This window comes from Anastrepha obliqua, chromosome 3 (genome assembly GCF_027943255.1).
Source record: "Anastrepha obliqua isolate idAnaObli1 chromosome 3, idAnaObli1_1.0, whole genome shotgun sequence".
Lineage (NCBI taxonomy): Eukaryota > Metazoa > Arthropoda > Insecta > Diptera > Tephritidae > Anastrepha > Anastrepha obliqua.
This window is the reverse complement of record NC_072894.1, coordinates 48,885,625-49,029,803: the sequence shown is the minus strand read 5'-3', so window position 1 is coordinate 49,029,803 and position 144,179 is coordinate 48,885,625. Positions and strand designations below refer to the sequence as shown.

General features: G+C 35.7%; 2 protein-coding genes across 2 annotated transcripts; both read right to left on the bottom strand.

Annotated features, from left to right (window-relative positions):
- Positions 1 to 25,570: 25,570 nt before the first annotated feature.
- On the bottom strand, positions 25,571 to 36,180 carry LOC129241950 (LIM/homeobox protein Awh-like). The gene is made up of 3 exons (XM_054878501.1): positions 35,829 to 36,180; positions 28,012 to 28,137; positions 25,571 to 25,632 (listed from the first exon to the last, which is right to left on the bottom strand). The coding sequence occupies exons 1-3, from the start codon at positions 36,178 to 36,180 to the stop codon at positions 25,571 to 25,573; spliced, it is 540 nt and encodes a 179-aa protein (XP_054734476.1).
- Positions 36,181 to 48,784: 12,604 nt separating this feature from the next.
- Positions 48,785 to 135,259, bottom strand: LOC129242811 (LIM/homeobox protein Awh-like). The gene is made up of 4 exons (XM_054879668.1): positions 134,741 to 135,259; positions 65,236 to 65,417; positions 61,162 to 61,379; positions 48,785 to 49,026 (listed from the first exon to the last, which is right to left on the bottom strand). The coding sequence occupies exons 1-4, from the start codon at positions 134,744 to 134,746 to the stop codon at positions 48,785 to 48,787; spliced, it is 648 nt and encodes a 215-aa protein (XP_054735643.1). The 5' UTR covers positions 134,747 to 135,259.
- Positions 135,260 to 144,179: the final 8,920 nt, after the last annotated feature.

Below are 144,179 nucleotides of genomic sequence, written 5' to 3'. Positions count from 1 at the left end.
GTATGGAGAATGTTTATGCTGCTACAACAACAACAACTTGCAGCATCGCTGCTCTACCTAGAGGAAATATTATATATATACGTACATACTAAGATATGAATGCAGAGTATTAATTTTTATTATTGCTACCGATTATATTGAATGGAATACAAAGAGATAATATGGGTTATTTAAAAGCCTTCCAAATACCATCTGTCGATTAGTCAGCGCGTACTGGGATGAAGCAAGAAAAATACATCGCACCTTTATGTGAACATACCGCATGTAAATACGTACATACACGTATTAGCGATTCATTAATTGATGATTATGAGCTGCTATATATTTATACTGTAAAAAAGAATAATTGAGAGGAGACTTTTTTATAAATTTCACAACAATTTTTATTTTTCTAATTCGGTTTCTTTTCCTCTAGAGGAATACATCTTCGGCAAAATACTACACATATGCCAACTTTTTGACGTGATAATTCCAAATTCCAAAAAATGCGGCGTGACATTGCTCATACAGCGTTACCTTGCTCATGCGGCGTTATCTTGCTCATACGGCGTTACCTTGCTTGAACTGCAAGCGAGAGCGCGGAACGAACGACAAAGAGCACAATCGCCGCGTTCGGCAGCGTTCGACATCTGGCTCTCTCCAACTTGAGTGAGCATATATATTTATATATATGCGCGTATGTATATAAATTCACATATTTGTATTTGCATATGTCTTCTTCCTGTGTGCATGGTAATGAACCATTTCTCTATGAGGATTATTAATTTGATTTACTTGATTGTATCATCATCATCCTTACCGAATTTATAATTAGTGACGACTAGTTGTTAATAATACCTGTTGCTTTAATGTTTTTATTATTAATTTATTGGATAGAATAGGATGATGATAGGAAAAGTGGAAAATGAAAGGGTCTAATCGATGATGGTGCCTCTTAATGTTGTTGACTTATTAACGTCTGATGCGCAATCGAAATTGAACATAAATTTGATAAATGTTTCGTCATTTTTCACGTTTGTGTAAATGTAACTTGACCTATTCCATTTACCTCCTGCTCTATATCCATACAAAATATGTTTCAAACAAATAAAATTGATTAATTTTCTTTTGAAAAATGCAACAATTCCATCAGTATATTCTTATGTTTTTGTCATGTTAAACTATCGTCAGTAAACCGACTTTACAGACAACCTCTTTTTTTTAATTACACTGTGCAACAATTTGAGGGCCACTGCTTAGTGGCGGAATGACTCCAACGCAGGATGATATATAAAATAAAGCAATCGAATGTTTTTTTTTTGCATGTATGGGGATATGTGTTTTTTATTTTCTGTGGACTTACAAGTTTTTTATACAAAGATTTTGTTTCAGAGAAACCCCAAGTGAAATGTTATGAAAAACAACAACTATTAACAACATTAACACTTTCAGAGGTCCGGTTTTCATCTCTTTTACCCAAGAAAAACTGAAAAGGTACCGAATTTACTTTTTCTTGACTTCCATTGTTAACAGGGTAACTCACAACTGAATGGAACAAACAAAAACAGTGTGAAATATCACCTTGACATCGAACATAAACCTTAAGGTGTTTGATCGATACCTTATGAGATATCGATCACTACAGCCATATACCTAGGAAATTATGGATTTCTTTTTCTCCAATCCAATATACATATATATCCTTCATGTGCCCGGGATATAAAACTTACGTACCCGGTCGGCTTACTACATTTGTAGTAACTATATTACGTAATTGCATGCAAAACCAATGTAATGTTAAAAAAAAATTGTATGGTGTTTTTTTACTTGTACGTGTGTAATAACCTTTTTATTTAAAAATATTGAATTCAGGTGATAATTTTAATACAAAAAATGTTTTAATTTTCAGGAGTTGAACAGCATTTTCCCAAAATATATGTTTCGGCCTGTGCATTACACACTGCTTTTTTGCACCAACTACAGATTTTTCGTGTGTTGTTACGACTTCCTATTCCACAGTATTGACAGGGTACAGGATATTTTGGTTGTTTATCGTTGGAAATATCAGGTAAAATAGATGAATCAACATTAGATGTAGCAGAAAGGGATCGATCCAGTGCCATTTCGATAGCTTTACGTGTTTGATGGAATCCCAGCACCCGGGGAACTTGAGAGCGCTGTTCAATTGCTGGCATAAAAAGCTGCTTAGACAAGCTCCGCAAGAACTTTCGTCGCGCGTCTGTGCGACGGTTATATGGATTGTTTTCCGAGTAAATGATGAATGATGCAAGTGCACTTATGTCCAGCATGTTATAAAACATGGCCAAGGGCCAACGCAATGTTTTGCGTTTCGTTGAATATGCAGAAAGCATTTTATCCATTGCGTCGACGCCTCCTTTGTTTGCATTGTAATGAAGAATGTATTGCGGCTTGTTTTTCTTTTCAGCTACAATTGAATTTGTCAAAGGTGTGCTGGCAAGTATTATAACTGACTGCCTCTTTTTGGAACATAAGATACCAAAGAAAACTTCCCATCGAGAAACCCGAAAATGGAAGATTCTTCAGCACGATTGCAGTCAGCCTTCATTTCATATGGTACAAACGTTTTATTTTGACGAACAGTACCAAGAATAGCAAGACCTTTGGACCTTTGGATTAAATACTTGCGTAAGTTTAGCGATGTAAAAAAAATGTCACAAATAATAGTCCTTCCGGTGTTCTCCCAATGGCATATTAACCTTTGCACAACACCTTCACCTACGTTATTTGCTCGACCAGCATTTGAGTTTTTTCCAGTATACATTTCACTTTTGAGTAGATAGAACGACTTAGCATCGCATGCAAACCAAACCTTTATCCCATACTTGGCAGGCTTAGAGGGTATGTAGGTAGTAAACCTAGTTCGACCGCGATAAGAAAATAATTGTTCATCCACAGTAATTTCTCCAGATGGTTGGTAATATAATATTTGCGCAGATTTGCGTTCATTTGTGTCCACAATTCAGGTATTGGAGCAGCCTTATCGGCTTCTAGCCTAACTACTCTTGTACGCTCGCTGTCAAATCTAATGAATCGAACAATTTCTTTGTAGCGTGACTTAGGCATTACTGCTCGATAAAAGCAAATGCATTCTTGGCTCCATAGCACATCCACATCTTCGTCATTTGATTTATTTACACCTGCTAGTAACACAAGACCTATAAATGCTCTTAGTTCAATTAAGGTTAATTTCTCCCAGATTCTTTTATCTCCAGTGCAGTTGTTCTCGTTCCAAGTCTCATAGGCTTTTCGTGCTTTTTTATTCGTATTTACTAGAATTTGTTGAAGAATTGATGGAGTGAATATCAACCCAAAGACGTCAGACTCAATTAGACTCTGGGTAGCCCGAGTTGGACCCACAACAGTGCTCCGAAATACATTATGGCTACTTACGCGAACAGCTTGGCTAGAAAAGTTCTTAAGCCATGCAGTTTGATCTTTAGCAATCAACGCATCATGTCGTTGGGTAATGGGCGGTTCGCCTGAATCAAAACCATCCTCGAAATCTGCTTCGAATATTGCACCCTCTTCTTGCTCATCATTGCGAATGTCGTCCTCTTCAATAATTAATTCACTTTCAGCGTCGGATTCTTCTGTATTGATACCAATCAAACCACCAGCGCCAATATCGTTCGGGTTGGAACTCTCATCATTGCCGGCATTGCTATCATCCTCCAAGTCGAAATACTCTTCCTCCTCATGAAGCTCGCGCAGTATGTTTTGCACATGATCCTGAAGTTCTTCGTACCTTAGACTGATAACTAACTGTTCCTTTAGCATTTTTGGTAAAGGAAATATATACATACATATATATCTAAACTTACCGCTTAACAACTCGTCCTTCCTGAATTTGAACACGCTTTGACATGTCTATACTTGTGTTTCCACAACTGATGCATGTATGTCTATTTGTAAATGTATTGCTTCCTTACACTTGTTGCTTCCAGCACAATGAATACAAGACTGATTTTCTTGAATGCTAAAACACACCTAAGCAAACATGCCAAATATACTACGATTGCTCTAATTTATTGCGAAATCTAGTTCAAATTTTCCATGCGTATACACATACACATACACACACACAAACGTACTTCGGTAACTAAGCGAAGCGACAGTTATAAAAAATCGTGTTGCGACAAGCTGAAGTCAACTATAAAATACTATTTTGCATACATTTTATATGGTTACTCCAAATGTAGTAAGCCGGCCGCAAGATGATGTTTTTTTCAAGAGAAGGTCTACGCCAACATCCCAGGGTCGATTCAAGACCTCAAAGATGGAATTCATGAGGCTATCGAGGACATAGGGCAGCCACTTTGAAATTTGGTTATGGAAAATTTCATGAAAAGGATATTGTCCTGTAAGCGTGGTCGTGGTGGTCATTTGCCTGATGTTATTTTCCACTATTAAGCGCATACCTTCCTCTTTATAATGAAATAAACATTCGATCGTTTATATTAAAAAGTAGCATTTTTCTGAAAATATCAAAATAACATCTCTTAGCCATTTATTTCTTTGTTATAAAGGCAAACGCATGTAATGCCAAAAATCACAAATATTTGTGTTTAAAATATCATTCACTTGTTATTCATATTGCAATATTTTACTTCGTATATCATAAAGCTCCAGCTGAGTGCCCTCTCCACTCGTGCAATCATATTATATATTATAACCTTTTGGAGGGTTAAACGTTTAAATACTACACGAGGGCTAGTACCAACCGCAAGAATGCTTTCGTTTTCCCTAAAATAAAACTGAGATTTTACAGAAAACGATTGGCAACCATCAATTAACTCAGAGTCACTCGCTTTAAGGTCACCAAAGCGTTAACTTCGAATTTTAACTCTTCATTTATTACATTTTCATCAAGCGATTGCGGCTTCAAATGTTCTTTCTTGCTCATTTACCTCTTACCTCTTACCTACTCATATTCATTTTGTAGTGGAAGTTATAAGTCATTTAAATAAATGAAAACCTTATTGTATTTGTACAAAAGCAAGTAAATTCATATTTTCTTTAAAATTAAAAAAAAATAAAATTTCGTTTATCTAAATATAACTGTATAATTCTTGTGTGAATACGGCCAATAGTGATACCGCAATAGGTCTTGGGATTTGTCGTAGTCCCTTTCATCTATTCAGTTTATTATGGTAAACGGTGGAAAAATAATAAATTAGTTATTTAATCCTCGTTTTGTACAAATTTTATAATACACAACTAACAAGGCATTGGTTTCAATAGCTGTCCCTACGTATGAAAAAATAATAATTTATCAAAAAAACACGTAAGCAATATGTAAAGCCCTGCTTTAATTACTCATACCCATATAAGTAAGTTTTTCCCTTTTAAGTAGTACAGAATCATTAAAGTATTAAGAGTTGCTTCGATTAATTTGACATAAATCACTTCTGACAAAGGTCGGACCACACCGCATTGCAAGACAGTCATACAACATTGAGCAGAGAACAACAACAACCGCAACGAAGCGCTAAAGCTGTAGCCGTTTCATGTATGCTTGAGCAACTGGCCAAATACAAGTACAACAAAATGTTTAAAAGAGCCGAGGCAACACCTACACTTATCTGAACTTACGCTAACTGCTTAAAGGACGCGCATGCGCATGCGCTTGAGTCTTTCGTTGATCGTTTGGTCGGTATTTTTGTAATAAATAGTTAGCTGGCTGTGTGTTTGTATGGGGAATGCGTTAAATGCCGCGTGCGATTCGTGTGCCATCATCAAAGCCCTTTTGTATGCTCGTATTGTAGTTGAGGGTGTTTGCGTGCCAACACTCAACGTGTCAGTCGAAAATTCAATAATTTTTCTTTCAATAAATTTTGCATGCCTATGTAGTGTGTGGTAATATATGAGTTGTTTGATATGAATAAATTCCTACAAAGTGCAAAGTGCTGGCTCCGCTTTGTCTTCTTCACATTGGCTATGCATTTGCGTGTGCGCGCGCCTTTTTCGCGGTGTTGAAAGCATTTTTTCATACTCTTGACCTTATTTCTTAGGCTTTTGTCAGTAGTGGCATTTTGTTTTCCTTGCATTCTCGCCTTTGAGTATTGTTGTAATCGATCATTTGCCATACAAAAGCATTCAATCAATTTTTCAGTTTCGTTTTCGGTATTTGGTACGTAGACATATGAATTTGCACACACACGTACGCATACCCTGCAGTAAATCGGACAATATAAATTCTAGTGCAACTAAGCGTTTTGAGACGAAAATATTGAGCAGGTGAAGGGTTACGTAGAAATGTTAGCTGCAAAACACCTGTCGTAGACCAAAATGAAATCTTCTCTTAATATCACGATTTAGTTTGATCTTCTCTTGTAGGCCTCGTAGATCACCACGCACCACTTAATTTAAGCTGGATTTTCCGTATGCAGCAAATTTTATATTAAAGCCCCAACGATGATAGATCCTATACTGAGTACCATCCATTTTCCGGAGACATATTTTGCGATCAAATTTTGACTTTGCTTGTCGACATATCTAACAGACCGCGTTTTGGTACAATGTCGACGCCCCTTTTATTAAAATAAAAGCTTTTATATGTTTCCGTCTATGTATGTACCTTTCATTTGGAACTTATGTGAAGTGGAGCCTTCTCTGTTTAGGCATCTTCGACAGTGGCCGTCAATAATCCGATAAAATTTAAAGGGAAGGATCATAAAAATCCAAATACAGTGTGGAAGGCGCTGAAGTGATCGGGCAACCGAAAGTCACGAGTAAGCCACGAAAGCATGCATCGCCTCCTACTCTGCTATCGAACTTTGAGCCATCCGTGTGTATAGCTAACTGTCACTCAACTCCTCTTTTCTTGGGATTCGTATTTAAAAATTATCAGTGATCTGTGCTGTTTCTAAAAAAAAAACAAATATTTCAAGTATAAGAGGTGTGACTATTAAATAATGTGGCAATGTGAAACAATTAGGTTTATAATTTTGCATATATGTAAGGGGTGATCAATACATTAATATATTTTTCAGTATTTGTTCATCGTGGAAAGACTTACACCTCAACGTAATCGCACAATTGTATTAAGAAAATCGACGCTTTGTGAAAAGTGTTCACCCGAAGTGTTGGGACCCGAATTTTGTTCAGAGATGAGACCCATTTTTGATTTAATGGCTACATGAGCAAGCAATTTGTATTTGGGTGGAAAAGCAACCTGAAGACAAATAACCGTCTGGTGTGGTCTATGGGCTGGGGGAATCATCGGTCCATATTTTTTCAGAGACGTTAAGCGTTCTTTTGATGCCTAGAGGAATGGCCACCAATCGTCTGATATCAAAGCTTGAACTTTTATTTGTGGGGGTATATAAAGTCTACGATAAGTTCCTTGTGAATAAACCAGCTTTGATTGAGGCATTGAAAGTTATACAGTTATACCAACCGAGGTCCTCCAGCGAGTCATTCAAAATTGGTGTCTACGGATGGTTCAATTACAGCGCTGTTGCGGCCTACATTTGAAAGGAATTATCTTTAAAAATTAAATGCCATGAGAGGGTCTACACAAAAATAATAAAAATTACCCAATTAATTTGAATTTTCGTAGTTTTATTTCAATTTAAAATCCAATGCCTCAAAATTGATCTCCCTTTGCATACGTATCATATTTTATCAACTTCAACGTGAACCTCTCCCTACTATCCTTCAGAGAACGTGACGCATACTCTTTCACAGCTTCTATGGTCTGAAAACTTGTTTCTTTCCATTTAGATTTTAACTTAAGAAATATATATATATGGATGGAATGCTATATTTGGGGATAAACGTCTTGGATATAAACAAACCTGCGGCTAGAATTGAACATCGAATTCATGAAGAACTCATTGCCCTTAAACGATTCGAGATGTTTTCTTTATTCTTCCAAGGAGGTAAAGAGGATCGCCGATTAACAATTTGACTTTCGGTCGCAGCTTAAGTGGCATTTTTTTTTTACTTTATTTGAAAATTCACGATTCGTTACTCTAATGTTACACCGTGAAACAAAAACTCTAATGAGAATAAAGCCTACGATAATACTGACAGATTCATTTACCGAAGTTTTCAACCTAAGTCGCTAGGGTTTGCTGGCTCCACAGGGATGTTTCTTAAGAAAATGATGTTTAATTACCAACAAACGCTGTCATTTGTCTACTTTTACTTAGGTATGTCATTGGCTAATCCTAACTTGTCACTATACACAAACTGGTGTTGTACTCTTTACCAAAAGGAAGAAACTTGATGGACTCGTTCTGCCTAAGCTAAAAGGAGTCACAATCCAGCTATCCAAAGAAATCAAATATCTTGAAATAATCCTCGATAGTAAACTTTTTTGGAAGTCGCACGTTGAAACAAAGACATCCAAAGCACTGACAGCCTTCTCGCAGTCCAAAGGTATCTTTGGGAAAACGTGGGGTCTTTCTCCTAGCGAGGTCCTATGGGTCTATACGGCTATGATAAGACCTATTATCACCTATGCAACAGTGGTCTGGATGAGTAGACTCTCTCTCGGGGGAGTCAGGAGGACCTTATTGAGACTACAACGCACTGTGACCATCTGTTGCACTGGAGCTTTTCCGGCAACTTCAGGCCCGGCATTAGATGCTCTGATTGGTTTGCCACCACTTGATGCTTTCATCCAAGGAGAGGCCTTGAAGGCCATCTGCAGGCTGAAACACAATGGGAACTGGAAAACAGAGAAGGCATGGACTTCGATCCAATGATTCTTCCCATGCTCCTTGACTCCATGCCATCAAGAGTCGTACTTGAAAAGAGATATAGTGCTGCCAGAGGCTCAGTCGTGGTAAAACTCTGAAATTGACCCCGGCAAACACTGTTTTCGCATTTTCACGGATGGCTCCAGGACCGAGCTTGGCTTCGGCTCTGGGGTCTACGTGGAATCCAGCAGGACAAAACTGCACTTTGCTCTTGGAATGCATGCATCTGTGTTTTAAGCGGAGGTGTATGCAGTTCAAGAAGCGATGAACTTTGTTGTGGAAAACCGATGGAGAGGCAGATCTACATACATATATGAATGTGTCTGCAGCGACAGCAAAGCTGCGCTCATGGCGTTAGACAGCCCCCCAATCACATTAGGGGTAGTCGAGTCCTGTAAATCTAGACTGAACTATGTCGGTAGACATAATAGCTTGATGCTAACATGGGTCCCGGGACACGTGGGTAACGAGAGCGCTGACTCCTTAGCTAAGATGGGCTCTGAGGACAACTTCTTTGGCCCAGAGCCCGTTTTATCACTCTCTTCTATGGCCATCAAAGCCACGGTTAGCAAATGGGTTACTACAACCTACAAGTGAGCTTGGTAGGCTGAGAGTGGCTGCAGATGGACGAAACTGATGTTACCTGTCATGTCCGATCGACTGTCGCAAAACATCCTGTCATTAAGCAGAAGGGAGTGCAGACAGCTGGTTGGACTGATGACGGGCCATTTTCTATGGGCGAAGCACATGGAAAGGGTGGGCATCTCAGACATTGTACTCTGCCCAGCTTGTGAAGAGGAGGATGAGACGGCGGACTACTTCCCCCACCTACACTCGAATCAGGTTTGAGGTCTTTGGCACTGATGTGTTAAGAAGCGACCACCTTGGCTCCTCCACACGATCTACTCAGATTTCTTCAGAGATCGGGTAGATTTAAAGAAAATTAAAAGCGAATTCAAGTGTAGTGCAATGGGTCTTAATTAATGTCCGAGTGTGGCACTTGCTAGTTGTCAAAAAAACAAACAAAAAAAAAAAAAGACCCAAAGCTAGCAATTGTTCCATTCGTCATCCGTTTTGCATTACTTTGCGTATAGTCACTCTTTTGTAATTTTTGTTACAGGGTACTTGCTTTTATACATACATATATATACATACTCGCTGAGATTTTCGGCGTTTAAATTGCTGTGAAAAATGAAATTTGTTGCAGCTTCGACGGCAGTGTAATTCCCAGACATCGCTCATCATAGCTGGTATTAGATGGAACAATGGTTGAGTACATTCCAAGAGCTATCACACAGTTACGACTGCCTGTCTTTCCACACTCATTATTGAACTCATCACTCATCACTCACACAACCAAACCCAAACTCACAAATTGCCTAGCTCATTCGATCACACTGCCAGTAAGTTTGTTTCGTCCGCAAGTCAGTCAGTCAGTGAGCGACGGTTCGAACAAAAATCATGAATTATGAATCATTGCGTTGATGTAAAGTGTTGGTGATTAAACATACAAATAAGCATAAAGTAAATGCATGCACATATGTATGTTTATATTCGTATATGTATCGTATGTACCATATATTATATATGTGTGTGTATGTGCATAGCTGGTGCTAAAGCTGCAACAAATCGTTGCGTTTCCTCATGCATTCATGTACGCAATGCACTTCTGAATTGTATTCACATACTCACTCACGGTAATAGTAATCAACAACTTCATCTGCAACTTCGGCTTCAACATCACCTCCATCTCCATATCCATATCCATTTTCATCTTCATATCTTCATTTGCTTTAGCTTCGCAATTGTTTTTTCTCTTTTTTTCGTGTTGATATTGATCATTGATGGCGTGCCCAGCATTCTCAACAATAACAGCAACAACATCAACATCAATAAGGCAACCAGCAGAAGCAGCAGCAACTGCGGCGGCGGTGGCGGTGGCAGCAATAGTTTGTCTATGTGCAACATGCTTGAAAATCTGTTCGTAAATTGACTGGCATGTATATTGATATATTCGTTGTTGTTGTTATAGTTGGCATATAAATATTTTTGCTGTGTTATGAATACAACTCAATCGGTTAAGAAAATATTTAACAAGTGTTTGAATGATTTTGAAAAATGAACGCGAAGTGCGCGTTCACTCTTATTCTCGCTTTATTGAGTTTTGACAACTGTGGAGCAGTGACAATTATTTCTAGCAGAAAATTTATTAGAAAATATAAACGCAGCTGTCACCGAAAATTTAACTATAATTTTGTGCGCGTGAGGAAATCAGTGTTGCAGGGTTCTAGAGATGAGGTACTATATTATAGCCCATACTTAGAGCATACACACTAAATCATTATAATATATTATAGTAGTCAATAGTCTTTGACGTTAGTAAACCTTAATTTGTAATACTACTATTTATAGTTATGCTACCAGTAAATAAATAAATAAAATAATTCAGAATTACACATAAAAAAAACCAAATCAGTTATCTCACAAAATGTCTTAAATTTGATAGATTAAATATTGGGTTCAAATTGTCATTAAAATGTATAGTAGACTGGTGCTATATACATACATATATATATACATATAATGGTGTGCGTCTTGATGTTGCTCCACAAATTAGGTGCTTACATCCTTCAAATACCCAACTTCTTTCAAAAGTTCTGGCGCTAATCTTGATTTTGGCCCAAAAATAGATAGACTTACGCTATTAAAGTACTACGATATAAAAGAAACCGATCTTGATAATTAGCTCTAAGGCACAGCTAAAGTGAAATAAGATTAGATAGGAGTGCTGCCTTGGTTCAGGAATTGAAACGAGGAACACGAACTTTTTTTGTTTGGCTTTTCCATATATATGCTTGTATGTAGGACGGGCCATTTTATTTGGAACGATTTTTTTTTCTAAGAAAAAAGTTCAATATTAGCCTAGCTCTAAAGCTAATTTATAGTCCCCTAAACTTTAAAAGTAGCTGTACTTAACTAATGTGAAAATAGAGAGGCGGTTATAACTGTGAATATAAGTAGTAGAAAAAAACGGCTCATTTTGAAAGTAAAAAAATTTCAAATCAAAATTTTCAAACTTTATATACGTTGTTACTTGTAAACAAAAATTATGATCCGAAAAATTACTTTTAAAATAAGTTCTTAAATATTGTAAAACTTAACGAATGAAGCTTTCGGTTTACCTAGAAAATTATAATAAAAGTGGTATAAAGATGAAATAACAATATTTGATTATAGTGTGAACATACAAGTACGTTTAATGCTGATGTATTGATATTGTGTTCGCGTTGCATAAAAGGCAAGGTGGTGTATTCGTACCCTTCAAGAGATATTCATTTGTTAAAATCGTGTGATCAATGCGAAGTCGGGTGAAAGTTTGTGTGTTTGTCAGGAACATGTAGCAGGATAGATTGGTTTAACATTTTCCGAATTGATAGCTGCATAATAATAGCTTTGGAGTTGTAACCAAGAAGAACTTTGTGGTATTCGTGAGCTATGTGGAATATATCCGATTTATCGAAATATGGGTTAAAATGAAGGAATTCGTAGTAGTATCTGTTTCTTGATTTCCAGGCAAACCGACGTGGCCTGGTACCTACATAATTTTAATTTGGCGCTCCTTTTGGATTTGTAAATCTCTTATAGATAAGATAATGCTATTACTATTATTTACATTTTTAATGGCTCAGATTACCGTCCTACTATCTGTGCATATACTAAGACACTTAGAGTTACTATTAGCTGTGAATGTATATTAACTGCTTCGAGAAATATAAATTTTCATTCTATATTATTAAACAATTCTTGGCTTTCATCAAATAAAAAAAATATGTCAAATATAAATTCTTCGCTTCACCAGTTCCCGAATCGAATTGAATTGTATTGAAAAATAAGATTAGTAATACTTCAATACTAATAATATTTAAAATGGTTAATACATATTAAATACATAAAAACCAAAGATAGCTCCTTTTAACATTTGGGTGGCTCGAAACTAACATAAGAGCTATCCTTCAATGGACTTTTCTAGGAATTCTTGAATCTGCTAGAAACGATGTCGCAAAAAAATTTGATCGCCCTAATACAAGGTGGCGAAAAGTTAATCATCTAATCTGGTTTTTGAATAACTTTTTACTAAATAAAAAATGGAAAATGGAAATCTTTATTTTGACCTTTACGTGCTCCAGCTGTCTATTTATAGTAGTTCATAAGTGTCAAATATGATTGACGTACGACGCCATTTGCAAGAATTATAAATCTTCCGATAAGTATTTAGTTTTGCGTCACTGACATTAATATAGGTAGCTATCCATTTAGAACGCTAATGAGTATTAGTGGGCACTGATGAGGCCGATGCGTTTGCAGATGAAGCATCATGCGAAATATTATTTCCTTTCATTGAGTTTGGGTTCGGTCTCTTAGGTGGTGTTGCGGTTGAGATGGTAATAAGATAATTTATTTATATTTATGTATATATATTTATATATCTGGCATGCAAGCAACGATGTGCTGTAGAGATCAACGAATAAGGAGTCCATCCTTAGCAAATCAAACACAGAAAGTGACGATGGAGGTCACTTGCTTAGAAAACCACCTGATTTCATCACGAGAATGGTACTGGACTAGAATCCCCAAGGGAGCAAAGGTCGCGTCCGGCCAAAGATCACTTCTCGAAGGTCGATCTTGCGCGAACTAGAAGGTGCCGCCATCACATGCGACGGCACAAAAACAGCAGCCCAGAACCCTGCTCGATGGAATAGGTGAAAATATAACTGAAGAGTTTCAGAGCGTTCCTACGAAAAATTTTAAGAGGTAAAAAAGTAAAGTCGACCTCTGTAGCTGAGTGGCTTCGTGCGTGACTAACATTCGGGAGTGCGTAGATTCGAACCTCCGTGCATGAAACAGCAAAATGATAAAAAAGTTTTTTTCCAGTGTATTTCTGCTCTGAAAAAGCTCCTCATAAAAACTATCTGCCGTTCGGAGTCGACTTAAAAAAAATAGGTCCCCCATTTGTGGAACAAAATCAAGACGAACATCACAAATAACTAACTTACAATTAATTAAACTTACAATTTTGAGTTTTTGAAAGTTCTCACAATAGATCTTCAAGTTTCATTGCAACAAGTTGAAAATGTTCTGTCCATTCTATATTCTGAAACAATTATTGATATTTACAATACTCAAAATTTGCTTGGTTAAAAGAGTACCACGTAGTCATAAGGGAACTTTAGCGTTAATGGATCTATAATATTGTGATTCCGGTTAAATATTCTTTCTGGTCTTCCTCCGTAAAGTTACCTTGTAAGAGTTAATACAGATTTAGCAAGCAAGGAGCTGACAACAGAACGTTTTATGCCATATGCCCGATTAAAAAATACCATTTTAGTATTGCACAAATTTAGCATTTATATTGCGTTAACTTGACTAGGTTTGCAAAAATATGCACAAATAAATTTTGAGATGTCAAGTTGGTAGTAAGTGGATAAGATTTAACATATCAATTAAATTTTATTATAGACTCTTATAAACAAACATTAATTTTCAAATAATTTATATAAATTTGAGACCAAATTAGGAGAACTTCAATACAATATAAAATAAGTTTTGACATTCAGGGACAAAATGGCAGGTGACCCAAAATTCTACAGCTCTTCTCTTTTATATTTACTATATCGCAGTCTTGTCTTTTTATGGCTGCTTTGCAGTGTAATTATAGTTTTAAGTAAGAGAAATTGTTGTAGTTATTCCATATATAAATCTATATTACTTCAAACAAAAGTCTTGCTTGCACCACTGTCTCTCCAACGCAAGTGATCACTCATTTTGGGGGCGACCGAAAACAGCAGAAAGGTGGACAGGTCTTCTCGCAACGATGTGAAGTAAATAGAAGCAACAGAAGAAGGAAGGAGTTAAAATGTAGCGCTTTGACATGTAAATAAAAATACAGATGTTGATATGGAGACACGGGAATGTCGCGTTCTCGTGGCCGTAAACATACATACATACATCCAATTGGCAAATATAACACATCATTCATAATTCTTAAGCTGCAAGGTCCACAAGCATGATTTTTATTAAATTGAGACTACTTGTGCAACAATAATAATCCATCAAAAATATGTGCACATACGAGTACATACATAATAATGTGGCAAGATCAGTTATCGTGGCAACATTAACTGGAAGAAGAATTATTTGCGATCTAAATAAACATAGAGTACATACATAGGTATTGAACTTACATACATATGGTTTGTATGCAGCAAAAGAGTTAGTGCGGTGCTGGGCATTTCCTGTTGATAAACTAACAATTGTGACTGATGGTGCAAGTGAGAATATTGTCATGCCTTGCTGGCGATTATTAATGATGACGATTTGTTGATGTTTGTATAAGCTCTGAATATTGGTATGTATGTACATATGTAGGTATGCGTACTGCAGAGGTTTAAACAAAGTTGAGCGGTGCAATAGCAAATTTGTATACGGACGCGTTTAAATCAATATTTTTGAAATGCAATGAAACGTTACGTGTCCACATGGTTAAGAAATGGGGGAAATAAGAATGAATTATTAAAAAAAAGAACCAAAGTTAAAACAACAACGATGAGCAAATATTAAATAAACTTGTAAAATCAGAAATGGCAAAGTCTTCTATATTACCTAAGCTCTGTGAATAAACAGGGTCGTTGATGGAAATCCGCAAGATTGAATTAAAAGTAAAGCTCGTGGATAAGTACTCAAAAGATTTTACATACGCGTGCGTCTTGATAAAAGGAAAGAGCACATATCACAATTGAAAATTATCTAACCTTATCTCCGTCAGCAGAAAAAAAACTTGCTCCAGGCGACATCAGCCTACATGCATATGATCGATCATCACTTACATGATCGTCATTTCAGAGCTTTCTCAGTGCTATGAGGCTCTGTGTTAACTCTTCCCTAAAATACGTCTCACACTTTCAGATATTACTGTGCAGGATTGAATATGGTCACAAATCTGGTGGTCATAAATGGTAGGAAAATATGCTGTAGAGCGAATCTTGAGTCTTAATTCGATTAGGCTAGCTAGGTTGCTTGTCTAAGACAAGACACTCGGTCGCTCTAAGGCCCATTTTGATACCTGCATTTAATTTCCAACCCCTAACCATGTTGCTTATACCACTCAGATATTTTAAGAAGGTAAATAGTCCCTCCAGTGAGACATTTTGCAAATTTCTCATGTATTTAAAGAAATAATCGGCAAGGTATTTAACACACCTTTTTTGAAGAGCAGAACATTTACAGAGGAGGTGTTGTACCAGCTCAATTTCTTCTTCATCTGCACAGAAGTCATTGTGAGGTACCGCATTCTACTGGCGAGGGTGACAATAGTGCAGTGACCCGTTATAACACTTGAGAGGGCGCTCGTAGTTCATCTGTTGAATCCAAACAGACTTTTTATCCTTTTAAGACTCAATATGGCGAAGAACCTGCAGTTCGCACTAAGAGGCCACCTTCTATTGTATAAGTTTTGGCATCATATAGTTCGTTTAGAAGAACGCTAATGTCCTCTACCACTCGCTGCAGGTCCAGCTCAGAGGCTTTCCTTGCACACTCCTCCGTTCTCCCATTTCCTACTCAGAGGGGCCCAACAAAGTATGCTGCTGTGTTTTTGGATAAGCGAGAGCGACCTCCTCCTTTCTTTAACACATGTTGAATTAATGCGTGTTGACCTGGCCTTGATCTATCAATAAAAATAGTAAGGTTTCCTGGAGGTAAGCCCATTAGTTTTATCGTTCTTGCTGCTTTGTCTATAGCGTCGATCTCAGCTCGGAAGTATTCGATTAGAAAGAAAATTATTTCTGCCGTCGGCCGCCCAAGAATCCTTGGTAAGCTTTCATTTTTTGTCGGCCAACCGCTCCATTACTTCCTTAGAGCATTTACAGTAATTGCAGCTTTTCTATCACCACTACCACAATTTACTACCAATCAGTGAGCAATACACTAAAAATACATTTCTTTTTTAGCACCTTTGGGCTTAACGCCACCTCTCTAAGTCTAACTAAACGCTTGCAAGATTTACCTGTACGAACTTGTGGCTTATGCATTCACTAGAAACAAAGCAATACCCTTTTTACGAAAGTCACAAAAAAATTTAATATAGTTAATATGTTGGGTGCCATTCATTTTGATGGAAATGTTTGAATGTGCTGGCCTAAGCGATGCTGCAATAAGTAACAATTTCATTTGTTGGCATTTACGGTCAGGTGAAGCTGCACAAGTAAGTGGTCGGTCAGCCATTCAGCCAGCCAGCCAAGCTGGCTACTCGCTTGGTTAAGCACCAGATGATATCAAGCGCATGTCCTGTCCGACACGGTTGCAACACATGCAACGTGTCACGCGATGTGGCGAGAGGTAGCAGAGCGACATGGATATCGCTACTTATCTGCTGCGCATTATATTTATACCTTCCTCGACATATTACTTAAAAGATATTTTTTAGAAAGTAACTATAATATGGTTGATACAAATTTTCCATTGCAATAGTTAAGGGCTCTACAATATTCCCAAGCTTCATGATAATATGTACTTATATGTATAGGAAGTCTAGGCTAGCATACGTCTGATATTTCTAAGTGCAAGTGTTTTAATTAAAAGGGTGAGAAAATATAGAGCACCTCCAGACCAACATACTTAGGGCTGCCATAAGTTCTGTTTCAAGTTAAGTTCGTAAGTTTACTTAATCATGTAAATATTAAACAAAAACTTAAAATTTTCTTTCGAAATGGTCACCAGTGAAGATCATATCTAATTAGTCCTGACTTGGATCTGGTCGATAAATTCATTTCCCTGGACAAGATTTTCTACTTTCTAAAGGGATTTCTGTGAATTCTTTCTCGAACGGTTGCGCTGGCTCGAACGACACAGGCACGACCATTTTCTTTTCTGTATGTCTCTTCAGACGGTAAACAAACATTCTCGTAATATTAAGTTCTTTCAGGAGTTCGTAAATTTCAATTTCACTTTTATGTAATGCGATTTTCCCTAGTTCCCCACTATTATAACAAAATTTGCCACGAGATTGAGTATAATTTATGAGTAGACAATGCAGACGAACAAAAGCAAAAACAACGAAACTTTTTTCTGCGAATTTTTTCTCGCCTCCTGAATTCGTTGAAGAACGTCTCAAATCACTTTTGAAGGAAAATGGTAGCCAAAACAGTCAAGAATTGACGGCGAAAAAAATAAACTGCGATCATAAAACGATTTTCAATCACCTCCATTCAATGGCTATTTCCGTAAAAAGGGGAGCCTAGGTACCTCACGAGCTCAACGAAAAAAACAAAGACAGTCGCTTTCAAATTGCTTCTCAGCATCTCACCCGCTATCGAGCAACACTTGGTCATAAACAACGCTTTTAGTACCGAATCGTCACAGGAGATGAGAAATGGTGCCTATACATCTATATGAAGCAAAGAAAGGAGTGGGTGGTTCCAGGAGATATGCCAAAGTCGAAAGTCAAGCTGGATCTTCATCCAAAGAAGATCATGATATGTGTTTGGTGGGACTGTGAGGGCATGGTGCACTGCTGAAATACTCGAAAAGAATGCCACGGTCAACAAGGAGCTCTACATTACCCAGCTCCACCGCGTGAATAAGGTTATTCGACAAAAAAGACTTGATCCACATGCTCAAACTATACTCTTTCAAGACAAGGCCGGGCACTCTAAGAGCTAGAATGTGAGGTCCTTCAGCATGTGCCATATTCTTCGAACCTTGCCATATGAAGGGCGTTACCATCGATAACGAAGAGGTCCTTAAAAACTGGCCCAATTTCTTCTTTAACACCAGACCAGACGGTTTTTGGTGGAACTGCATCAACTAATTGGTCGAGAGGTGGGAAGAGGCTGTAAACAGCAACAGCGAATATATAATTAAGTAACTTATTGATATAATTATAATTTTTTGTTTATATAAAAGTTTACGGTGAAAACGCAAGACATAACTGCTAAAACTACACAAGTTATGCAGGGTATTAAATGCGTCAACACTCACCAGAGTCACCATTGCTGTTTCTGCTATACACCCCGCATGCAGGTATTGCAATCCGTTGACTGTCCCGGCAGTCGTACTCGTCTGCGTTGTTGCGCGCAATGATCAATGATCAATAATATTGAAGCTGATGATTGTGCGATTGTGTTGTTTATTCACAAATTGATTCCCAAACATCCAGAATGCCCATCTACCCAATACCTATGCATTGTTGCTTTTTTACCATTTTTTACACAACATGGAAACGTATTTCCTTTATGTTATAAAGAGTTTATTTAAGTGTGTACGTATTTATGTATGCACATATTTATGCCTCGACATGTTGCCGCAGTTGTCGACTTCATATAGTTGCAGTTGTTGAAAATCACTTGGCACAACAGACATGATCGTCAAGCGTCGAGGTAGTGTACCTTTGTATTCTGCTCCTTCTCTCCTCTTCTACATTTTACATATGTATACATATGTATGTATGTATATGAGCATGTAACGTTCACAGATGCACTTTGCTTTTGGTAACCACGCCGTTGGGTAGACAGCAGGAAATCTTCGCATAATCTAGGCTTATAATTCAATTAAAATAAAATAAATACCGACCTCCACTGTTGCTTTTGCTTGCCGTTGTGAGTGCAGGTCTCGTGGTTGAAAATTTCCGCTTGTTGTTGAGTGAATTAGAATTCATCCGCATGACTTGCAATTTAAGAGATACTTTTGTTTAATACTGCAACTTTTGTAAACTGGTAAAGAAGACACCAAGTCTGCGATATTTAAAGGGTGCAGTGCAATGCTGTTGTATTTATTGTTATTGTTTTTGTTGTAAAGTGATGATGACTCAATAAAAAAAATTATAGTGTGTACGTGTATGTATGTACATATATTTGACCGGAAATGAGCTGACTTGTATTTCAAATGCCAACGAAGCGAGCGATACACGAAACTTGTCTTTTAGGGCCAATTGGCATACAAATGTCGCAACTCAATTCATTAATTTGATTGATAATAGTAATAAAATAAGTAAATTCGGTCCGGAGCAAACTTCATATACGAGTATTTATACACACCCGTACATATTATAATGAAATTTAATTTCGGCTGGCGGTTAATTTTTACGGAAACGGACGCAAATTTAGTCTTAACATATAAGAGGTGGGCGTGGTTTTCATCCGATCTAAATAATATTTTTTCCCGTCAAAAATGTTTCTCTCGTCGTATTAAGTTTTTTTAGTAATTTTGATACCTTTATGACAGAGAAATTACGTGAGTTTCTTTCTTGAAAATTACCATTATATAGGCTTGGCTTACAGTGACAACATATAATGCAATGCGACATAGTTTTAAGGCAGCCTATGGGCCAGTAATGCAAACTTATATGAGCTAAAAGAGCCTGTGGACCAGCATGCAATAATTACTTGTAAAGACGAAATATTAGCGGCAGAAGAATTCAACTCCAAACTGGCATTTTTTGGCCACCCCCTAACTCAGAGTGATCAAAAAATGTCTAATAACGCTGGTAGCGAAAGAAATGAATTGGATTTGCTAAACGGTTGATTTTGTTGAAGGGCAGTGCCCTCTTTAAAAAAATGAAATCCTCGAACCATTAGTAAAAGATAGAAAGTTCATACAAGGTATTTCCACAAATAGCCATGTTGAAGTGTTGCATTGTACCGAACGAATTTGTGTAGTCATTTGCAGCCATTTATTGAAAAAACAACAGAGTACGTCGTGAGTACTTTGGTGGGTGATGCGCCTTTAGATAATGTGTCCGCAGGATTAAATGGTGACGGAATATGGTATAGCATCGTTCTATTCACTACTGCTACATCTTGCTAACTTGATTGGCAACCAAAGCCTTAAGGGTTTGGTGGTCTAGAGCTAGAAAATTTAGGTTATTTTCAAGATTTTTTTTTACAATAAAACAAATAAAAACAATATTTAAATTTTTTAGGCTTTTTATTTAACTTCTTTTACATACAAAAAAGGAAAAAAGAAATTTTAATTTTAATAATGGAAAAAACGGCGCTGAAGTTGACCCTCCCGAAAAAGTTGTTGTTATGGCTCTTCTATTTATCTGAAACACAAACACCAAAAAAATTATTGATTAGTATGACTGCAGCTATGTCCCACACTAGAATAAAAAAAGAATTGTCAAAATGGCACGGTTTGAATCTTGAATTTGAAAATGGTTATTGTTCAGTTTTTTAATAAAAAAAAGGACGAAATAATAAAAATAATAATATGATTCTAAAACGGGCGATAGCCATTGAAGTTGTGAAGAATTGAACATATTACAATTTCAGACGATTCGGTTGAATAGTTTTTTTTTGACACCACCAGGCCGAAAAAGCAGTTTTGAGATAATTGAGTTTAAATTTTTTAGTGTGGATATTTTCCATTGATGCCGCCGCGTGACGAATCTGACTCTACCTGCTAAAACTTCTATAGAATCGAAAATACAGGGAATATCCTTCAAAAAATTTTACAGTATATTCTTAAAGGTCTATACTTTTGAAATATTATATTAAAAAAACAATTGATTTTTTTTTTTAATTCTAGACCACCCCCTTAAACCGTGAAGGCTGCTCCTTTAGTCATAATAAAATTACCCTAGAACAAGATCAGCAGCCAAGCTTGCGATCGCCTCACAAAGCGAGATTCGGAGCAGAGAATAATAATTCGTCACTGTTGACAGTTACGATTTCGAGGTTGTAAGAGACTTCATATTTCTAGGAACTATCATTAACACCAATTACAATGTCAGCCTTGAATTCCAACGGAGGGTCTCTTGCCAACATTGGAATAAGTAGATAATTGAGTTTACTACTCCTCTGCCGACTTTATAAGGTTCTCAACAAGCCCGTCCTGACGCATGTCGCAGAAGCGGTTCTGTTCATCACCAGAATGACTGCACTTACCGTAGGTATCCTTTCGTTTAAAGACAACTGGTGCATGCGACTCGGACTGTAGGAATCTAACACAATGTACAGAATAAAAATATATCAACAACAGGAAGGAATCAGCTGATATTAAGTGAGATGACAGCGGTTTATTTACAAACTGGCCAAAACTGGGTTTGTGTTAGTCATATAAAAAAAAATCACGGTGGATAGAATTTAGGTTTCAGTAAAATATAAAAGTTAAAAGGAAAAAATGGGGTAGCTTTTAGTAGCTTTTTTGAATTGAAACCTGATGTACTGAATAATGTGCTATATTTGACTGAAAAAATAGAGGTAAGATTTTAAATTCCAATTCATCAAGCATCCCGTTACTATATACAAATGTTAAATAAGTAAATTCTTTTCGACTGCCTTTTTTACTTGATATATTGAAAATAACTACAATTCTCAATCCTGGCTCCTGCATGACTCGATATTTCCGGTGGAACTATAACTTCTAAATCCCTATCGTTCTGTAGGACGGCAATCACTTAAAGAAAAATTTAATACAAAATTGATTAGAGCGAAAGAAAGGTATTCCAAAGTCATTATTTAGATGCCTTTCTGCTTTTTAGGTGTTTGGCCGAGCTCCTCCTCCTATTTGTGGTGTGCGTCTTGATGTTATTTCACAAATAGAGGGACCTACAGTTTGAAACCGACTCCGAACGGCAGATATTTTTATGAGGAGCTTTTTAATGGCAGAAATACACTCGGAGGTTTGCCATTGCCTGCCGAGGGGCGACCGCTATTAGAAAAATGTTTTCCTTAATTTTGGTGTTTCACCGAGATTCGAACCGACGTTCTCTCTGTGAATTCCGAATGGTAGTCACGCACCAACCCATTCGGCTACGGCGGCCAGTTAGTAGTACCCTTAGAAATATAGCAGTTAAAATTTTATGATATTTTATTCATTACTTCGTGAGATATTGTGCTAAGGGTGACACTAATTTTTTTATTTTCAAAACAATGGAAATTGGATCAAAAAGAATTTCGTGTTTTAATTTTACACAGATTTTTGATAGGAAAGAATACCGTTCAAGCAAAGCAATGGGGACTCCGCTCCATCAGAAACAACAATAAAACCATGGTTTGTTGAATCCAAACGTGGTTGTAGAGATACCGACGCTCAACGCAGTGAACGTCCGAATGAGAAGTTGCGTGAGTTAGCTGACATCGTAAAAAAACCAAAAGAACATGTTGGCTTTATATTGCATGAGCGTTTAACTATGAGAAAGCTCTGTTCAAAGTGGGTGCCACGTTTGTTCACTGTTTTGTTTCATCAAGTCAACGCACTGAGTCACAAGCCAATCAAAACAATGACAAAACTACATGAATTAAATATAGAATTGCTCCCACACCCACCGTATTTGGTCACCAGAGTTGGGTCCCAGCGACTACTGGCTAGTCGCAGATTAAAAAAAAAAATGCTCTCAGGTAAAACATTTCGCAATGAAGAGGTATATTTTGAGTCAAAATATAACTCGTTCTACGAAAGTGCTATTGAAATGTTAGAGCTTCGCTGGAACGATTTCGTTGCTCTTGATGAAAATTTCGTTGATGAGTAAAGCTAATTTGGAACAAAAAAAATGTTTTCCCGCTGACATCCTACATGATGTATATTTTCAGTATTCATAGAGGTCGGTTCATTTGGTATCGCTAGGGACCAAAAGGTCTATGCGTGGCTTATTGCCAACGAGGCTAACCTAACCTAACCTATGTACTACTGTATGTATACGTTTTATGTTCCGGCATTGTGTGGTATCGTTCAAAATGACGAAGTTCGAAGTGCGAAGTAATATTCGTATATTCTCTAGCCATCGGGCGTAGGATAAAATATAAAATGTATAAAAAGCCTGCTGGTTCCTCTGGCAGAGACCCTGAAACACTGAATCGAAGAATGGAAATTCGTTCTGACTCTACCGTCGTCTCACATCGTAAGTTTACATTCTAAAGAAGATAAGACTTCTTTGCTAATGGCTCCTAAGGCCTTTGAATGAAAACGTGACTCCTTTACTATACCTATGCGTACCTTCTCGCTCAGAACGACAGACGTCGCTACGAACTAATTTGAGCGGCTAAATGCCGACACACGTCCCCAAAGCGTTAAAATTACATGCGTTCATAAACACCCTACGTTATAGACTACCTCGAAACTATTGATTTGTAAGAGTTGGAGCGCAGCAAAGTAATGATTTTTCGAAATAAAACAAGGCATATTTTAATATTTCATTTAAAAATTGTTTTAATATTTTTTTCGTTATTTCATTTTTTTCATAATTTGTGTTAACTAGATTTTAGATTCGTTACAATTTGTTTAAGTTCATTTTAGTTTTAATGCTGGCAAGTATATTCTATTTACATTTCATATTTCTAATACATATTGGATACTTTTTTATGTAGTATAACTGAAATATAATTTAGAGCATTTTTATTTGTTTACAAATTTAAAAAACAAGAAATAAACAATAACAATTTTTATATTATAATTAGTTCACATAAATATGTATGTATGTGTTTTAGTTAAATATTTTACAATAGCTTATGGTAGTTTATTTAAAAGGCGATAAGAAGTGAAGGTTAATACACGCGTACATACGCATGTACATATTTATACATACAATAATAGGTTGGCTTAGTGAAGAGGTTACGAATGAAGTACGTACATATATGGACACATATGAGATTTAAAAAGAAAATCGGCCTTATCGTAAGCTCCATACGATTAAATCGGTGCCATAAATTTTAGTGCAAAAGCAGAATAAAGTGGCAAAATTTGTTCCCATGTTTTTTTGCAATTTATGGGAATATTGGAATTCAGGATAAGACCGAATGCTGAGAAAAATTAAAATTTACACTTAGAAGCGAAAAAGAAATTAGCCAGTATTACGCAAAAAAATAGCGCATCTTTGTTTTTATGTACAAACTTAAATTTACCCAGGTAAGGAATGTGTCCGTGTGTGTGTGATTTTTTTAATGAAAATTTGTTTTAGGTGCGATCAGAATCTTATATACAGGGGCATATATAAATATTGTATATGTACACATGCTTTTACCAATACATATATGAATGTATGTATGTATATATGCAATCTTTGTGGGTTGGTTTGCTTGTTTTGCTAAACTTAACAACTAAAATTGATTTAACGTAAATTCTAATAAAATCTAAAGTCATTATTAAGGAGTGCTGAACTTAGCTAATTTTTGAAATAAATGCAGCCGCTGCCCGGCGTATGCGCATGGACTACTACACTTTGAGAGTAGATATTTTGATGGGTACCAAAAGGACTCAGTTGAAAATGGTTACGTGCAGTTTACTTTTATGTGTTATTATAATTTTTTTAGCTATTATTATGAAGAATTTTTGCTAAGCCTAAAATTATAATTGATTTGAGTTGCTCTTGTAATTTGTATACTGTCTTGTTATCTAAGCGTTCTATATATATTTTTTAAGGATTGCATTGTTGCGTTCTAATTAAAAGAAAAATCATAAAATGTTTTTCACTAACACCTCTGCAGGAAAATTATTTCGGATTGCGATTCGAGATAAGTTTAGGGCAATTTAGGTGTTCGCTTTGCTTACCAATTTCTTGTAAAATTTAACATTTTTGGACGATTTCCTTTTGCACTCACGGGCACATATGTATGTACAAATGTGTAGTTAATTTGATTACAGTTTGTTTTATAATTTTGACTAGGGTAGGACGTTTTTTTTCGTTAAATTTGTTTTTATCTTTACTGGGTTTTAGTTTCCACTGCGTGGGGTTTTTATACACAAATATTGCCATGTGTACGTCAAGTATGCGCTTGTGTGTGTGTGCTTCCGATTCCACCAATATATGTAGACATGGGTCCGCTTCAATGGTGGTTCAAATGCCCCAGTCACACTTCACTTTGCATGCAATGTACGCTGGAGTCCTGTGAGAGCTCATCCATTGAAGACTCTGAAATGAGACAAAAATGAAAAAGGCGCTGAATTAGAAACTTAAAGAAGCTTTATTAACATTTTTTAAAAAAGGTGTATAAATTATACCAAGTGTATTTTATTTTCAATTTTGAACATAGCTTTTGGCGAAATTCAATCAACTTATTTTATTAATACAATCGTTAAAAGTCTCAGTTTCAACCAAAATTATGTATGTAAAGTATATAATTGACACCTACACCCTTTAGTGGGTGTATCGCCGAGCTTCTCCTCCTATTTGTAGTGTGCGTCATGATGTTGTTGCACAAATGAAGGAACCTACAGTTTTAAGCCGTTTCCGAACGGCTGCTGGTTTTTTATAGGGAGATTTTTTAAGGTAGAAATACACTCGAACCTGTGCACATCCGGATCGTAGTCTCGCACCAACCTATTCGGCTATGGCGGGCGCTCTACGAAAATTTCATATCTATGTAATTTATTTGCTTAGTAAAATTTTATTCAACCTTGGAAAAAATTTAATTTTCAGAAACTTGGGATCAGCAAATTTATAATTTTGGGTGAAATTATACCAGTTAGATAAATTGAAACGATCTTTCTATAAATCTATGTATAGATGGTATTTATGCGGAATAATTAGAAGTATCATTTCGTTAGGTACGTCAGATTATTAGATTACTTTAGCTATCTTAAATGTCGCATATCTGGTACAAAGATATGGCCACAAGCTATGAAATCGGTATGCTTACTGATCACGGGCCGCCTATAAAACCTGGAAAAAAAACAATGCAGACCTCAGAGATTAAAGGTTTTGCGGGATTGTGGAGAAGAACGGCTTTAAGATTTTTCTATTAAATACAATACCAACAGTAAGCCAATTAGTACAGCCTTTGTTCGCAGAATTCTGTTTTGTTTCCAAAATATTATAGAGTAACGAATTGTTGCACTCTTAATTTAGTTTTAATTGGCTTAAGCGTTTTTAAAATAGCCTAGGGGACGTCGAAGGCTATTCACGTCCATCCATGCCAAAAACGGAAATACAATGACATTCTGGCTCGATCTGGCCGACGCGTTGGTTAAATATTTGTAGGTTGAGTCCACAGGAATTAACAAAGGACGCGTGTGTTAAATTTTACGTAACAATTTTAACATACAAAAAGTTTGCCAATAAACTCATTGTTTGTAAAGCGGTTTCTAGCGGTAGATTAGTTGCGTAATTTGCCAGATCCTGCATTAGTGGACTTCTACCTGTTTCATAAGATAAAATGTGCACCAAATCTGTTAAAGCTGTGAGAGAGGAACTGCAACTGTCCTGAAGGAGCAGACAGAAGACGATTTTCAGCACTGCTTGAAATAGTGGAAGATAAGAATGAATCATTGTGGAGAGAAGCGATACTAAGTAAATAAAATAAAAATTAAAAGTTTTACAGCGCCAGTGTCATTATTTAATAGCCGCACCTTTAAATAAAGCAGAAGTCTATCTTTAACTTTAAGTCCATAACACTCAATTCTTGTGTAGGATCGAAAAAAAAATACATATTAGTTATGGCGGGGCGGCTCAGCACTACATATAAGAACAGCTAATTAGTACACCCTACGGCAAGAAAACATATGGAATACGATTCCTCTCATCTTGTCCATAATTGACTGCTCCTGGGCAACTGCTTCCTTCACACAGTCCAACAGTTAACAGTACTGTTTCGAATTTAAAATTGGACTGCAGACGAGCCGCTTCTATTAGATGATTCTCTACCAATCCCTCTCCATACACAGCAAAACCTCCCTGACAGTCAAGGCTGGCTTGCTCTCCGCTTACGCCATTCAACGACGACTATTTTCGGTTCGCTTGTCGTAAGCGATTCTCTTCTTATTTCCAATCATCATTCGTTACATAAGTAAGTAACAATTCGCAAACGGAAATGTGGTTAATGAGGCTTTTTGCACCCATATATCGAGATTTCTTTTTTTCCAGGACCATTGAGTGGTTTCAAACGGTTTTTGTTTTTCATACGAAATCGAAGAAATTCTCACGTGAGAGGCGGATTTGACGATTTCCATTAGTTTGGTGGGAAGTTTTTGACATCGAGATTTCTAGAGCAGCATCGCCCAAATATAAGCATGATTTCGTGTTATAGTATTAAGACCATAAGGAAACATATAGCTTGGCAGGTTTTCTTTGTTTTGGAGTCATGCGATCAGAAAAATTTACTTGAGGTAGCCTTATTTTGCTAAAGTCTTAGTACGATTAACTTGACACTGTCCTCATGATAGACGGGTTTGCTCGTCTGCGTTCTTGGTATTCATTTTATCCTTAGACAATCTAATCTAAGTTTACATATAATTGAGTACAAGTAACTTGACAAAATTAACAAATTCATTCAAATTCTCTATAGTAACTCACCATGCGTTGGATATAATCCCTTTGAGTTGCCATTCAAGTGCATGGGATTCTGGGCGTTATTCTGAAATGAATACGTTAACTGCAGGTTAATATGGCGGGCAAATGAGCTTCCTTCGGGTTCACGCACTGCAGGTGAGTAATAGAAAATATTTGAAATTTTTTAGTTTTAATGTATACAATGAAAGTTATTTATGAAATAAGCAATTTCAAGATTATAGTCAAATGAGTTGTTACGTGCACTAAAGTACTAGTAAAGTACAAATAATGAATTGGGGCAAAGCTACATGTAAAAATGTGTACAAAATCCTAAAATATCTATATACTTCTTGATGATTATTTCACTAAAGGTGGAAGTCCAGTTACTTTGTCAATTTGGGTTGCGCTTCTTAATATTTGCTTATAAATGAGAATATGCAATCTCCTTCTACCTTCGAATAACAGTTGGTTTTCATGAAAAGTTTTCTTTATGGTAGAAATACACTTAGAGGTATCGGATTGTGAACCGAGAGGCATTGCGTAACGGAAACAGCTTTTTGATGCCAGTTTGATGTTAAATGCCTGAAGTACATTTTCGAACTCCCCGTCATTCGATCCAAAGGTGGGTGTCACATTATTAGCATAATTTCGGCAAAAGTTTGTGTACAAACCCTTCTACCGATATTGCAAAGCTTCTACGCGTATTTTATTGAAAGGAGAGTTCCCCTGGATTGTTCGCAGTCGAAGTTATACACATACGAGCATATTTCGAGATATTGGCAAATCTTCTAAAAGGAGGCATTATCTCATGTACCTTGGCAAAAAATTGTATTACGTGTAGTAAAGGATATACCCCATTTTGCATGGCATAATGGCGGTCATCGTAGCCGAATGGTTGGTGCGTGAGTACGATTCGGAAATTCGAAAGTTTGAATATCCGTGCATCAAATACGAAATCATAGAAAGTTTTTCTAATAGAGAGTCATGAAAAAGCTCATCATAAAAAATATCTGCCGTTCGGAGTGGGCTTAAAACTGTAGATTCCTCACAAAAGCTGGATGAGCTCGGCCAAACATCCAAAAAAGGCTATAAGTGCCAGTTATATATATAAGTATACTTATAGTAGTATAGTAGTTTTTCTAATAGAGAGTCATGAAAAAGCTCATCATAAAAAATATCTGCCGTTCGGAGTGGGCTTAAAACTGTAGATTCCTCACAAAAGCTGGATGAGCTCGGCCAAACATCCAAAAAAGGCTATAAGTGCCAGTTATATATATAAGCATACTTAGTATACTTACTAATAAGTATACTTATATATACATATATGATCGTTAGTTACCCATAGCCATCAAAGCTACAGCCATGCTAAACCTTGTCCGCTAATGTTTTTATAAAAATATAGTTTTTACTATGATACAACAATTTTTGATTTTAATGAAGTTTTTTTTCTTTTTAACCGCCATGTTAGCTATCTGATGGAAATCAAATCTTGCTTTTTTCGTGCTCCCAATTTATTAAAACAAAGAACATATTTTTTATAATGGGAATAAAAACAAAGCAAAGCCAAGCATATGAGTTAAACATTTTTTAAAATAATTTTCTTCATAAGAAAATAAAAAAACAACTAAGGAATACTAAATTCAGTCTGGAATAACGCTTACATATGCGCGCCCACATTTTAGTAAACTTTGATTTGGATTGCCAGGAATCAAACAGACTCATAGACAATGACAGATATTGTGATTTTTTTTTTTTGCTGTATTTTTGTTTTGCGGGACAACTAGCAAGTACCGCGATACCCACGTGTCCCGGGATCCTTGTTAACATCAGGATATTATGTTTATAGTTCAGCCTGGATTTACTCAATTACCCTTGAAGTGGTTGGAGGGTTAAGCCCTTTGCTGTGGCTGCAGACACATAAAAATCTATCTCTCCACCTGTTTGAACATCACACACCTCCGCTTGAAAAAACAGAAGCGTACATTCTAAGAGCAAAGCGTAGTTTTGGCCCGCTGGATTCCACGTAGACACCAGAGCTAGAACTGTGGTCGGTCCTAAAGCTATCCGTGAACGTGCGAAACAGCGTTTGCTGGGCTAATTTTGGAATTTAGCCTTAACATATTATATAAAAGTGAGTGTGGTTTTTTCTTGATCTCATTAATATTATGTCGGATCTATATGAGGTGGGGAGCAATACGAGTACTACGCTTGATCAACTTTTATTAAGTCGATGTTTAGAAACACCCATCTACTCTACAGTAGACTTGGCACAGGCCATTTTCGAAACTTGCATCGCATTTCTTTTCTAGGCTACGTCATTTGTACCACAATTGTGTAATTTTGAATCACTTCTAACAAAGGCATCACGTTTTTTGCTTTTGTGAAAGTTACTGTTGTATGGGAGGTGGATGAAGTTATTGACCGATTTCACACATTTTCAATACCAACCTACTTTGGGCAAATAGTAATATGTGCACTAAGTCTCATTGAAATTTTTCGTCGAGCTATCGTGCGCATGGACAGACATGGCTAAATCGACTCCTCTCTTTATTCTGCGCACATATCATAGATAAAATATATATATGTATATCTTGACTACTTCGTGCTGCTACATCAGTTAGGGATCAGTTCGTCCCCTTAGTATTAAAATAGCCTATAAATTTTTTGAAGTTTTAAGAAAACGAATTTCAAACTTTTTGACGAAAATAGCTCTCACTCAAATCTCGTTATGTCTGTAAATATTTATTTTTTTTATGACTGACGTTTTGACCCACTTTGTGGAACTAGAATTTGACAAAATTTTGACCACACATAAAATCGACGATGGAAAATCCAAAAATTCAATGAAAAAATAATAGCCTATGAGCACATAGGCTATTGTTATACTAAGGGGACGAGTTATGAGATTCAAAGTGACCCAAAGTAATCATCCAATCGTATTTTTGAAAAGAGATCATTTGGAGTGACAGAAGTTTTTATTTCGACCTTTATTTATTTACTGCTTGTCTGTTTGTACACCGTAGCTATCTAATTCACAAGTGTAAATCTTTCGATAGGGTGATTAATTTTGCGCCAACTTGTGTATAGATATTTACATGTTCAGTTAAAATATATCTGAAATAATAAGTGAAAGCTTCAATTTCAGTATTGGCAACTTCACAGAGACGGTTTCTTTAAAAAACTTTGAAGTGGAATTATATACCTTCTAAAAATTATTTAAAAATTATATCATCGTGGTTGTCACTATAAAAAACCTTTGTAAATCAAAACTACAAACTTTTTGATCAAAATTTTTAGAAAATTTTCAAATATGCGATTTTGTAGCTCGTTAAATTTCAGTATATTAACTTCTTCCGTTGGAAAGGCGTGCAATCGTTGACTTGTTATCTGCTCTTGACTGATAATGACGTGCAATGTACGCTTGCTGAATTAAGCTACGGCGACACGCTCATGCATTTGCTGTCCAGCAGCTTGTAAGTGTTCGTGTCGGGTGAGACACGTACTTGTTTCGTGCCAAACATACTTGTTGTCGGCTTTTGCATGATGAAAATCAAAAATTTTAGATTTTTTCGCGGGCAAGCGTCATGCACCCGACACGCACACATATAAGCTGCTGGACAGCAAATACATGAGCGTGTCGCCATAGCTTTAACTGTGAAAAAGCAAAGCAAATTCCAAATTCTAAGAAATATTCATATTAAAAATTTCAGCTGAAGTTTGCAGAAGAAATTCTACAAATTGTTAATATTCCTGAATACCCAAAGCTCCGAAGGAATTCCTCCGATAGCACATCATTGCATCATTGCAGATATTTTCCAAAAAAAATTCCTCCTACACAAAGTAAATAAAAGCTTCAACGAAGATGTCAGGTATGCGCGAAAGCAATAAACGTAGTGAAATTGTATGGGAATGAAAGAAATGCATTGAACATTCCTGATTGTTCTTAAATATACTCGTATCTGTACACTGTACAAAATTATTAATAAAATTCTTTAAAATATTATTAATTTTATTTATATTCATTTAAATATCGTGACTATATGCATTTGTTAAATACACTCTGCTAAAAGCTTCAATAGAAATTATTCCAAGCAAGAACGCTTTAACCCACATTGCAGAAGGATACTTTTGAGTACTTTCTCTGTAAATGTCAGGGTTTGGCAGCCAGACTATTAAAGTCACTGGGTGCTCCTTTCTTCGACAGTCTGGGGCAGTGCGCCTAAATCTCATCAATCTTCTCCATTACAATAACAGCTCTGGCGGGCTGTAGACATCTGTCTGTTGGAGGTCTAGTAATGGTATCAAAACAGGGGCTTAGTGCTACTAGAGGAGTGCCAGACTGGCACTTTCACCATTTCACCTACAAACTTACCCACCTAAGAGCTCGTTATAAATTGGTTTACGTGATACAGGTACCGTCTTTTGAAATTAATTTACAGCGCAAGAGGTTAAAGATAGGTTTGATGTGCCTAAGGAATGGCTGGATTTTTGCTTTTTTTATGGATTATTGTTTTTAGCTGCCGAAATGATTTTCATTTGAAAGAAAATATGCAGACACTTAGCAGAATAAATTACCAAAAATTACAGCGAAAATTTACATTTTATTTCATAAGATTAATTGATCTGTAAAACTGTATACTGAAATTTCGATTAGAAAATTCTTCAATTTTATGACAATTTTTTTAATTATGTAGGTATTTAAACTATGCTTTATATCGTTTATTTTATTGAATGAGCTACTTTTTATAAAAATATAACGAAAAATATTTAGCATGAGAGTCGTTGTGGATATTTTAGAAAGAAAGTCTGCATTCAGGGCAGGCTTTTTCTGCTCAGTGTAAGTAGTATTTTTTTTTTCAAAATTCACTAATATTTAGAAAATTTCATGAAATTATTTGGTTGAAATTTTAGTTGAATTTCTCGTTGTAGCGTCAGATTTAAAATGCTTCATACGGTTCTAGCTACGTATTATATGCTACAATATGCTGTAAGTATAAAAGTTTTTGTAGTCATATTGGGTCTTGATTTCTCACGTAAGTTTTTGGTTTTTTCCATTGGCAGTCACTCCAACCTGAGTTGTATGTAGTAGCATAGTGAGAATAGAAATAAGAAAATTTGTGTTACTCTTACTCTTACTAGTACTGTTCTTTCCCCGTAGTGCCTTAACAAGATTACATAATTTGCGATGATAGGTGGGTCATTGTCATCACAGGCTTCTACTTACGTTAGCATAAAATTAACTTAACTGCTCCAACTAACCTAGTCGCAGCATGAGAAAATGCGGCAAAGTTAGACTTTTATATTATCCAATGTATTCGATAATCAATACGCCTGGCGCCACACTGTTTTAAGCGGAAACTTTAAAGCGAATAAGAAATACCAGTCTTCACCAAATGTAAGGTGAATGCAGATAATGTTAGCAAATGCCCAGCAGGGAAAGATTTAAGTGCTAAACAATCATGATATTTGAATTACAATTGTACTTATTTCAGGCCAATTAATAGGTTCGTTCTTGCATTCAAATTTCGTTGAATTTCATAGCATTCGATATAAGAATGGCAAATATCGGAATAGTTTAAGAGCAAAAAGTATGTAATTCAAAAACTCAAAACGAGTGGAAAATATAATACAAATCGATGCAAGTTCATTTTTAGTACCTACAGTTTCAACATTAAAATATTTTTTCAGTAAGATTTAGTTTGTTTTGTTATGTGAAACCTTCTTCAATTTAAAACGAATACTCAAGTTTTACAAAACGTTTTGCGAAAATTAAAAACAAAAAACTAGATTTTAAAAACTAAATTCTTAAAACCCCGCTAATATAAGCCCAAAACAAGTTACTAAAAGTTGTATAAAAAATATTTTCAGTTTTTTTATTTTTTTACATTTCGAACCACTGAAATTTAAAAAGTGGAACATATCAATGTAGAATACCGGGTAACTACAGATTTTTCGGAGATTAAACAAATAAAAAATATGATGAAATGATAAATAAAGAATTGGCGCCTACACTTCTGTTAGGTGAGTGCCCGAGCTCCTCCTCCTATTTGTGACGTGCGTCTTGATGTTGTTCCACAAATGGAGTGACCTATTTGGCAAATGGTTTTTTCCGAGGAGCTTTTCCACGGCAGAAATACAATCGGATATTGAGCATGGTCTGCCGAGAGGCGACCGCTAATAGAAAAACTTTTTCTAATATATTATTTGATGTTCACGAGGATTCGAAACTACGTAGTTATGCACCAACCCATCCGGCTGCGTCGGCCACACGGCAAGATATGGTTTACTAAAAGTCATAGGTTAAAAAATTATAGACAGAGTTTAATTAAAAAATCTTATTGGCTGGCATTTATTTTGCACATAGTCAAAATTACTATTCGACTAGAAAGTGTCGATTTTTAATTCTCAAATATAACCATTGGCTTACAGCTGGTGCTGCTTGACGAGTTCAACAAAGCTATTATTTTCGCTCATCGTAAATGACGGGGCCATGGGGCATCAGCATTGAAAGTATTCAACGGCATATCTGCTGATGGTGGCAGGAAAAAAGAAGAAGGTCACTGTGCTAGAAGATCAAGCGAATAAGGATTCAGCTTTATTTGTTATCACAAGAAGTGGCTTTGACATGGTTGTAAAGAGCGAAGTATAATGGGTTAAATGCCGAAAAATTAAAGATTTAAATTTTTAAATCTCCATAATCACGGCATCACAGTTGGGCTTTTAAATATATGTACATACATATATAACATACATATATAATTGGCGCTTGCACCCTTTTTGGGTGTTCGGGCGACCTCCTTCTTCTATTTGTGGCGTGTGTTTTAAGCCGACTCTGAACGGCAAATGGTTTTTTATTACAAACTTTTTCATGGCAGAAATACACTCAGAAATTGCCATTGCCTGCCGAGGGGCGACCGCTATTAGAAAAAACGTTTTCTTCATTTTGGTGTTTCACGGAGATTCGAACCTACGTTCTCTCTGTGAATTCCGAATGGTAGTCACGCACCAACCCATTCGGCTACTTTGCCCGATGCTTTAGTATATATTTTTACAAATTTCAATCAAATTTTACATTCCATTACTGATTTATGACTCTGCGAAACAAAAACTTCACTAATACGGGAGGTCTCAATACGTGTGTGACGTTTTATTTTTCTACACAATCTGCTCTTGGCTCTGTGTATTTCATCGAAAGGATTCATTTATTTCGCCGATGAGCTCTTCACTCCATTCAAATTTGCTTTCATCGAGCCATTTCTTTATATTTGGTAACAAGAAATACTATCATGGACTTAATTTGGAGAATATGCTAGACAAATTCGTACCCAATTTACGCATTTTTGAAATTGCGACAACTTCATTGCACGCGCACGCGTTTCCCTTAAGTAGGATAACTTTTTTCTCAACGTCGAATGGATACAACAGCTTTATATAAGAGTGCTGGTGATAATTTAATTTTTCAAGCTACAATATTCGGGGACCACAGAGATCTATTGAGATGCCCAGAGACTATATTTAGTACTTTTAAAAAATATTGAAACGAGATCAAACTGGTCAATGTTCGGAATTTGCTACAGGGCGTTAGTGTGAAGTCAGTGAATTTTCCCGGATATAATCGAAAAAAGACTAATAAAATAATCTGCAGTACTTACAAAATATACCCAGTCCAGTACATGCCTACAAACATACGTACATACATACGCAATGCATTTATACGCATTAAACCGTCTGTTAGCCATTCTATGCTAAGTGCTTTGCTTAAGCGCATGCGCACAACTCTTCTAAGCACACTAACTACACCATAGTGCTTTGCAACAACTACAACTACAACAACTACTTACTTTTATTCTTACCAGCATGAATATGTTTTTTCTGTCGCGCTCTCGAATTTTGAAACCAAACTTGCGTTACACGCTTACTAAGACCGGTCACCGATGCGATGCGCTCCAAATCCTGCCCATCCGGATTACTGTCAATCTGAAAGTTGGCCTGCAGCACCTGCAATTGTTCCTCGGTGAAGGTGGTACGCACACGTTTCGTTTTACTCTTGTGATAACCATCACCATCACAGCCGTCTAATAGGTGTGTTGCATTTGTATTGGTGTCGTGGCATTCATACAGATATAGAATGTAGCGCCAGCAGAATATAATCAAGGCAATCAATGGGGCAGTTATCAGCAGCAGTAGTGTCATCATCAGCGTTGCTCTTGATGAAAATTTCGTTGATGAGTAAAGCTAATTTGGAACAAAAAAAATGTTTTCCCGCTGACATCCTACATGATGTATATTTTCAGTATTCATAGAGGTCGGTTCATTTGGTATCGCTAGGGACCAAAAGGTCTATGCGTGGCTTATTGCCAACGAGGCTAACCTAACCTAACCTATGTACTACTGTATGTATACGTTTTATGTTCCGGCATTGTGTGGTATCGTTCAAAATGACGAAGTTCGAAGTGCGAAGTAATATTCGTATATTCTCTAGCCATCGGGCGTAGGATAAAATATAAAATGTATAAAAAGCCTGCTGGTTCCTCTGGCAGAGACCCTGAAACACTGAATCGAAGAATGGAAATTCGTTCTGACTCTACCGTCGTCTCACATCGTAAGTTTACATTCTAAAGAAGATAAGACTTCTTTGCTAATGGCTCCTAAGGCCTTTGAATGAAAACGTGACTCCTTTACTATACCTATGCGTACCTTCTCGCTCAGAACGACAGACGTCGCTACGAACTAATTTGAGCGGCTAAATGCCGACACACGTCCCCAAAGCGTTAAAATTACATGCGTTCATAAACACCCTACGTTATAGACTACCTCGAAACTATTGATTTGTAAGAGTTGGAGCGCAGCAAAGTAATGATTTTTCGAAATAAAACAAGGCATATTTTAATATTTCATTTAAAAATTGTTTTAATATTTTTTTCGTTATTTCATTTTTTTCATAATTTGTGTTAACTAGATTTTAGATTCGTTACAATTTGTTTAAGTTCATTTTAGTTTTAATGCTGGCAAGTATATTCTATTTACATTTCATATTTCTAATACATATTGGATACTTTTTTATGTAGTATAACTGAAATATAATTTAGAGCATTTTTATTTGTTTACAAATTTAAAAAACAAGAAATAAACAATAACAATTTTTATATTATAATTAGTTCACATAAATATGTATGTATGTGTTTTAGTTAAATATTTTACAATAGCTTATGGTAGTTTATTTAAAAGGCGATAAGAAGTGAAGGTTAATACACGCGTACATACGCATGTACATATTTATACATACAATAATAGGTTGGCTTAGTGAAGAGGTTACGAATGAAGTACGTACATATATGGACACATATGAGATTTAAAAAGAAAATCGGCCTTATCGTAAGCTCCATACGATTAAATCGGTGCCATAAATTTTAGTGCAAAAGCAGAATAAAGTGGCAAAATTTGTTCCCATGTTTTTTTGCAATTTATGGGAATATTGGAATTCAGGATAAGACCGAATGCTGAGAAAAATTAAAATTTACACTTAGAAGCGAAAAAGAAATTAGCCAGTATTACGCAAAAAAATAGCGCATCTTTGTTTTTATGTACAAACTTAAATTTACCCAGGTAAGGAATGTGTCCGTGTGTGTGTGATTTTTTTAATGAAAATTTGTTTTAGGTGCGATCAGAATCTTATATACAGGGGCATATATAAATATTGTATATGTACACATGCTTTTACCAATACATATATGAATGTATGTATGTATATATGCAATCTTTGTGGGTTGGTTTGCTTGTTTTGCTAAACTTAACAACTAAAATTGATTTAACGTAAATTCTAATAAAATCTAAAGTCATTATTAAGGAGTGCTGAACTTAGCTAATTTTTGAAATAAATGCAGCCGCTGCCCGGCGTATGCGCATGGACTACTACACTTTGAGAGTAGATATTTTGATGGGTACCAAAAGGACTCAGTTGAAAATGGTTACGTGCAGTTTACTTTTATGTGTTATTATAATTTTTTTAGCTATTATTATGAAGAATTTTTGCTAAGCCTAAAATTATAATTGATTTGAGTTGCTCTTGTAATTTGTATACTGTCTTGTTATCTAAGCGTTCTATATATATTTTTTAAGGATTGCATTGTTGCGTTCTAATTAAAAGAAAAATCATAAAATGTTTTTCACTAACACCTCTGCAGGAAAATTATTTCGGATTGCGATTCGAGATAAGTTTAGGGCAATTTAGGTGTTCGCTTTGCTTACCAATTTCTTGTAAAATTTAACATTTTTGGACGATTTCCTTTTGCACTCACGGGCACATATGTATGTACAAATGTGTAGTTAATTTGATTACAGTTTGTTTTATAATTTTGACTAGGGTAGGACGTTTTTTTTCGTTAAATTTGTTTTTATCTTTACTGGGTTTTAGTTTCCACTGCGTGGGGTTTTTATACACAAATATTGCCATGTGTACGTCAAGTATGCGCTTGTGTGTGTGTGCTTCCGATTCCACCAATATATGTAGACATGGGTCCGCTTCAATGGTGGTTCAAATGCCCCAGTCACACTTCACTTTGCATGCAATGTACGCTGGAGTCCTGTGAGAGCTCATCCATTGAAGACTCTGAAATGAGACAAAAATGAAAAAGGCGCTGAATTAGAAACTTAAAGAAGCTTTATTAACATTTTTTAAAAAAGGTGTATAAATTATACCAAGTGTATTTTATTTTCAATTTTGAACATAGCTTTTGGCGAAATTCAATCAACTTATTTTATTAATACAATCGTTAAAAGTCTCAGTTTCAACCAAAATTATGTATGTAAAGTATATAATTGACACCTACACCCTTTAGTGGGTGTATCGCCGAGCTTCTCCTCCTATTTGTAGTGTGCGTCATGATGTTGTTGCACAAATGAAGGAACCTACAGTTTTAAGCCGTTTCCGAACGGCTGCTGGTTTTTTATAGGGAGATTTTTTAAGGTAGAAATACACTCGAACCTGTGCACATCCGGATCGTAGTCTCGCACCAACCTATTCGGCTATGGCGGGCGCTCTACGAAAATTTCATATCTATGTAATTTATTTGCTTAGTAAAATTTTATTCAACCTTGGAAAAAATTTAATTTTCAGAAACTTGGGATCAGCAAATTTATAATTTTGGGTGAAATTATACCAGTTAGATAAATTGAAACGATCTTTCTATAAATCTATGTATAGATGGTATTTATGCGGAATAATTAGAAGTATCATTTCGTTAGGTACGTCAGATTATTAGATTACTTTAGCTATCTTAAATGTCGCATATCTGGTACAAAGATATGGCCACAAGCTATGAAATCGGTATGCTTACTGATCACGGGCCGCCTATAAAACCTGGAAAAAAAACAATGCAGACCTCAGAGATTAAAGGTTTTGCGGGATTGTGGAGAAGAACGGCTTTAAGATTTTTCTATTAAATACAATACCAACAGTAAGCCAATTAGTACAGCCTTTGTTCGCAGAATTCTGTTTTGTTTCCAAAATATTATAGAGTAACGAATTGTTGCACTCTTAATTTAGTTTTAATTGGCTTAAGCGTTTTTAAAATAGCCTAGGGGACGTCGAAGGCTATTCACGTCCATCCATGCCAAAAACGGAAATACAATGACATTCTGGCTCGATCTGGCCGACGCGTTGGTTAAATATTTGTAGGTTGAGTCCACAGGAATTAACAAAGGACGCGTGTGTTAAATTTTACGTAACAATTTTAACATACAAAAAGTTTGCCAATAAACTCATTGTTTGTAAAGCGGTTTCTAGCGGTAGATTAGTTGCGTAATTTGCCAGATCCTGCATTAGTGGACTTCTACCTGTTTCATAAGATAAAATGTGCACCAAATCTGTTAAAGCTGTGAGAGAGGAACTGCAACTGTCCTGAAGGAGCAGACAGAAGACGATTTTCAGCACTGCTTGAAATAGTGGAAGATAAGAATGAATCATTGTGGAGAGAAGCGATACTAAGTAAATAAAATAAAAATTAAAAGTTTTACAGCGCCAGTGTCATTATTTAATAGCCGCACCTTTAAATAAAGCAGAAGTCTATCTTTAACTTTAAGTCCATAACACTCAATTCTTGTGTAGGATCGAAAAAAAAATACATATTAGTTATGGCGGGGCGGCTCAGCACTACATATAAGAACAGCTAATTAGTACACCCTACGGCAAGAAAACATATGGAATACGATTCCTCTCATCTTGTCCATAATTGACTGCTCCTGGGCAACTGCTTCCTTCACACAGTCCAACAGTTAACAGTACTGTTTCGAATTTAAAATTGGACTGCAGACGAGCCGCTTCTATTAGATGATTCTCTACCAATCCCTCTCCATACACAGCAAAACCTCCCTGACAGTCAAGGCTGGCTTGCTCTCCGCTTACGCCATTCAACGACGACTATTTTCGGTTCGCTTGTCGTAAGCGATTCTCTTCTTATTTCCAATCATCATTCGTTACATAAGTAAGTAACAATTCGCAAACGGAAATGTGGTTAATGAGGCTTTTTGCACCCATATATCGAGATTTCTTTTTTTCCAGGACCATTGAGTGGTTTCAAACGGTTTTTGTTTTTCATACGAAATCGAAGAAATTCTCACGTGAGAGGCGGATTTGACGATTTCCATTAGTTTGGTGGGAAGTTTTTGACATCGAGATTTCTAGAGCAGCATCGCCCAAATATAAGCATGATTTCGTGTTATAGTATTAAGACCATAAGGAAACATATAGCTTGGCAGGTTTTCTTTGTTTTGGAGTCATGCGATCAGAAAAATTTACTTGAGGTAGCCTTATTTTGCTAAAGTCTTAGTACGATTAACTTGACACTGTCCTCATGATAGACGGGTTTGCTCGTCTGCGTTCTTGGTATTCATTTTATCCTTAGACAATCTAATCTAAGTTTACATATAATTGAGTACAAGTAACTTGACAAAATTAACAAATTCATTCAAATTCTCTATAGTAACTCACCATGCGTTGGATATAATCCCTTTGAGTTGCCATTCAAGTGCATGGGATTCTGGGCGTTATTCTGAAATGAATACGTTAACTGCAGGTTAATATGGCGGGCAAATGAGCTTCCTTCGGGTTCACGCACTGCAGGTGAGTAATAGAAAATATTTGAAATTTTTTAGTTTTAATGTATACAATGAAAGTTATTTATGAAATAAGCAATTTCAAGATTATAGTCAAATGAGTTGTTACGTGCACTAAAGTACTAGTAAAGTACAAATAATGAATTGGGGCAAAGCTACATGTAAAAATGTGTACAAAATCCTAAAATATCTATATACTTCTTGATGATTATTTCACTAAAGGTGGAAGTCCAGTTACTTTGTCAATTTGGGTTGCGCTTCTTAATATTTGCTTATAAATGAGAATATGCAATCTCCTTCTACCTTCGAATAACAGTTGGTTTTCATGAAAAGTTTTCTTTATGGTAGAAATACACTTAGAGGTATCGGATTGTGAACCGAGAGGCATTGCGTAACGGAAACAGCTTTTTGATGCCAGTTTGATGTTAAATGCCTGAAGTACATTTTCGAACTCCCCGTCATTCGATCCAAAGGTGGGTGTCACATTATTAGCATAATTTCGGCAAAAGTTTGTGTACAAACCCTTCTACCGATATTGCAAAGCTTCTACGCGTATTTTATTGAAAGGAGAGTTCCCCTGGATTGTTCGCAGTCGAAGTTATACACATACGAGCATATTTCGAGATATTGGCAAATCTTCTAAAAGGAGGCATTATCTCATGTACCTTGGCAAAAAATTGTATTACGTGTAGTAAAGGATATACCCCATTTTGCATGGCATAATGGCGGTCATCGTAGCCGAATGGTTGGTGCGTGAGTACGATTCGGAAATTCGAAAGTTTGAATATCCGTGCATCAAATACGAAATCATAGAAAGTTTTTCTAATAGAGAGTCATGAAAAAGCTCATCATAAAAAATATCTGCCGTTCGGAGTGGGCTTAAAACTGTAGATTCCTCACAAAAGCTGGATGAGCTCGGCCAAACATCCAAAAAAGGCTATAAGTGCCAGTTATATATATAAGTATACTTATAGTAGTATAGTAGTTTTTCTAATAGAGAGTCATGAAAAAGCTCATCATAAAAAATATCTGCCGTTCGGAGTGGGCTTAAAACTGTAGATTCCTCACAAAAGCTGGATGAGCTCGGCCAAACATCCAAAAAAGGCTATAAGTGCCAGTTATATATATAAGCATACTTAGTATACTTACTAATAAGTATACTTATATATACATATATGATCGTTAGTTACCCATAGCCATCAAAGCTACAGCCATGCTAAACCTTGTCCGCTAATGTTTTTATAAAAATATAGTTTTTACTATGATACAACAATTTTTGATTTTAATGAAGTTTTTTTTCTTTTTAACCGCCATGTTAGCTATCTGATGGAAATCAAATCTTGCTTTTTTCGTGCTCCCAATTTATTAAAACAAAGAACATATTTTTTATAATGGGAATAAAAACAAAGCAAAGCCAAGCATATGAGTTAAACATTTTTTAAAATAATTTTCTTCATAAGAAAATAAAAAAACAACTAAGGAATACTAAATTCAGTCTGGAATAACGCTTACATATGCGCGCCCACATTTTAGTAAACTTTGATTTGGATTGCCAGGAATCAAACAGACTCATAGACAATGACAGATATTGTGATTTTTTTTTTTTGCTGTATTTTTGTTTTGCGGGACAACTAGCAAGTACCGCGATACCCACGTGTCCCGGGATCCTTGTTAACATCAGGATATTATGTTTATAGTTCAGCCTGGATTTACTCAATTACCCTTGAAGTGGTTGGAGGGTTAAGCCCTTTGCTGTGGCTGCAGACACATAAAAATCTATCTCTCCACCTGTTTGAACATCACACACCTCCGCTTGAAAAAACAGAAGCGTACATTCTAAGAGCAAAGCGTAGTTTTGGCCCGCTGGATTCCACGTAGACACCAGAGCTAGAACTGTGGTCGGTCCTAAAGCTATCCGTGAACGTGCGAAACAGCGTTTGCTGGGCTAATTTTGGAATTTAGCCTTAACATATTATATAAAAGTGAGTGTGGTTTTTTCTTGATCTCATTAATATTATGTCGGATCTATATGAGGTGGGGAGCAATACGAGTACTACGCTTGATCAACTTTTATTAAGTCGATGTTTAGAAACACCCATCTACTCTACAGTAGACTTGGCACAGGCCATTTTCGAAACTTGCATCGCATTTCTTTTCTAGGCTACGTCATTTGTACCACAATTGTGTAATTTTGAATCACTTCTAACAAAGGCATCACGTTTTTTGCTTTTGTGAAAGTTACTGTTGTATGGGAGGTGGATGAAGTTATTGACCGATTTCACACATTTTCAATACCAACCTACTTTGGGCAAATAGTAATATGTGCACTAAGTCTCATTGAAATTTTTCGTCGAGCTATCGTGCGCATGGACAGACATGGCTAAATCGACTCCTCTCTTTATTCTGCGCACATATCATAGATAAAATATATATATGTATATCTTGACTACTTCGTGCTGCTACATCAGTTAGGGATCAGTTCGTCCCCTTAGTATTAAAATAGCCTATAAATTTTTTGAAGTTTTAAGAAAACGAATTTCAAACTTTTTGACGAAAATAGCTCTCACTCAAATCTCGTTATGTCTGTAAATATTTATTTTTTTTATGACTGACGTTTTGACCCACTTTGTGGAACTAGAATTTGACAAAATTTTGACCACACATAAAATCGACGATGGAAAATCCAAAAATTCAATGAAAAAATAATAGCCTATGAGCACATAGGCTATTGTTATACTAAGGGGACGAGTTATGAGATTCAAAGTGACCCAAAGTAATCATCCAATCGTATTTTTGAAAAGAGATCATTTGGAGTGACAGAAGTTTTTATTTCGACCTTTATTTATTTACTGCTTGTCTGTTTGTACACCGTAGCTATCTAATTCACAAGTGTAAATCTTTCGATAGGGTGATTAATTTTGCGCCAACTTGTGTATAGATATTTACATGTTCAGTTAAAATATATCTGAAATAATAAGTGAAAGCTTCAATTTCAGTATTGGCAACTTCACAGAGACGGTTTCTTTAAAAAACTTTGAAGTGGAATTATATACCTTCTAAAAATTATTTAAAAATTATATCATCGTGGTTGTCACTATAAAAAACCTTTGTAAATCAAAACTACAAACTTTTTGATCAAAATTTTTAGAAAATTTTCAAATATGCGATTTTGTAGCTCGTTAAATTTCAGTATATTAACTTCTTCCGTTGGAAAGGCGTGCAATCGTTGACTTGTTATCTGCTCTTGACTGATAATGACGTGCAATGTACGCTTGCTGAATTAAGCTACGGCGACACGCTCATGCATTTGCTGTCCAGCAGCTTGTAAGTGTTCGTGTCGGGTGAGACACGTACTTGTTTCGTGCCAAACATACTTGTTGTCGGCTTTTGCATGATGAAAATCAAAAATTTTAGATTTTTTCGCGGGCAAGCGTCATGCACCCGACACGCACACATATAAGCTGCTGGACAGCAAATACATGAGCGTGTCGCCATAGCTTTAACTGTGAAAAAGCAAAGCAAATTCCAAATTCTAAGAAATATTCATATTAAAAATTTCAGCTGAAGTTTGCAGAAGAAATTCTACAAATTGTTAATATTCCTGAATACCCAAAGCTCCGAAGGAATTCCTCCGATAGCACATCATTGCATCATTGCAGATATTTTCCAAAAAAAATTCCTCCTACACAAAGTAAATAAAAGCTTCAACGAAGATGTCAGGTATGCGCGAAAGCAATAAACGTAGTGAAATTGTATGGGAATGAAAGAAATGCATTGAACATTCCTGATTGTTCTTAAATATACTCGTATCTGTACACTGTACAAAATTATTAATAAAATTCTTTAAAATATTATTAATTTTATTTATATTCATTTAAATATCGTGACTATATGCATTTGTTAAATACACTCTGCTAAAAGCTTCAATAGAAATTATTCCAAGCAAGAACGCTTTAACCCACATTGCAGAAGGATACTTTTGAGTACTTTCTCTGTAAATGTCAGGGTTTGGCAGCCAGACTATTAAAGTCACTGGGTGCTCCTTTCTTCGACAGTCTGGGGCAGTGCGCCTAAATCTCATCAATCTTCTCCATTACAATAACAGCTCTGGCGGGCTGTAGACATCTGTCTGTTGGAGGTCTAGTAATGGTATCAAAACAGGGGCTTAGTGCTACTAGAGGAGTGCCAGACTGGCACTTTCACCATTTCACCTACAAACTTACCCACCTAAGAGCTCGTTATAAATTGGTTTACGTGATACAGGTACCGTCTTTTGAAATTAATTTACAGCGCAAGAGGTTAAAGATAGGTTTGATGTGCCTAAGGAATGGCTGGATTTTTGCTTTTTTTATGGATTATTGTTTTTAGCTGCCGAAATGATTTTCATTTGAAAGAAAATATGCAGACACTTAGCAGAATAAATTACCAAAAATTACAGCGAAAATTTACATTTTATTTCATAAGATTAATTGATCTGTAAAACTGTATACTGAAATTTCGATTAGAAAATTCTTCAATTTTATGACAATTTTTTTAATTATGTAGGTATTTAAACTATGCTTTATATCGTTTATTTTATTGAATGAGCTACTTTTTATAAAAATATAACGAAAAATATTTAGCATGAGAGTCGTTGTGGATATTTTAGAAAGAAAGTCTGCATTCAGGGCAGGCTTTTTCTGCTCAGTGTAAGTAGTATTTTTTTTTTCAAAATTCACTAATATTTAGAAAATTTCATGAAATTATTTGGTTGAAATTTTAGTTGAATTTCTCGTTGTAGCGTCAGATTTAAAATGCTTCATACGGTTCTAGCTACGTATTATATGCTACAATATGCTGTAAGTATAAAAGTTTTTGTAGTCATATTGGGTCTTGATTTCTCACGTAAGTTTTTGGTTTTTTCCATTGGCAGTCACTCCAACCTGAGTTGTATGTAGTAGCATAGTGAGAATAGAAATAAGAAAATTTGTGTTACTCTTACTCTTACTAGTACTGTTCTTTCCCCGTAGTGCCTTAACAAGATTACATAATTTGCGATGATAGGTGGGTCATTGTCATCACAGGCTTCTACTTACGTTAGCATAAAATTAACTTAACTGCTCCAACTAACCTAGTCGCAGCATGAGAAAATGCGGCAAAGTTAGACTTTTATATTATCCAATGTATTCGATAATCAATACGCCTGGCGCCACACTGTTTTAAGCGGAAACTTTAAAGCGAATAAGAAATACCAGTCTTCACCAAATGTAAGGTGAATGCAGATAATGTTAGCAAATGCCCAGCAGGGAAAGATTTAAGTGCTAAACAATCATGATATTTGAATTACAATTGTACTTATTTCAGGCCAATTAATAGGTTCGTTCTTGCATTCAAATTTCGTTGAATTTCATAGCATTCGATATAAGAATGGCAAATATCGGAATAGTTTAAGAGCAAAAAGTATGTAATTCAAAAACTCAAAACGAGTGGAAAATATAATACAAATCGATGCAAGTTCATTTTTAGTACCTACAGTTTCAACATTAAAATATTTTTTCAGTAAGATTTAGTTTGTTTTGTTATGTGAAACCTTCTTCAATTTAAAACGAATACTCAAGTTTTACAAAACGTTTTGCGAAAATTAAAAACAAAAAACTAGATTTTAAAAACTAAATTCTTAAAACCCCGCTAATATAAGCCCAAAACAAGTTACTAAAAGTTGTATAAAAAATATTTTCAGTTTTTTTATTTTTTTACATTTCGAACCACTGAAATTTAAAAAGTGGAACATATCAATGTAGAATACCGGGTAACTACAGATTTTTCGGAGATTAAACAAATAAAAAATATGATGAAATGATAAATAAAGAATTGGCGCCTACACTTCTGTTAGGTGAGTGCCCGAGCTCCTCCTCCTATTTGTGACGTGCGTCTTGATGTTGTTCCACAAATGGAGTGACCTATTTGGCAAATGGTTTTTTCCGAGGAGCTTTTCCACGGCAGAAATACAATCGGATATTGAGCATGGTCTGCCGAGAGGCGACCGCTAATAGAAAAACTTTTTCTAATATATTATTTGATGTTCACGAGGATTCGAAACTACGTAGTTATGCACCAACCCATCCGGCTGCGTCGGCCACACGGCAAGATATGGTTTACTAAAAGTCATAGGTTAAAAAATTATAGACAGAGTTTAATTAAAAAATCTTATTGGCTGGCATTTATTTTGCACATAGTCAAAATTACTATTCGACTAGAAAGTGTCGATTTTTAATTCTCAAATATAACCATTGGCTTACAGCTGGTGCTGCTTGACGAGTTCAACAAAGCTATTATTTTCGCTCATCGTAAATGACGGGGCCATGGGGCATCAGCATTGAAAGTATTCAACGGCATATCTGCTGATGGTGGCAGGAAAAAAGAAGAAGGTCACTGTGCTAGAAGATCAAGCGAATAAGGATTCAGCTTTATTTGTTATCACAAGAAGTGGCTTTGACATGGTTGTAAAGAGCGAAGTATAATGGGTTAAATGCCGAAAAATTAAAGATTTAAATTTTTAAATCTCCATAATCACGGCATCACAGTTGGGCTTTTAAATATATGTACATACATATATAACATACATATATAATTGGCGCTTGCACCCTTTTTGGGTGTTCGGGCGACCTCCTTCTTCTATTTGTGGCGTGTGTTTTAAGCCGACTCTGAACGGCAAATGGTTTTTTATTACAAACTTTTTCATGGCAGAAATACACTCAGAAATTGCCATTGCCTGCCGAGGGGCGACCGCTATTAGAAAAAACGTTTTCTTCATTTTGGTGTTTCACGGAGATTCGAACCTACGTTCTCTCTGTGAATTCCGAATGGTAGTCACGCACCAACCCATTCGGCTACTTTGCCCGATGCTTTAGTATATATTTTTACAAATTTCAATCAAATTTTACATTCCATTACTGATTTATGACTCTGCGAAACAAAAACTTCACTAATACGGGAGGTCTCAATACGTGTGTGACGTTTTATTTTTCTACACAATCTGCTCTTGGCTCTGTGTATTTCATCGAAAGGATTCATTTATTTCGCCGATGAGCTCTTCACTCCATTCAAATTTGCTTTCATCGAGCCATTTCTTTATATTTGGTAACAAGAAATACTATCATGGACTTAATTTGGAGAATATGCTAGACAAATTCGTACCCAATTTACGCATTTTTGAAATTGCGACAACTTCATTGCACGCGCACGCGTTTCCCTTAAGTAGGATAACTTTTTTCTCAACGTCGAATGGATACAACAGCTTTATATAAGAGTGCTGGTGATAATTTAATTTTTCAAGCTACAATATTCGGGGACCACAGAGATCTATTGAGATGCCCAGAGACTATATTTAGTACTTTTAAAAAATATTGAAACGAGATCAAACTGGTCAATGTTCGGAATTTGCTACAGGGCGTTAGTGTGAAGTCAGTGAATTTTCCCGGATATAATCGAAAAAAGACTAATAAAATAATCTGCAGTACTTACAAAATATACCCAGTCCAGTACATGCCTACAAACATACGTACATACATACGCAATGCATTTATACGCATTAAACCGTCTGTTAGCCATTCTATGCTAAGTGCTTTGCTTAAGCGCATGCGCACAACTCTTCTAAGCACACTAACTACACCATAGTGCTTTGCAACAACTACAACTACAACAACTACTTACTTTTATTCTTACCAGCATGAATATGTTTTTTCTGTCGCGCTCTCGAATTTTGAAACCAAACTTGCGTTACACGCTTACTAAGACCGGTCACCGATGCGATGCGCTCCAAATCCTGCCCATCCGGATTACTGTCAATCTGAAAGTTGGCCTGCAGCACCTGCAATTGTTCCTCGGTGAAGGTGGTACGCACACGTTTCGTTTTACTCTTGTGATAACCATCACCATCACAGCCGTCTAATAGGTGTGTTGCATTTGTATTGGTGTCGTGGCATTCATACAGATATAGAATGTAGCGCCAGCAGAATATAATCAAGGCAATCAATGGGGCAGTTATCAGCAGCAGTAGTGTCATCATCAGCAATGTTGAATGCCGAAAGTGGCAGTGACCGAGTGCGGATTAACGGTAAAAGAAATAAGAAATAACATATAATTGTTATTAGTACTATTGGTTGATTGCAAATATTCGCTAAAGGTGAATTAAAATATTTTCGAACTATTATTATTTTTTGCCTTTCTTCACTGAGCGAGGAGTATTACAACTATAGAGGCGCCATGTGAGTACGAGTTTAAAAAGCGGCATGCCTCATAAAGTTATGAGTAGATGTGCACTTATAGATGCATAAACATATGTATAGTATATTGTTGTTTTTGTTTTCTTTTTGAGATTTAATGATAGGCGATATTTAATCTACTGCTTAAATTACCATAGGAAATAAAAATTCTAGATCGCATGTTTATTGACCGTTTGTTGTAGCACAAATAGAAAGAAAACTAAGTGGATTAAACAAATTATTTGATCCCTAGGAAAGTTTTCTTTATCTAATAAATAATATACATACAGGTACTTATATATGAATGGCGCTTTTACACTTTATTGGGTGTTTAGTCGAACTCGTCCTCCAATTTGTGGGTGCGTATTGATGTTGTTTTACAAATGGAGCGACCTTGAGTTCTTATGCCGGCTCTGAACGGCAAATGATTTTTTATGAACAGTTTTTTTATGACAGAAATAAACTCGTAGGTTTACAACTGCCTGCCGAGGAGCTGCCGCTATTAGAAAAAAATGTCTATCATTGGCGGCCAAATAAATATTAGTTTAAGTCATTTCGTTTTCAGTAACCGTCGATAAGTATAAGAGGTAGATTAGAAAACACAGTGGCTGTACTCTGGTAATATAAAAAAATTTTGCAAAGGGTAGACCACCAGCTGGCTAAAAAAAAGATGAAAGCTCAATTTAACATCTCCATAACTCAAAATACTGAAAAATTGCTTCCAAAGTGGATACTTTGTTGTGAATTAAAAGAAAAAGTCTTAAGTCGAAATAATGCACCTGCTTTGTCAAAATTATTCTTGTGTTCGTCTAGTCACCAAACCAAGCTTATTGCTGCTGATGTCGATAGTGTGCCCATTAGGCGGTACCACCTTGCACGACAAAATATTCGCCGAACACTCCTGAGTATTAAGTATTTTGCAAGATAACTTCGACTCCTTTCAATCCGCCTGTAAATGCAGGAGATATGACCGAAATTTAAAAATTTCGTCTACTTCCGCAATAACGTCTTGTTTTAAGAAAGTTTAATAATTTTTGACGCCGTTTAATTTACTGGTAAAAAGTTGGATGTTAAAGTACGTTCACATATGCATTAACTACCAATAAATTCACAAAATTAATCTACCCGTTCACATATGACAGATGACCTGCAAAATTGACAATCAGCTGTCAATACTGTTGTGAAAGGTTTTTGTTCATATAAATTATTTTGGTGGCATATTTTGGTGTTTTTGGTTTCTTTAATTATTACATGAAGAAAATACAAGGAGAAGGAATAGCTTATTTAATTGCGCAATTGGCTGCTAATAATAAACAGTTGGAGGGAATCCGTAAACGACGTTTACTGAGGTTTAAAAAAATTATGGCAGCAATAAGCATGGAAATTCGATATTAAATTTTTTAATAAGCAATAACAGGGCAAAGCGTCTATGGACACAGTTTTTTTCTGTAATATGAATGCTTAATTAATAATATCTAACAAACATTTTATTAGAATTATGTCTGCAAACTTGTTTTTTTTTGGCGGTATCCATTTTATTTAGTTTTTACTTTGACGTTTTTCTTTACACGCGTAAAAATAATGATCTATTACACAGAAAACACAGGGTTGTATGCCCAAAAGTGTGATTATTATGTAGGATTATTTTATAATCTCAGATTTTGAGAGACAAATTTTGTATGGGAAATCTCGCGTTTTAATTAAGGATTGGGAGTTAAGCACGAAAAAGTTTTTCATCTATTGTACTTATATGTGAACGTATTATTAGGGTAAAATTGAGGCAATAACGTCGATACATCATACTTTATGACCAGACTGTAAATGCCGAAGATATAACGAAATATGTACAAAGGCCCCTACATTCGACAAAAAAAAATTGTTTTCAAAACTGCAACTATTTTTCTATACGATCTGATTCTCACGGTTCCGAAAATATCACCTTACTGTACATCCCACAAATTCAAAGTGGCCACAATAGCAGAGAGGAGAATTAAAAACATCAAATCTGTGGCTACATTAACATGCAAAATTACTGTATTGTGGCCCAAAAATCTAAGAGTTCTGCCCAGACAGCTCAGACAGATAGAAGTACTAAGTCTCAAGTAATAAGAAAGACTTATCATTTAATGCAAAAATTATTTAAAATATTGAAGTGTATGTTTATTTACCTTACTTTATTTTTAGACCTAAATCTAATATTAATTGTATGTTTTTCATAGGAATTTTCATAAAAACACAGTCTGAATCCAGGTATTTCCTTATAGTTTCTGTCCCTTGTATTGTATAATAATTGCTATCATATATCGAATAAAGTAATGGTAGACGAAATCTCACTAAATTATTGTGTTTGACTACTTTTTATAGAGTGAGCGGAATGAAGGTTTGGTAAGTCCCTTCAATGCTGTAGAGCTCTTATCAACGGCTATTTTTCTATTCATCTTTAATATATATAAAAATATATACATAAATATATGCGGTAGAGAAGGTTATCGTGGAAATATCGTTATAAAGAAAATTAGATAGGGAAGTTTGAAATGAGTGCGAAATGAAGGCCGAATGACTAACGAAAGCCCGAACGGCTACAGCCACAAATCCTGAAAAAGCTGTTTTCTATTCTAGAGAAAAATCAGAAAACATAAATTTGAGATTTTGGAACTTGTTTTTAGGTGAAAAGTTATGTGAAAAATATTCATTTATATTCAGTAATTATTGCCAAACCCAACCAAGAGTTTTGTGGTAGACAAGTTTTTTGTTCTTCCGCCTTCAGCAAAGCAAATAATTTTTTTGATTACCCGGCTCGTGAGCATTCAAACTATAACGAACCATGTGAAGATTACCGATTTTCTAGATTTAATTTGCTCAGTTAAACTGATGGTCGTGTTAATTGTCATAAAGAAGGCAAGGCGAATGGGGAACTGGAATTGTTTGAAATCTAATGACAGGTCTGGGACTGCGTGGAATGAGCACATCTTCTATTTTCGACTCTTCATTAAGAATAGTTGCCTCGATGCCAAATTTAAGTGACACTTCATGTGCGCTATTCCAGGAAGTAGATCTTCGAATTTTAAAACTCATTAAGATAATTTACAACTTCTCCCGCATTCATGACGCTTTCGGTGCATTTAATCCTACATCTTTAAATCTGAGCCACTTCAAGCGATATTCGTCCCTATTCAAGCGATATTCGTCCCAAATTTGCTTTTTTTCTGCATAGAAATGCAAAGAATATGAATCGGTTTGGTTTATATGTAAATATAGAAGATGCCAATAACCTAAGAATGGATTCACAAAATAGTTGCGGTTTTGTTTCCGTTTTTGACATCAGAACTTTTCAAGTTACGAATATGAATGATAAATATAGAAATGGTCAATAAGTTCAGCAAATTTCATCGCAACAGATGGCAGCCATAAGGTACGGAAAAAACAAAAATCCATTAATTTTTATAAAGGGTGGTTAAATTTCAAGGGCCTATGTTGAATGTGAACCACACCTAAACATCAACGACACCGTCGGTCTTCTTTCTTTGGGGTTATTTGAAAGAAAAGGTGTACGTCGATAAGCCAGCAACAAATCAAGAGCTAAAGGATGAGATAATTCGGCACATTAACGGCATAGAACCTCAGTTATGCCTCAGCGTCATCGAAAATTTGGACCATCGGATGGAGGTGTGTCGCCGAGGCCGCGGCGGATGTTTGGCACATATTTTGCTCCATACGTAATTGTGCCATACCAATATTATCATAATAAGGAGAAATGATAATTTTCTAAAAAAATTGTATTTTATTTAAAATCAACACCGGCCCTTAAAACTTAACCACCCTTTAGATAAGGAACTATTTGCATTTGGTGTCTTTGGAGGTGTGCCGGCGAGGCCACGGCGGCCATTTGGCCCATATTTTGTTTGATACGTAGTTGAGCTGTACTATTATTATCGTAGTAAAGAGAAATGATAATAATTTCCTAAAAAAAATTGTATTTTATTCAAAATCAAAACCGGCCCTTGTACTTAACCAGCCTTTATATAATATATTTGCGCTTACATAGGTTATAAAGAGTATGGTCGAGCTTCTCCTGCAATTTGTGGTATGTGAACAATTTTATATCGGCGCTGAACGGCAGATGATTTTTATGAAAAAACTTTTACTGGCAGAACTACTCTGGGAGAGTTACCATCCCTACCAAGACGCGATCGCTATTTGTAACAAAATTGACGTTTATAAAAATAAATCGGATTTGCCATTGCTCTGCATGCTTCATAATGTTCGCATTGAGAGAAACCCTATTATTATTTTTTATGTATTTTAAAATGTTCATGGTTTCGACCCTAAGCAGAATATTGAATCCTGAAATTACCATAAAACAGTCTAGTCGCCTTAGAGCATTTAATCATCAAGAATCACATAAAGTGTTTAAGCCCAAAATGATTACCAAGCCATTAAACTTACTATCGAAGATGACACCGAATCAAGTGACATAAAGCCAACACTTTCTGACTTTTGCAGACCTCAATGTGGGCCTTTTACAGTTATGCTACGCAAATATCATACACTCATATGGCAGAGGATATTATGCCGGGCTATTAAGTAGGCATGCATACTCTTATTTAAGTATGTAAAGCTTTGAATGGCTGAAAATCACACAAAATGAACAAATGCTTGGAAAAGTGACACAAACTTCAAGCTCTGTATAAGTAACACTACCAACAATATTTTTCTTTTGGCCGCTACATGTTTGTGTTACTTTTGTTTTTGCTTGCCTAAAAGCCATGCAATCGCATGCGATTTAGGGCTTAAAAGTGAATAGCGCGCAAACGCAGAAGTGTGTCAAGATACAGAGAAAAGGTAAATACAGTAACTTGGTTGGCAATGCTGACAGACTAAGTGGCATAAAACACCACCAGGGCCTTGCTGCTCTTATAACAACAGTGAAACGCATGGTTAGTGGATTCGGTTGCTATGCTTGAACTAAGGCAGGCAACGCATTTGAGTGAACGCATTTGACATATGTATGTACCTATGTACAATATATATGTATATACGTGTAGGTACAGATACAAGTATGCATGCTCGAAAATTCATCTTCTTCGTACGTACATATATGAAAATTTGTAGATTTGTAACCGTAGGTTTGTTTGTGACGTTACATTTAACGCGGGCTCTTTTGACACGGTTTTTGCAATCTATCAAGTAGACGAGACCAATATGCGATTGAATGAACCATCATACAATACCTGGTTTATATATCTGCATATGTACACATTTATAAATACAAGGGTGTTCAAAAAGCAAGGGGACCTTTTACTTATCTCGAAAAATATTTATTTATTCATCAATATCTATTTCGTCCCCTTCAAAGTTATACTTAGTAAGAATACATTTGTGATAGCGCTTTTTCCAATCCTCGAACCACCTCTGACTAACATTTTATTTTCTGTCTTGGGAACAAGAAAAAGTCGCAAAGGGTCCGGTCAGTAGGGTGGTTGAGGCTATACATAGTGTTATTTTTGGGCAAAAATTTCAGATTTTTGTATTCATATTTTTCGATAGCAGAAAATTGCCGAGCACATCAAAACACGTCTAACAAAGCAGCCTCTGTATCTATCAAAATGTGCCATATATGTAGTTGCAACTGTAAACATGTATATGTTCAAGCCATGTATAGCAACACTACAAAAAAATTGAAAATAGAATGTACTTTACTCGCGTAATTTGAAAAGTCACCTTATTTTTTGAACACACCTCGTACAGCTGTACCATATGGGCACATTTTGTACCTAAATAAGTAAGCGGTTTGTAGTCTCACAGTCATGAATTCTAAATAGCGATGAGAGCTACTGATGTTACGCTTCTATTTGCATGTAGTCTAAATGTTCGAATGCTTTTATGCCAGCACCACTGCCACCCACCTAACTATCCATCTACTGTTCAAACATTTTGTGAGTCTGTTGCCAGTTTCTATCCATCCGGTGGCAATTGCTATTCAAAGCATTTAAACCAAATTCGTCACGGTTACCGTTTGCGATTTTCGAATTGTTTCATTTGCTTCTTCTCTGAGTTGAAATGACTTTGTCCGTTTATATTTGCATAAATGTATGTAGTTATGTTTGCAGTGAAGTTATGTATCGCAGTCTGCACTTTTGTCATTGCAACACAAAGTCCGGCCTAAATAATCGTTGCATGAATTGCTGACTACAATGACAAGTTGTCCTCTTTGCAGTTCTAAGTCTTAAAGTGAGTGGCAACTGAATGACATCTACGTCGATTATTTATTGCAACTGTTCTAAGACAGATTTTCTTCTGTATTTAAGTGCATTCGCTTGCCTTACTTTAATAATACATTAGGGTGATACAATCTTGAGTGTAATTAGAAATTTCTAGGTATTGTTCTTTGATGAATAGACGAAACTTCAGCTTCTTGTGACTTTACTTGAAAAAAAATTAGTTCTTGTTAAACACGATTTCATACATGTCAAGCCAATTTTTTAAGACCTTTTTGATGAATTCTATCTATCTCCATTCTACGAGTTGCTTGTACGATATTCGTTTTAATGTCTAAATGCACATCATAATTGTTAACGGATTTAAATTGTAGCTCGCGGCGAGCCAACAAAAATTGCACTATCGCCTATCTTAGTGAGTAAAAGACCAATTGTTCATTGGGTTATTTTGCCATTCACAAAAAGTAATTAATTACGGTTCTGAATTTTTGGAAAAAATGCGCCAACATCCTACGAGCTGAAATTTTCGCCAAATTTTCATTGTTGTCCTGTTGTACAGTCTAATAATATATCAAACTAATAATATTTCGAAAAACAGTTTTGGATTAATAATTTGCATGGAGAGAGGAACATTAAGGTGGTCGAAAAAATGTAAAAAACCTTTGACTGCAATTACTGAAAAGGTAATTAGTTTTGAAAACATTTGCTTCGAATCTAATTGTTTATGTAAAACTTTTAATCAATATCGAAAGCGGTGCGAAACTTTAAAGTGTTCAAAAAACAATCCTAACTATTAACCAATGCAAATATATATATTTTAATGAAGGGTTTTCCAATAAGAGGTAACACCTGTTTGAAATTTTTCCCGTAAAAGATCAATGGGTTCGTTCCTTGTGTGGCACGTAGTGCCGTCTTGTTGAAAATAAACGTTGTCCGGATCAATACCATCCTATTTCGGTCATAAAAAATCGTTAATCATCTCTCAATAGCGCAATCGATTCACCGTAACTGTTGCTCCAGCTTCATTCTCGAAAAAGTAAGATCCAATGACTCCACCGACCATAAACCGCACCAAACAGTCACACGTTGAGGATAGAGAGGCTTTTCAACAATAACTCTAAGCCTCAGATCTGACAATTTCGCTTGTTGACGAAGCCACCGAGGTGGAAATGGGCCTCATCACTCAAGATGATTTTTCGATGGAATTTCGTATCAGTTTCATGCATTTCAACGACCCAATCAGCAAAGACACGACGTTGTTGATGATCGGCCAGCTTGAGTTCTTATGTTAACTATACTTTATAAGCCTTAAGACCCAAATCTTTATACAAAATACGGTATAATGACGAAAGAACGACGAGAAATTGACCAACCTGGGTTTTCTTCAACACTTTCGGCTACAACAGCAATATTTTCGGCTGTTCTTGAGCGACGTGCACGGATTTTATTCTTCACATCGCTAACTTGTCTCAACAGCTCGAATTTTTCCACCAATTTCTGTATTGCGGTCCGACAAGGTGCTTCACGATGACCCAAAAATGCTCGAGTTTTACGAACCGTCTCTGCCAAATTTTCACCATTTTTATAGTGAATTTTAATAATTTCAAAGCGTTGTTTAAGCGTGTATCGTTCCATTTTTATTAATGGCGTAGTTTCTACTTGTCAAATATCAAAAAATGACAGCTTTAAAAGTGACATCTACCGCAATAGCAGGCTATTCAAAATAACACCTGTTATTGGAAAAACCTTTACTTATCAAATGAGAAATAAAGAAGTGGTCAGTAACCAGCAGTCAAAACAGCTACCTTCTTAACAATGCTTTAATATTTGCTTTCGATGAGGAACATTTACTGCTATAAAAAACTCTCCTCAGTCTCCTATTATAAAACGATCCTCAGTCACTGAGGAATACCTATAAACGAGCGTTCCCTAATTCACTAAGTTTTATTTAGCTCTTGTTTTTTTAACATCTGGTCGCATTACCCGCGATTGCAGTTGTTATTGGTGTTCTTCTGCTTTCAGCAGTCAAATCTCTCTCTCACTACTGCAGTGTTGCCTAGCTTTGGATATAAAAACGCACTAAAATGCCCATTTAAAGAAAAGAAAACACCAAAAATTTTATTGAATTACTTCAAGAACTTTTTATGCGTGGCAAATTGTCTTTATATTGTGCGTTTTTTTAAATAAATATGTTATAGTTATATACAATTTAATTTATGAGTTTGTTTTTGTTAAGAGAAACTCTTTTGTTAAGGGAACGACTTTTCTGCTATATTTGGGGTAATATAACAAGATAAGGTACTCTTTTTACAAAAATACCGTTATAGTTTCTTCAGTAGTATTTTCTTGCTTATTTTTACTAAGACTACACCTCTTGATGTCTCTGCCCTATTAAGGATTGAGGACCGTAAGAAACGATTACAACTCTATGGGTTTAATTCGCGTTCAGTAAATTCAAACGCTTTTTAAAACTATTGAAACTTCAATGTTAAGAAGAGTTGAGAGAGGGACATTTAATATTCTTTCATAGCCTTAAAAAGAGCAAACAATTAAATTAAATAAATTAATTACCACTAAAATCTTCTCAGAGTGGCCTTTTTTAACAATCTTTTGTTTCATAATACAGTTTTTTTTAACTTACAGTTTCGGTAGATTTAAACTAAAATAAGAAACAAACACCAAACTTAAAAATTTTCCCATTTTGGGTATAAAAAACCACTAAATTTATTGTGAAGAGCACATGGTTGGCAACACTACAGAACTTGACAAGAGTGACGTCCCACACTCTCTGATGGGCGCAATGTTGTTTCTATCATTCTTGGGAAGAAACCGTCTTCGCTGTACACACATACATACATAAGTGAGCACAGTTAGTATGTATTTTTGCTGCATACAAGTCTGATATGTTATGTAACGTCAACATTCCGTATAAGCAATTCGTTAGTTGACTACGAAAATAGCGCACTTTTATTTAACGTTCATGACCTACGTAACTATAAGTTAACTAAGTATGTACAATACAATCCAGAATTTCTCCAAAATCACATTTTGTGCATTGAATTTGTTATTTTTCACATGTATTCTTATGAATGTTTAGAGAGCATTTGACTGTTGTGTGTTTATTTCATTGTGAAAAGAGCTTTAGTTCTCAGTTTCGTGCTTGCATTTAAGTAAGCTAGAGTGTAAGTAAGTTAGAAATGGTGGAAAATAAAAAAATCACTTCTTAAATATTGTAACTGCTCTTAATTTCTAATTAGTGAGAATGAGAGGTGCAAGCAAAAAACATTTAAAAACAAAAAATATTTATATTCAAATAAATGAATTTCATAAAATACCGATGAGCATAAAATGAAAACCACACTGAAAATGTTAGTATTAGCAATGGTTTTTTTCCTTTCGATGTAATAAAAAAATATTAAAAGAAAAAAAATTGTGATTAGTATTTTAAAAATATGTACTCTAGTTTACATGCTTCAAAGTGTTATTACATATTTTAATAAAGCCTAACTAATTAAATATTAGCTCATTTATAGCTGACTTAAATAAATACAACTTCTTAGGACATCGCAATGAAAATAGTCCCCTAGGTAGTATGGCTGAGGAGCGTGGACGATGACAACATCCGCTGAAGCGACACTTGAAGTGTTTGAGAGAAAGATTCTGCGTAAGATTTCTGGACCTTTGCACGTTGGCAACGGCGAATATCGCAGACGATGGAACGATGAGCTGTATAAGCTTTACGATGACATAGACATAGCGCAGCGAATAAAGATCCAGCGGCTACGTTGGCTGAGTCATGTCGTCCGAATGGATACAAACGCTCCGGCTTTGAAAGGATGCAGTACCAGCTGGTCGTAGCAGAGGATAGATCAGGTGGAGAAGGAGAACAAAACGACTGGCGGGCTTTGTTAATCTCGGCCAAAATGGCGTAAGCTATTATCGCGCCAATTAAGAAGAAGAAGAAGGTAAGTATTGGAGACGGGGATAAAAAAAAATAATTGGCGCGTACACTTCTGTTAGGTCGAGCCGCCTCCTTCTATTTGTAGCGTACATCTTGACTTCGAACGGCAAATGGTTTTTTTATGTGGAGCGTTTTTATGGCAAAAATACACTTGCAGGATTTCCTGCCGAGTGGCGACCGCTATTGCAAAAAAACTTTTCTATAACTTTCCTGCTTTTTTCAACTTTTTTATAAAATTCATGTATTTGAACCTACGCACTCTCGAACGGTAGTTACCCCAACCCATTTGGCTACGGCGGCCGCCAAGTGGCGAAAATATATTTCTTGAATTTAAATATAAATCTCAGTCACCAATCGTACAAATGCGCAAAACTGTATATCTCGCTGCGCACTGCGATAAACATGTGAGATAAATCGAAAAGATTATTGGTTCTTTTCGAGCTTTTCGTCAAAACTTTTTTTTGCTTTTTTGTATTAATTTTTTTTTTAATTTCAAGTTTCTGCGCCAGCTCAGCTTTAAAGTGTTTTACTGAAACTTATTATTTTTAAAGTACGAACTTTGGTGACCTTTTTTTCGTAATCATTTTTAATTTAACATTTGAAATGGCTTTGAAAATGTAAAAAACCTCTCTGGAATACGTTGAAAAATATTTCTTTTAACGAATGAAACTGTTGCGGATTTTGATGTACAGCGCGATGAAACTTTTCTTCGAACCGCCTTCGGAAATTCACTGTTATTCACTTTGCAATATTTTGGCATGAAGATTTGTAACAATATTGTCAAATGCTTTATTATTAAATGGGAATTGGCTGAATTCTTGAACCATGTATTTTCTACCGAATTGACCGAACTAACGAATATGCACATACATATTTATTTATTGCCAATATTAAATAATAAAATCTAAGATACAAATCTATTGAATTTGTGAATGAATTAGCTAAAAATGTTAAACATTTTCATGTATTCTCTAACGTTTTTTAGTTACTATTGGTTGCTAGTTGCGAAATTTCGCATATTTATATATTTTTCTTTCGTTCAAACCCGTTATTCTCGAAGATTTAATCCATTCGACTCTCTAAGCAGTTGGAAAAACGTCAGGCTTCAGTTAAAGCTTCGACGCAGTGTCTAGAAAATTAGGAAAAAATGGCAGAGGTGCGAGTGATATGCAAACAAAAAAACACATTTGACCCATTTCGTTTTGTATGAGAACCTCAAATATCATCATTTATAAAACCATTCGTGCAAAGCAAACTGTTTTCGTGGCTAAAAGAACTTAATTACTGGTAGAAGCTAATCCACGTTTGTGCTGCAACCATAGCAGACGGGAATGCAAAATAGTTCTTTAAAACGACTTGTCTGAACTATCATAATCACTCCACACTTTAGTTCTAAAAATCACCTTTTTTATTAAAAATTCACTTAAAGTAACCGCACATTTTTTAAAGATTTATTTCTTGTTCTTTATCCACATTTTTTCTTTGGTTTACAACGTCACATCTAAGCAGCTGACTGCCAAACTCAAATTAAAAAAAATAGCGGAACGTTGAAGGGCAATCTTTCTTTCTATCTATGCAAGGAAAAATGTCTCCAACAACCTGTTTCCAAAAAAAAAAACCAAAAAACAAAGTTACTTACCGTCACTTGAAGTGGTGCCACCCTCAACCGTTTCCAGGTAATGCGCCTTACACAGCACCCGATCATCGATCAGAGCAAATTGTTCGCCGGTGGAGAGTTGTCGCCCGCACTGATCGCACGCGAAACATGCCAAGTGGAAGACAAGGTCACGCGCGCGACGCACCCAATCTGAGGCGGATATGCCACGACAACATTTTGAGCATTTTGCGCCGAAGTGTCTAAAAGTAGAAACAGATCAAAACAAAAATGTAGGTATACGAAAAGCACGTTAAAGTAAAAAAAGAGCACATAGAAAGAGAGAAAAAAACTTGAATAACATATTGAGTGCAGCCTACATTAAGGCGTTAAGGCCACGATTAAATTCAATGTTTATTTGCGTACATTGTGTGTTATTTGGGTTTAAAAGTTGAAGTGTTTAGCTGACGTTTTCAGCAGCATTGCAACGCTCAAGTGCAAATGCATGCATATTTTTATGTGTGTATGTGTGTAGGTGTTCATGTTTCTTCTTTCACATGTTCACACGCGTTTGCGTGTATGAGTATTTGAAAAGCGGTAAATCAAGGCACAACATTCAAATCAGGGCAAGGGACGCGCAAAGTGCGCGCACTTGTCGCCGGAAATGGTGCGAGTGAGCGTATGTGTTTGTGTTGACACTTTAGCTTACGAGCGCACATAAGTCCATACATACAAATATAAGCATCTGCTTATTGATTTTTGCCTATATCAATGTGTTTGTTTTTGCCTTTGTATGCCTCGTCAGACATGACACTTTTTTAAATGAGTCTGCATTTTATAATGTGCCGATCCCGATTGAATCGAATACCTCATCTGGTATTGGATACATTTAAAGGTAGTAAGAGTATTCATTCGCATTGGCGACATGTGCACCAACGAATCTGATGTGTATCTTACAGATATAAAACCATGAAAAATAAAAAATAAAAATAAAAACAAAAAAACAAACTAACAATATTTATATTGCTGTGTTATTCTTAGTTGGTCGCTTATTTAGTGTGGTTGGCACGTTTATGTTTCCACAACAACACCGACGCTATCAGCAGTAAGTAATAACGATAACAACAGTCAACTTAAAATTCTTAACTTGAAAAATAAATATTTTTACAACAGCATCAGTCATTTTCATTACTTCGTTTTCAAACAATAACAACAAATATAGCGATGCGAAGGCTTTGAATGCTGCTTCGGCCCTTTGCTTCAGTCACCTTTGCTAGTCATCTACGTATGTGCATACCATATATTATATACATACATAGGTATGTATGCATGCGACTGGCGTGGCTCAACCGTAACCAACTGGCCCATGGGGACATTGCTGCTGTAAACGCAACAACAGAGGCACTGCTGACTTTGGGGACACCTTCCGCGACTGGATTGTACCAACTCATGCCACTCAATGGAATTGAAAATTCAAAGTGACAGTAGATAGATAGTGTGTGAAAAAACATGAAAAATAAAGTTAAGTAAACACTCTTAAATAACACAAAAAGAAAAAATGCAGATAAACAAGTGGAGGCAAATCGAAGCGAAAATCTACTTTATGGACATTTCTAACATTGCATTTATTTTTTGTTTTTTCTCTACGTGTATTTATGTATCATACACGTACATACACACATATCGTGCATATTGATCGGCTTTATTTTTTTGTGTACTTGTTTATTATTTTATACTTTCGCGTTTTTATTTACTTTTAAGCTTAAAATGTTGAATCAAATGCCTCAAGCTGTGTTACATTGAAAAAAGTTTAGAAAATAATTTCCTATCGAATGTCTTGCTTCAATTGTATATTAGGGAGTGTGGGAAAATATTTATCCGACAGCTGAGTATATACTTACATAGCTTTTTACGGTGACATAAATACAAATGCATCAAGCAATTTCAGACAATGTATCAGTTTTGTTACTGTTGATGGCTTTTCTTCACAAATTATGCTTACTGCATACTTCTGTATGTACGCGTGTAGATATGTGTGTGTGAAAAGCTACAATTACGCAAGCTGTTAACTATTCGAATATCTGCATGGAAAGTTTTAAGTAAACAAGTGCTTGCAGCAAACAATTTAATTAAGCGTAGATATTGTAAATATTTTATTACAGATATTCCAAATATACGCTCTTTACAAAAAAAAGTATGGAAGTCTAAATTTGGTCCGGACCGAACTTTATATTTCCGCACACATTTTGGTAGACAATGAGTGTTATTGCTTATAACATCAGAGGAACGAAAGGAAGTTTAGTCTTAACATAATAAAAACTGAACCGAAAACTAGAAATACCAAACTATCTTGGACAAAGAGTAATATGTGCCAGAACCTAAGCTAAAAGGAGTCACAATCCAGCTATCCAAAACAACAATTATCATGGAGTAATCCTCGATAGTAAACTTCTTTTGAAGTCACACGTTGAAATAAAGACATTTAAAGCAGTGGAAGTGTAGCCTTGTGAAAGTGAAAAGGTATCTTTGGAAAACGTGGAGCTTTTCTCCTTGCAAGATCCTATGGATCTACATAGCTACGATAAGACCTATTATCACCTATTCATCAGTGGTCTGGGTGAGTAGACTCTCTCTCGTGGAAGTCAGGAGGACCTTATAGAGACTACCACGCACTATGACCATCTCTCCGACTACTTCAGGCCCGACATTAGATGCTCTAGTTAGTCTACCACCACTTGTTGTTTTCATCCAAGGAGAGACCTTGAAGACCATCTGCAGGCTGAAACACAATGGGAATCTTAATGGGCCGTCCCCCATTGAACAACGACATTGGACTTCGATCTAACGATCCTCTCCATCCCCTTGACTCCATGCCATTCAAGAGTCATACTCGAAAAGAGATACAGTGTGGTGTTACCAGAGACTCAATTGTGGTCCAAATCAGAAAATGAGCCTGCCAAACACTGTTTTCACATTTTCACGGGTGGCCCCAGAAGCAAGCACGGTTCTGGCTCTGGTGTATAGGTACGTGGAATGCTGGGTTACTTCAGCCCACAAACGAGTTTGGCCGGCTGAGAGAGGCTACAGATGGACAAAACTGATTCTATCTGTTTTGTCCGACCGACTGTCGCTGATCTTACTGTCATTAAGCAGAAGGAACTGAAGGCTCCTGGTTGAACTGATGATGAGCCAATTTCTATGGGTGAAGCACAAGGGAAAGTTAGGCATCTGAGACTCTGCCCAACAAGTGGAGCGGAGGAAGAGACGGCGGACCACGTTCTGTGTGTTTGCCCGGCTTTCGCTCGAATCACGCTTAAGGTCTTTTGCGCTGATGGGTTAAGTAGCGACCACCTTGGCACCACAAGATCTATTGAGATTTTTTCGGAGGTCGGGCAGATTTAAAGAAAACGAGAAAGGAACCCCTAGTTTGAGTGCTGTACTTGCTAGTTTGTCTTGACACAAAACAAAATACAAAAACACAAAAAAAAAAAAATTATCAGTATGCAAACTGCATTTGGGGATAAAAAGGGACCGTCATGGGTGAATTGACGTCTTTCAGTCCCCTATAAGCACCACCCTAACCAACACTCCAAACAAGAGCACGGATAGTTTGATTACTTGGGTACAAAATGGTGTATCGAACCAGAGGGCGAGTATATTTATGAATAAGAAATATATACGAATTCTTTCTAAGAAGTTCAGTAGAATGAAATTTTGCGGATTTTCGATTTGATTTTGATTTGGTGCTGATGTTTTACGGTTTTTTGTTTCGAGGACTTTGAACTTTGCAGAAATACACTCAAAGGCTTGCCATAGCAAACGCTTTTGCTTTAATTTGATATTTCATGCCCAGGGTTTCGAACCCGAGCACCAGCGAATAGAATTCGCGCACTAAGCCATACACCGACGGCGGCCGGCAAACTAAATGCATACTGCAAAATTTATAGGAGAGCCTATTTCTATTCGGTCGCAGAGTACATACAAGCATTTTATGAACTTTCTATATGCCTTAATCTCGAACATTTAGTTTTAATTATTTTAACTAATGCAAAAAAAGTATTACAATATTTATAAATGCCACATTCTCATACGAATGCATCACAAAAATATTTTACTTACTTGCCATAATCCGCCTTGCAATAGACTTGCCGTTCGCGAATGAAACACGATTGTTGTCTGTCGAGCGGACACTGGCAGATGCAACACCGCAAGCAGGTGGCATGCCATGAGCAACCGCCAACCTCAAGAAAAAACCGATCCGAGATTGGCTCCCCACACGCCGCGCATGAACGCAGCTCAGTCTAAAAGAGAATAGAGAAATTAATACTCAAATAATTTAGTACTAAAATAAAACTTCAGAATATTTGAAGATATGTATAATATGTAAAGGTATATATGTACAAGTAAATAATTATGTATATGCAAGTGGATAATTATGAATACGCATGCAAGGGCGGATATGCTAGTGGGATTTCGCAGGCTTACTAGAATTTTATAAGGTTTGGCAGATTTTCAATGAAAGATATTATAAAAGCATCTTCTCTGCATGCCACCAAAGTAACTTTTTTGTTTACTACAGACTTTTAGTAATAGAATTTGAACTTTGTTTATTTGTATATTGCTGCCCTGTTCGTATTGTCAAAACATCTTCTTCTTTCAAGGCACATTTGCAATTACTATTGGGTGAACAACCCACAGCCGATATCGAAAAATGGCGGTTTTATTGGGTACCCAGACCAACCAAATCAACATCTCGCGACTTTTATTTGTGAAATAGCTTGAAGACCATGCTATTTATATCCAACAAGCCAACAACAAATCATTTTCGGTAAAGATTTAACAATATAAGTTTCCAAAAATTTGCAAAGATGAATGTTATACTAAACAAATATTACGTATTATGAGAAAGTAATCCGATTTGGTAAAATAAAAGGAAAAGCAATGGAGAAATAAAGGAGATGTTTAGATGTAGATCTTTATGAATAATGAATGCGAAATTATTGCCTGATAATAAGAAAGCGCCACAATTATCAACAACGTGAAAAGACACAAGCCCTCTGATTAAGTGAAATAGTGAGAAGCCAAGTAAAAGGTTTTGAATTTTACGCTTCCAAAGCAAAACACCGGATAAAAAGTGGTCAACATCGACCTTAAAATCTTGTTTTTAAATGAAACACAGAACACTTATTGAGTTTTTTTCAATAAACTCGCTGTTTGTGCTACACACCAATGACTTTGGAAATTCAATACGAATATTTCCCAACGTTGTTCAAGTGAAAAGCGATTCATTTAATATTGACTTTCTGTCAGGAGTTCCAGGAGCATATGATAAAAAACAATCACTATATTGGCCACCCTGTATGTATATATGTACATACATGTATGGTACTCGTACTACAGCATAAATAAATGGGAGTTCTTATAAAGCATTCCGGGAAAAGTCTTAAAAATAAAAGAAGCAAAGATATACGCGAATTGTATGTTAAACGTTATGTCATGAATTCTGTGTATTAAGCCAGAGCAATAAAAAGTATCATAATTGAATAGAGTCCCAAAGGTAACTATCGAACAACTAAGAAGCCTCTGCATATTTATTAGAATGTTGGCTCTTAGAAGCCGACACCGATGGTGTTGAGCGGTTTTGTGGCATGGTAGAGGTGCCTACTTGGTTAATCAGTTAGATAGTAATTGTTGTTATTGTATGCGCTCTCATGTGAAATAGTTGAGTTAGTCGCTGGCGCTTTAGAGCGTTATGAATACATATTTATGAACCGGCTAAATCTTGCACAAACTCGGCTGCCAAATGATATTTAATAAAATGCTAATCTTATTCTAAATATATGTACATTCTGACATTTGGGCATACATGTTTGTAGATTCGCCTACATACATATATAGATATGTACTTGTACGTGTAAGAGTATAAAGTGGCGTATATAAATTATAATTATAATAACGTTGCTGTGTTTTTGGCTCCTGGGTAAGTAAGTAGATGAACAAAAATGGAAAACGCACGAAGTTCAACTAAATCTGTTACAAATTAGTGAGATTTCTACATACATATATAAATAATTGGCGCTAACGTTCTTTTTTTTATGTTTGGCCGAGCTTTTCCTTCTATTTGTGACGTGCGTTTTGCCGTTGTTCCACAAAAGGAGGGACCTATTTCTTTTAAGCCGACTCGGAACGGCAAATGGTATTTTTATGTGGAACTTTGTCATGGCAAAAATGCACTCGGAGGTTTGCTATTGCCCTCCTGGATTTTTACGACAAACAATTTTACTGAATGACAATGTCGATCATAGTTTTTCCAAACATAGGCGAACTGGCTTCGAATATAATAAAAAAAAAACTTTAAAGGTCGTAAAAAACTAGATGTTCACATATGTATATACAACTAAATATTTAATCTTAACGTTTTAATTACCCGCTCTGTGCTATAAAGAAAAAAAAAAAAGAAAAACGAAGCATCCGCAAATACACATATTTTATAAATCAACACTTTTGCAATGCGCTGGTAGCTTCACAAATTTCATTAAATTCGAATTAAAACATAAATAAAATTTTTTTTTATGTAAATTATATTGAAAAAGTTGTTGACTTTTGGTGCGGCTGCTACGTTCGTTTTAGAGTATATGATATATACAAAGTAATATTTTATACTTTAATCTCCAGATTTTGGTCGAAATATTCAAATTTGTATGTGTTTTGGATTTGTTTATGTGCGCCGCTTTAGTACCCGTGCGCACTTGAGGAGGTCGACCAAAAACACAAAGAAAAAATATATGTATATATAATTGGCACGTACACCCTTTTTGGGTGTTTGGCCGAGCTCCTCCTCCTATTTAGGGCGTGCGTCTTGATGTTGTTCCACAAATGGAGGGACCTACAGTTTTAAGCCGACTCCGAACGGCAAATATTTTTATGAGGAGCTTTTTCATGGCAGAAATACACTCGGAGGTTTGACATGGCCGAGGGGCGACCGCTATTAGAAAAATGTTTTTTTTTTCTTTCTTAATTTTGGTGTTTCACCGAGATTCGAACCGACGTTCTCTCTGTGAATTGCGAATGGTAGTCACGCACCAACCCATTCGGCTACGGCGGCCGCATAAGAAATCGAGGTTGATATAGCCATATATTGTACATTTGTGTGTACATACTTATATACCTAAAGGCTTAGAATGATGAGAAGAGTCGATTTAACCACGCCTGTCCGCCCGTGCGCACGACAACTCGAGCAAAAATTAATATATTTCAATGACACTCGGTACATATAACATATGTATAAGTAGTGCCTCTTTTTTTAAATATATGTTTTTATTTACTTAATCACTTATGAGTAAACTTAAGTCTAGCATTCAGTTTCTAAATATTAATCTAATTTAATTGTTTGTTAGCCCGTTGAATGAACTCTCTGTTTTTCACTTATTCTCATTTAACGCGGTGCGATCTCTCTGTTCTAGACAAGAGTATTCGGGTGGGTCTTCAATTTTGAGAAATATTTTTCGCTGCTAATTTAGTATTCGTCATTTACCATGGGTATTGGAAGATCTTTCGAATTTTTGACGTACTATGGCGCTGGTAATATTGTTGAACTCTTTGGTAAATAGTTTGGTGCAAATGGTCCATAAACGCGCCCACCAATTACTCAAAATTTCATAAATTTGATAAACCTAAAAACAGAAATGCGATGAAAGAAATTTTATGGAAAATAAGTGGTGCCACTTGATAACGACTTAATAAAACTCACTCAACCGTAGTAAGTTACATATATTCCTTCCCGACCTTTTAGACCCGATATAAGTATTATTGAGATGAGATAAAAACCTCGCTCACTTTTTATATGTTAAGACTAAATTTTCGTCTGTATCTCTGTTGTTCCAAGCTACATATGACTCTCACTGTCTATGAGTTTCTTTAATTCCAAAAATTAACAGGCAGCTAAATCAAATTTTACTAAAATGTGTGTAGGCATATAAAGTTCGGCCCGGGCTGAATTTAGTACTTCCTTACTTGTGTGTCCTTGTGTGTGTTGTAGCTAAATCGGGTTTAAATATTTTGTTATATTTTTATTATTTTTTATTTAGCCGATTTAGTGGACTCTAATATAAGTTCTGCGTAGGAACCTATAAATAACAACTTATCTGGCTGAAGATTTTAATTCTATTTCAATAAATTATGACCTTGCAAAGAAAAACAAATAAGTAACTAACTTTGTAATAATATTTTGTGGGAGCACTCTACTGAATATAAATCAAACTCTCGTATTTACAAAAAAACAAAATACGTATTTAAAAAATTACAAACATGAGTAACCGACGCTGGTTTTCACAAGAAACCTGGCAATGCAAGTTTTATGCAAGTTCATATTTCTTTCAAAGAATGAAATGATTGTGAAAATTAATAAAAGTTGAGCGTGAGCCAAAGATTGTTTGCAAAACAAATATAAGTAAAACATCCTAGAAGTAACTAAAAGTGAACATTCCTTGCGAAATATGGCAAACAAATTAATTTAAATATTACTTAAGGAACCAGAACGCTGTCTAAAACAGAAGATATTAGCTTATGGAAAAAGAAATTGATTATTTTTGCGTAAATTTTTCGATTATTGCTTTTCGATTTTCGACATTTTCTTTAATACCAAAAACGTTTGAACGGAATCGACGAAACCAAAATTGCACGTAATTAGCTGTTATAGAATGGGAATCATAAACGTCATTCACAATTTTAGCTTGCATTTTCCTCCTCAGGGGTTAGGGGTAGTCAGAGACCCGAAAAAATTGTTGAATAACTTAAAAAGTATTTGTCGGACTCACTTCAAATTTTAACACAATATTTTTAAGATATTATACTTTAAGAAAATGCAAAAAATAAATCCAATTTTTCAAAAATTCTAATTAAAAACTGTAAAACGTGTCGAATTTTCTATTTGTAGACTTTCAGGGTTAATACCCTGTAACTCGCAAGGGAATGGAATACCCAAAAAACAACATAATACTTTTTTTAGTATGAAACGCTAACTTGAATTCCTTTTCTCCAAACTAATTTTATGCTATTGTAGAATATATGTGGACGACCGGGGCAAGCAATATTGCTGGCGTCGACCTCACCAACGAGTGCAACAATACCTCGCTAAGCAAAGGGCTGCTTCCCTTGGTGGAACGTATGACCTTTTGCGAAAATAAATCGAATTATAAGGAATGGGTTTTATCTACATATTTTGAAATTTACCGGCCTTTGTTGATATGAGTGCTTATCCAGAAGAGAAGGTTGTGTTCCAATAAGACAACGAACGATCTGAAGCACTCTGCCAAAATTGTGAAAAAATTGTTGGCAGAACAAAAAATTCAGTTGTTGGAGGTGCCACTGCAAACTCTGGATCTAAATCCATTCTGGAATTTGTGGCCCATATCAAATGACAATTGGTAAAATATGTTACATCATCTTCTAATAAGCGAATAAGGAGCTCCGGTCTCGCGCGTATGAATGGAATAATTTTCCCCGTGAACTATTGAAACGCTTAGTGGCGAGTCTGTCAAGACCTCTACAAAGTGTAATCCAAAATAATGGATTGTGATCTAAATATTAAACACCCATCATTTCCACATTTGGCAACACAGCGCAAATTGAGTGCACGATTTTTTATAAATTATTTGTTTGTAACTTTGCTTTTGTAAATATGCGAGTTTGTTTTCAAATAAATGAAGTATTAATGCAATTATAATGTAATTATAAGATACAATAACTTCTAATATTGACATTTCATTTAAAGAAAATGCGTGAGTGTAGTTAACGTGCTTACGGTTTTTTCCGAAAGTTCTTTTTTCAAATTCGCAGGTAAATTTTTAACAAGTCTGTTAGACTTTTCTTACGACATCTGTAGATTTCCATTGAAAGTGATATTTGATTATTTATTTTTTGAACTTCAATCACCTTCTATACAAAAAGAATGCGTTAAATTGAATTGAGATACTTTTTAATTAAAATCACGAAAAAGCAATTCCCATTAAAAAGTGTTGAACGATTTTTTAGTAGCCAAATATGAAAATTACAAAAATGACCACTGCGCGTTCTTCACGTTCACCCATTCCTGAAGCAACTGAGAGTGGTATTGGACGCTTCGATGCGAGAAACTTATGCACTAGAGTAAGATATTAGAGTGAAAAGGTAAAATTTTAAAACATCATAGACAACAATAAAATAAAATTAAGGGAAGCAACAAGAATTGAACGAACATCAAAATGACTGTGGCGAACACACCTCGACAATTGACAGTAAAAAAACGATGAGGATAGCGAGGACAAGCTGGATTACGGGAACGTGCATGAGAATCCGATTCGCGTGTGGACTTGTGTACAGAACTGCTATACGAGTTGATGCTCTCCATGCTCACGAGTGCCGGTGAACTTATCGTATATTTTCTTTATGATCTTTGTCTTTTCATTGCTATTTTTTGTTTGATGGCATTTTTTAATAAGCTGCGCCGATCTCACTGCACACCCACCTAAATCGTAATGGTGATTCAAAATTACACAAATTTGGTACAAATGATGAATCCAAAAAAAAAAATATGACGCACTTTTTGACAAATACTCCACTTTTGAATAAACGCGCCTAACTCAAAAATGACTTAATAAATCTTACCCACTCTGCAATATGTACACTTGCTCGCCCTATATTGGATTTTACTTCAAAGCAGTTGAAAATAAATATAATATAATATATTTTTAAGGTGTCAAATAAAAACAATTCAAATAATAAAAAAAATTAAATATATTTGAAGGTGATTTTTTCAAAATGTTAATCCATACGGCCGCCGTAGCCTAATGGGTTGCTGCGTGACTGCCATTAGGAATTCGGAGTACGTAGGATCGAATCTCCGTGAAACATCAAAATGAAGAAAAAGTTTTTTCTTATAGCGGTCGCCCCTCAGCAAGCAGTGGCCAACCTCCAACTATATTTCTGCCACGGAAAAGCTCCTCATAAAAAAATTTCCATCGCTCGGAATCGGCGCAAAACGGTAGGTATGATATCGCCATGATAAATAAGTCAGTTTATTTACAGGGAATAGAGTGAGAATTGCAATTAGTTGTTACTGATAAATAAATACCTGATACACCACTGTTATATTAATTGTTTTTCCTGCAGGGTACTTATGTATACTATTTTATCACACGCACACATGCATTGCTGCCCACAAGCAACTCGTTGTCGTTGTCACTGTCACGTTACTGCTGTCACTGTAGCCACAGTTGTGTTGACTTGCTTCCTTCCGCTCTTCCTGCTTCCCCTGCTTTATTCTATGAGACATTAAAGCGCCAGCAAGGCTGTTGGAATTGTAGGATTTTTATTGCTTTTGTTTTTTCTTTCGTTTGTTTTATTTCGTTTTTGAAGGGTCGCCTCAAATGGTTTGGGTTTGATGTAATAAATAATTTTGACATGTTTTGTGGGCATAGAAGCATGACTTTTGCATTGCCAACGGCATTGTCTGCATCGCCATTTGCCAGAATGTGGCCTGTTTGCGTATACGGGGATATTTATGAATATATGTTTGTATGTATGTGAGAACTTTTGCCTGTTTCTTTAGTTTATTTGTATGGCTGCCATGCGTATGCGCACTGATGGCGTCTAACAATGAGGCACTTTAGTGTGTTCGTAGTACTAATTGAAAAACCATTTTGTATATGACAATTCGTAAATTGCTACTGTGTTGTTGTTGGTCTTTTTTTGTACTTTATTATCCTGCGTGTAAACATGAACGATTTGCTGTGGTCGCTGGTTGCGGTGAGTTTGAACCCCTGACTTTTTCGTATGCGTATACCTACATACATATGTATGCATAGATACATACATTTGGCATGAAAGTAAAAATTATCCATATATTCCTGTATTGTGATGCTAAATATCTTATGTATTTGTCAAGGACCTTCACCGTATTGTGGCTGTCAAAAATGATTTGTGCAAAAAAAAACAGTATACATACACGTATGTATCTACATATATATGAAATGAGTTTATCTTCATCCCTTTGCAAAAGGTAAAATCGGGAAAAACGTTGCATCCCAGTTAGGTAAATTGTTTTCACTACACTTCTAACGCCCAACTATTCAGCTGCGGTCTTAAAAGTCATCTCATGTTTTGTCTGACATTATCATCAACTTCCCCGCTTCATTTCCTTCAACTCACTCTAATCCAGCATATTTGGATTCGTTGCGCTACGGAGCCATTTCATACATATTTAACACATTTTTTTTGTTTTTTGTAATCAACTTTTTTCAAAGCCGCAAGTAGTATCTATTAAGTAAGTCGTATTTGTCGTTGCTATTGCCGACATCATCGTCGCAGTTTTGAAAAAAGACGACATTTTTGATCTTTGCCGCTTACCATTGTTTACATTAGTATTTATTCACGTTCGATGGTAAACAGTAAAAATTTGTCGGTTTAACAACAAATACGAGAACTAAGTAACTAAAATTGTTTGCTACTTAGGCGTAAATTTTCGAGTATCTTAGTATTAAGCTTTCCTCTCTCGTGTTTGTACTGTATTGAACTGGTTCTACTTATGCACACATACGTATTTGCTTGTCGCTGTCTCAGCCACCCTGTGCCTCTGAAGTAGCTAGCGAATATACTCATAGATATAAACGTATTAACTCACGGTTCATAATTACATATATACGAGTAAACAGGGTGAGCCATCTAACGTTTGAAATAGCTTTAAGTAAGAAACGAAGGATTTTTTATAAATATGGGTTTTTAATTATCTTAGTTATGAAACAGTATTTCATGCAATTGGCGTTGCAGTAGCCGATACGACAAACTCAATTTTTTAGCACATTTTTGAGGCGATGCTCAAATTGGCCACGTAAAAGTGCTATTGTTTCATTGCCTGTGTGGCACTGTGCATCATTTTGCTGAAATCAAATGTTGTGGAAGTCCATTCCACACCAAATAGCCCACAGATATCCAGTATTTAATAGGAATCCTTCCACGCTGACGTGCCACAAATCGATGCACAAATTGCACTGAGGTGATTCTCTTCTACCGAATTTAGAACGTAATTTCCTTACAGTTCCATAAGGTGATTGAGCATTAGAAAATATTAGAAACTTTTGTTTTTTTGTTCCGTGCACTTCCGAATGGTAATCACGCACCAACCCGTCCAACCAATTCGGCTACGGCGGCCGCAGTTTTATTTCCTGTGTATTTTAACTAACACATTAAAAACAATATGTAGTTCAGATATAAATCATTGGCCCACTCTTTATTTTTGGATAAGTTTGTGCTTCTGTAGTATTGAAATACCTATTTGAAGATTTTGATATTGAACATATAAAAGGTGTAAAGGGGATTTTTCTGCTGCTCTTACTTTACATTAGTACCAACTGACGGTGTTTATATATTTTTATATGTTTTAAAACCACTCTGTAGCAAATGAGATTAGTTCGGAACTAACGCAGAACTAACTCATTTGGGTAAGATATTAGTTCTCGATCTATTCCCAGGCAACGCTTTGAATATTCGTTTTTTATTTATTGGGTATGGGAATAAGTTTGCGCCCTCGTAAAAGAGGTGTCGCTGCTGATACTATTTTTATGTTCGCTCTAGTAATATACTGGTGTTTTGAAGGTTTATATGTAAGGTCTTGACCGCAGTAGTTGACATTCGTTTGAAGCGTAAAGATCCGTTTTTATCTGACGTCAAAAATGTCTACGTTCGTCCGGAAAAAACAGCATTTTCAGGAAGTTATGCTTCATTATTACCTTTTAAAGAAAAGTGCCGCTGAAACGTGTCGCATATAAAGTGGTTTCAACGGTTCCAAAGTGGCGCTTCGACATGAGTGATGAATATCGCGAATGGGCACCGAAAAAGTTCGAAAATACTCAACTACAACAATTATTGAATGAAGAGGCATATCGAACCCTTAATGATATGTCTAACGAGTTGGATGTAGACAGATCAACTGTCGGTATAGTGTAGATCCCTCCACTTGTGAAACAACATCAAGACGCATGCCACAATTAGGAAGATGAGCTCAGCCAAACACCCGAAAAGGGTATAAGCGCCAATTACATACATATAAGTACAGGGTGAGACATATAGCGTTTGCTTTTTGAATCACCTATTCTTTTGAGAATGGTAACACGAATGACATGTCGAATGTGATCATAATTTACTTAAAGGTTTGACATTTACGAAATGTGACGCTGTGCGCTTGAACAAAGTTGGGAAATATTGAAAACCTATTTCCAAAGTGGTGAGTCTTCTTCTTCTTTTCTGATTTTCACATCGGTGGCTACGTCAATAAGCAAAATTGTCGGATCTGGGGCTCAGAAAATCCACACGTTACTGTAGAGAAGAAAATGCATCCACAACGAGTCACTGTTTGGTGCGGTTTTTGGTCTGACGGCATCATCGGGCCATTTCTTTTTTCGAAAATGAGCGAGGAGCCGCGGTTACAGTAAATGGCGAGCGTTACCGTGACATGCTCAACGAGTTGTTTCCAAACATTAAAGAGGATCACATGGACGACATTTGGTTTCAACAGGACGGTGCAACTTGTCACACTGCCAAAGTTACACTCGAAATTCTGGCTACCGTTTTTGAAAACCGAATAATCAGCCGAAATTCCGATATCAATTGGCCGCCTTGGAGCTGTGATTTAAGCCCGTTGGACTATGTTTTGTGGGGAGCCGTTAAGAACAAATGCTATGCGAACCATCCAGAGACGATTGATGCTTTAAAACACGAAATCGAAGTGCTTAAAAATTGGGTTGATCGAATGGCCTACTGTAAAGCCAGTCGTGGCAGTCATTTGAACGATATTATTTTTCATTCATAAATGACAATGTTCAATCTTCAAAATAAAAAAAAAAGTTGGAAAAAATATTAATTCGTTTTTTTTTATAGCCGATTCAAATTTTACATGGCCCACCCTATATTTATAGGAAATTCATATCAAGATTAGATTCGCCAAAAGCGCTGACATCCTACATGATGTATACTTTAGGTATTCATAGAGGTCGGTCTCCATCTGGTATCGCTAGGGACCAAAAGATCTATGCGTGGCTTATTGCCAACCAGGCTAACCTAATTTAACCTCGTAGAAAGTTAGTTTTCGCAAAAATGGAATTCAAATTAAAAAATGTACAAAACTTGTTAGATTTGTCGTGCTTTGAGCGTCGAAATCACTAAATCACTAGCCCGAAATGGCATGGAAAAAGTTCCGGGCGAGTTTGTGAAAACTGTCAAAAGATCTGTGTAAGAAGAAGGGGAATTAAGAACAACGTCAAACAACAAGAGTTTGACGTTTTATTTTGGGCAAGAATAAATTGTTTTGTATTCTAGGGCTTCTGGTGTTTACGCTCTAATGAGATGACATTTCGTTCTTACACTCATTTGTCCAAGACTTGCCCGAAAATTAAAAAAAAAAAAAACTAAGAAAATATTTTTTGAAATTCCTTGTACTCGTACTTCGTACAAATATAAAACTTTATACATAACATAGAAGTGTTACATATGCATTTCAAGGAAAGCATCAATACGACATTGCTAAACATAAAATTTTTTATTAGTCATCTCGAACAAGTATTTATTCGCATGTTGCTTCAAATTATACAGCAACATTTTTTTATATTTTATAGCCGAAATAAATTTTATACATCGGCCTTGACCTTCTGACGCTCGAATGTATGTATGTATATGTCGGTATCTATGGGAAAAATTTAAAAACAAAAAAATTCTAAAGCAAATCCAAAGAGTACCACGCAGTCAATAACATGTATAAATATCTGTGAATATATAAATTTTGCACCTTGCAAGCTACCCTCCTCTCATATTTTAATCGCTATTCTGATAGGTGTGCATAAATTTACTTTCTCGCACTTCAATAAAATTGAATTTGCTTAGGTAAAACTAATAAGGTAAATATACCGAAGTCTCCATAAAATTGACAAGTCATAAAAGATTTTCTTGGTACAAAGAAATCAATAAAAAAACTCTTCACAACCTTATTGTGTATGTAATAAAATGAAATGTTATAAATGTTGTTGAAAAATTGGGGAAAAAGCAATGAATACGATTAAAAAAGAATAACAATAAATAGAAACAATAAAAAAACATTCCTAAGAAAGCAATAAACGCATAAAAAATACATATTTACATACTAGAATTATATAAATCCACGGTTTCATTGTCTAATAAAGTTTGAAATAACACACTAAAAATAATGTAGATACATAATGGGGGAAGCATAAATAAAATGAAATATAGAAGAGCACAAAAAGGTGAATACATACTTATGTAGCACTTGTTTCATATCGATGATAATCATAGTTTTGCATATACCTATACAAGTGGTACATTTTTAGGCCGAGCTTATCCCACAAATATTGATATTTATTGTGGTTTTTTACTATTAATTAAAAGCAGTACAAATTTAAGCCGAATCTGAGTGATAGATGTTTACTGTTTCTCAAACTTTTTCATAGAAAAATTGTTAATGGCGCCAAGTGACAATCGCTACTAGAGTAATTACTTCTGTTTTTGGTTCCAGTAATCGGTACACCATCGATTAAGTTGACTCCCAATATAATTGTATTTATCAAAATTTAGTCGCCAAAATAAACCTTAATGCTTCCTCATCCTCGCAATAGAATTATGAAAAAACCGCTTTCCAATGGAATTAAGCTGGATGATGTCAATACCGGAGCAGGGACAAAAGTGTTTACTCTTTACTTTTTAAATTTAATGATAGCGTATATATGTGAAACATGAAACTTAACGACAAGCATATCACAATCATTGAAATCCTTCCTAAACCGTTGCCTACGAAAGATAATGCGGATATTCTGGCCTGATATTATAAGCAACGATGATCTTTGGCCGGATACCGGGCAGACCCCAATTCACATAGAAATTATGCGTCGCAAGTGAAAATGGATCGGACACACATTGCGCAAACCACGGGCTGACATCGCAAGGACAGCGCTAGACTGGAGTCCCAAGGAAGCCGTAGGTGCGGGAGACCAGCCAACACATGGAGGCGACAAGTAGCAGCAGATGCGGACAGAGCAGGCCGTTTCTGGAGTCAAATTAAACATCTAGCTCTAAACAAACGAAATTATAACTTGTTCACTGAGGCCGTATCTTTCATTTAGAAACTATGGGAAAGTATGTATATACATATATATACATACTAACTGATGCGGAGTGTACCTTGAGATTGCATTGCAGCTGCCTCCGAATGGCTAGTCTTTTCATGATCCAAATGTACTCTTAGGTTTGGTATTGACTGCCGCGGAATTTTAACACTTCTAATTTTTACAGATGTTTTATGATAAAACACGCATGCGTTGTCGGTGTATCCGGCATAATTACTCCGCTACGGAGGTCTTGAGAAGTTTCGTATTCTTTATTGACGATTTTGGGCGAGTTAAAAAATATACATTTCTCGCCTTAACTGGCGCTAATTACAAACCAGAAGTGTAGCGATGTAAATATCTAACTTATTCCTTCTAACGCCTTTAACTCTAACCAGCAGTCAAGCATTCGTCCATAAATATACCTCTTGGAGTTCATGCGGGCACCGAGCTTTTTTTCGGGCACTTCTCTCTTTGTTCCGCGTATCAAACTCACGTATTTTGGCATATCTTATTTCTTCTTTTAACTTTTGGTTGCGGCGAGCGCGCGAGCATTGCAAGAGAGCGCAGAGTCCTGAAGAAAGTGACAAATCTGTTTTGGCTTCCTATTTTGAAGGCAGCTTTTCGATGTCCTTTACTTCTCTCATTTTTCCTGCATAAAGGAGAGTGACTTTGATGAATCAATATTAGGTCTTCAGCTCTAAACCACTGGAAACGTGTCTTTCGTCTACTGCAGCATTACCCATTTGGTTTCGGTATTTTCAATCAGATGACAGCCAAGCAGTTTGGTGAACCCTTTTTCGCGTTTAAAATGTCTATATTCTACTCATCAGCTCGTTAACAGAAGTTTTGTATTAGGAGATAACTTTGCAACTCTAAAACCAAATATTCCTTCTTGGCCCACTTTGGCGTTCCAAGATTTTGATAGCGTGACAGGGGCATAGCTCAGAGAAGTAGTCTTTCGTCGCATCGTCGTTCGGTTAAGTCGAACAAATAATCATAAATTTATTTAGAATTTGGCGAGCCGCTCGTCTCGCGGCACTATCTTGCCAAGTCTCTCTTCAAACACAGATCCATTTACACTCCTTAGACTAATTAAAAATAGAATTAAGTTCAACTCCATTGAATCTTAAAAACCTGCTACAAGTACACTGAATGGACACGGTCAAGATCTGTTATGTTAAAATATTTTATGGGGTTGTGGATGGAGAGTGTTCATTCTCTTCTCCAAAAGTATGTACTTAATTTCTTATATAACGGGAATAGGCTCTATTTAAAATAAACTGCACCATCTATGCAAACTAATCCAAGAGCCCAAAAGGGCGGCCGCCGTAGCCGAATGGGTTGGTGCGTGACTACCATTCGGAATTCACAGAGAGAACGTCGGTTCGAATTTCGGTGAAACACCAATTTTAAGAAAAAGATTTTTCTAATAGCGGTCGCCCCTCGGCAGGCAATGGCAAACCTCCGAGTGTATTTCTGCCAGGAAAAAGCTCCTCATAAAAAATATCTGCGTTCGGAGTCGGAGCTCGGCCAAACACCCAGAAAGGGTGTACGCGCCAATTATATATATATACTAGCAAACCCGGCCCGCTTCGCTGGGCACACTTAAATAGAATAGATATGGTTTAGAACAGAAAAGATATGGTTTTCATATTATGTATGTCTTTATTCTCACATTATTTATTTCTTTATTCATACCACGTTTTTGTCTCTATCTCGAGACCCCAGTCACGGAGCGGCACGAAAAATACTCTGAACTAAAGCATTCACTAACAGCTTCCATTTGATACCTATATTGTACATACACATCCGAAGGTTACCCGGGCCCACGTTTTGACCTATATCTCGAGACCCTAGTCACGGGGCGGCATGAAAAATACTCTGTACTAAAGCATTCACCAACAGCTTCAATTTGCTATCCATATTGTACAAACACATTCTGGGGTCCACGTTTTGGTCTCTATCTGGAGACCCTAGTCACGGAGCGGCACGAAAAATACTCTGAACTAAAGCATTCACCAACAGCTTCCATTTGATATCCATATTGTACAAACACATTCTAGGGTCCACGTTTTGGTCTCTATCTGGAGACCCTAGTCACGGAGCTGCACGAAAAATACTCTGAACTAAAGCATTCACCAACAGCTTCCATTTGATATCCATATTGTACAAACACATTCTAGGGTCCACGTGTTGCTTTCTATCTCGAGACCTTAGTCACGGAGCGGCATTGAAAATACTCTGAACTAAAGCATTCACCAACAGCTTCCATTTGATACCCTATTGTACATACGCATCCGAAGGTTACCCGGGCCCACGTTTTGACCTATATCTCGAGGCCCTAGTCACGGGGCGGCATGAAAAATACTCTGTACTAAAGCATTCACCAACAGCTTCAATTTGATATCCATATTGTACAAACACATTCTGGGGTCCACGTTTTGGTCTCTATCTGGAGACCCTAGTCACGGAGCGGCACGAAAAATACTCTGAACTAAAGCATTCACCAACAGCTTCCATTTGATATCCATATTGTACAAACACATTCTAGGGTCCACGTTTTGGTCTCTATCTGGAGACCCTAGTTACGGAGCGGCACGAAAAATACTCTGAACTAAAGCATTCACACACAGCTTTCATTTGATACCTATATTGTACATACACATCCGAAGGTTACCCGGGCCCACGTTTTGACCTTTATCCCGAGACCCTAGTCACGGGGCGGCATGAAAAATACTCTGTACTAAAGCATTCACCAACAGCTTTCAATTGATATCCATATTGTACAAACACATTCTAGGGTCCACGTGTTGCTCTCTATCCCGAGACCCTAGTCACGGAGCGGCATGAAAAATACTCTGAACTAAAGCATTCACCAACAGCTTCCATTTGATACCCATATTGTATATACACATCCGAAGGTTACCCGGGCCCACGTTTTGACCTATATCTCGAGACCCCAGTCACGAAGCGGCATGAGAAATACTCTGTACTAAAGCATTCACCAACAGCTTTCAATTGATATCCATATTGTACAAACACATTCTAGGGTCCACGTGTTGCTCTCAATCTCGGGACCCTAGTCACGGAGCGGCATGAAAAATACTCTGAACTAAAGCATTCACCAACAGCTTCAGTTTGATATCCATATTGTACAAACACATTCTAGGCTCCATGTTTTGGTCTCTATCTCGAGACCCTAGTCACGGAGCGGCATGAAAAATACTCTGAACTAAAGCATTCACCAACAGCTTCCATTTGATACCCATATTGTACATACACATCCGAAGGTTACCCGGGCCCACATAGGGGTGGACTACCCTTAACATTTAGGGGGATGAAAAATAGATGTTGGCCGATTCTCCACCCTGGCCGACAATCACGCTAAGGATCACAAAAATCGGTCGAGCCGTTTCGGAGGAGTTCAAGTTCGAACACCGTGACACGAGAATTTTATATATAAGATATATAATAGACATACCCTGTGCCAGTCTGTATGAAGTACAAAACTATTAAATGCACAACTGCACCTCATGAGCCATAGAACTTAGTGAAGTACACTTTCGATCTCCAGTACTTCGAAATTAAACTCACGACCACGGATCACTGCCAGACAAATTTTTTAAGCTTTAGTCTAAATATATATTATTTAAAAAAAAACACACTGTGATATTTTGTCATTTATTTCTCAATGTACACCGATTGGCATTGTTCTTTGGCCGTTCATTGTTATATCCCTAAAGCACGTAATAATTCAAAGTAAGAAGCTGGAGAATTTAATACTTTTTTCATTCAGTAGTCCCACCATAAAAGCGCCCATGACCAATAGAAATTTCACTGAAAAATAAAAACGGAATTAGTGTCGCTGCTTTGTTACGCACTCTCGAGCCTACCGATTTCCCTTCTGTTCCGCCTATTTTCAACAGTTTCATAAGCTGTTTGCTCTTATTTCAAACAAACTCAATAGCAAGTAATAAAAATTAGTGTATGTGTATGTATATGTACTTACATATCTATATATAGAAGCTATTTTTAAATAAAGGATTGATTATACATATATACATACATACATATGTATGTAAATATAATGTGTATATGGTATATAACACATGAACCATGGAAGCTCATAAGTCTTTTAGCCGTTTGGAATTGATAGCATCACCATCAACCGACATATCATTGCGCAAATTGAGTGATCATCAATAATAACAAAGCGATTCGTCATCAATATTCAGCGCTGTCACGCAGTTAAAATACGAGACAGTTTCAGTAACTTCAAATTGGTTGAGACAGTTGTGAAAAGAAATCTCTTTGTGGTGTATCATGAGTGCTGAAATTCATGCACCATGCGATGTTCAGTCGACGCGATCACTTCATTTTCAATAAACGATTGCCAGTCTGATACGTTAGATGCCTTAGTTACATTTATGTATATCGATTGTTCGCAAGTAAGTATGTCTCACCCAAATCACACAATCAGATTTTTCAATTGTCAATCGCAGATTGTCAACGCGACAGTGAATGTATTTGGTATTTTTGGAGTACAGTAAATACTAGCAGTTGACAAAGCGTGAGAACATGGTTTGTTTGATATAAAAACATAAAATAAATTAAGCAAAAATAAACAGGGTTTTTTTTTGTGTAGGTATTAAGTTTCTAAGATGCAGAAAAGATTAATACAAAAATGCGTGTAATTGTAAAGCATTTTATATGGCACATGCAAATGGAAGTAATTTTTTACCCGAATCTCAAGCATGATTATGTTACTCAAGATAATTAACTAACAAACTATGAAAATTTTTAAGTTTCTTTGTTTTTCCTTATATACATATAATATAATTGGCGCGTACACCCTTTTTGGGTGTTTGACCGAGCTCCTCCTCCTATTTGTGGTGTGCGTCTTGATGTTGTTCCACAAATGTTTTGTTTTCCTTAAAAAGTAATATTAATGGAAAGCAGTTCTTGAAAAATTTTGAAATCAAAAAAAAGTCGAGCCAAGAAGCAACGAGAGGTTTGGTACCTCTTCAAACACACATGCTAAGAAGCCCATTGTATTTAAAGCTCTGGAAAGTAAAACGGTAGCTAGCGAAGGAGAAAAAGAGAGAAGTAACCGAAAGAAAGATACAGGACAGAATAGAGACATAAAGGTAGCTAGACCTGTGAGAATTTTCCAGATTCCTTGGCAAATAGAAAATATCCTCCAGTTTGAGAGAAAGAATATTACACATTCTCAAGGCATTGGACTCTCACAGAGAAACTGGTCAATGCTATCCACCTCCTCTAAGCAAGGCAGACAAACTGGGTCCTCAATTATTCCAATGATGGTTATATGCTGACCTTAAGGAATGTGCTCTTTAATAATACCGACTATCAACTGTACGTGTTGTTCTCCAAGTTTTAGAAGAAAGTTCGAAAGTTTTTGTTCGAGCTTGGCACAAAACACATTGCAGTTCTGCGGCGTTCCAAACCATACCGTCGCTCTTTAAAACAGCTGTAAGTAAGTACAAATATTTAAAATTATCTTAGGACATGTTGAGGTAAGAGTTGGTATGAAAGGAAAAATATTTGAAATTAAAAAAAATGCATCCTAATTATCTGAAACACATAAATCTGCCACTTCGTGTACTAATGGCTTCCGAATTATGTGAGATTTTGTTATTAGTAAAACTACTAAGGTAAATAAAAAAAATGTAGGTATAAACACAGATTTTTTGGAAACAGATGTCAATACTTCGAAGCAAAAAGAGAGCTACATTTCGACGAAGTTCATTGTAACAAAATTATTAGTTGTAAATGGCAGTGCAAAAAGTGGCGTAGCATTCATAACTCGATTTAATGCAATGTTAATCCATCAGGAACAACAAAAAAGTGTATTTTGCATTCATGGACCATACATTGGAGCATGCATTAATTAGTTCTTATGTTTCTGTTTCAATTTTAGAATCCGAAACAACGACGCTCAAAATCACATTTACATTAAAATGACAGAAATGAAAACGAACCACAAAACAGTTTGTAGATATTTAGATTCTCGAACAAATATTGCCAGTCTGATACAACAATAATTGAAACGAATTATACCAAAATTACCTACACTAAAGTATCTGATATTTAAATTGAAAATTAGTATTTCTTTTATTTTTGTATTTACTTAAATACGAAATTTATTTAAATATGAAATAAGTGCCTTCAAAAGCTATTTTCAAGCCATATTAAGTTCACTAAACAGAACTTAACGGCACAAGAATGAATTATCAGAGATTTTGCCGATAATTTTTTTTTTAATTTCCTAAGTGGCTTAAAAAATTATACAGAGAGCACAACTTAATGTTTTTCGTGCATTCACCTATGAAAACTATCAGCCCTTACTGTTGCTCAAGTTGGGCAGACCAACTTGCAAGAGAAGGTATCTGTATGCCAGACATAAGTAATTTTATGGAGATACCACTCGCAACTTGTAAGCTTCTCATTAAGGACGCACTAATCAATTCTGCAAATCAGAGATGGATTAGCGCTAACACCTGCGAAATTGCTAGGCAAATATGGCCAAGGCTAAATTTACGTCTGTTCAAGAGTATTATAAAACTGAGTAAACTTCAAAACAGGACCTTAGTAGGGGCCCTCACAGGACATTGTCTCATAGGAAATCATGCAAGGAGATTAGGCGTTTACGCGCATGATTTCTGTCGTAGCTGCAGAAATGAGGAGGAATCGGAAACAATTCAACACCTTTTTTGCCCATGCCCGGCTCTAGCCAGAAGCAGAAACCGAATTTTAAAATCCTACTTCATAAGGAATATAGATAATCTATACACTTTAGGTATCAACAACCTTTTACGCTTTGTCAAAAACTCAGGATGGTTCAATATGGAGAGGGAAATGTAGCCCAGCCCCCGCGGCTCACAACGGACCCATTCCGTGGTCTAAGTGGCATCGTTGTCTCTATGCGCGATGCGGCTGCCAAACCTAACCTAACCTAACCTAATGTGGCTCATTTTCATATTTTATTATTGTTCACATTGAGTTGCTTCTATAGCTATAAAAATGCATAGTTATTAAAAAATCGAAAGCTGAATGAAACTATGTTGAATAGCCTATTTATTTTTGGCCGTTAAAGAAATCAGTGTCGAAAAATTTTGCATTGGCCATTTAAAATGTCAATAATAGACACTTGTTGGTCAAAAGTGAGAATGGGAGAAATACTCCTGGTTTCCTTTTACATATGTAAAAGTATTTGTATTGTTATTTCTCCTTAAACGATTTATTTAAGAGATATTGGTTTGTAAATCCATGCATAATTTTATGAGAAATTTTTGCACTTTGTGTCAAAATCGCATGATTTTTTCCCACTATAGATGAACAGATTTTTTTTAACTCTTCAGAACATTTTTTTCATCTTGAAGATATTCGGGGAGCGAACTTTGAGTGTTTAGAGCGGCCATTTTGATGAAGCCATAGTTGCCAAATTAGAGCGGAGTACTTATTTAATCTTAATATGAATACAAAACACATTGCAATTGTTCAAATTTATTTCAAAATAGATCTCGTTAAGTGGTTTCATTAACAAGTAAAATTGCTGGATTTGGATATAGAAGATATTCTATAGATGCGTCTACACTCAGAGAAGTCACTATTTGATGTGGATTTTGGAGTAGGACCGATGACTTAATTCTGCACAGGTACGTAAGAAGCTGAGTTTACTGTCAATAGCGACCGATGATGATTAAAATAAACTTAGAATGGATGATATGGATCTCACAAACATGTGCGGGATGGTGCCATCATACTGCACGTGAAACATTTAAATTATTGGATTCAAGCCCCAAGGGCGATATTCACGGGCCACCGATCTCATTTGACTGAATTATTTGTCTACAGAAAAAAACTAGCATTTCTAGCGTTCGGATGATAGTTCCGCCTATAAAATTTGTATAAGCAATACCAATTCTTTAGAAATAATAATATTGTTAGAATATTACAGAAGACATAGAAATGAACAAAGTGGCAGAGTTTAATAGCATCAGATATTGATAAGGAAATACAATAAAATCTCATTCGGATCCATGGGATTCGTTAGGTAGATAAAGTATAAACGCCGCTCGATTATTTACCAGGCGCACACTCTCTGGCCTATGCAGGCAAATCATAGATGATTGTAATGCTGAAGGTCAACATAACCCACGTGCTGATGATGATGTCCGATTTATGGGAATTAATCATTCCTTTTATTCCCAAAAATATTGCAAATTTGTGTCATGCCTTTATTGGCTTTGTCCAAAATCCAGTTTCAACATTTGGTACAAAAAGTAGTTTCTCATATTATACAAAAGGATTTTTTATTATTTCAAAAATGAGTTCTGCTTTTTTATAACATTTATATAAAGTATTACATTTTTCTTTCAATAATATTTGACCTTCACTGTATTTTTTTACTTTTGATTTTAGAAAATCCAAACAGCGTAAACAGACCAGATCTATAACAGAAATTAAGACGGACTACGATTGTATAATACGGTAAAAACGTCATATAACTGGTAACAATTATTAAATGCAGCGTCAATGTTGCTTTGATGGGCAGACTGTTTTTTTTTTTAGAGTTGGGGGTCGTTTTTTTATAAACGCCTGCAGACATTTTTCGTAATACTTTCGATTCATTTATCTTTGAATTGACTTAATTCGCTTATTTCAGATATTCGTATGCACGCATTTGATTTGCTGGCTAGTATACTTTTTGCTGATTTTAATTTTATTTGAGTGTTTTATTCGGACCACTGAGCTTAGGTGATATTTTTTTTATTTCCAATTTTCTGCAACTATTTACCCACGGATTTGGTGGAAATAAGAAAAATCATTCAATTAGTTATAATTATTTTCTGTGATACATTTGAAATTTGTATCAAGGTTGAGAGTTTTTCACTAATTTAGTACAAACTCTCAATCACTTACAAATTCACTCACTAACACAAAAAAACCTGCTCAATGTTAATGCAAACGGCCAATATTTATTTATTAATAATAATGCGTTTAGGTTTTTTTGTTAACTTTAATCTAACTGGATTTTTGTTTATTTTTTTTTCATTTAGACCAATGCATTAATTATGTTTTGCAGAGTGAGTAAAAATACTTTGATAATTTAATTTAGCAAATATTTGTGTGATGAATTGATTGCCAGAGGCGGTTGACAATGTGACAATGCCACAACGCGCCAGTCAACATCTAAACAGCTCTTGGCCAATCGCACTTCAGTAACAACTGTTGTTTTTATTGTAGTTGTTGTCACGCGATGTAGTTCATCGGCGAATCAGTTGTGTATTTGAAGCTTGGCAAAAGATTTGAAGTATTTTGCTCTTTAAACTATAAAGTTTTCAATTTCCAGAAATTAATTTATAAATATAATTTTTTTTTTACGTCAGTAGTGAATTAATGCAATATTTATTTGCATTTTGTTTTATTCAAGATAACGGGTAATAATTTCCTTCTGCTACGCTACTACGTTTGCTTCCGTTTCAATAATTTATTGCCATTAATAAATTTTATTTAATTCATCTAAACCGAGTTTGTGGGTATGCCACTTCTTAATATTTATTTGCACTGCCTCATAAAACTGCTGCTCGTCATTTGACCGCCCGAATAATATACGCTGTCGCGGGCGAAAAAAGTTTTATAAATTGTATGGAAAATCATTAACTCGAAACTTTTTAAGCTATTTTTTAAATAATTTGAAATGTTAAAAAAAATTGGAATTTTTTTCATACATTAATTGGCCGTCAATTAAGTAGTTTTTTTTTAATTTTTTGAATAATTTCAGTAGGTCCATTAGAAGCATGAAGTGTTGTACTACATAAATACTTTTTCATATGATGGGGATTAAATTCTTTCTTTTATATTTTTGTTTACTTAGTTTTACCAACTTTCCATAAATATAAAAACTAAATAAATAATTAGCGCTTACACCCTTCTTGGGCATTTGTCCGAGTTCCTATTTGTGGCGTACGTTTTGGTGTTGCTCTACAAACGGATATTCTTCTGTTTTAAGCCGACTACGAACGGCAGATATTTTTTATGAGGAACTTTTTCATGGCAGAAATACACTCGAAGGTTTGCCATTGTTTGCCAAGAGACAATTGCTATTGGAAAAACTTGTTCTATCATTTGGGCGACTACCGCCCATTCGGCTAAGGCGACCGCAATGTAATTATGTAAAATTTCTGCATTATAGGTAATATTGACTACATCGACTAAATAAAATTAAAATGCAATGGCATTAAAAAGTCCTTTAAAAATATGTTCTACAATTTTTCACCGTGCCCCGTGACATTCCATACCGACTGTGGAAAATACATAAGATCAAACCGACGGTGTGTGCGTTCAGCTTCTTGATAATTTAGCTGTTTCGGCTTCAAATTTTCTAATTTATAAACTTCAATATCCGACTGAATGAAAGTTGATTGGCCATCGGCACAGCCGAAGACAGGAGCGCTCTTACTTGGTTCCTTTGTGGTGGCAACTTCTGCAGGCCAACACGTAAATAAGTATGAAATAATATAAAAAATTAATGCCAGCAATTCAGAAAAGGCATAAAAGCGATAAAGAAGTTAGACTGTTGAAAGAAAAGGATAAAAAAGTATTCCTTTTTATTTTTTGCATCTGACGGACAGAAGAAAAGAGCCAAATAAACATTGTAGAAGCAAAAGCGCTGCTGAAAAGGAATAGTTACAAAGCGTATAGGAACTGCTTAATTACCGATTAATGTCAAAGTGTGCAACATGTTTTCGCAAAATTTATCTGCGATATTAATTTTTATCGCTAAAAACGCAGCAGCTACGCGTTGGGAGTGTTGTGTAGCGATCGAGATATGAGTGCAAAGGGAAACTGCATATTCGTGCATACATACACATACATACAGACCAAATGGATGCGAAAAGTTAGTATTTTCAAAAGTAGTATACTACTACTACTATTTGCTTATTTTTACGGCACAGTCGGGGTATAGTTGACAGGTTTAGGGAAATGAATTTCACACATGCCTACTTAGGCAAACATAGCGTTGGCCTGTGGGCAAATATTATGATGGCAGTCTGTCGTACGAAATGGGCTATCATCGATAGTACAAAACAAAAAAAGAAGGTTGCTTATGCCTAAGGAAAGAAGTGTAAGAGAAGTGGTAGCATAGATGCAGTTGCTACAACTTTGGACGAATGGCACATAAAAATATTTTACTGTTTTCTTCGCCGACAGACATCACAAACTAACTGCATTTGACAACGGACACTAAGCTGCAATTTCGACAGCAACGAGCCGTTGCCAACTTCTTTTCTTTAAAGCTTTCAACAAGTGATTCTAGAAATCATTTTGTAAGCAAATTTATGTTACGATCAGTGAAATAAAAAAACACACACACACTACTGAAACAATTGTCGAGGCGTAACGCGAAAATTTTGAAGCGCATGCGCATACGCAACCGCTTGTGCATTCACTCATGCGCTCGCAATTTTATGATCACCACTGCTACCACCACATTGACTACTTATGGCATATTGACCACTACTTCACTTTTATACAACATTCAAATGGCGTTGAAACAGAAACTTGTTTGGCAAAAAATGTAAAAGCTATGCAAAAATTTGTTGCACCAATTCTCGGCTCTGTGTCGATCGTCGTCTAAAGTAGCAGCAGCGTATAAAAAGGCGAGAACAAAGCACGTAAAGGAAAATAAGAAAAACAAAAAGGAAACATACAAAAAATAATAATACCGCCGATTGTTTGACGCTTTCGCCTTCGCTTTCTACCCGCCATATGCCGCTTGACCACTCTCTTGACGGCCACTCACTCACCAATCGTCGGCGATTGCTCCTCATACGAATCGACATTAAATTAAAATGTAAATTATTTTTGGTTTAGCAACGCGCGTTAAGATAAATTTTACGACTATTACACTCGCTCCCGGTCACCTCTCGAAAACTTGCATTGCGTTCACACCCATCATACTTGTACATATGTATGTATGCATACTACTCGTGCTTATACATACAAGTATACGAGTACGTTGGCGTGTCAATGCAGCTTAGCTTGATCGCAGTAGTATCTCAACGATTGCCGCTCGTATCTTTTGTAATTTATAACAGTGTCAGCAAGTAGACGCTGAAAGTGTCAAAAGCAGAGACAGTAACAAAAAAAGCAAAATTTAACAATATCTTTAGCGGCAATAGCAGCCAGCTCAACAATGCAGTCTAGGAGGATAATTACACATAGGCACTAAAATCACAAAACAGAAACAGAAGGTAGGAGCTCGGACATTTTAATGGACACATTGGTCGACTGTGTTGACATGTTATGGCCCCCACAAAGAATACTGATCCTTAAGCGTTGACGATACTGCCGTTGCCCACAGTTTACACTCTGCTCAGGAGGCACTTAAAAAATATTATACATATTTATGTGTCTTCTTTCGTATACAAGTGCGTTGCATTATTGCTCACTTTAGTGATACAGTGTAACCCCCAGCAGATAAGCACAATTCATGCACACACTCAAACCCATTCCATTGAAATGATCACGGCATCTCAGCATTCAGCGAATGGGCTTTGCTATCCAAGCGCCTGCGCTGTGTCATTCACAGAATGCTGTGTTTTTTCATTAGACTGTAACCTATCCCTTTTTTATTGCTTCTTATTTTTTAATTCAACAAGCGATACTTTCAAGCCATTCTTAGCTTTCGAAATTAACATATTTTCAGTTGTTCTCGTGATATTTTCCCACCAAGCTTCCAGTTTGCGCCAGCTGTTTGGTTTATATCTTAAAACCGGCGAAGATGGTGTAATTGCAGTTATTGTTGTTGCTGACGCCGTTGATACCACTTTTATTGCGGCTGATCGATTTAGTAGCCATGTTTTGGATAAACGCAACCACTTTTCATTGTACAAAACTACAAAATATATATGAATGTCACTGCGCTGCACAATTGCCACCGCGTGCGCAGACTCGTCCATAGGTTCTGTACACCGATTCTCCAATGTCCGGTGTACGTTCACCTTTGCGCAAGCAGGTGGCAACTCTCATTTGCATAAACAACTTTTCGATATTAAATTTCAAGTAGATTATAGATTTTCTCTTTTACTTATGCATCTCAAAATCAGTGTTTCTAATCTCTGCCCTCTTCTATTTCATAGTTGATGCTTTTTTATCTTTGAGTTATAGTTAGGGGCGGTAGCGTCATTGAAGTCGATAAGCCAAAAATTCAAGCTGAAAAATTAATATGCATGTATGTATGTATGCAAGTAGTTAAGGCATATATTAAACCACTAAAGCAAAGATTTTTACATTTTCGAACTACTGTTAAACTACCTTTTATTTTAAATATATTTCTGGTATGTAAATGTTTTACGTTTTTTTGTTTCATTTTTTTTTTTTTTTTGTTTTTTGTTTTGATGCTTTTGGCCTGATAAATGTTTTTGATTTGCGTTGGTTTTTACTATCACCACTCTCAAGCATTTTTGTTTTACTTGTTTTTTATCTCTGATACGATAAATATGCGTGAATATGCATAGATTAAAATATAGTTAACAATAATTTACACAACATTCATGAGTGTGTGCGACTATTTTGAATAATGCAATAAATAAAGTATTTTTCGATGAATATTGACTGTCGCTAGCCGGTGGCTTGTCATTTGTCATTTAAGTTGGATATTTTGCTGCTACCTACTGGCGAACTCTTTCTTAGAGAATAAATAAGAAATAGTTTTAGTGGAATCAGTTCTTATTTTAAAAATAAGCGAAAGTATCTATTTAAATAGATACATATGGGGGTAGAGAAAAGATGCCGACCGAAAAATGTTAATAAACATTTTACATTCGAACCAACGACTTTTATTTCGGTCAAGTTAAGAAGAGGTCCCCAATAAAGACGAACCGATGTTGACTGCATGGGGCGGCCATGTTGTTTCGACTTAATCTGTCAAATCTGTTGTTTATTATTAACTCACTGACATCAAATTATTAGGGTAAGTTACACGATTAAGCAGCAAATGATAAAACTTAATTTGGGACTTGCCCGAAGCTTATTTATATTCATTCTGATCTAAAAATTTCTTTAGCGCCGACTCTGAATTTTGAATGAATGATTATGTTAAGAGTAAAATTGCTGTATATGGGACGATTTGAAATCACGCTAAGGTCCCCAGATGATAATGCGTCCACAAAGAATTACTTATTTGGAAACGATGGTAGTGATTGTGCCAAATTTAATGAAAAAGCATGATAAGTGGGTCTACGCCCTACTTGCCACACAGTGAACACAACAATGAAAAATTTTCATTTTGCAAATTGCAGTAGCGATTTTAGCCACTGCCATATTCCAAGTTTAATAGTGTAAATGGTTCTTTTAAACAAAACAAAATTAATCAAAAGAAAAAGAATCTCCCTAATACCTCACACAAAGCTTTTTAATTCCATTTCAACTCCCACCTACTCTTATTTGGAAAATTCTTCAAACATAGAATAAAGTAAAAAACCAAAATTTGCGATATGTTTGATTTACAAATACTGAAAAAATATAAAATATAACTTAGGCCCTTAACTTCATTTAAGGTGGCATTGCAATGGCCACTGTTTTTAATATTAAGATGAGACAGGTTTAGATTCTGACAAACTAAATGTCTCTTTTAAAATATCGGATATTTTTTAATAGTTGGAATACATTTTTCATAACAATCTGGCAGTTATTTTTTTAATATGAAACCCAAATATTTCCGCTGCGGCTGCAAGTTACATAGTCCTTTCGGTCAGTCGAATTTATCCTATAAACCTGCCTGTATGATATCAACGGTGGCTCGAATATTGCAATAAATCGATTTTAAAACGTGCTGTATGGCAAGCTGTGCCTTTGTGTTGGAACCAAAAGCCGTCGATGTTTAGCTAATTAATTTGTGGAAACAAAAATTGAGTCAGCATGGCTCGGTAGTAGCACCGTAATGGCAGCACCTTCCCCATTTCAAAAGACATAAGGACCGATGTTGCCACCAGAACTCTAACTATCTTTTTTTTTTCAAAGTAAATTTCCACAATTTGGTAACGTTGTTTTGGAGTTAAACCATTCATGATGACTTGCCCTGACTTTGTCAACACAGTTTATCATTCTCAGATGTCAAATCATAATTATGCATCAATATTGCGAGTTCTCATTAATCTAAAGGAAATCCCCGATATACGGACTACCGACCGATATGGACTAACAATTGTGTTTAAAGATTCGATCTGAGAGGCATTTGAAATTTTGCTTAGGATTGCTTCAATGAGTTATTTTCAGAAAATTTTAGATCCGATACTTTTAGGTTTAGAACGTTTTCTTCATCCGTAAAAACTATCTATAAAGCGGAATCATACATAAAATATAGCGTAATCTGAATACGCTGGGTTATGTTTTAGTCGCTATAAAATGCTTGCAATGAACATATAAATCTATAAATCATCGCCAGGATATTTCTCCCGAACATTTCAAGGTCAGTCTAGTTGGATATTATCATCGTTCATCATCGAATTTTCATACAAAATTTCCAAAAAAAAACTTCGAAAGAAATCTTTACGTCTTGCTTTTGGGCCTAAAATTATTCCTCGGTTGTTTTAAAAAACTGAATTTCAATTTTTGTTTTGAAAGCTATTTTGGTTTTTTGGAATAGATTATTTCAGGACGTCAATCAATGAAAGAGGTTGGCGGGCACAACAGATTATAGAACTCTACAAGTAAGATGCTTACACATAATATTTGTGAAAAAGAGTAAAGTATAGCCGCTGACTATACATATAACATCTATATACAGTGAACAAACTTTTAATATTTGGTTCAATAATGACATAGTGACATTGTGACATAGCAGACATCCCTAATGTACTCGTGCAACACAAAAACATTTTTCAAATTTTACATATACTCCCATAATCTTTATTTGTCGTTAAAAGGCTGCGTTTGCTTTGGGTCTGCATCTTATTATATATATGTAATTGGTGCGTACATCTTTTTGGGTGTTTGGCCGAGCTCCCCCTCGTATTTGTGGCGTGCGTCTTGATGTTGTTCCACAAATGTAGGGACGTACAGTTTCAAGCCGACTCCGAACGGCAGATATTTTTATGAGGTTTGCCATTGCCTGCCGAGGGGCGACCGCTATTAGAAAAATGTTTTTCTTAATTTGGTGTTTCACCGAGATTCGAGCTTACGTACTCTCTGTGAATTCCGAATGATAATCACGCAGCAACCCATTCGGCTACGGCGGCCGCCTGCATCTTATTACTTCTCCATAAATAGGGGCCCACAGTTTTATACCGCCTCTAAACGGCAGATGGTTTTCTTGAGGAGCTTTTTCTTGGCAGATATACCATCGAAGGTTTGACACGTCCTGTTGAGGGGCGACTGCTATTAAAGAAAACTGTTCTATTAATTCATGTTTCTTGGACAGGGTTTCGAGCCCATGCACTAACGAATGGTAGTCACGTATCTACCCATTCGGCTCCGACGGGCGCCGGTAATTGCTGCATTAAAAAGGTTCGTATATACATACTCGTATATCTAAAGAGAAAACTATAAAAATTTACCTCTTTTATATTTTTCGAACTTTGAAAATTATTTGTTGCTAATTTTCTTTTCACAAATGCAGAGTTTTCATTCATGTACAGGGTGGCGCACGAATCGTGCTACAAAAACAAAACGTAGTAACTTTTTTTCTGTGTGAGTAATCGGCTTTTTATTTTTTATTTTGCAGATTAGTATTTAGATCCGTCCAAAGGGAATTTAGGCGGGAGTTTGGCGGCACTCCCCCGAGCAGATGGATCATTATGAGGCTGGTGAACATGTTTGCTGAATCTGGAAGCATCGCACGCAGACCGTACCATCGAGATCCCCATGTTCGGGTCGAAGCCACAATCGCGGCTGTAGCATCGTCAATTCAGGCAAATCCAAGAGTTTCGACTCGTAACTTGTCGGCGCAAATTGGAGTTAGCAGACGGTCATTGCAGCGGATAGTTCATGATGACTTAAACTTGTTTCCGTACAAAGTTCAAATCACAAGCAAATTAAACCCTCTGGATTTGCCTATTCGCCTGGAATTTTGCCAAAAAATTATTGAAATGGCCGAAGAAGACAACAACTTCATAAATTGCTTGTTTATGTCTGATGAGGCCCATTTTGATCTAAACGGCAATGTAAACAAGCAAAATTGCCGTATATGGAGTCAATCAAATCCGCAAATACTCCATGAGATGGAACTGCACCCAGAACGAGTCACAGTGTGGTGCGCAGTTTCATCAAGGTGCATTGTCGGGCCATACTTCTTCGAAGAAAACGGTGTAACAGCGACTGTAAATGGGGACCGTTATTTAAACATGTTGAAGGAGTTTTTTTTATCCAGAACTGCGGCGAAGACGTATCCCTTTTAACAGCATTTGGTTCCAGCAAGATGGAGCAACTGCATATATAGCCAGACCGGTTATGGAGGAGCTGCAACGAAAATTTAGAAATAAATTGATATCCAGAAATTCCACTTTCCGCTGGCCCCCAAGGTCACCTGACCTCACTGCACCAGATTTTTTTTTATGGGGTTATCTCAAACAAGAGGTGTATAAAGCAAAACCAAGTAATTTGACTGAATTGAAGCAGTCCATCACAACAATAATTGAGGCGATCCCGACTTCAACCCTTCAGTGCGCAATGAACAATTTTCTCATCAGGTGTCGCATATGCGTGAATGAGCATGGAGGTCATTTACGTTCTATTATTTTCAAAACTAATTAGTTACATAAAATAAAATTGAATTATTTATACAATAAAAAAAACAAAAAGTTAAATACATTGATTAGAAAAAAAGTTATTACGTTTTGTTTTTGTAGCACGATTCGTGCGCCACCCTGTACAACTTCCAAGAGGGTGTATAATTATATTAACATTTTATACCTTCTCTATCATCTTAATATATTTCATTTTAGATACTCATTACACCGATTTTAGCAAATAAAAAACCAGAAATTTGTGCAAAGATGATTTGAAATTTTGATGTACAAATTATAAAATTCAACCTATGCATACAGAGTTCCTAAAAATTCCATTCCATACTAGGTGTTCACAATGTATCTATTTCAAATGAGTAAGCATAAGCTTGAACTAAGTTTCCTTATGCATTTATCCCGTACGAGTTTTCCATCTTCGGTGACCCCTCGTAAAATTGTCTGCTTAAAGTTCTTATGGAAAATTTTAACATTCTAATTGTCTTTGTAATAGCCATTCATGTTTTGAGAACGGCGCAAAAATGCCTATTTAAGTAGGAGTTAGAGGATTGAAATCTTAAAAAACATGTTGCTCGTCAAATTCTAACGTGGAAGTCTTATGACAGAAATTTTATTTGAAGTCTTTCCATACATGATATTTTCGATATATTGATTTCACTTTCTGCCAAAATGTTGAAACTTTAACATTCCATAAAACACCTCGGAGGTACCTCTAAGGTAGCCATAAAATGCGGCACATCATATAATGATATGGTTGAGCCATTTCACTCAAAAGTTATATGGTTTCCTATTTCTATTTGGACATCAAGAGGAATTGCATGACAGATGAACCAGCGAGAATTGACGCCAAGCTGACTGATGCGCACACAGGCAACGACATAAGTATACCCTTACAGACATATATTTAGTTTTGAAAAAAAAATGGAAGAACAGCGAACGAAAGATGGTGTAACGAACCTACAGGCAGAATAACTCAACAATCGTGCTCGAATCGCAATGTTAAACCCACAGAATCTCTGCTAAGCCAAAATAAGCATACTTATTACTTACTTAGCACACTAATTTCCGTTTTAACCGCATTGTCTAATAGGCTAACACGCAGTGTTGCCAGAACCAATCGCAGCAACGTACTAAAGCGATGATCAAAAAAGTAATAGATTGCTGTACTCCGTAATAGGAATCTAAGCAAAATTAAAAAAAAAAAAAAAAAATTGTTCTAATAGCGGTCGCCCCTCGGCGGGCAATGGCAAACCTCCGAGTGTATTTCAGCCATGAAAAAGCTCCTCTTAAAAAATATCTGCCGTTCGGAGTCGGCTTGAAACTGTAGGTCCCTCCATTTGTGGAACAACATCAAGACGCACACCACAAATAGGAAAAGGAGCTCGGCCAAACACCTAACAGAAGTCTAATTTTCGTTTAATAATAAATCTGCAAAGACAAAATACGGATTCCTTCTTATACATACATGTAGATATTCTTTTATATTAAATTCTTGTTCATGGTCCATTGAAAAAATAATCCGCAATTATTTCACGTGAGAAAATGTTCAGAAACACTCACCTTTCCATACTGATGTATCAACAGGATTTAATTGACTAAAACACTCACTATCACACTGACATACTCATCACAGTGACAATTCTCGAACTGAATAAACTTCTAACAAAGCAGTAAAGCTCATTCAGAAAGGCAGAGTCAAATAAACGTCATAACACAGTCAGTAACACAGGATATCACTAATTAACATATATTCTTCCAACATTAGCGGGTGTAATATTTTAAGTCTTTATGGCCAATGCGCACGTTGCAAGTTGCAACGTGTTGTTATACATATTCAAAATTGACGATGTGCAGTAGCGGAGAAATTATTGTCAAAACAAAAATATCTCTAGACATATGTCCTTTTAGTATATATCATGTTTACTTTTATGGCTGCTGCTCGGCCTCTCTCGTTAACAATGGGACTTACATAAGCAGCGATGGATAAAGAAGGTTTCCCAATACGTCTTTTATAAAACATTTTTTTCAAAATTTGGCTGAAATAGTAATTTAAAACATGAACAATTTTTTTCCTGTTTCCTCTTAGAATTGGAAATTGTAATAGATTTCATATGAAGTGTAATAGCGTAATAAACTGAGAACAAATGTAATAGATCTATTACAATTGTAATAGACTGGCAACACTGCTAACACGTTCAGAGAATGAGCGTGCAGACACATAACTTCTGCAGAAGCTGCTCTATGTCCATTGTCCTGTTCCATTCAAACGCAGATTTAGCATTTTAAGTATACGATTTTTCAATGAGTAGGAAGATCTCAACTCATTAAAAACCAGGGGCCTTCTAAAATTTCTGGGTGGTTCACATTGGTTTTTGAAGAGATAAGAACCAGTTGTCCGCGCGACATCACCATAGACTATGAGCTTGTGTACCTCATAAGGGACAACCCCTATAAGCTATACTAACCTATTCGAACATTCCGCGAAAAAAAAATCCGATTATCTGGACTGTCACTGTCCTCATCAAAATTGAGGTGGAAGATATCCTCTTTCGTAATTATTAGCGATTGTTCGTACTGAGTAACCGCTGTTAGACAGTGCTATCCACAGCTGGGTGCCTTATTAGACGGAAAAACAAAATTCTCCTATTCGGCCCCAGTGTAATTTTAAGTGTTTAGTTATTAAAGTTAGAAAAAAGAACCCAAGCGATTTTGCCACTTTCAATTTAAGCAAGAAAACTCACTTAGTCAATGCATTAATTGCTAGATGCTCATACTATTTATTTACAAAACAATTCTTGCAGTTTAACAATCGAAGTTTGCGTCACAGCTGCTGATTTACGAGTACTAATAATCCGATTGTGTTTTCGCTCTCTTTGAAATGTTCCAATATATTTGAAGCGGTAATTCCTATGCGCATAAATTTAAATTGCAAATACAATTTAAATTGCAAAAAATATGATCTCACAAAAATTAAAAGAATAAAAAATTAAAACAAATAATCCACATACAAACTATGTATGCTCATACATACACACATATGCGAGAAGATACAGAAATACTTAAAATGTCTCGATATTCAAAAGCAAATCATTTCAAATAAATTTCACCAAAATATACATAAATAAAGGCTACAACAAGTCAGAGACGAACGAAATTGGGCTATAAAACTGACTTTTGCATTTAAATTCAATAAAACCAAGGTGACTGGCTCGTGTTGAGCGAAGTCTTTTATGAACAGGCGAACTGTTTGTTTGAATTGTTTCAAAAATGGTCATTGTTTTTCAACAAACAAAAAAGGTGAAAAATTATAATTGGGAATCTGTAAGTTGCTTTTATTTCCTATAAAAAATGCACTGAGCGATAAAACTCATCGTTTACATAAAATTACTAAAAATACAATACAAACTCCGAACTTTTTTTGTTATAGTTTTTATCAATAAATTTTTGCAAACAAAGGGCATAAAAGTTATTCATACTTTTTTATTGCTATTATTAGTCAAAGTTGAACAGCTGTTTAAGCTGTTTGTGTCGGGAATTTTATTATTTATTTACCCAAAGTTATCCGCCTGGAAATGCAGATATACAGATGCATATATATATTAAATATTTAAGTAGCTGCATTGTAAATAAATCGCGCATCTTGTGCACATGCACTTGTGCATATATTAACATTATTTCTGGGAAAAGTTTGCTGTAATAAAATAATAGAGGGATGGTTAAGCATGAAAGGACGTAACTAAGTGTCCATCACTTCAGAACGTAACTTAATTGTTATGGGGGTTAACGACCAGGTTATTTTAAAATACGGTTTTAACTAAACTTTTCGTAGTTTTTACTATTCCATTACAATCTCTTTTTTTGTTTGCTCAGATGTCTCTAATGGAATTAGAACGAGGAAATTAAAGTTGTCTCAAAGTCGCGTTGTAGGGGTGTAAGCGTCAGGTGGTGGGCCGTCCAGAGATTTATAAACCCATTACATTTCAGCCAACTGCCTTATTAATAAGAGTTACAAATGCTTTTGAAAACATTGAAATATTGGTTTATACTTAATCTTACCATATATTTTGTGACAAATTTTACAATGTATCCATCGAGAACGAATTCGCAGAAAAAAAGAGAAAGAATTCGCAGAAATTCCTTTATAAAGCATGTCCAAAGAAATTAATGTATCAACCAGATCCATGTCAAGATTAATTTGAGATGATCTCCACATGGAAACCTTCCGACGCTCAACTAGTCATCTTTTGACGACGCGCTTGAAGAAAATTCGACTCGTCAGATGCACGCAACTTCTTTAGTGGCACGCGGTCAACGGCCAAGAAAATATTATTTTCACATATGAGCAAAACTTCATTTTGAAGAAGTTTTTAATAAACACAACGACAAAATCTATACTAAAACTTCTAAAGATGAAAAAAATGTAGTTCCAACGATTCAGCGTGGTCACCATCTATTCTCCGTAATAGTTTGGTGGGTAGTGTCTTGTAAAGGCGTTACCTCTCTTCATTTCAGCGAAAAAAGGGCTAATACCGGATCAAAAGTGTACCAGGACTATGTCTTAGAAGGCGTAGTTAAGCAGTGGAGCAGTACTATCTTCAAACCATAAGGCGAAAACCACCCAGCAGTGGCTAAAAACCAATATTCTTGGGTTCTTAGCCGTAGAAGATTGATCGTTTTGAAGTCCAGATCTGAATCCATTGGATTGCAATTTGGACAATCTCAACCAGTCTTTGGTTCGAGCAGCGACGTTAATATCCATGGAAACCGTGCGTGCTGCAAAAGCTGAATGACCTAATCGTTTGAAGGCTTGTGGACTTAACTTTTAACAGAACTTATGACGTGACTAAGTAAAATCCGGTTTTAAGATCATTTGCTACCCTTCGTACATTTTCCTATTCCGTTATAACTTACTATTTGCTAAGATAGTTCTAATTGAATTAAGTCCACTTAATCATAGTGGTCTCCGAAGGGGCGGCACTGGTCTCTAGTTTTACATAGATGTGGGGTGTAGGCATCAGGTGTTGTAGTGGGTAGTCGAGATAAGCCCATTACCTTTCAACTGACTGCCAAGATAACAATAGTTATAGAAGTGTTTGTGAAAACATTGAAAACATTTTTCATATATGCAACCATACAACTCTCGGCACTTACATACTAATGTATGATACTCGTATATACTTCCCTAGCATCTTCAATTAATATCTCTCAGTTCCTGTTGAGTTTTACTTAAATGTATTTTTTGTCTTCGTCACCTCCAAAATAAATTTCTAAACTGCTATTGTTAATGTGAGCCAATAAATCAAGATTCATAATTTTTCAATAGCCCATGCGGTGTGGCGTCATTTTTCGTCGCCCATATTTCTTATATACTTACACACTTTGTCTTTTTAAGAAGTTGGTGTTAAAAGCCGCGGCGGTTCTTTGATTTAATATAAAAATTTATGTGTTTTGTTTGTTTCGATTTTTTTCTTTCATCTCGCTGCTACATACAAATACATTGGATTTTCGTTGGTGCGACTGAAGCGGTGTATTTGGTTGACTTCAATAAAGATTACATGGCATCATAACTGGTTCATCTGATTGAATTGCAAATACTCTTAGCCCTTTAGCACATTTCAATATAATCAAAGGTGACCGACATTATCTTCAGCTATATGCAGATCTTTTAAACATATTTAATGCATGCGCAGAACTATTTTAAAGTCATTAAAGTTGAGATGGAATGCTTAACAAATTTAAACCAATTTTAAAGTATAAATTTACTTATGTATATAGAAAAATATTTATGCTTGTAAAGAGACAGAGAGCTGTTACAGTTCAAGAATGGAATATTTGATTTCAGGTTTTGTGTTTAAGTCTTTTGTTCAGACGTGTTTACTTTATTGTGTAAAAATGTTTGGAAGCTCGCATTTTAGATTAAAAATAACTAATTAAAAATGTTTACAATATATTCAAATATACTTATAGCATTCCTACTAGAGTACAACATATTTTTCATAGTCTTCATATTTATTTATTGAAATAAAAATTAGTCAACAGAAACAAATTGTCTCATAGACTAACACAGATGGTTAAACAAATATCATAATAATAAAAATAAAATAATCCGTAAGAAAAAAATATACCGAAACATACTAAATACAATTATTTATAGACATACTTAAGCAGTTTAATGAAAGAGTGTCTAGAAGAAGCGATGTCAATACCAATACATTTGTAAATAGTATTGAATTTGATCTCAGCTCTCATGACGGATGCATTTCTTGCGTGCAGAGTTCTTATAAAGCCAATATCGAAACAATCATCATTACGAAGCGCTCTAAATGGAGTGTTAGATTAGATTCGCTCAAGAAGGAGGAGGTAATCCACAATACTTTGAATAATATCAAGCACGAAAGATGAAGAAAAATAGATTGCCGAAACTTCAGAGCTATCAAATTGATAAGTAGATATCTAGAGTAGTATCAGGGCGTGGGTCAGGAAAACGAAGGGAGCGTAAAGCAAAACCAGCGAAAAGTTTTTGGATACCATCAATTGAAGTCATGTTACGAACATAGCAGTCAAAATTATATTAAATAAGCTGTTACGAATGAAATGATATTCATTTATAAAGGTATCCATTTTTTTACATATAAAATTAATATAATATTGTATAAAAAAATTTTAATCCTTATTTTTTTTTGATGAATATTTATTTTTCTGAAATTTATATATTTTTATTTTTAAATTTATAATATAATAATACAAATTTAAATTATATACAGTCTGTGTCAGAAAAAAGAAACCGCGATTATTCATGCAGTATATAAGATATATATTTAAATTTTTTTTACATGAAAGTATGGACAAAACTACGAGTCCCAATTACTCAATAAGCCGTGTAGTCTTCATCGTTGTCGAGTATAGCCTGGCATCTTCTTCATGCTTTGAACCAGCTTTTCTACGTAGCTTGTCGACAAGCAGGACTAGATTTTTCGAACTTGACGCAACTCACATCTATTCCCTTTTTAGCAAGAACTGATGGTACTTGGCATAGTCACAAAGAAGGGTCCCGCTTTAGGAATCATTCATCATCATTCTTAAGTTCACAGCCGTTGGCAGACCATAGCTTTAGCAGCTACATTCCTCTATTCAACTCGATCATTAGTCAGCTCCTTCCAATTGGCAACGCTCATTGTCCTTAGATCATTTACTGCAGAATCCAGCCTCTTTTTCCGGGGTCTTCCACTGCTTCTTTTGCCCATCGGTGCTCTATGATACGCTATGCTAGGAACTCTATTTTTTTTCTTTTTTTTTTGCATTATGATTTGTAATATGGCCTAGCCGTCTTATTCGTTGACTCTTTTTATATCTTACTGCATTTTCTCTTTCTATAAGTATATCGAGGATTTTCGTTATATCTTACTTGATACCCGCCGTCTGTCATGCAAAGTGGATCAAATATTTTTCTGAGAATTTTTCCTTCGAATGTTAATATTATATTTGTGTTATGTCTGATGCTGTAAGGTATGATATACCTCGCAACCGTACGTAAGGATTGGCCTGATTAGCGGTTTATACTCGTAGAATGCTTTGTTCGCTGAGTATATGCGATCACTAATGACCACAAATGTATCGGCATTGCTGTTAATGATTATGCCTGGGTATTTGAATTGATCGGGTGGTCGATGCATTCGTTATCGATAGTTAAGGAATTTCTCGGTATCAGATTCTTTGTAAGGCGCAGGCACTTTATGTTTATGCGACCCCTCTAAATATATTAGCTGTGGCATTCATTTTAATACTCATTAAATGCTTATTTCTGCTTATTTTCACTCCTCATAGATACAACATTTTTAAATTCACTCACAAGAGTGTAGGTTATGTAAGTATCGCTTTTTCAATTGTTTATGTTTTCTATTACAACTGTTTCGTTAAGTGCTTCCAACTATAGAAATATGTATGTAAGTACATTACTCACTTCTCTTTGGTTTCTATCAAACCGTTGCTAATTGACACATAAATTAATTTAGGATTTTGACAACATAGTTGATTGTCAATGACAGTTATGATATGCTTCTAATTTAATGGCATTATACATTATTAAAGGCTTATAATTTCGAAAGTGCATTTTTAATTAGGCCTTCCCCACTTTCATGAAATTTCAACATAAGTGTTAAATCAAATTAAAAACTGAGTATGTTATGTAATATTTTTCTAAACATGCAGTGTGGTGCAGAAATTTTTTTTGACTGTAATTATAATAAATAATTTTTGTGGACATAAAACATATTTTATTTGATTCAAATTCATTAAATTAAAAATTTCAAGTTATTCCTATAATTTTATAAAATAATAAAAATTCACTAACTTAAACACAAAGCATAATATGCTCATTTTTGCACCGGCAAATATTTTATGAAATTTATTACTTTGTCCAATACCATTTGGCTTTTTTGGCAACTTTATGCACTGGCGTATTGAGTAGTACATATTAAATATTGGCATAGGTAACAAGCAGGTTTTGTATTCTGTATCAGCCACTTTCTGACCTCAAATTCTTTGTTACTGATCTATTCCTTTAGAACTTTCACCGGGTGCTTGGGGTCATTATCATGTTGGAATATGACCACACGATGACACTCGGCCACTTTTTTTAATTGCAGCGGGAATATTATGAAGAAAATAGGTAAATAACCCTCTTCATGCATTATCATTACCATCTATTCTAGCAAGTGCAGCAAGTAGTCCGAATCCATTTGGAGCAATAAACCTAAAAACTACTAAGAACCGCCAACATGCTTCACTGTAAGTTATAAGTGGAATGGGTTTAAAAGATATCGATTCTTTTGTCGCCCATCTGATTGAAACCAATTTATTTTGGTCTGTGCAGATCAAATTACATAAAATTCGGTAAACAAAGTGAGCAAAGTAAAAAGTAGAAAAAATTGTTTTTTAAGCATAAATGATTGTAATTTTTTACCATGAAGAACAATACTTTTTGAATGCCTAGTTTGGTGGGAAGCTCTTCGAAAGGGCTATAATATCACTAAACTGGGGAGGGAGCTTGTAAAATTTGCCCCAGTGCTGCCCAGAATGGCCTTTTGCACTTACTTCCCATCGACTTTTTCGTTATTTCCATCGCAGCTCAAAGTGCAATCAGGTTAAAGGAGGTTGGCCTCTGGAAGCAATCTCTCATGGTACATGGTAGCATTTTTGGGCATTTCGTATTTCTCCGAACTTCGAACAGATCTCTCTATCCGCAAACTAGACTTCGAGGGTCGTTCTAGGGCAATCTTTCCAAATAGGCAGGATTGGATCGTGGGGAAAATCTGCACCGAAGCTTGCACCTCGGTCTTCACTGACGGTTCCAAGATGGAATCGGGAGTCGGAGCGGGGGTTTGCTCTAAATCAGCCAATTTATCTATCTCTTTTAAACTGCCGAACACTGCTAGTGTTTTTCAAGCACAAGTTTTTGCGATCCTGCAGGCATGCAAAATGCTTAAGGAACGCGGGAGCAAGGGAGATATCAACATTTTCTCCGATAGTCAAGCCGGGATTAAGGCTTTGACGACGCCATGGTGCAGAACGAAATGGGGCACCTAAATCCAATCAATCTCCTCCATTATAGTATATCAACAGCTCTGGCTGGCTGCAGATATCTGCCTGTTGAAGGTCTCATAATGGTATCAAAACAGCGTTTTAGTACTATTTGAGGAGTTCCAGACTGGCACTTCAATCATTTCACCTACATACGTACCTATAATACTTTTTAGCCTTTTTCCATAAGAGCTACATCTTCGTGGTAATTTGGAAAATGTGGTAAAGCAAGCCTGTTTCATATTAGACAAAAACTTGCAAAATATATCCGCTATTTTATAAAATAAGAGCAGAAACGCGTCCGAGTTATATGTATTTTCAACCCATGTCAAGCACCTCAGTTCGGAACTATTCGATTATTCTTCTGGGTACATACATACATATACGTATATGTATTCTATCATTGTCGCACATGCATATGTATGCGTACAAACACATTTGCAGTCGGCTAATGATTTGTGGTTTTCGCTGACATATACAGATTTGCACACAACCGAATAAATCGTTTCGTTGGATAGGGGACGGACGAGTAGTTTTGGGTTGCGTGTTTTTTTGTTTTTTTTTTGTAAGTTCCCTTATTCATAACAATTCTATTCAGTTTTTGGTTTTCTCTTGCGGATGACTTTCTCGCATCGCATGCATCATTTGTATCCCATCTAAGTATCCTTAAAGGCTACTTTGCGGATTTTCATACTTCACTACGCACATCGCACAACTACCAAATGCATAAACTGATAGATTCATATATCTATATACATACAAATATATATGTAAGTATTTACCTATGAATTTGCTGCACGCACAAAAACCACTTCAAAATGTCCTTTGTGTGCAATCGCAGAGTCACACGCACTCGAGCCACAGTGAGTGAGAGTGTGAATTGTTATACAATATATGTATGTATGTATATGCATGTGTACGTGAACATACAGATGTGTGCCTCTATATTTACAAGGGTTTGCGGTGGGTTTGATTTCGGTTACCAATGCTTTTATTTCCATTGTTGTTGTTACTGCTGTTCCCTCATGTTTTGTGCTGTTTCACATCTTATTTCCCCTTGTAACTAATGATATTGTTGTAGTTGTTGTTTTTTTATTTCATTAGATTTTTGTGGAAATTTCACAATTACCTGCTAAAAATCATGCTGACTTTGAAGATGCGCCCCAGTGCGCCGGAGGCAACCCAACCATACAGCCAGCCGTTCACTTCTACTTTGGTCCATCTGCGCTTACATATTTGTTTTTTGTTTTTTATGAGTGCCATTGTTGTTGGTACACTACAAACACACTGTGTATTCGTTCAATATTTGTTTGTTGTATTTATTTTAGCTGCAGCATAGCACACAAATTGAAGGCGCATGCGCAACCAAGTATGCGCCTGACTGACCGATCACACGACTCAGTCACATTGACAGCCACCGAAACAAAGGTGTGATTTTTCTTGCCTCTTATCGATATTGCCAATTGACTTCAGATAAGATGTTTGTTTGTCTTTTCATTACTACACTGATCCACGCTTTACAGGATATTCACATTCATACCAGTAACATACCATATTTTCAAGAGCTCCTTTATTCTTTTGTTTGGTTTAGTATGGTCCAGGCTTTGTGTGCCTTTGCACATAAAAGATTTGGAAAATCCGTTGAAAATTAGAAAATGTGCCCTTAGTATCAGTGCTGCAGAAGGCGATTGTTGGTTGACGGCTGCTATTTACCTCAATGCTGCATTTCGAGTGGCTTTGCTTCAATTACGAAAGAAGTTTGTTGTCCTTTGTTTAAAAATCGGATTATTAACTGTTTGTGGAGACGTAAACGACATCTGGACAAGCTGTTATGCGAATGCCCATCTATGGATGTGTGTGCTCGAGCGTGAAAATGTGTAAATGTCATTAAATGGAATCGAATGGCCGATGGTGGCACGCGCAGCACATTGAAATTGCCTCCACGAAAGAGGCGTTAGTTTTGTTCACAACAATGTGAGATGTCTCTTTGAGACTAAACCAAATATTGGTGTGAAGAAACTGATTTTGCATCTGTTGAGAGGTTTGCCAATGCCGGAGGACTATTGGCGCCAGCACATTTTTTAAGAAATACTATTTGCTTCAGAACTAAAATCCGAGAAACAAAATCATTTAACCATAATATGTCGTGTGCAGTAGTTTGAAAGTGTGACATCCTGGCTCGTGCGTTTCGGATTTGACTTTTACGTTTTCAATCTGAAAAATATCAGTTGAATGCGCAGTGCAACAAAGTAAAAAAATTTGTAATCGCTTGGTCCCATAATATTTTTTCTGATACCATAGATGGTATGGAAAATAAGAAGACGCTTTACTAAATGTTTGTATCATTTATTTATTTTTTTTTTTACACAATAGATATTATAGGAAAAAACATATCTGAAATAATCTAAAACTATTTCAAAATTTTAAAATCTTATTTATTGCTTATGCCCTTGCCATTGAAAATTCGTTTAATAGTTTTTGTTTGATAAGAAAAACTATAAAAATGTTGCTATTTTTTCACTTTGTTGCATTGTGCTGCACAATAGTACTACAGCAAGTACTTCAAACACTATGCAACGTACTTCAGAAGTTATAAAATGTATTTCAGAATAAATGTACCTATAAAATGTACTTCAGAAATTGTAAATTGTATTTCAGAAACCTTGAAATGTACTTCAGAAAACGCAAATAAATACGCATTGTAATTATAATATTTAGATAGTACAAACTAAGAAAAAGTAATTTTTTTAATATTTATTTAATATATTTTCCAAATTACAAGTGCATAGAAGAAACTTGTGTACAATCTCTATTTAAGAATTAAAAAATTTGTTAATTAGAAGAATAAAATTATCTACCAACTGGCATATCTAACAAAGATTGCATATCTGGATGAAAATTGGTAGAATTGTATATAGTAATAATTTAAAAAATTCTTGATATTTTCTATAAAATATTTCGTATCATTCCTTTGATATACCTACCATATATATTAACTATTTAAGAATGAACAACGATGTTAGCAAGCAAATTAGTTTAGGCTGGCTTTGAGGGAAGAGCTCCAGTGGCTTATGATTATGTCAACAAATCTTTATTTAAGTAAATTGAAAATATTTTTTCAACTTTTTCAATGAGTTAAATAAACCAAATTAATTAGTTTTCGACATTTTTAGAAGTCTTAAGGTTTTTGGTTTAGGTGTTTATGCGGCCACGGCGGGTTGAATGGGTTGGTGCGTGATTACCATTCGGAATTCACAGAGAGAACGTCGGTTCGAATATCGGTGAAAGATCAAAAATTAAGAAAAAAGTTGTTTCTAATAGTGGCCCCCCGGCAGGCAATTGCAAACCTCCGAGTCTATTTCTGCCATGGAAAAACTTCTCATAAAAAATATCTGCCGTTCAGAGTCGGCTTGAAAGTGTAGGTCTCTCCATTTGTGAAACAACATCAAGACGCACACCACAAATAGGAGGAGGAGCTCGGCCAAACACCCAAAAAGGGTGTACGTGCCAATTATATATATATATATATATATATATATATATATATATAGGTTTTTGATTACATAAAAGTATAACGTCAAGTTTCATCATCATCATCATCATTGTTTCCTTGAAATCCTAGCGGTACATAGAGCACCTATGATGAGTATACATATATGGTGAGTGTATCCAAACTTCCTCACCAAACTCTTTCAGCTTCAGTCGGATTACATGTTCATGATTACAGAGAAACTAAGTAATTTGTTGAGAATCCACTACTATAATACGCTTACATAATAAAGCAACGCTTCGAGTATTTTTCACTTGAGAGAATAATCCCTTTTTTCGTATTTGAAAAAAAAAAAATTGAATTTTCTGATAATCAATAACAATTCACACGAGATACCTTTAGCTCCGAGTATAGCACATTGGCCTAAAATTGAAAGAGGGGTGGGTTCCAGCTCCGCTAAGGTCTAGAGATAAGTCTAATGCAGAAATGTGGTGACCTCTGGTAATTTAGCTGCCAGTCCTACCGCTTTGAAATATTACAGTTTTTCTGCTTTCTCACAAAATTTAATTTTGGGACTCTCTGTGTCTTGTAAAACCCTGCATAAATGGCACAAATTGTAAAGCCTTTTCAATCCGAGAATCAACATAACCACAAATACCCATGCAAGAAAATATTTGCAATACCTGTAAAAATTGCCCGTTGACATCTGCCTTATACCCTGCAGCAACAAAAGGCATTCTCGTATTCGTGCATATTTTAATATAAAATTTTTGCATTTCAAGCTATTGTGTAAGTATGCAAGACAGAAAATTTCGCTATTGTAAATAAGCCATCTTAATAATAAAGGGTCTTTCAAAAATGACGCCTAGATGTCAGTAGTGAATAATTTCTAGACGGCACCTTTTGTTATGTTTATACCATCTTTGACATTCCTCAAGTAGACAGTTTTCACATTGAATAACGCGTTAAAATCATTGAAATCATTGGTAATTTTTTTATGGAAATAATCCTACGCGTCGACACTTCAAAGGCTGGTGCAAAAATCTGAAGAAACTTTTTCTGTCCAGCATAAAAAAAAGGATTAGCAAACCAGATTGGGATTTCTTGAAAAGTAAAGTCTTTGTGAATAAGAAAATAAGAATTCTAGAGCTGAAATTCAATATTCGAATCGAGATTATTTAACTTAATTAATTAATTATCAATATTTGTAGGCCAGCCCGTAGAGATGGTGAACATTTAAGTGATGGTATTTTCACATACAATTGGCAAAGGCCGCATTTCGAATAAAAAAAGTGTAACCTAAATGAATCTAAATGTTTACATACTTTGTTTGAAAACAATATCTAGGCACTTATTTCGAAATACCCTTTATTAAAACAAGATTTTAAGTTTTTACGTTAGGAAACGTACTTTGGACTAGCCGATAGTCTTAGACTTGTGGATTCCATCTTTCCTAAAAATATTCGAATTTTTTAATATTAATTTACAAAATATATTATTAAAATGAAATAATTTCTTAAAGGGCTCTCATTGACTCAAGATAAAAAACAGTGATTTACGAACTTCATTAAATGAAAATAAAATATTCTTAAATTATTCAAATGGCAACTGGTGAACCGATCTTTATGAGCTCACTGCCCAGAAATTTCGATTTTTAACGTTAAGTAACGCCCAATTCAAAAATATTTAAAGTTCATATATTATTATGGCCGACATGTCGCCATATTTTCATTAATAAATAAATAAACAAATGTATATTTATAAGCAAAGCATCCAATACTGCTTGATCGAAACTTGGTACGGCCGCTACGGCAATTTCACTCCGTAAATGAGTACGTCAACGCCTCCAAAAAGTACTCCCAACAACTACCTTTTACTTGTATGAGCCATATCAAATCGATGAAAAATATGCATAAATGCACGATTAAATGTAGGTATATTTGAATATAATATATGTATGAATGGATACGCATATACATGCTTATGCATACATTATATGAGCACCATTAAATTTGTTAATTTCAAAACACTAATTTGTGTTGGATATTTAGTGTGCGTTACAAATTTGAGATCCACATTTCTTCTTAAATAACAACATGCAAAATAAATTTCGCCTTTTGCTTAGCAATTATCAGCCCACTCCTCAGTGAACTGGTAGCACAACCGACAAATGAATGAGAAGCAAGCACTCATACGTATGTGGGCCTACGGACAAATTTACATACACACATACATATGTGCATACTCCATGTGGATAGCGTGCTGACTATTGGGTTGCTGAATATATGTATGTATGTAGGTATATGGGGATATGCTCATTGATGCAAATATTTGGAAACAGCAGCAAGTCACACCTATGAGCAACAGTTGTTGGCATGACCAGTTTGTGGCCGTAATGGTGCTGCATATGCCGATGTGCTGTATATTTAGACGCATAGCAAGCATTTAAGTACGCATAGCAAGCATTTGCTCCTACTAAATTCGGTGCAGGTATGGCGTTGCTGACATCTACAACGAAATTGCACGAATACTCGAATTTCTACAAATAAATTGAACACACAAATTTACCATTAAATGACAAAACTGTTCCACATTCGGCTAGAAAAGAGTTTAAAAATATTCTATCAGCCCCTCTAAAGTTAGTCAATCCGTATCTACCTACGAGTTGTGCGTGTATTTGTGCAAATGCACTCATATGACGCCATGATTAATAAAATATTTATGAATTTATTAATTGATATTCAAGAGCAAAAATAGCAGCAATCAGAAAGCAGTGACTGTGTCAACAGCAGCAAAGAGCATTTTCTCTGCCTTGTTGCCAAAACGCGATGAGGCAATAAAATTGTCTTTGTGTCCTCCACACACTTCCTATATGTATTCTAACATGCCTATGTATAAATGCATTTAATTTTCAAGTTGACTACAAAGTCAAGTCCAAACAGAATCACACCAACAATAGTCGTTCACAGAAACTGTGCGTGCCACAGGCGTAAACACTTGCTTTCGGCAGTGGCGCACATTCATTTCTCAACTCTTGGCTGTAATAAGAATGGCTTAGAATAATAATTGCTTAAAACAGCCTCGCACCAATGCTGATCATGGCGGTGCTGTTGGCTACAGACATCCTAAATGAGTGGTTTCCAGCTGGGTTATAGCCGAGTTTAAAGTTGGCGCATGCAATGAACTATGAAATATATAGTTTCCGTATTTCGAGTTCAGAGCTGCTATAAGTTCTTAAGCATATACATATTCACACTTTTATACTTTTATATAAACAGGGTGGTCCTTCTAGCGTTCCGCATTCGTACCATCGGTTTTTGGCTTTGACAGAAATTTAGTTTATGGTCGGCGATTTACATAATGGAAGCATTAAAAGCATTTTTCCAAAGTGATGAGTAATTGATAAGCATTTTTACTGAAACAGTGTTTTCAAATAAGACTAGTTTTGAGATGAGACTAATTTTCATCTCGGTGGAGCAGAAGCTGATCCATCCAAAGGGTGATCAGATTGGAGCTAATTTTTCCAATAGGATTTTTTTGGCAGATGACGTGTGACTACTATCGAACTAAGTACATAATTTTGCAGTATTCATTGGCATTTTGTCATCGGAAGACTTACATCTGAACAACGTTTACAAATCATAAAATAGTATTACAAAAATCGACACTCTGTGAGAGGTGTTCATCACACGCACAGGCCAACTTTTGTGGTGCAGCGATGAGGCCCTTTTTTGGCTTAATGGCTACGTAAGTAAGCAAAATTACCATAATTTGGCTGAAGAGAAATCCGAAGCCATTGAAGAACAGTCATTATATCCATTGCCCATGCGCTGACAACCTTACGTTCATCCCCTTATGCACTGCCTTTGAATATCGAATAATCAGCCGAAACGGTGACGCCAATGGACGCACTGAAAGTGCAATTTGGCTCGTTTATAATATGGTTTTGTGAGTCGATGTTAGTGATCATGTTTAGTTACTTTTCAGTAAAAAAAATCTTGAATAACCGATTCAATTTCTCATCGTAAGATGAACCACCCTTTCCTTTAACGTATCGGTAAGATTACTATTGTTTGCCTATTTATGCTCAAACATACTTATTGAAATAAAAAAACTAAATATGCTAGATGAGACCTGTCAAGGCAGTCCGCGGTAAATAAATACTCCTTTATACCATCTTTTTCGAACAGACGTAGTAGGCGGCTCACATAAACATTTGAAATAAACGGACCGAATGAGCAAAATGATATGAGAATAAATTGCGTATAACTTCAACATATGAAGTTTGAGACTGAGGCTTTAAATTGAAATTGGGCAGTAGCAAATGAAATCATGAAGTGTGTGGTACGATTTAAGAGAAAATTCTAAAAGGGGTAATGTTTACTAAGTGTTAATGTCTACCGAGTTTCAATCAGAGTTCAAATTATAGCCACAGCGGGACATTATTCAGTTCGTCCTCGTTTCTGCAGCTGGGCACAATTCTTTTTATTAAAACATGCATTCTTATGAGACGAAGTCCGTTTATTACTCCAACCACGGACTCCTTGCTCAAGATAAATGAGTGATTTAAACTTATTTTCATTAGTGATTGGCCCGCATTGTCCGGTTACTTTAGCTAACAGAGTTAATTAAGAGTAATTCGATCCTTTCCCCTACTAGAGCAGCGCTATGACAGGGAACGCTCCTGTGACCAATAACTCATTCAACGATTTTGATACACTTATAACGTGACCAGCTCGTTCAGAGGTTTCCTACATCCAATCCACTGGGGTATTATTTTATCATACATATTTAATCGTAGCCAAAATGAATTGTAAAATACCGCCTAGTCTTGGAAGAATCTGTTAGTCAGAAAACGGTTTCGTTTATTACTTTCAGTTTAGCGTGAAAGACGCTGCAGTCTGGGCTAATTGGAAATTATGTCAGTGCCTTTCAGTGCTAAGCTTGTCGTTGCAAATTGTCTGGCGTTTGACAAAAAGACTCACTAGAAGAAGGATTAGTGAAAGATCAATTGTGGAAAGCAGAGCTTCTGTGAGAAGTATAAGAGCAACATAAAAGTTGAATATACTATAAATTTATACCGCAAGAGGAATTCATAGTACCACAGCAATCATAGTAAGTTATACCACACAGGTCATAATGGAATTTCTATCTAACTAATCGAAACAATTTATTCTGAACATATTTAATTTTATTTATTATCGAATTTTCTTAAAAAATACTTCAAAATTCGGTAGAGTTTGTTATGTTCGAAAAATGATTATTATTTTATTTAGTCATCTATTTTTATGCGAGCACAACATTTTAATAAATTATTCTTAAATGCTAGTTACAGCATGTCTATGTCTATATATACAATAAATACAAATAAATCTACCAATCACGTTTTTTTCTATTTCGCAATTTATTAAGGAAGAGTTAAGAGCTATCGCAGTATTCCACGAAAATCGAAATAAAAAGAAATTCTAACATTTTTCACATATTTGAAAAATATCTCGCTTAGAACTATCATACTTTATTTAACTTTTAAAGTTATTAGTTGAATTTAAGTCGAGGTGAAGCTATACAGCGAGAATTCATTAAAGCAACAAACATATTTGCGTCTATTTTATTTTTATAATTTGATGGCTTCAATGCGAAAATTTCAGTCATAATGTAAACAAACAAATGAAACAATAACAAAAAAGCAGGTCACTTTGACGTTGAAACCACCAAATTGCAAATAAAAATAAAAAAACAAAGCAAAACAGCTGATCTAGTAACAACACCTTGTATAGATCCGCCTTGAGTTAAGTGCTCTAGCCTTTCTGGGTACTGCCTTTTTCTTCTTCATTAGCGACACCATTTAACTTGTCCATGTCGGTGTTGATCAATAATGCTATGCGTACTAATCTAAGTAATACCATTGCCAAACGTCTCTAAAAATATTTTGACCCAAAAATATTTAATCGATATTAGTGAATTGATATTGAGTTGATTTCCAATGGTAGACATACGTAAGTAAAAAATAAAATCATTAAAATATTGCAACAAACACAAACTCAAAAATCTTAATACAATTATAATCATAAAACGGCAACATGAAAACGATATCGAAAATTTGTTTATGAAAATTGTCTACCCGCTGAGCGAACATACAGACAGGGCAAGCAGTCTGCGTTCAAACGCGACGGGATGTACAATACCTACACGCGCCAGCGCAGATGCATATGAAATAGCCCAAAGAGAAAAATTGACTTCAGTAACATTTTCTACATATAGACTTAGATATTATTATTGCAAATGCTATCCACTTAGTTTAAAAGAGATTAGCCGTATTTTGAAGGAAAATAGTAAAACCTGAAAGAATACTAATTTTTACGTGATTTATTTTAGAACAACATATAGGCCCTTTATAAGTATATTATATTGCGTAGAGTCCAGCAAACATAGAATGCCGATTGTCCATTCAGCTATGCCTCTGGCCTTTGAGTGCATCATTAAATGCGCTTTTACCGTAACCATCTGTAGGATTTCTGAAAGGTGTTATAAACCATGTTTCTAGTGGATAGGCAGGGTATCATAAAACGGAGTATATAAAAGAATACATGTCTCATTTTTCAATGATTAATATGCCTAATCGTACCAGGAAGCCAGAAAAGCAATGGAAGTTAATAGTTTCCAAAACCTAATAAAATGTATCCTTGCTGAGACTAAACCTCTTGATGAAAATAAAATTAAAATCTAAATTGGGAACACAGGAGAAGGCATGGATTGATATTGTTCCTCAATCGGATTATATTCTTATAAAATGTTGTTCATTGCCATCATTTTCCTCAGAAGAACTTTCCAAATGAAATAACTCGGCATCCAATATTCGGATATTTAAATTTTTTCTTTAAAAAAACATAAACGATATGTAATATGTAATTTTTTTGACAGTATTTATTATAAATAGTTTCGAATCTATTACATGACGAAAAATAAATAGCATCTGCCATAATTTCAATGTAACCATTCATCCGATACGTCATGCGATTTATTTTAATACCATTGGCAACTCGTTCGCGTAACACAAATTCCAACTTTGATTCTCAAAAAGTCAATATACTGTTTGCAGGGTAACATAAGGATGCGCACCATAACTTAAAGGAGAAGTTCGGCTGGTTGTTTTAAACCAATTTTTTCCAACTAAGTTTAATTTTATCGAATATCGAGGAAATGATGCAGCAGCGGTTTGCTTTACTTTTTTTAGGGCATACCTATTCAGTTAATGATAAAATGGGTAATAGCAAGAACGTAAACTAGTCATACAGGTAGCTCAGAATATACTAGTATGAGGGCACTGGTTCAGATGCAGTACATCGAAGTAAGGTAGGTTTTTCCCCACTGGGAAGCCAAGTATGCATACACCTATTTAGTTTTTTATTTCAACCCGGGCAGGGCGTTGGAATACATGAAAATAATATTCGACGTATATGTGTATGTGTATGTATGTACAAGAAGGATCAACCTACCGCTCAAAGAAGAAGATGATGACTGGACAGCTTTAATACCATGATTTAGCTGAAGTGGAGTAAAAAGTAGTATTACTCAGCTGCGTCGTTGACGCCTGTTCAATTTAATTGTTCACTTGGTAACTTTGAAGCTTATTTGGTACAATAGAAGATGCCGCCAAATTCAAACACAGATGGCAGTGACGACAGGCTGTTGACGGAATAAAAAATGAGCATTTACAAAAGCTCAATGCCAAAGTGTGGGTGAAAGGGAAGTTTTTATGGTATGAGCGGAAAAGCTTGAAAATGTGCATATGAATACATAGATAAATTCGCATACATAGAGGAATTACTACACACTTACAGAAATCGAAAAAAATCGGACTTATATTTTTCGTAAAATGCTTTTATGCAAGCATACGCTATGCTACGAAGGACCCCCTTAGTTCAATTGTTTATTATTTATAGTTTTTTTTCGAATTGAATGCCATTTGCTTTATGACCATTTGGTTATAGGTAAAAACGGATGATGCGGCATTTATTCCCACACAGCTTAATGCTAGATTCGAAAATTCAAACGCCCAATTCATTCAAAAAATCTTACAAATTCATTTGCATGCCACGCTTCAAATTTTCCACCCAATTGTCCCTCAATCCTTCTCATCGCCACCTTTTGCCGCAATTATAAAGCGTATAATATTTCACGCATAATCTGTACATATGTATCCAACAAATGATTCAATAAGTATTAAAAAAAAGAATTATCAAAAATTTTGTATGGATTTCGTGCGTTTAATCGATTTTCTTGTTCGATGATATTTTCGCTTAAATACATCGGTATCCCGCTGCGCCATTTCTGTTGTTTTTCGTTTTCGGTTTTGTAGTACATTGTCGATTTTTTACGCTCAGCTCTGAGCATATTTCAACTTTTGCTTTTTTGAGATCTGAGTTGTTTTTTTTTTGAATACGGTTTTTATATCGAAGCCTTACAATGTTTTCATATCATTGCTGTTGTTGGCTGCCACCCACAATAAAAAATAGTTTCCATTTGTTTTGCCTAAATGCTTGGTATTACTTTGTGTAGTTATCGCTGATATAAAATATTCAACAAAGCGGGTATTTACGAGATTTACGAGTTCGCACGGGAGTTGAGCTGGAGTTAGCCGCAGTTATGGAATTACATTTGGTATTAGAGTAAGAGTCATGCGGTGTGTATTGGACTGGTTGCCCGCTCGGTTGGCTTCTATTGTTAGACTGCTTTTCGAATATTTCATTACCATAGCAAATTAGGCGAGGTGCTGACGGCTATTTGCGGGCTATAAAAGGGTTGCCTAAACTATAAATTAACTTTTATTTTAGGAATTTATGTAGGAGAAACGAATACATGAAAAAATTGATCATTGATATATGTAAGTATGTGCATACACAGTGTATATGTATATGTTTTATGTACATACAAAAATGTTTAAGTTTCATTTGGGTTGTAGTTTCATTGATAAATTGTTTTTAGCAAAATGTATTTAACAAAGTGTGACTGACTATGAGATTCCTCTTGTAGAAAATATACCCTGATAAAAACATAATAAGATGAAACCACTGAGAAGCACTTTGAGTATTTTTAAGTTTTGCGTGCCATTTAGTCTCACACTTTCATTCACATTGTCTGTTTTGAATGTTTTTTTTTTTTAATAAATTAGAAATCAAAATTTTTTTTATAATAACATAATTATTTCACTCATAAAAGTTGGGTAAAATGATATTAATATATCGATTTTAGTCCTCAGATTTTAATTACATTTAAATGGATATATAAAGTTGTGCAAGTACCGCCGAATTATTTTGCCACATCTTAACTCCAAAATATGAATGCTCGAATATTCACCTCTAAAAGGATCCTAATCAATTCCAAATTAGATCACTGGATTACTTGAATAGACTTTTTTTGCACTTACATTAACGTACCGCACAATTCTTTGGTAACATCTTCATTCCTGTCCCCCAATAGTAAGTATTCTTTGGAAAATAAAACAATTTTTATGTGATGATTTTCTTAATTTTTTATTTCATGTGATATTTTAGCATCCCTAAAACTACGCCATATAAGTCATTTTCTATTTTGTTTTTTTTTTTATTTTTGTTGAAAGAACATCCATAATACATCATCATTATTGTTGGCTGGACAGACCTGGTCTTTGCTTGCTACAGCCTAGGTCTCAAATTACCTCGGTTTCTCGGCTGCGTCCCCCATGCCCTATAATCCCAAAATATCTGTGTCTTCATCTACACCGTCAATCCATCTAAGCAGCGGGTGGCTCCTTCTTCTATGTCTGTCGCACTTTCCAAAGAGTATTTGTGGGGGTGGATAATCGGTATTAATCCGTAATATGTGATCTACCCATCTCAGTCTGTTGATCATTATTGTTATTATTACAGACGGGTGTCCCTATAGTTTTTCGACTTCATAATTGTAGCGCTTCTGTCATTCGCCTTTATCACATATCCCGCAAAAAAAATTATTTTCTCAGAACTCTCCTTTCAAAGATCAGCAGCTTCCACTGCTGTATAGCAAGGTGGGAATAATAATTGAGCGATGCAGTGAAATGTTCGTTCTCCTTTCTGAAGGCGGCTCTTTAGGTGATTGCACAAAGAGAAGTAGCAGTGGTTCGCACCAAGATTCTGTGAGCAATTCCTGAAGAAATTTTGTTGTCATTTTTGCTATTTGAACGAAGATATGTATGTATGTGGTATAGATGGTTGATCATTCATGAATAATATTTTACAAATTTCTCTCGTTGTTATTTATCCCAGGCGTAAATGTTGTGGGTAAAATTGTTGATCAAATTTGATTATTTCATTTTTGTTAAAATCACATTTCGTCAATATTTTTACTATTAACATTAAATACAAAAACTATGAGAAATGTCGTATTTTCTTTCATTCATTAAAATTAATTAAACTATAATAAAGGGTGGTTTAATTTCAAGGGCCGATGTTGAATGTGAACCACATCTGAACGTCAACGACACCGTTGGACTTCTTTTTTGGGGTTATTTGAAAGAAAAAGGGTACGCCGATAAACCAGCAACAATTCAAGAGCTAAAGGATGAGATAATTCGGCACATTAACGATATAGAACCTCAATTATGCCTCAGCGTCATTGAAAAATTGGACCATCGGGTGGAGGTGTGCCGCCGAGGCCGCGGCGGTCTTTTGGCCAATATTTTGTTCCATACATAATTGAGCCATACCAATATTATCATAATAAAGAGAAATGACAATAATTTCATAAAAAATTTGTATTTTATTCAAAGTCAACACCGGCCCTTAAAACTTAACCACCCTTTATTTAACTTATTTTTGACTGTATTATTTAGCATTAATCTGTTTTTCATAGTCTATAAGAAATACAGCATTTTTAAATTATTAAGTGAATAAATAAATAACAAATGATAAAAATTAATAAAATAATAATATTCAAGGGGTTCCCTCAGAGCAGCGATATTTTCATTTGAATGGCCATGACGAACATGGACTGAGGTTTTTATGTCTTGTACTCGCACCAAGCCAGTCGACTCAAACTTTCGATTGACTTTTGTACTCCGGGCCTTGTTGGACGATTGTAATGGCCACAATTATCTACAATTTTGCGATATTGTGAATTTTAACCGATTCATGATTTTAGAATTAGATTTAAATTACGTACGTCTAGAGAAAAATTCAGCTAAGTTTAGGGATTGTGTACTTAAGGGCAGAAACCAGTAAACGGTCATATTTTCCCTGATTTTCATTAAAATTATTTAAAATTAAGAAGTCAATATATTTTTTTCAAAATTGGCATACAGTTATTTATACATTAAAATAATATAAATATGTATTTTTTTTTTAATTTGAATAATTTAAAAGGGCGGATGTACACTCATTTCTTCCAGGAAGGTCACAGCGGGGCTTCTCAATCGGCGCGCATTCTAGCATCGGCGCCAGTGACCTGAATACAAAAAAACCTAAACATGTTTTTGTTTATTAATGTCATAATTTCTATATGAATTTAAACAAAATGAAAAAAAATTCGCGCAATAAAATGCTTAAAAAAAATGAATTTTGGGGCGAATTTTCCGAAAAATTTTCGAAAACTTGAAAATTCACATAGAAAGTAATATCATAAAAAAGATGTGTGCAAAATTTCACGGAGGTCGGTCAATAATTTTTCGAGTTATCGTGTACGCCAATTCGAAAAATATAGTTTTGAGAAAAACGCGTCTAAAGTCGACAACGTAACAATACCTCTTCCAGCGCTCGAACGCAAAGAATAGAGTCGTCACGGTTGACGATCTATAAAATAAGAAATACTTAAATTTATGTTCTAAAATTTTTTTGACATATTCTTAAAGGATTATATTAATAATACCAAAATTAAGAAAAACATTTTTCTAATAGCGGTCGATTGATAGCAAACCTTCGAGTGTAGGTATTTCCGCCATGAAAAAGCTCCTCATAAATATATCTGCCGTTCGGAGTCGGCTTGAAACTGTAGGTCCCTCCATTTGTGGAACAACATCAAGACGCACACCACAAATAAGAGGAGGATCTCGGCCAAACACCCAAAAAAGGGTGTACGCGCCAATTATATATATATATATATATATTAATATTTTGTGAAACAAATTTGTTTTTCGAAATTTTACATGTATCTGTCCCCTTAATAACTGTCAAAAGATATGCGAACACTGCTAAAAGAAAAACCAGAACTTGAATGGCTTTGTACGTAGATGGCACAAAGATTTAGAAGGCTACATTTGAGCATTGCATATAAGGAAGCTAACAATATAATGAAATTTTAAATCTAAACCTTATTTATAAGACGGGTTCATTTAAAATACAAGGGGAGGAAAAAAATGAAATAGTAAGGATGAAAAAATTAAGCAGATGGGGAGAAAAGACCAAAGGCTGAAAATACTACTTATCAATTCGTAAAATATTGCCGAAGATCGTGTCTAAAACAAAGTGAGTTTTTAAAATTTTTCAATTTGTGTGGGTGACTTTTCCAAAGACGAATAGTGAAAACAAAAATTTGATAAAAAAATCAGATATTGATGATTTAAATTTAACAGGTAAAAGCTGAGATGATCTTATTGACTTGATGTAATGTAGTCTTGAGATACTGAGGTTCGTTTTATATCAATATTTTTTGCAACATGGTAAGAAATCTCAATTATATTAAAGTTTCAAAAATGAGGTTAATTAAAACGTGCTAGCTTATTCAGCTAGCGACTAATTCACAATAATTTAATAAATTTAGTAGGGGAGATCGGGGGGTTATGAGACGGGTTTTGTTTTTTGACCATAAACATAATATAACCTATCCATTTTTCTGCACATTAAAATTTTTTAATTGTGATTAAGTATAACAACACTTTGACAAAAGATTAATTTCTTAAAATTATAGAAAAATCTCTAAGTTTTGCCTGCCTGCTCAAAAATCATTTTTTTCGGATTTTCGCATGTTCGGGGGGTTGTGAGACACAAATTTCATCAGAAAGAAAACGGCCTGATTTTATAAAAATTTTTTATTTCAATCGTTAAAAAGGCATATATTGGCTTCTACAATATAATTGATATGAACAATATGAATAATATACCTAATCAATCAAGTCAATGAATATCCGAAAAAGAAAATATTAGATTAATCAGATTCACAATGGATGCAGGTGTAATAGCCGGCTGTTAAATATAAAATAAATTGTCTGAAGGTTGAAAAATAACGAAAATTCAATTATATCACGATTAAATATAAACCTTTTTTCCACCAGTTCTCTTGAGTAAATTTGAAACAAAATCAACAAGTTTTTCATTCGAAGTGGTTGTGGGGTCTATGTTCGCTTCCATCAGACTTGAAATGTAGCGCGCCAATTTCGACTTATCGATTTTATATGCGCTACCAACGGATCGTAGAGACTTTTTCGCGATTGTAACCTCCTTAATAGCAGCCACAAAAACATTGGCATCAATCGCAGGTTTAACAGTCTGACTATACTTATGACGCACCATAATGTCTGAAAAATAAATAATTAATTATCAAAAACCCTGTATTTATCCAATACAGTGTAAATAACACTAAACGTAACACAGAAATGCGAGATACGGCTGTAGAATACTATTAAATGTTCCTAGATTACGGAAATAGCATGTCTCATGACCCCCCGAATACGCTGTCTCACGACCCCCCAATTGCTTTATTTTCAATGTGGCCACTGTTTTATGGATGCATTTAATATTTACGCAAAACTCTTGTTGTGGGTCAAAAGGCTACTCACCAAGGAAGGTTTTGATGCATGCACTTTTATAATTAGCTTGTTCAACAAAGTGTAAGAAACAACAAAAACGATTATCAGCAAAACTTTCAATCACACAAGTGGAGTCGCGGTATGAGGACACACAAATAACCTGCATGAACAAAATATTTGTCATGTAAATATTATGATTGAAAGCTAGCAAGAAGTTACGCAGATACCAGACAGATGCCGCGCTCTTCAGTTCAGGGCTGTGAGCGTGTCTCATGACCCCCCGTGTCTCACGACCCCCCGATCTCCCCTATCAAATAAGGCACCGAAGGCCCTGACAACCAGTAATTCTTATTTCGTATAAAAATAATTTATTGTTTTTCCTCGTTATAAAATAAAAATAATAATAAATAATAAGCTTTGGCTAGGAGTAATCTACAGGGTGAACGATATGCAGTGTTACCTATTCAAAACACCATAACATTTTTGTGTGAATTTGGTTTTTATTGATTTCAAAGACAAAATGGTTCAAAAATGATTACAATTTTAACATATTGCACCCTAAATACAAAAGGGTCACAACTCAAAATGTCCCTTCTGCTCAAATATGAACGAGACGTTATCAATAAAACGGTCCGCGGATGACATATGGCAAAGATACATTTTTTGTTTTTTGGTAGGACTGTTATAAGCTTACATGGCAAATTTCAGCCTGATATGTCACATAGTTTGTTTTCTGTGCTACTGTAAACAAGTCAAGCTCGAGTGTGGAAAATTTTGAGTTGTGACCCTTTTGTATTTAGGGTGCGATATATTCACTTTAGCTCGATATGGCCACCTTTTGTCTTAACTATAGCCTTCAAACGGTCAAAAAATGAGTTGCATGCTGCACGAATGTGATCTTTAGGTATTCTGGCCCATTCTCGTATAATCGCCTTTTTCAGCGCATCCATACTGGCGTTGTTGCGGTTTTTTTGGTCCACCTCCATAGCATTTTGCAATGCTACCAGTATCATTGTAACGTTATAGTGCGATACACAAACATTTTATTCACTTTGAAGTGACTGAGCTCACGAACAATGGCTGGTTGTGATATTCCAGCCAAATATAACGCAATCACACTATTACGTTTGAATTCCATCACAGAAAAAAATTCAACAAAACTGAGATGCAAATGCTTTTGATGGCTTATAAAAAATATATTGAACTGTCATTAGAACAATTTTGACGTTGATGTCATGAGCTGTTTTACAGATACAAGCAGTGTGTGGTAACGTTCACCATGTATAGTAGTTCTATTCGGATATATACATATATATTCAATATACCAAATAGACTGAAGCATTCCATATACTTCATCTGGGGCATTAACCAAGTATATATATAATTGTTCCATGTGAGAGTTCAAAGGTTTTTTGCAGTGGCGTAGAGTTATTTAAGGTTATATGGAAGAAAGTGTCCTCTTTGAATGACAATACACCGGAATTTACTTAGTTTAGGACTAGACCTTTATTGTTGGCCCACTCAATGACAACGCTTAGATCGTTACTTAAATTTCAATTACTTGTATCAATTCAATGAAATTGGACGTCATCGGCATAGTCATGAATATCACAGTGTGAATTATGATTTTTGACGTGAATTATAGAAACAGGAGAGCACAATACTACACTTGGATACTGAAAAACTTTGGTACAACGAGTGCCGACGTGGTCGTCGATCCCTGCAGGATGAATTTCGAAAATGCCGTCCAAGAACGGTTGTTGTGTCAGAAACAATCGATGCTGTGTGTTGATTGATAGCGTAAAATCAGCACGTGACGAGAGATAAAGGTATTCTTAGGAATTAGCGGGAGCAGCATGCGTTCACTATTGCATGAAGATTTGGTTGTTTGGATATTTGTTACAAAAAGATATCCTGACGATTGGTGCAAAGCAATGTCGAAGAAATTCAGTCACGGAGGCACAAAGTCTGTGTCTATGACATCGTAACTAGTAACGAATATTTAACTAATCATATAACTGGAAACAAAACATTAATCGGCAGTATGGGTGTTCGAAGACGAATGTAATCCAACAAAAGTTGCTCGCGGAAAAAGTACCCCAAAGAATATGGTCGGTGAGCTGTCACCTGTTTCTTCGGAAAATCTGGGGATGTCGCAATTATACCACTAAAGAAACTTAAAACAGTCAATTCTGAGTGGTACTCAACCATTTGTTTGTCAGAAGTTTCCGGTCAATTAAGGAAAACCAAACGCCAAAGACGAATCATCATTCACCAAGCCAATTCGAGCTCTCACGTCTTGGCGCGTATAAGAGAGTTTTTGAGCACCCAAAAGATCGAATTAATGCGTCATACACCTTTCAGCCCTGATTCCTTTCTGTTCCCGAACATTTATAATAAAATGCGAAGTCAACATTTTTCAACGGTTGCAGAAGGTGTTGAAGTCTTTAAACAGCTCCTTTGTAGGTTTGCCTTCATTTCTGAATGGCAAAAGTGATTTGAAAATTCGTTCAAGCGAATGCGCAAGAAGAAGAACTTTTTGAAAAACAATAAAGCCATTCCCATTACCATTTTACTGTGTTTTCATTATTGCGCGCAAAATATAAAAGGCAACCTCGTATGTAGTTCTTTTAATCAACCCATCGATTAAAATTTAAAAACATTTACTACTTCCACTTTGCATTTATTATTTTACTGTATCTTACAAATTTACTTCTTCGCGTTGAGTTTCTTCAACTATCTACGTCAAGCCTTTCGCGAAAAATATTAAATCAAAAAAGTCCAGAGCAAATCCCTGCAAAAACCTGTCTTGCCCATAAATCATTTTTTATGCACATGATACATTTTTGAAAGAAAATTTACATTACACGTTTTGAAAGAAATATGAAAAATTCAGCCTAAACCTTATAGTAGACAAACGCAGTCCATATTCGAGAGAAACAGATTAGACGTAATAGGAAAAGTAAAACAATTTATTTATAATAATAAATTACAGTATAAATAATATAAGTGACACCAGCTACGAAGCTTTCAGTTGTCTTTTTATTACAATAATGTTTGTTTTATTTGAGTTAGGTAATGTGAAGGAACAAATAAACGGTGTTAATATAAAAACAAATTAAAAATATTGAGCAAATTAAATTAGATTCAATTTAAGATATTCGATATAAGATAATGCTGTGTTTGGGTTGATTTTCTCAGAGCACTAGAATTCAATTATTTTCGGGTGAGTGATGAGGTGTCGTACTGTGTTTGGCCCGCCGCGCAAGGGCAGCAGGATAGGATTTTTCTAGAGAGCAGATAAGACTGAGCAAATATCGGATGGTCTAGGCTTAATCGAACGTAACGCACTCAAGCAAAACAATTTATTTAGTAAAATTGTTAGTAAAATTTGTTAGTACAATAAAATTTTCAAGCTTTGCCTACATGTTATCATAAAATACTCTGAACAACAGAGGGAATCGCAATCTAATGAAGGAACGCAAACTTAGAGTAATAAATGTATGAAATTGTTATTTTTGCCCTGCAGTATGCCTGGACTCTGCCTTATGTTTGAGTTCAACTGTATTATACTTTAAAAATATAGCTATACATATAATATATATCATACAATTTTTTTCTCAATTCTATTTTATCTAAAGGAAAACAAAGTATTATTTACACCTCAATAATTTCATATAATATAGTATTGTAATATTTTTCTCTCTGAACAGCACATTTCAGAAAGGCATAGAAGCATATCTGATGTTACTCAAACAACTATTACCGTTTACCTTGCGTAAAATATATACATCCATTTTTTTTTCTTTTTTGTTTGCAATGACATGACAATACGCCCCAACAACGTTTACAAATCGTACAATTGTATTACGTAAATCGACGATCCGTAAAAAGTGTTCATCGCGCGCTCAGGCCAACTTATGGTGTACAGCGATGAGTCCTATTTTTTGTTTAATGGCTACGTCAATAAGCGGAATTGCCGTATTTGGGCTAAAGAGCAGCCCAAAACCATTCAAGAACCGACATTACATCCATTGCAAATAACCGTTTGGTGTGGCCTATGGGCTGGAGGAATCATCGGCTCATATTTCTTCAAAGACGAGGCTGGCGCCAATGTAACAGTGAATGGCGAATGCTATCGCGCCATGATAAACGACTTTTTGAAGCCGAAAGTTGAAGCCCGAGATCTCCACAACATTTGGTTCCAACAAGACGGCTCTACTTGCCATACAGCCTGTGAAACAATGGATTTACTACGTCGTCGTTCCGGTGAGTAATTTATTTATCGTCCCGGACCAGTGGATTGTCTACCAAGATCGTGTGATATCATAACTTTGGACTTTTATTTGTGGGGATATGTAAAGTCTAAATGCTTTGTGGATAAACCAGCTTCGATTGAGGCGTTGGAAGGAAACATTACTAAAGTTATTCACGAGCAACCGACCGATCGACCAAAGTCCTACAGCAAGTCATTCGAAATTAGTGTTTATGGATGGCCGAATTACGAAAGGTACTGTCTTTAAAAAATAAATGTCATGCATGGTTCGACACAAAAATAATAAAGATTTTCCAATCAATTTGAATTTTCGTTGTTTTAATTGAACTTATTAAAATCCGATGCCTCTAAATTGATGACCTATTATAAGTAATAATAAAAACCGACACAACTTACCACCCACACTGCAAGCTCGTCACTGTATTTGCCTAAATGTCACCAAATCTGGTCATCAGATCTGAGTTATCTTAAAAGGTTATAAATACGTTTTGAAATGAATAAAAACAGTTTTTTTGTTTTGTTTTATTGGCGGTGAGGTTGGATTAAAAATGTCTTAAAGCTTATTATGCCTCCCATACAATCATATGTAGGAACCAGTATTTCTTAAAAAAATAATCATATTCTAAAATTATGTATATTAATAAATATAATAATATGCCTTTCATGCAAATCTGTAAAAGTATTGTTATTGGTATTTGGAATGTCATTTAATAAAACTTTCAGCAAAATCTAAATTCAACAGACTGCTAATCTTACATAAATTGTGCTGATTTTCGGGTAATCAGACATATGCGAAATGCATTCAACATATTTTTATCTGACAGTTCAAAATGCATGCAAAGTCCTTCAGACCCTAACAATAACCAAAAGGGAGTTGTGGTATGTCTAAATGTACCCATGCATGCACGTACGTACAGTGACATATGTACATGCAGGAATGCAACCCACAGTAGTTGAGGACAAGTATTTATGTACTTATATATGTATATGCGGCTTTAACTTCACGAAACCATTATTATTCTTTTTGCCATTTTTCAGATAAGACATATGGGACTACAACTTAACTAACGGTGATGCAAAATTTGTTGCAAAACGCAAAAAACACAAGGAACGTTCTGACATTGTCCGCTCAGTAGAATTTATTCAATAAGTGCAAGTGATCATTGACGAGGATCCTTCAAACTCAATGAAAGTCCTTGCGAGGGAGCGTAATGTTTCTGGGAGCCTTATCCGTTGAGTTGTGCGTGAAGATCTCTGGTATAAATCCTACGATCATTTATGTCGTGGCAAGCAACAGCGAGTTATTCGATCAAAATAGCTACTAAAGAAAATAAAACAGCATGAAGCGCCTGAGATGTTAGCATTTTTTTCTGAAGAAAAATGTTTTCACCAAGGCCAAAAGACCAACCGCAGAAATGACAGATGACTATGGTCCAATCCTGCTATGGTTTGAAAAAAACTATATTATGTGTTGCGAAAAAGGACATGTCCTGCCACCACACCTCTTTACCCAAGGATTTCGATTGAATTCTGCTGCATATATCTGGATTTATAGTGTACGCGATGGTAGTTAAGCGTGAAACCAATAACCATCCTTACAACAACAGTTCTTCTCTGAAGGCTGCAATTAATACGGTTATGCTAAATACGAATAAGGAACATTTGAATCGGGCATGAAATCATTTCTGGATCCGGATTGAAGAGGTTATTGATGCTAGTGAAAATTTTATTGGATGGTTTTATAGATATATAAGTTAATGTTATGTAAAAAATTCGTGAAGTTTCATTCAATTTTGTTCAAAATAAAAGCTTATTAGTTTTACTCTCAAGTTGTCCTCAGTAGTTTGCATGTAAAAACGATTAAGTACATTTTTTAACTTTTGTATTTTTTATATTTATTTTGAAAATATTTTCACAAGTTATAAGTATGAGGGGTTATGTATGTATATATAGTGGGGTTTTTGGGTAAATTCCTCCACCTATTTGTGGCGTGTGACATAATGTTGTTCACAAATGGAGGAACTTACAGTTTAAGCTGACTCCGAAGTGCAAAAATTTTTATGAGAAGTTTTTCATGGCAGATATACCCTCAGAAGTTTGCCATTTCCTGCCGAGCGGCGACCGCTTTTAGAAAAAACTGTCTATTATTTTGGCCATTCATGCACCGAGATTCGAACCTATGGCCTCCCGAATGGTAGTCACTAGCCCATTCGGCTACGGTGGCTGCCCTTTGTACTACGTATATAATTCAGTAGAACTTAGTAATAGTTGTTCATTTTTCAGATAAACTTAAAAATATGTAAAAAAAAATTCGAATTCATTGATAACAAAGGTATTTTTCTTTTGGCTAGTAGCAGTGAATAGTATGATACATATATACTAAATGCCAGCCAATTAATATTTCGAATCATTATCGTTACTTTAGGAAAAAGCCTCTAAGCGTTTTGACACAGATTCTTAAAAATTTAAATTAGATAGATAGTTGGTGATGATTTTCTATAAGATTCCCGTCGGGGTTACGGAGGTGTGTGAAAATGCTTTGCGTGGGAAATTATTCATATTTCAGCATCATAAATTGTATGAATGCTTGGAATCGATATCATATTGGAATAAAAACTCGTTCCTTGACATACTCAATTTTTCTGCTCTGAAATATAAATATTCCTTGAGAATGGACAAGTAAAGATGCTTACCGACCGTGCCATTTATAAAAACTAGTTTGCCGACTACTTGAGCGGGCATACAAAAGGCTTTTTATTTGACCTTTGATATAACATACGGCGACCATTCGATCCAAAAATGTTGGACTTGCTTTTGTCACTTGAAATTACGGTTTTTCGAAACTGAGTACTCAGCGCTCTCATCGGATGCTTGGGTGTGAAATTCCTACTTCGTTACATCAACCAACTCTGGTTGTCTTTAGATATCTACTCGTTGGACGTCTCATATCAAAACGGCGTTTTAGAGCTATTTAAAGACCTACCTAACGGTTTCAAAAACAAAAAGCAAAATACTTCTCTGAGCCAGAGTACATCATTTTGCGAAATGAAAATTAAAGGTTGAATTTTAACCTCTTAGCATACAATAAGGCAAATGATATTTTGCTCCCTTATTTCTGGGATAGACGGTCTGTCAAAGGCGTTTAAAAAATAAAAAAATTCACTTCACCCTCATATGGTGCGTATGGCATAATAATGAATATCTCCCTAAGCAAAAATTTATTTATTTTAATTAATATCCCAGAAATAGCAAGACGAAAAGTTATTTAGTTGAAGTTCTTATGCACATTCAATTCAAAATTTTATGAAATTGGTGAACGCTGAGCATATGCAAAAATGCCCATTATAAAAGGAAATAGCTCTTAATGGGCGATAAAATTATGCGATGTTTATAACAGAGGATTTTTAATCTCTAAACCCTCTCCGGGGATGTTTCAGACATGTATCAAAATACAAAATGAAATGAACAAAAAAAAAAAAGGTTATCAAAACGAATAAAATTCCGTAACCCAATACTCAAATATGATAGTTGAATTTTTATGAGTACGAATTCCAATAATGCACCATCGTCTACCTATATTTTGATAATCCTTCCTTGAATATCTTTAAAAATTGTTCACGACTTTTCAGTATTATTCAAGCGGAATTTCAAGACAAACTGGTTCTATGTGTATAAGTATGTGTTAGAGATTGTACTAATCCACCGAAAAAAAAAAATTAGACCAGGAGATCTTACTGGACACCTCAATATCTTGAGCAGGATTCAACATGCAGTATGCATAACCCAGGCGAATGGACACACAGAACCCGTACTCAATTTTATAAAGAGATAGAAGACGGGAATAGGGAAACACTAACCCAACATGGATAAATGATGACTAACAAAAATGGTACACAGATGGTTCCAAGGAGTAGGAGTAGGAATAGTGCGACCTGGAACACACAAATCCCTAACACTAAGTATTTTCATTACATTTTTCCATTCGGAGCTCTTAGTCATAATGAAAACAGTGGAAATCATATCTAAAAGAGGGTTCGAAAAAGTAAAAATTAAAATACTTTCGGAAGCCAATCGGTTCTCAAAGCCTTGAATACCTTCACTTTCAAGTCAAAAGTCCTAATAGAGCGTAACAATGCAGTCAACAAACTGGACACTCATAATCAGGTCTCACTGATTTGAGTACCAGGACATGAGGGACACGAAGGAAACGAGAATACACACTTTTATGCCAAAAAGGGGCAGAAGGGCTATTTATTGGGCCAACCCCATTTTTTGACTTTAACAAAAATAATATAAAACAGGAAACCAAAAAAAATGGATCAAAACCAAAATCAGGGAACACTAGAACGGTACAAGCGGCCTTAATCACTCCAAAAAGTTTTTGAACTTTAATGCCAACAGAGCCAACTCTGCTCTAACCCTAGATAAAAAGGGCCTCAGATTACTCTGTGGAGCAGTTAAGATCACTTTGCCTGTAATAAACACTTTAACACAATAGGATTATTTAGGGCAAAATTACGCAGGTTCTGCTGTAATGGAGAGGAACACTTCGTCCCCTTAGTATTAAAATAGCCTATAAATTTTTTGATGTTTTGAGAAAATGAATTTCAAACTTTTTGTCGAAAGTAGCTCTCACTCAAACCTCGTTATGTCTATAAATATTTATTATTTTTTGACTGGTTCGATTAAGGGGTGCACATTAGATCAATCTGGGTGCAGTGCATTCAGGCTTTAGCCTAACTCGTACAACCATAACCATTACTGATCCTCCGAATCCAGGGACTTGCATTGTTTAAAAAGAGTGTATTTTTTTTTGGGTACGAGAAAAACATATTTTATTAAAAATTAAACACAAATGCTATTTTTTAAAATGTTTAAGTTTTGAAAAGATTTAACAGCAGAGTTATAAAAAAGGAAATTCATTTCCCAATGATTAGATTGAAATGAAAACAAAAACATAAAATGAACAGGCTAAGCAAAAAATTAAGTCACATAAGCTGTCCAAAGTGCCATTTCTAAGCACGTACGATATCTTTATCTCATCGAAACCTTCTCTTAGCTGCATCAAAGCTATTTAGAGGACTGCAACAGACCACTTACTTTGAGGTATCTTCAAAAACAGATATCCAAAGAATTGAAATCAGGTCGTCTTGAAGGTCATACTAAAGGTTCACCCCTAGTAATCCATCTATGCGGAAAACCTTGGTATAAATGCTCTTTAAGTAAAGTTATGGTGGCTGACCCTTCCCATGAAGATATACAGGAGCCCACTTAGGCTTGGAGGCCCACTGTGAAGCCATTTGTTTTGGGTACAAGTAATTATCGGTGTGCTTCAGCATAAAGACTTCGCGCTTCGCTGGTAATCGATTACGTCTGTTGTTGGTTGGAGAGAAAGATATCCCTCTTGGTAGATGGCTGTAGTGATCGATATCTCGTAAAGTATACATCAAGCAATTTAAAGTTCATACTCGTTGTCAAGGTGACATTTCACACTAAAAAAAATTGTTTCGCTGTTTTTGATTGTTCCATTCAGTTGTGAGTTACAGAGTGTTAGCAATGGAAGCCAACAAAGAGAAAATTCCATACATTTTACAGTTTTTCTTTGATAAAGACGAAAATGTAAGCAACCTCGATTCCGATCAGGAATTTTTGGTGTTAAGAAATGTCTATAATGTCGAAATTGTCGATGAAATCACAGAAATACCCTATGATCAGAAAGTACCGGGAAGGTGATGTTGACTGTTTTCTTCGATTTCCAAGGCTTAGTGCACCATGAGTACCTTCCATCGAGCCAGACAGTCAATAAAGAATATTATTTACCCATTTTGAAGTGTTTGAGAGATTCTGTACGTCGCAAACTGCTGGAAATTTGGGCAAACGCGCAATCGCACCGAGCCCAAATTATGCTGGATTATTTGACCAAACACCAAGTAAATACCATCGTGCAAGCACCGTATTCACGTGATATAGCTCTGTGCGCCTTATTTTTGTTTCCCAAGTTGAAGTTACCACTCTATGGAAGAAGATTTTAGTCAATAGAGGAGAATCAAAGAGAATGCGACAAAGAAGAAGAAGGTCACCCCTTTCGTCAGCCTGCCAGAGTTGCATGGAGGACTGGGTTAAACGTTGGCACATGTGTGTTGCTTCAGACGGCTCATATTTTGAAGGATGTAAAATAAATTTGCCTGAAATTTAACTCTGTTTTGTTTTATTTAAACATTCCCAGTTCTTTCTGATCATAGGGTAATCAAAGTTGACCGACATGTTAGAAGTCATAGCATAGCCATTTGTGCAAAATTATTACGGGAATAATGGATTTACATTCGTACATCAGGGCTCTTACACCCCGTTCGAACGGATGCATGTTTCGAGTTCTTCTTCTTATTTGTGGTGTGCATCTTGGCGATGTTCCACAAATGGAGGGACCTTCAATTTAGGCTGACTTCGGGGCGCATGTTTTTTTTCATGGTAGAAATACAGAAGTCGATGGGCGCTCGCTATTAGAAATACTCTCTAACAATTGGTGCTTGAAGTTACGAACCTGTGTACTTCCGAATAGTAGTCGTGCACCAACAGGCTATGGTGGCCATGGTGTAGATATCTAAGTAAAAAAGGAATAATAAACACATGGAAGTAACAAAGGAGTTAGAAAAAAGGGGCCCATGTTTATTAGCACATTTTTGAACGAGGCAATAAATAGCCTTCTTAAATAATTTATATTCATAATTTTTTTTAATATGAAGAACAAATAATTTTTTATTTTTAATCTGCGCGCGATTGGTGAGGAAGTTTTGGAGGTGGACGTATTGAGTGATAGGCTTTGTCAGGTCCTTCTGAATCTAGTAAAATATTTAAAAGCGCCTTTTGCTTGACAAGATATGTGGGAAATGCTGCACCCGGGGTTATTTATTAATATCCATATGTGTGGGTACATGTCTCGCGACCACTTTCTCTAAATTTTTAATAGGAATTGCGATTGATTTTTAGCACAAATTAATTAAATATTGGGTCAAACTAAGTAACTGAAAATCTTATTTGCGAATTTTTGCAAACTCGAACAAAAATTTGTAAAATCCGCTGCATAGACTTTCGCTTCGTTTGAGTTTGGGACACATTTTTATATACAAATAACCAATTCACAGCTTCTCCTGGAATTTATGTTTTGCATTTTGTTGTTTTTGCAATAAATTGGGCAGATATACCTTAACAGCAGATGTTGTTTTTTGGGAAGCTTTTTCATAGCAATCGGCGGTGATCCACCACTATCAGAACCCATTTTTAATATATTTTTTATATCGTGGTTATGTCGTGACCGCATTAGTATTGAAAATAGACGCCCGTTCATATGTAAGCAGTTGCAAGATTAGCCGACGGGATTTAAAAACCTGTTAAGTAGGTATTCGTATAGCGCCGACGGCCTAACATTTTTATATGTACCCATGTTGTAACATATTTTTATGTGCCAGCTTATAGCCGTAAATCCACCAATTACAATGAGCTTTTTCGTTCATTATATTCATAAAATATTTTTTTGTCTACGATTACGAACTTGCGACTTCTAGCTCTTGACTTGGTGGCTAGTGGCTAGCGACTCGGTGCTTTGCTTACCTTCATTTTAAGTGCCTCCACAATTTTGGCGGTTTTTAATCCCAGCGTGAGAAAGAAATAAAAATTCCTGCCCACAACAATTTCGCGAAGTGTCTGCGAATGTGTAATTGTTATGGTTTTGGGCGCAAGTTCGGTGTGTAGGTATCAACTCACACATATACAGTTTAGTTGTATGTCTCGCTTTTGTTTCAATTCTTTAAAATAAATTGTTTGATAATTTTATTAAATTCTTGGTTGGTTTTTGCAATACATGTATGTACACATATGCATAATAACTTCATTAATGTATTTTATTAAAAACATTTACTAGCTCATTTTGGAGCATTCATTTACATAGTACTGAGGTTTAACAATTTCATTATTTTTATTATTATTTTGAAATAACAGCAAATTTTATTTTAAGTACAGGCCAAATAAGCGAATGCATGAAATTCGCTAAAGTAATTTTAGTTGCCGCGCTATTTATGAAAATCTGCTGTTATTAACTACTTTTGGCTAGTAGTCACTTGAAAACACACATATCCGCACAGAGGTATATACATAAATGAAAAAAATATCCGACATTTACGAGTGCTAAATTTTAAACACTGCTCATGAATAAGCGTGCAATTTGCTTGATAGGCGCGCACACGTACATATCCGTTTACCGCAGTTATCAACAAAAACACAATTGATAAGCGATCATTACATTTGCCGTCGGTAAGCAGGTGAAATACGAGATGCTTACATATGTTTGGTATAAAGTAAGCATGTAAACGAATAGTGAAAAAATTGATGTTATTTGATGTGTTGATGACGCGCAGCGACGTACATAATCCGAGCACATTCAGTAAGCACTAAACGAAACACCTCAATGAAGGCGTCAATATCAACAGCCAACAGCAAAACGGCTCAAGACGTCATTACACCGCAAGACCGCACGATAAACTGATGTGATGCCGCTGTGGTAAACGTATTGAGTGACGCAAAGCTGAACTGTCGCCGCCGAAGCAGATCGAGTTCCCAGACGTGTTCTTGAGTGTGGCTCTGCTAAAGCAATAGAGCGGAGCGCACAGTCGGCGGCGAGGCAATCACCACGGTACGTATATGTTTGCAAGTAGCAGGCCAGTCAGTCAATCAGTCCGTACACACCAATGTTGTGTGGCGGCTATACATCCACACACTCACACGGGCACACACACAAATATGCATAAGAGTACAGAAGGCATAAGCGCAGTTTGCTATAGTTGAACGCGCTAAGCCAATTGTGCCAACCATTCATATAAGGGATCGAAAAATTTAAGAAAAAATACGAACTGTAAACTGGCTGTAAGGCATACCAACACAGCTTCCACCATTGCAACCACAACCACCACAACGACCACTGTTACAGCTAGTACCTTCAGTACGGAATAGCAACATACAAATTGTAACTCGCTGCTAATACATTTGTATGGATGTGTGCCGCTGCAACCCTTTATTTTTTATTTCTGACTCATTTGCCCACTTCGGCCAACTGGTTTTAATTGAGTTGCATTGCCCTTAGCACCCTGTATTGCTCTGACAACCGGTTCTGGGGTATGGTGATTGGTTGCCATGGCGGCCAACTCTGGTAACGCCCATCCAAATAAGCAATTGCATGCGTGTATGTATGTTTCGAGGCTGAGTGTTTCCGCTTGATTCAGTTTATCCAGTTTTTTCTCTTTTGAGCGAATGCACTGTGCGCATGGCATTGCGCTTCTGCTCTCTATTGTATATGCAAGCGTGTGTGTGTGCGAATGAAACAAGTTTTCCCCCATTTTGAGTTTGAGTAGATATACAAGAAACTCAATCGGCACATATGAGCGCGTGTAAGTTTGTGTGTGTGTGATGAGTATTGTTTGCGCGCCGACGCGTGCCAACTGCCACTCCAGACCATAGCAACAACAATGGTAACAGCAGCAGGTGGCGCTCAGCAGCACAACCGTATCGCGTCCATGTGTGGGTGGATTATGGTGTTTAAAAACGCCCTCCTTCCAAGTTTCCGGTTGTGTGAAAAGTCACGCTGGCTGGCTCCATTTACTATCGCTCAATCGGTGAGTGTTACACGTTAGCGCGTGCTGGAGTGAGCCAGCATTATTGGCAATAATGATAAGAGTATGAAATATTATCTGCAAATGCTTAGTGAGGCGAAAAAAACGCACACAGCAATGGAGTCTGAACAGCGCAGATACATCGACTTAGCGCAAACTCAGCGATGGCGCGCTTCTTCATTTGCTCAGATACTTTTGTATCTGCTTCGGCGACGGTCGGCCGTATACGTGAAACTACAGTTTATTTTGTGTGCAGAATTATTCATATTTCATCGATATACGTTGCTACCATTTTCATTTTAAATATTCTTTTCGCATCTAAATTAATTTGTTATTCTCATCACTGCTGAAATTTTACGCTTCGCGAACTACTTTGGCTTAAATGTATATTTGTGCAAATACACATAAAAATATGTGTGTCGTCGGCTTAGCACCGCCCAACTAACAACTGCCCACTTTTTCACTCCAACTCTCTACAGCATAGAACCACATATACATACTCTAGAGCCCCTTCTCTAAAGTCTAACAGTTGATTTCTTAAAGAAAATATTTAATTTTTGTTTTTTATTTTTGTTACATTTTTTTTGTCAAGCCTCACTCTATTCTTCCTTGCCGTGTGAGTGAGTTAGCTGGCGATATTTCTTTGTTTATTGCTCACACTCTACTATTGGCGTGAAAGGGTTAAAAAAGTAGCACTTGCCCACATGCATACCGAAATAAATACATACATATGCAATACCACAACACACGAAATGCGAAATACCCAGCCACGAGCGCTTAGCCAAACAATGGAGACTGCGCCTTCACACAGCTCACACTTTGCCGAGCGGATGCTTTTTTACACTTATCCATCACTTTACATGACTTAAAGTGGCGATTTGCGTGACTTTTTATTTTTGTTGGTGTTGTTGTTGTTTCTTTATGAGACAGTAGTAAGACCTCTAAAATTATAGGATTAACCACAGCTATTTTGTATATTTGCGTGCAGATACGCGTATTCAAACGTACTTCCGAATATCCTTGCAAGTCAATATTACTTTTAAGTGCGCGTTTTGCATGCGTAGATACATATCGCTCGTATGTATGTACCTCCATATACATATGTATGCATATAGGTGTTTGTTTGAGTCTAGTAACGTAGATTTATAAAGGGTTTTCCAATAATGTTATTTTTAATAGCCTGCTATTTCGGCAGATGTCACTTTTGAAGCTGTCATTTGTTGATATTTGACAAGTAGAAACTTCGCCATTAATAAAAATGGAATGATACACAAAATTCACTTTTTTCGTCCAAGTGGACCCTACTCTCTGGGCAACCATCCTACCTAACCTAACCTAAATATAAAAATGGTGAAAATTTGGCAGAGACGGTTCGTAAAACTCGAATTTTTGGGTCATCGTGAAGCACCTTGTCCGACCGCAATACAGAAATTGATGAAAAAAATCGAGCTGTTGGGGCAAGTTAGTGATGTGAAGAATAAAACCCGTGCCCGTCACTCAAGAACAGCCGAAAATCGAAAATATTGCTGCTGTAGCCGAAAGGGTTAAAGAAACCCCAGGTTTGTCCATTCCTCGTCCTTCTTTGGAATTAGGCATTCCACAAACGTCATTACACCGTATAAAGTTTTGCATAAAGATTTGGGTTTTAAGGCTTATAAAGTCCAGTCAACACAAGAACTCAAGCCGGCCGATCATCAACAACGTCGTGCCTTTGCTGATCGGGTCGTTGAAATGCATGATAATGATCCGGAATTCCATTGAAAAATCATCTTGAGTGATGACGCCCATTTCCACCTCGGTGGCTTCGTCAACAAGCAAAATTGTCAGATCTGGGGCTTAGAAAAACGCAGAGTTATTGTTGAAAAGTCTATCTATCCTCAACGTGTGACTGTTTGGTGCGGTTTATGGTCCGGTGGGAGTCATTGGACCTTACTTTTTCGAAAATGAAGCTGGAGCAACAGTTACGGTGAATGAATTGCGCCATCGAGAGATGATTAACGATTTTTTATGGCCGAAATGGGATGGTATTGATCTGGACAACGTTTATTTTCAACAAGACGGCGCTACGTGCCACACAAGCAACCAAACCATTGATATTTTACGGGAATAATACCTCTTAATGGAAAACTCTTTATTTGATGTCGTTTCTGGAAATAATGGCGTGCTCGTTATTGTTTTTGAATTTTTTTTCTGTAAAATTATAGGCAATTATTAAATCGGTGTATATTTATTTAAATAAAATAAAGTCAGTTCTTTTATTATTCAAAAATACATCCATATACGCATTTCAGAAATACTGGTTTAAGTAACAATTTATCGAAAGCTTAATTTTTTAAATACTTCCATACGAATATTTCAATGCTGTTTTGCTGAGGTTTACTAGTGATTAACATTAGCATATAATCGATTAAGCCATGTCTGTCTGTTGGTCTGGACAATACCGGAAGCCACAACGCCTGAAAGGACTGGTGTGGAGTTTTAGCTTTAGAATGCGATCCTGATTTACCATTTCAGAATGAGTTACAGGCTCAGTCAGTAGTCAGTTCCGACTAGAGCTAAAAGTCAAATTAGAGAAAATAACCAGCATATTTATAGAATTAGTTTGTGCATAAAAACTTTCACAGAGGATGGCAAAGTGTCAACTCTGAAGGGTGATTTTGAAATTTTTTTTATGAGGCCAATGACATGCCGAACATGCCATAGATACAAGCTGAAAAGGTAGTCCAGGCACACCACGCTTTGCGATTCGTATTAAGAGGCCGCTACAAAAATTATCATAAAAAGTAGTCCCAAATATTTGCACAAAAACACTTGTTGGTTTACAACATGTAAAAGGCTCTACAATGTGAGTAATTTGCTGTATGCTCCGATCTGAAAAATTACATCCGAAATGGGTGTATCTACAGAATTGTCCAATTTTTTGTTGTTTTTTTTTTTTGTTTTTTGCTTTATTTGTATTTCCAACAGTTGAACGTTTCGTGTTATTCAAGGCGATAGCAGAAGTTCAAAACAAAATTTTGCAATTTGTTGGTTTGAATGTCAAAAGTTCAATCATTATGTAAACAAACAGGCAAACAACAACAAAAAAACAGATTACTTCACTTCAAAATTAAAATATCTCACATTTTTAAGGTTTCATAACAAAGAAGGCAGCTGTAAAAAAATGTTAATCTTTCACATTTCTTTTAATGTTGACCTGGAATAAACCTTTGTTTGTTACACAAAAACAAAAAAAAAAACAGAATATAATAGGCCATCATCATCCTATTGGCATTACAGTCTCCGGAGTGGACCATTGGCTCCTCTCCGTGTTCGCTCTATGTTGTGCCAACGTCGCCTCATTCTTGCTCCTTCTGGACTTGCTTCCAAAAACTTTTTTGGTCGCTCTTTCACTGTTCATTCTTAGGACGTGTCCATACCACCGTCATCTTTGCGACTTTATAAACCGCGTTACATTTCTTCCCGCGATTAAAACACTGAGCTCGTGGTTTTACCGTATATGGTACATATGTACCATCTTCTAATCGTATAGGCCTGAATATTTTCCTGAGAAATTTCTTTCAAACCGCATTAGTAAATTCACTGCATTAACCGGTATTATTATAGTTTTGCACATATGGAGGATCTGTTCTTTTGATATCAATGAAGTCTTCATAATTTTGCTATAGCCAAAGTATGCTCTGTTAGCTGCCTGAATACGGTCTTGTATTGATAAGGACGCATCCTTATTTAAGCTGAGTACTAAGTCAAAGAATTTAAACTCTTGCATGAGCACAAAAATATAATTTCCGATTCTGATGTGACTATCATGAAAGGATCGTGTCATATATTTCGTCTTTTCTTCATTTATCTTGAGGCCCGCTAGTCTTGTACCTTGCACGAGCTGCATGAAAAAGTTCTGAACAGCCTCCTTATTCCTCGCAAGAATCATTTTTAAAATATTGTGTCACCTTAATTGCTGAATGCAGCGTAAATTAAACAAAACCTGGATTTAATTTAGAATTCGTCAGATATTTCGCCATTCATTATTTCTTTAGCATTTGATATATGTATGTATTTTTGTGGTATACCTAGTACTTTGATAATCGACATATTTTCTGTTGAGTTTATATCAAATACAATTAGGGGCAAATGGCCTGGCATCCTTGTATTTGTAAATTTTAATACCAAATACAGGCGTACATTTTGTTGTTTTGTCATTGATAGTCTGTGAATGTCATGATGCTCTGCTAGCTCCACTTAATTGTAGGATGCCATAATATTATACAAAGGCTCGGATTTTTGTACAAATTGAATATGCCAAAAATACGCAAGAAATATGGAAAATATATGTAAAAATTAAGAAAGAATAGTTTGATATTAAAAAATGAAATATGTTTATCTAACACTTTAAATAACACCAAAAAACAAAATCTACGATATCCTACAGGGTCCGGCACTCGAAGTGTAACCAATTAAAAAGGCCATAAATTTAGTTTGGAAAATTACTTTCATTCAATTCAAAGTAAAAAACTTGTGAAAATAATAGAAAATTAAGAATCAATTTACTTTTGCTTTGGCTATGGCCTTGAGACGGTGCCCGATTGTGACTTGTTGGTATTTTGGTACAATGGCTTTTTTCAGTGCCTCGAGGCGATTGGTGAAGGTTTCAAAGAAAATGAAACAAGTTTTTAACCACGTGAATAAGTACTACGTTAACGCTCTTCACTACTTAATAGACTTTTTTAAACAGAAAGGCCAAGCTGTTTGTCATTTAAAAAAATGGAGTATTGACCTCATGATTCTCCTAAATAATATGAAATTTCGTTGCTAGATGCTGCACGAGCTGCAATTTTCTTAGCACTAGAAAGACTGGAACTTAGTATACACCTATATTGCCCCAAAGAAATCAAAACTACTGCATTGTGAATGGATAAATGTGTGAATGAATTTGTTTAAAATAAATTTATAATATTTTTTAAATCGTACAACAAGTTATTAGTAAGTATTAAGAATAAAAAAACTACTTCACTTAGAAAAAAATAATTTATGCACTATTTGTACATTTTAAGCAAGTGAAGGTGGAAATATTTTTATGTGTACATTTTCAGCAAACATACTTTTGGCATTTTTCATTACATTTATTTGCTGTTTGCCATTTTCTTCTTTTTTTTTGTTATGTGGTAAAGTCGTAGTTGACAAATTTTTCATTTGTTATGTGTTGTACGAGTATTTGATGATGTTGCAGTTGATCTTGTGGGCCATCATGTTTCAATGAATTTTTCCGCCTTGCAGCTTTGTAATCGGTGGAAATGTATTCTGCTAATTAAGGGGACAGATACCTGTAAACGGCCATATTTTCCCTGATTTTCATTAAAATTATTGAAAATGAAGAAGTCAGTATATTTTTTTTCAAAATTGGCATACAGTTTATTTATACATTAAAATAATATAAAAGCTTTTTTTTTATTTTAATCATTTAAAATGACGGATGTACACTCAATTCTTCGAGGAAGGTCGCAGCGAGGCTTCTCAATCAGCGGGCATTGTAGCATCGGCGTCAGTGACCTGAATACAAAAAACCAAAATTGTTTTTGTTTATTAATGTCATAATTTCTATATGAATTGAATAAAAATGGGGGAAAAAATTCTCGGACTTAAATGCTTCAAAAAAAAAAATGGATTTTGGGGCGAATTTTCCTACTATTTTTGTTTCGAAAAAATTATTTTTTCGAAAAATTTTCGAAAACTTGAAACACATAGAAAGTAATATCATAAAAAAGATGTGTGCAACATTTTAGGGAGATCGGACAAAAACTTTTCGCGATATCGTGTACGCCAATTCGAAAAATATAGTTTTGAGAAAAATGCGTCTAAAGTTTGAATACATAACTAAATATATCTCTCCCAGCGCTCGATTGCAAAGAGTAGAATCGTCACGGTTGACGATCTATAAAATAAGAAATACTTAAATTTACGTTCTAAAATTTTGACATATTCTTAAAGGTTTATATTAACATTTTATGAAATAAATTTTTTTTTCGAAATTTTTCAGGTATCTGTCCCCTTAAAGTAAGAACCGTTTGCCTGGTATTTGTATTCCTTTCCGCTTCTTTGTAAACGAGCCAAGCTTTTATAGCAGCCAACTCTATTGTAAAATATTGAAAAATATTTGGATCGGCCATCTACGAGAACTAGATTTTACTGTATATTTTTTGGACATTTGATTCGCCATGTCAACTAAAAATTTTGTTGTGTATTACCAACATTTTTTACTAGTTTTATCAATTTTCACAAATTTATGCCTGGAACTTAGAACAGCTACTCTTTTATTCGGTTTGCCTTTATATGTTGTAAGGGCTCTAATTTCCGGTTTATATAGGAGAGTGGAAAAATGAGGCATGCTGTCCTTCCACTATTTGGCTACTTTGGATAGTTCTCTTTTATTTCCTCTAATACTTCAAATTTGTGTTGAAAAATCCCAATAAATGCACGTATTTCTGGTATTGATGTTGTTCAATCGTACCACCCACGGCCGTCTTCTTTTGTGAACTTTTTTATATGTTTGCTAATATACAAGTAGTTATCTTTTATCAACGAGAATACATTGACAAGATTATCTGTCATAATGTTCACCTTTGGATAACCTGTTGGCCCTTGTACACCCTTAAAAACACAAGTATCATAGATGGTGAATTTTAAATACACAGTACTATCGGCAGCTGTTTCGGTGTCCTGCAAGGTGTTTCCAGTTTCTTCATCAGAGCCTAAACTACTTGGCACCCTACACCTTTTCCTCGGCACATTGACGACACTTTTATTTTCATTGTTGGTGATCGCCTCTTCATCGCTATATTCAGCAGATAGCGAGTTATGTTTGACTTTGATTATAAACAAAATACATTTCTTTAAGATTTGACAAGATTGCTTTTGAACTATTAGTTTGAGTATGTCGGATTCAAATTCAATGTGATCCGTTAGTAGTTGTAAATTTTGAGCGCTAATAAAAAGCACACTCAGGAGTAATAAAAAAGTCCCTTTGTTTTTACAAAATAGTTCAATAAAGTATACAATACACAGTATATAACCCACATCAGTTTAAATTTATTATGCTTTTTTTGTAAGCGCACTTTATTCTACAAAGAGTTTTTTCCTAGACACCGACTTCGTCTCATGTTAAACAAAATATTATCTGAGCTTCTATATACAACCTTTAAGGGTTTTGAAAACTTCAAGCTCTGCATATTACTTGTACTTTATCCAAATGTTTTCTTGAAATTTCGATCTATCACTAAAACAGCCGTACACTTAGCACCTCAGTTTGCTAAACTCATTGCAAAAACAAATTGTCTAGCTTTTGGGATATGAATTTGAATTCCATTAACTTGTTGATAGAAAAATTTAGCAAT

What these genes read in the sequence shown, in the direction of transcription:
- LOC129241950 (XM_054878501.1), bottom strand. Translation starts at nt 36,180, where the DNA reads ATGACACTACTGCTGCTGATAACTGCCCCATTGATTGCCTTGATTATA. An exon ending in TCATGCTGGTAAGAATAAAA is followed by an intron (nt 28,138 to 35,828) that starts GTAAGTAGTTGT and finishes ACTCACCTGCAG; the next exon opens with TGCGTGAACCCGAAGGAAGC. An exon ending in GGGATTATATCCAACGCATG is followed by an intron (nt 25,633 to 28,011) that starts GTGAGTTACTAT and finishes GTCTCATTTCAG; the next exon opens with AGTCTTCAATGGATGAGCTC.
- LOC129242811 (XM_054879668.1), bottom strand. An exon ending in TGCAAGGCGGATTATGGCAA is followed by an intron (nt 61,380 to 65,235) that starts GTAAGTAAAATA and finishes TTCTACTTTTAG; the next exon opens with ACACTTCGGCGCAAAATGCT. An exon ending in TGGCACCACTTCAAGTGACG is followed by an intron (nt 49,027 to 61,161) that starts GTAAGTAACTTT and finishes CACACCTATTAG; the next exon opens with ACGGCTGTGATGGTGATGGT.